The 132,481-nt window shown below is 53.8% G+C and overlaps 46 protein-coding genes across 46 annotated transcripts; 24 read left to right on the top strand and 22 right to left on the bottom strand.

The window, feature by feature from the left end:
• Positions 1-1,078: 1,078 nt before the first annotated feature.
• Positions 1,079-2,248, top strand: M409DRAFT_53972 (uncharacterized protein; the record flags this gene model as incomplete). Its single annotated transcript, XM_033812539.1, has 1 exon — positions 1,079-2,248. One exon carries the CDS (start codon positions 1,079-1,081, stop codon positions 2,246-2,248), a length of 1,170 nt encoding a protein of 389 aa, XP_033668256.1.
• A 1,425-nt stretch (positions 2,249-3,673) lies between these two features.
• On the top strand, positions 3,674-4,480 carry M409DRAFT_22177 (uncharacterized protein; the record flags this gene model as incomplete). Its single annotated transcript, XM_033806218.1, has 1 exon — positions 3,674-4,480. One exon carries the CDS (start codon positions 3,674-3,676, stop codon positions 4,478-4,480), a length of 807 nt encoding a protein of 268 aa, XP_033668255.1.
• Positions 4,481-5,088: 608 nt separating this feature from the next.
• Positions 5,089-7,388, top strand: M409DRAFT_53970 (uncharacterized protein; the record flags this gene model as incomplete). Its single annotated transcript, XM_033812538.1, has 3 exons — positions 5,089-5,651; positions 6,177-6,183; positions 6,330-7,388. 3 exons carry the CDS (start codon positions 5,089-5,091, stop codon positions 7,386-7,388), a joined length of 1,629 nt encoding a protein of 542 aa, XP_033668254.1.
• Positions 7,389-7,424: 36 nt separating this feature from the next.
• On the top strand, positions 7,425-7,958 carry M409DRAFT_22174 (uncharacterized protein; the record flags this gene model as incomplete). The annotated part of the gene is made up of 1 exon (XM_033806217.1): positions 7,425-7,958. The coding sequence occupies one exon, from the start codon at positions 7,425-7,427 to the stop codon at positions 7,956-7,958; it is 534 nt and encodes a 177-aa protein (XP_033668253.1).
• Positions 7,959-8,776: 818 nt separating this feature from the next.
• On the top strand, positions 8,777-9,958 carry M409DRAFT_53969 (uncharacterized protein; the record flags this gene model as incomplete). Its single annotated transcript, XM_033812537.1, has 2 exons — positions 8,777-8,882; positions 8,931-9,958. The coding sequence occupies 2 exons, from the start codon at positions 8,777-8,779 to the stop codon at positions 9,956-9,958; spliced, it is 1,134 nt and encodes a 377-aa protein (XP_033668252.1).
• Positions 9,959-10,613: 655 nt separating this feature from the next.
• Positions 10,614-11,390, top strand: M409DRAFT_53968 (uncharacterized protein; the record flags this gene model as incomplete). The annotated part of the gene is made up of 1 exon (XM_033812536.1): positions 10,614-11,390. One exon carries the CDS (start codon positions 10,614-10,616, stop codon positions 11,388-11,390), a length of 777 nt encoding a protein of 258 aa, XP_033668251.1.
• A 1,161-nt stretch (positions 11,391-12,551) lies between these two features.
• On the top strand, positions 12,552-13,571 carry M409DRAFT_53967 (uncharacterized protein; the record flags this gene model as incomplete). Its single annotated transcript, XM_033812535.1, has 1 exon — positions 12,552-13,571. The coding sequence occupies one exon, from the start codon at positions 12,552-12,554 to the stop codon at positions 13,569-13,571; it is 1,020 nt and encodes a 339-aa protein (XP_033668250.1).
• A 1,764-nt stretch (positions 13,572-15,335) lies between these two features.
• Positions 15,336-16,673, top strand: M409DRAFT_22170 (uncharacterized protein; the record flags this gene model as incomplete). The annotated part of the gene is made up of 3 exons (XM_033806216.1): positions 15,336-15,791; positions 15,843-15,977; positions 16,029-16,673. 3 exons carry the CDS (start codon positions 15,336-15,338, stop codon positions 16,671-16,673), a joined length of 1,236 nt encoding a protein of 411 aa, XP_033668249.1.
• A 1,090-nt stretch (positions 16,674-17,763) lies between these two features.
• M409DRAFT_22169 (uncharacterized protein) lies at positions 17,764-19,170 on the bottom strand (the record flags this gene model as incomplete). The annotated part of the gene is made up of 3 exons (XM_033806215.1): positions 17,764-18,379; positions 18,751-18,950; positions 19,003-19,170. 3 exons carry the CDS (start codon positions 19,168-19,170, stop codon positions 17,764-17,766), a joined length of 984 nt encoding a protein of 327 aa, XP_033668248.1.
• Positions 19,171-21,314: 2,144 nt separating this feature from the next.
• Positions 21,315-21,617, top strand: M409DRAFT_53964 (uncharacterized protein; the record flags this gene model as incomplete). Its single annotated transcript, XM_033812534.1, has 1 exon — positions 21,315-21,617. One exon carries the CDS (start codon positions 21,315-21,317, stop codon positions 21,615-21,617), a length of 303 nt encoding a protein of 100 aa, XP_033668247.1.
• Positions 21,618-27,808: 6,191 nt separating this feature from the next.
• Positions 27,809-30,373, top strand: M409DRAFT_53963 (uncharacterized protein; the record flags this gene model as incomplete). The annotated part of the gene is made up of 5 exons (XM_033812533.1): positions 27,809-27,814; positions 27,862-28,095; positions 28,141-28,332; positions 28,664-29,652; positions 30,010-30,373. The coding sequence occupies 5 exons, from the start codon at positions 27,809-27,811 to the stop codon at positions 30,371-30,373; spliced, it is 1,785 nt and encodes a 594-aa protein (XP_033668246.1).
• Positions 30,374-31,027: 654 nt separating this feature from the next.
• M409DRAFT_22166 (uncharacterized protein) lies at positions 31,028-31,678 on the bottom strand (the record flags this gene model as incomplete). Its single annotated transcript, XM_033806214.1, has 1 exon — positions 31,028-31,678. The coding sequence occupies one exon, from the start codon at positions 31,676-31,678 to the stop codon at positions 31,028-31,030; it is 651 nt and encodes a 216-aa protein (XP_033668245.1).
• A 532-nt stretch (positions 31,679-32,210) lies between these two features.
• On the bottom strand, positions 32,211-32,762 carry M409DRAFT_22165 (uncharacterized protein; the record flags this gene model as incomplete). The annotated part of the gene is made up of 1 exon (XM_033806213.1): positions 32,211-32,762. One exon carries the CDS (start codon positions 32,760-32,762, stop codon positions 32,211-32,213), a length of 552 nt encoding a protein of 183 aa, XP_033668244.1.
• A 1,005-nt stretch (positions 32,763-33,767) lies between these two features.
• On the bottom strand, positions 33,768-34,369 carry M409DRAFT_22164 (uncharacterized protein; the record flags this gene model as incomplete). Its single annotated transcript, XM_033806212.1, has 2 exons — positions 33,768-34,115; positions 34,184-34,369. 2 exons carry the CDS (start codon positions 34,367-34,369, stop codon positions 33,768-33,770), a joined length of 534 nt encoding a protein of 177 aa, XP_033668243.1.
• A 1,242-nt stretch (positions 34,370-35,611) lies between these two features.
• Positions 35,612-36,487, top strand: M409DRAFT_66010 (uncharacterized protein; the record flags this gene model as incomplete). The annotated part of the gene is made up of 1 exon (XM_033816753.1): positions 35,612-36,487. The coding sequence occupies one exon, from the start codon at positions 35,612-35,614 to the stop codon at positions 36,485-36,487; it is 876 nt and encodes a 291-aa protein (XP_033668242.1).
• A 424-nt stretch (positions 36,488-36,911) lies between these two features.
• On the bottom strand, positions 36,912-37,265 carry M409DRAFT_22162 (uncharacterized protein; the record flags this gene model as incomplete). The annotated part of the gene is made up of 1 exon (XM_033806211.1): positions 36,912-37,265. One exon carries the CDS (start codon positions 37,263-37,265, stop codon positions 36,912-36,914), a length of 354 nt encoding a protein of 117 aa, XP_033668241.1.
• A 2,073-nt stretch (positions 37,266-39,338) lies between these two features.
• On the top strand, positions 39,339-40,133 carry M409DRAFT_22161 (uncharacterized protein; the record flags this gene model as incomplete). Its single annotated transcript, XM_033806210.1, has 1 exon — positions 39,339-40,133. One exon carries the CDS (start codon positions 39,339-39,341, stop codon positions 40,131-40,133), a length of 795 nt encoding a protein of 264 aa, XP_033668240.1.
• A 2,473-nt stretch (positions 40,134-42,606) lies between these two features.
• Positions 42,607-43,512, top strand: M409DRAFT_53957 (uncharacterized protein; the record flags this gene model as incomplete). The annotated part of the gene is made up of 1 exon (XM_033812532.1): positions 42,607-43,512. One exon carries the CDS (start codon positions 42,607-42,609, stop codon positions 43,510-43,512), a length of 906 nt encoding a protein of 301 aa, XP_033668239.1.
• A 1,440-nt stretch (positions 43,513-44,952) lies between these two features.
• On the bottom strand, positions 44,953-45,890 carry M409DRAFT_53956 (uncharacterized protein; the record flags this gene model as incomplete). Its single annotated transcript, XM_033812531.1, has 2 exons — positions 44,953-45,725; positions 45,803-45,890. 2 exons carry the CDS (start codon positions 45,888-45,890, stop codon positions 44,953-44,955), a joined length of 861 nt encoding a protein of 286 aa, XP_033668238.1.
• Positions 45,891-46,140: 250 nt separating this feature from the next.
• On the top strand, positions 46,141-46,905 carry M409DRAFT_22158 (uncharacterized protein; the record flags this gene model as incomplete). The annotated part of the gene is made up of 2 exons (XM_033806209.1): positions 46,141-46,744; positions 46,796-46,905. The coding sequence occupies 2 exons, from the start codon at positions 46,141-46,143 to the stop codon at positions 46,903-46,905; spliced, it is 714 nt and encodes a 237-aa protein (XP_033668237.1).
• A 1,269-nt stretch (positions 46,906-48,174) lies between these two features.
• On the bottom strand, positions 48,175-49,146 carry M409DRAFT_22157 (uncharacterized protein; the record flags this gene model as incomplete). Its single annotated transcript, XM_033806208.1, has 1 exon — positions 48,175-49,146. One exon carries the CDS (start codon positions 49,144-49,146, stop codon positions 48,175-48,177), a length of 972 nt encoding a protein of 323 aa, XP_033668236.1.
• Positions 49,147-52,800: 3,654 nt separating this feature from the next.
• M409DRAFT_53952 (uncharacterized protein) lies at positions 52,801-54,573 on the bottom strand (the record flags this gene model as incomplete). The annotated part of the gene is made up of 2 exons (XM_033812530.1): positions 52,801-54,315; positions 54,373-54,573. 2 exons carry the CDS (start codon positions 54,571-54,573, stop codon positions 52,801-52,803), a joined length of 1,716 nt encoding a protein of 571 aa, XP_033668235.1.
• A 529-nt stretch (positions 54,574-55,102) lies between these two features.
• On the top strand, positions 55,103-55,429 carry M409DRAFT_53951 (uncharacterized protein; the record flags this gene model as incomplete). Its single annotated transcript, XM_033812529.1, has 1 exon — positions 55,103-55,429. The coding sequence occupies one exon, from the start codon at positions 55,103-55,105 to the stop codon at positions 55,427-55,429; it is 327 nt and encodes a 108-aa protein (XP_033668234.1).
• A 916-nt stretch (positions 55,430-56,345) lies between these two features.
• M409DRAFT_33832 (uncharacterized protein) lies at positions 56,346-57,912 on the bottom strand (the record flags this gene model as incomplete). The annotated part of the gene is made up of 4 exons (XM_033810307.1): positions 56,346-56,532; positions 56,589-56,671; positions 56,723-57,467; positions 57,518-57,912. Coding segments are annotated over 4 exons (1,410 nt in total), but the record flags the coding sequence as incomplete, so codon positions are not given.
• Positions 57,913-60,560: 2,648 nt separating this feature from the next.
• On the top strand, positions 60,561-63,237 carry M409DRAFT_22152 (uncharacterized protein; the record flags this gene model as incomplete). The annotated part of the gene is made up of 6 exons (XM_033806207.1): positions 60,561-60,638; positions 60,687-60,794; positions 61,034-61,275; positions 61,942-61,980; positions 62,040-62,733; positions 62,839-63,237. 6 exons carry the CDS (start codon positions 60,561-60,563, stop codon positions 63,235-63,237), a joined length of 1,560 nt encoding a protein of 519 aa, XP_033668232.1.
• Positions 63,238-63,482: 245 nt separating this feature from the next.
• M409DRAFT_22151 (uncharacterized protein) lies at positions 63,483-63,782 on the top strand (the record flags this gene model as incomplete). Its single annotated transcript, XM_033806206.1, has 1 exon — positions 63,483-63,782. One exon carries the CDS (start codon positions 63,483-63,485, stop codon positions 63,780-63,782), a length of 300 nt encoding a protein of 99 aa, XP_033668231.1.
• Positions 63,783-68,113: 4,331 nt separating this feature from the next.
• M409DRAFT_53948 (uncharacterized protein) lies at positions 68,114-69,083 on the top strand (the record flags this gene model as incomplete). Its single annotated transcript, XM_033812528.1, has 2 exons — positions 68,114-68,501; positions 68,626-69,083. The coding sequence occupies 2 exons, from the start codon at positions 68,114-68,116 to the stop codon at positions 69,081-69,083; spliced, it is 846 nt and encodes a 281-aa protein (XP_033668230.1).
• A 1,897-nt stretch (positions 69,084-70,980) lies between these two features.
• Positions 70,981-71,783, bottom strand: M409DRAFT_53947 (uncharacterized protein; the record flags this gene model as incomplete). Its single annotated transcript, XM_033812527.1, has 2 exons — positions 70,981-71,098; positions 71,302-71,783. 2 exons carry the CDS (start codon positions 71,781-71,783, stop codon positions 70,981-70,983), a joined length of 600 nt encoding a protein of 199 aa, XP_033668229.1.
• A 1,130-nt stretch (positions 71,784-72,913) lies between these two features.
• Positions 72,914-73,618, bottom strand: M409DRAFT_22149 (uncharacterized protein; the record flags this gene model as incomplete). Its single annotated transcript, XM_033806205.1, has 2 exons — positions 72,914-73,471; positions 73,523-73,618. 2 exons carry the CDS (start codon positions 73,616-73,618, stop codon positions 72,914-72,916), a joined length of 654 nt encoding a protein of 217 aa, XP_033668228.1.
• An 852-nt stretch (positions 73,619-74,470) lies between these two features.
• On the bottom strand, positions 74,471-75,118 carry M409DRAFT_22148 (uncharacterized protein; the record flags this gene model as incomplete). Its single annotated transcript, XM_033806204.1, has 1 exon — positions 74,471-75,118. The coding sequence occupies one exon, from the start codon at positions 75,116-75,118 to the stop codon at positions 74,471-74,473; it is 648 nt and encodes a 215-aa protein (XP_033668227.1).
• A 308-nt stretch (positions 75,119-75,426) lies between these two features.
• M409DRAFT_22147 (uncharacterized protein) lies at positions 75,427-76,809 on the top strand (the record flags this gene model as incomplete). Its single annotated transcript, XM_033806203.1, has 2 exons — positions 75,427-75,591; positions 75,637-76,809. The coding sequence occupies 2 exons, from the start codon at positions 75,427-75,429 to the stop codon at positions 76,807-76,809; spliced, it is 1,338 nt and encodes a 445-aa protein (XP_033668226.1).
• Positions 76,810-77,605: 796 nt separating this feature from the next.
• Positions 77,606-79,383, bottom strand: M409DRAFT_53943 (uncharacterized protein; the record flags this gene model as incomplete). Its single annotated transcript, XM_033812526.1, has 3 exons — positions 77,606-78,664; positions 78,823-79,161; positions 79,225-79,383. The coding sequence occupies 3 exons, from the start codon at positions 79,381-79,383 to the stop codon at positions 77,606-77,608; spliced, it is 1,557 nt and encodes a 518-aa protein (XP_033668225.1).
• A 479-nt stretch (positions 79,384-79,862) lies between these two features.
• M409DRAFT_53942 (uncharacterized protein) lies at positions 79,863-80,885 on the bottom strand (the record flags this gene model as incomplete). Its single annotated transcript, XM_033812525.1, has 2 exons — positions 79,863-80,346; positions 80,659-80,885. 2 exons carry the CDS (start codon positions 80,883-80,885, stop codon positions 79,863-79,865), a joined length of 711 nt encoding a protein of 236 aa, XP_033668224.1.
• Positions 80,886-81,280: 395 nt separating this feature from the next.
• Positions 81,281-83,330, bottom strand: M409DRAFT_53941 (uncharacterized protein; the record flags this gene model as incomplete). The annotated part of the gene is made up of 5 exons (XM_033812524.1): positions 81,281-81,313; positions 81,364-81,430; positions 81,524-82,393; positions 82,862-83,114; positions 83,147-83,330. 5 exons carry the CDS (start codon positions 83,328-83,330, stop codon positions 81,281-81,283), a joined length of 1,407 nt encoding a protein of 468 aa, XP_033668223.1.
• Positions 83,331-83,780: 450 nt separating this feature from the next.
• M409DRAFT_53940 (uncharacterized protein) lies at positions 83,781-85,894 on the bottom strand (the record flags this gene model as incomplete). Its single annotated transcript, XM_033812523.1, has 3 exons — positions 83,781-84,349; positions 84,556-84,816; positions 85,219-85,894. 3 exons carry the CDS (start codon positions 85,892-85,894, stop codon positions 83,781-83,783), a joined length of 1,506 nt encoding a protein of 501 aa, XP_033668222.1.
• A 1,209-nt stretch (positions 85,895-87,103) lies between these two features.
• Positions 87,104-94,312, bottom strand: M409DRAFT_22142 (uncharacterized protein; the record flags this gene model as incomplete). The annotated part of the gene is made up of 2 exons (XM_033806202.1): positions 87,104-87,382; positions 93,389-94,312. 2 exons carry the CDS (start codon positions 94,310-94,312, stop codon positions 87,104-87,106), a joined length of 1,203 nt encoding a protein of 400 aa, XP_033668221.1.
• Positions 94,313-96,469: 2,157 nt separating this feature from the next.
• Positions 96,470-98,571, bottom strand: M409DRAFT_53935 (uncharacterized protein; the record flags this gene model as incomplete). The annotated part of the gene is made up of 7 exons (XM_033812522.1): positions 96,470-96,727; positions 97,010-97,029; positions 97,238-97,312; positions 97,381-97,521; positions 97,791-97,830; positions 98,151-98,194; positions 98,352-98,571. The coding sequence occupies 7 exons, from the start codon at positions 98,569-98,571 to the stop codon at positions 96,470-96,472; spliced, it is 798 nt and encodes a 265-aa protein (XP_033668220.1).
• A 4,704-nt stretch (positions 98,572-103,275) lies between these two features.
• M409DRAFT_53934 (uncharacterized protein) lies at positions 103,276-104,229 on the bottom strand (the record flags this gene model as incomplete). Its single annotated transcript, XM_033812521.1, has 2 exons — positions 103,276-103,440; positions 103,558-104,229. The coding sequence occupies 2 exons, from the start codon at positions 104,227-104,229 to the stop codon at positions 103,276-103,278; spliced, it is 837 nt and encodes a 278-aa protein (XP_033668219.1).
• Positions 104,230-104,835: 606 nt separating this feature from the next.
• M409DRAFT_53933 (uncharacterized protein) lies at positions 104,836-107,366 on the bottom strand (the record flags this gene model as incomplete). Its single annotated transcript, XM_033812520.1, has 9 exons — positions 104,836-104,847; positions 105,172-105,303; positions 105,648-105,709; positions 105,807-105,822; positions 106,203-106,273; positions 106,610-106,690; positions 106,780-106,996; positions 107,029-107,045; positions 107,102-107,366. The coding sequence occupies 9 exons, from the start codon at positions 107,364-107,366 to the stop codon at positions 104,836-104,838; spliced, it is 873 nt and encodes a 290-aa protein (XP_033668218.1).
• Positions 107,367-112,556: 5,190 nt separating this feature from the next.
• Positions 112,557-113,176, bottom strand: M409DRAFT_53932 (uncharacterized protein; the record flags this gene model as incomplete). The annotated part of the gene is made up of 2 exons (XM_033812519.1): positions 112,557-113,092; positions 113,143-113,176. 2 exons carry the CDS (start codon positions 113,174-113,176, stop codon positions 112,557-112,559), a joined length of 570 nt encoding a protein of 189 aa, XP_033668217.1.
• Positions 113,177-113,411: 235 nt separating this feature from the next.
• On the top strand, positions 113,412-114,362 carry M409DRAFT_53931 (uncharacterized protein; the record flags this gene model as incomplete). The annotated part of the gene is made up of 3 exons (XM_033812518.1): positions 113,412-113,542; positions 113,604-113,743; positions 113,773-114,362. 3 exons carry the CDS (start codon positions 113,412-113,414, stop codon positions 114,360-114,362), a joined length of 861 nt encoding a protein of 286 aa, XP_033668216.1.
• Positions 114,363-116,531: 2,169 nt separating this feature from the next.
• M409DRAFT_53930 (uncharacterized protein) lies at positions 116,532-118,225 on the bottom strand (the record flags this gene model as incomplete). The annotated part of the gene is made up of 2 exons (XM_033812517.1): positions 116,532-117,344; positions 117,395-118,225. 2 exons carry the CDS (start codon positions 118,223-118,225, stop codon positions 116,532-116,534), a joined length of 1,644 nt encoding a protein of 547 aa, XP_033668215.1.
• A 1,657-nt stretch (positions 118,226-119,882) lies between these two features.
• On the top strand, positions 119,883-120,686 carry M409DRAFT_53929 (uncharacterized protein; the record flags this gene model as incomplete). Its single annotated transcript, XM_033812516.1, has 1 exon — positions 119,883-120,686. One exon carries the CDS (start codon positions 119,883-119,885, stop codon positions 120,684-120,686), a length of 804 nt encoding a protein of 267 aa, XP_033668214.1.
• Positions 120,687-122,900: 2,214 nt separating this feature from the next.
• M409DRAFT_53928 (uncharacterized protein) lies at positions 122,901-123,963 on the top strand (the record flags this gene model as incomplete). Its single annotated transcript, XM_033812515.1, has 3 exons — positions 122,901-123,381; positions 123,564-123,634; positions 123,688-123,963. The coding sequence occupies 3 exons, from the start codon at positions 122,901-122,903 to the stop codon at positions 123,961-123,963; spliced, it is 828 nt and encodes a 275-aa protein (XP_033668213.1).
• Positions 123,964-125,114: 1,151 nt separating this feature from the next.
• On the top strand, positions 125,115-126,322 carry M409DRAFT_53927 (uncharacterized protein; the record flags this gene model as incomplete). The annotated part of the gene is made up of 3 exons (XM_033812514.1): positions 125,115-125,295; positions 125,437-125,833; positions 125,974-126,322. The coding sequence occupies 3 exons, from the start codon at positions 125,115-125,117 to the stop codon at positions 126,320-126,322; spliced, it is 927 nt and encodes a 308-aa protein (XP_033668212.1).
• Positions 126,323-129,109: 2,787 nt separating this feature from the next.
• Positions 129,110-129,645, top strand: M409DRAFT_53926 (uncharacterized protein; the record flags this gene model as incomplete). Its single annotated transcript, XM_033812513.1, has 2 exons — positions 129,110-129,155; positions 129,278-129,645. 2 exons carry the CDS (start codon positions 129,110-129,112, stop codon positions 129,643-129,645), a joined length of 414 nt encoding a protein of 137 aa, XP_033668211.1.
• Between the last annotated feature and the right edge of the window lie 2,836 nt (positions 129,646-132,481).

Here is a 132,481-nt window from a genome sequence, read left to right as displayed (position 1 = left end):
TATCATTGGTGTATTTTGGAAGCTGCAAGCGACGGTGAAATGGGTATTTGATTTAAGTGAAATGAAGTGAAGCCAGGTGAAGTGAAGTCGCTAAACGATTTGTGCTCGTATCACGGGCCGACACGCTAAGCTTGTCTGAACTTCACGGGCCCGTCCTCCGTGGAAGGCTGATACGACATCCTCGACCAGACCCTCGCACGAGACTCGTGCCGGGGGGCGGCGGGGTGGCTCTATCTTTTCACCCGTCCTAATAGAGACGAGGTACCACAACTCTCCGACGAAGCATGGCGGCTCCCACGTCAACGAGCTTCAGCGATGCATACACCAAGCTCCAGAACAACAGCTCCACCATACGTCATATGAGGACTGCTCGCCAGCCTGGATCGAAAACCCACAAAAAAGCGTCCTCAGGTATCTGCATTGCAATTCCACATATTGCAAAACCAGTGGCACGGACCCGGAGAACAATGAACGGACTTTGGGGGCCGACAGAAGGGCGACCTGGATCGTCCAGATGAGTCTCAATTGAGAAGCCTGCGTCAAAGGGCATGCCGGAGTGTCCGTCGTGCGTATGCTGTGCGACGAATGACAGCCACCCAGCAAGCGCTATCTTGCAGCCACAAATCCTTCCGGAGCCGCGAGGCCACGAGGCAACCAGATCGGGCGCTCGAGACCACGGTGAACCCTACAGATTTCGGATCACGCCCGAAAACAAGCATGAACAGATTTTGAGCCTCATTTTCGACGTCGACATGGATCGTCCATCGATCGATTCAAACAGGGTCGGCGTGCCTGGACTTCGATCTATTTCATCTCTACAAAGGCTTTCTGGGCCTGGGCACCGCAAGCTTCCGAATTCGGCAATGCATGGTACAGCAGTACTACGCCTTCTGGCCCTGACTGGGCCACCTTGAAGCCTTTTTACGTGGTTCTCGCGAAGGAAAACCGGCAGGTTATATATCACAAAGTATATCATGCCTTGCCACTCGCATTCAACTCTTGCTCCCGAGCAGCAAGATCGTGGACGGCAACACTCTTTGGATTCTGACCAGCCGTTCAGCTTATAACTGGATAAGCCATGGATATCAACGAGATCACCGCGAGTCAAGGCACCAATGTAGGACAGCGCGACAGCACCGATTCGGAAGCGACAATTCAAGCGGACCACATCCCAGAGCCCACAGCATCATCAAGAAACTGTTCTCTTCAATCAATTGACCAGAAGTTGCAATTCCAACGATCAGTCATCGCCAGGACCGGACCACCCTTCTCCTGTCCGCTTTGCGCCCAGACATTCCAGTTGAAGAAGACTTTGATCCGACACGCCAAAGACTCCATCGCCAATCTGGAGGGATCACCTTTCGTCTGCAGCATTTTTGATTGCGGCTTGCGATTCAAACGCAAAGACATACTCTCGAGGCACATGAAATCTCAACATAGTGCAGGTCGTACACTGGTGCAGTGCCCCGTCTGCAGTCAGGAGGTTCGACCGAGATCTCTGAAAGGCCACCAAGCCACCCAAGCATGTGCTAACGCACGACCTTCGGCCGCGACGTCGTCTGATCAAGTGGTACCAACAGCGAGTCAATCGGACGACTCCAAGGAGGCATTCTACTCCTTGCATTCTTACCTCCACGACATTCTCGACTGTGTCCTACTCACCGCCTGGCTCTTTACCACAGTCAAACCATGGGGCCCCGGCGAGATGACCCCAGCTCTCTGGTTCGTTCAAGCACAGCCGCCGCGCTCGTACGAAGTGGAAAAGCTGAAATGCCTATTCTTGAAGACACTGAAGACAGCCGTTGAAGCCCCAGATATCTCTTGGAACGGCCACTTGCTGGACGCAATCGCTATTATCAAAGTAATCACAACGATGACTGAGGGATGGAAGTATTCGAACCCGCATTCGGATGCATACAAGAGACTGGCGGAGATTCAGATCAGACGATTGTCTCTGACAAAAGACGCATTCATCAACAGTCAACGGTCTCAAGCTTGGGACAGCGTACTCAATCAGACAGTACCCGAGAATGATCGACCGAAGTGTGTCAATATTGTCAAACTCATCCTAGGCGTCATGCGCAAGGCGACTTGGGATTCTGTGTCACGGTTGACGGAGGACTTCAGCAAGCCACTGGAGGATGCTGCCATCAAAGCACACACGAGATCGTTTACAACGATGGCGTTCTTTCAGGGTTATGGGAGCGACATCATTGAGATAGCCAACACTGCCGTTTCGATGCACTAGTAGGTGGAAGCCCGATCTCTGTGTTTTAGCAGGCCACGGTGTAGTAACGATGTTAGTTTACGGTGTAGTCGAAAGGCAATGTCACTTGCTACTCGAGATAAGAAGCGTGAGTTTTAGGTGGGGCCGGCAGTTTTATGTTATTATATTTTCATCGCCAGTGGTCACCAAACCAAATCACAAGTCGTTGTCTGACATGTGTCTCCGCTCTACTCTCTCAGATACTCTCTTCGCGAGATAAATGCCAGATTGCGCGGGCGCGAGCATACGTCTTGCCCCAACACCTGGCTGAAGAGGCCGTCCCAGGTACGCGGGCAACCTGCCCGATCGAGACCACCTGTCTGCAGAGCACATGCACATGCAATCCTTCCCGATGCAAGCCTCGGTATAAGCGAATCAACATCTCATCCTTAGCGCCTTTGGGACATTGAGTTCTGCACAACCGTTCTGGCTCATCCGCTTGCAGAAAGGCAACGAGGCAACGCTGCAAGGGCACCTACAGCATGTTGGGCTTCTTAATGGGTTAGCACTGAGGCGGCAAAGTAATTAATATGGATCAGAGCAGACAGGCCAAATGCTATTTTCAACTGAACGACAAATACTCCAGTCCGAGACTCTCTTATCTAGTAAAACTGGACTACCCACTAACTGCTTTGACTACGCCAGGATCACTATTTCAGGCGTTCCCTTGAGGTCAAGGGGCAGCTGTTGAGACCGTTTCAGTCGTTGGTATACCCGGAAATTAGACTGTGAAGGATTCAGATCATCTAAGAGGTTCTTACCTAAGCTATAAATACAACGGGTCGGACAGGAGCGTTGGATCGACCAATACCTAGGATGTATTCTAATCCGTGCACAGATCAGAACAGAATAGTCTATGTGGACTGATCCATGTTAATCACGGAGGTGGCACAGCATTGTGCGGTCGCTCACAGAGCCACATTGCGGCTTTTGGGTTCTGGATTGCTTCACACGCCTGGACGTCTGGAGCATGTCGTTTGTACATTGTGAAGTTCACCAGCAGGGCTCTTTTTCACAGTCACGCTCTCTTCTGACCTGTGTTCCCAACCGACGATGGGTCCTGGAGACTATACTGGCGGTGTTGGCCATTCTGGCGCTCAACAAGGCCCAGCAAGCTCTCGCCCAAGGCCCTCGCAACCCTTCCCAACCTCGACTCAGGCGGCAAAATGCTCGGCGCAGTCACAAGACCAAGTGGTTGCATTACTCCAGGCCAGGAGCATGCCCGAGCTCGAATGTCCCCTCTGCAGACAACATTTTCAACTAAGGAAAACCCTCCATCGCCATATCAACACGGCTATCGCACAGTTTCGGGGCAAGCTTTTCGGATGCTCTCAGTGTCAGGTACTATGCACACGAAAGGACATACTCGTACGTCATGTAGCTACCATGCATGATCTCACGAACAACATGGCAACATGCGACATATGTGGACAACAGGTGCGACACAGGTCCTTGAAGGGCCACCAAACAAGTCAGGCCTGCAAAGCAGCGGCAGAAAGACAATACTCCCCCGCTACCGAGAGTGTTGAGCAATGCCAGGTCCAGGTTGCTCATGCCGTCTTTGACGACTACGTTTCCATCTCGGCCAAGCTTCATGACATTCTGGACTGTGTACAACTGAGTGGATGGCTGTTTGCGACCATACAGCCGTGGGGTCGGGGACAGCAATCGGTGGACGAGTGGCTATTCCGCAGGCCTGCTGTCCAGAGTTATGACATTCGAAAGCTCAAGGATCTGGTCTTCCAAGCTTTGCGAAAAGCGGCCTCCTACCCATACTCAGGGTGGGACCAAAGTCTCTTCGACGCTATAATCGTACTGGCCATGAGCATAACATTTGTTGATGGGTGGATCCTGACAGCTGCTCATCAAGATGTCATTTTGCGGCTCGCCTGTGCTCACTTGTGCACAAGAGCCAGCACCAGGGAAGAGTGGATTGGTCGAACACCTTGTGATGCTTTCTCGCACGTCATCTTCAAGACTGTCAAGGAGAGCGAACGTTGGAAGTGCGAGCAGATCATGCACCAGGGAATTGTCATGCTGCGCTCTTCCACGTATGACTATCTGGCAAAATTGAGTAAAGACTTCAGTGAAACGCCCAGTCGAAGCGCCATTTACCATCATGCCAACACGTTAAGAGCTGAAGAATTTGCTGCTGATTACGGCTACCATGTGATCAGAATCAGCGAGATTGCTGGGTCAGTGGACGGAAGCTAATAGAGGAAATGGGGAAGAGTGTGGCTTTAACTCCACCAGTCCATGTCGCTATGGAAATGCTCAAAAAATTAGAACACATCTTCACAACATGCGCCGGTGTGCACATCGAATGGCGCGAATGTATTTCTTTGTCTGGACAATTCTCTTCGTCGGGCGAGTGTGAAAGGACCACTGCCAAGACGAGACATCACAATGGGATTGTAATAACGCCCACGACACGCACTGCTGACACCACTGCTGCTGGTTTAAGTTGTCGACACTGTGGCCCTTCTTTCTCGCCCCATTATCCCTTGCATCTCTACCTCCAGCTCTCGGGATAAACATCGCTCACCATAACATTTGACTACCCCCTGTAAACAAGCCCCACGACATCGCCAATATGGGCTTCTCCCACCGTCGATTCGCCGAGCTCTGCAACTCCCGACATCCATTCTTCAAACTGCCCATCGACATCCGCCAGACCATCTACAGCATGTCACAGATCGACATTCTCAAAGATGAAGTCTTCACCATAACATTTAGCACCGGCAAGTCCCTGTTCGAGGCCTTCAAGCGGCGGTCTCCCTACTTAATGTCGGCCTACTGACGTTCTGCACACGGCCCAGTCCATGCTCCTCGAGTTCGACATCGTGGTACCAACGTATCTTCATGAGCTTGCGTCTCAGCTGACATCGTGCGTCCAAGTCCGCCTCAAAGGTCAGCACTACGACTTTGACATCCACCTGAACAAGAACTGGGAGAACTACAACACCCACAAGCTTCTGGGCTTCCTCGGCTCTGTGCTTGACGAGCTCAATGACAAGATCCAGCATGCTCTTGGTGCCGGACAGGTGTTTGAGCGAGACGTCGCCGTCCACATCATCAGCCAGGGCAGATCAATCACCGTCAACCTCCAGTGTGTGCCAGTCCAGCTTCAGGCACAGATCAAGCCCGCGACTCAAAGGCGACTTCCAGCGATCAAGTTCGCGTCTTCGGAGTACGAGAACCAATACGACAGCGACTCGTCGGACGAGGAGATGCCACTTCTCGGAGAGTGCGAAACGAGCACTTCTTCAACCGGTGGCGCTGACCAAGTGGAAGGCTCCATGAAGCCGTGCAAGCGGTCCAAGTTGCGCAAAGCATTCCACAACATGAAGGAAGAGGTTCGCGATATGAGGAACGCACTGAAGGGGTACATCAGACTCGAGTAGGATTCCAAGGACGGAGGATTTTGGCGACCGAGAGAGGAATTAGTTGGCTTGCGGCGAGTGTTGATTTGGCTCTAAGATTGATATGGTATCTAGAGTGTAAGCATTTCTTTCAGACTCCACATATTGCAATCCCAATTTTCACTTCCCTGATCTCACGACATGCTTTCCAACTGTATGTTCTCCACCTAGCTGTAAGTCAATCACTTCCTCGCCGAAAATTTCTCGGCGACTTCCACTTACTAGGATCTCCCCTTTTGCGTGACGTCCCACTCGGCTGAGACTGAGGCATTTCGACCGCTGGAGTTCTGTGCGTACTTTTTGGAATCTTCAGCCTCTTTTAGGAGATGTGTGACAAAGCATGTGCATGTCTTGAAGGTCCTACTAGTTGCACTTATACAGGATTTCTTCCTAGGGCGCTAGTAGGCACATATCACCAGGAAAAACGCTTAGTTCTGATGTCTTCTTTCTATATTCCCTTAGTACTGTTCTATAACCTTACGTTGTAGGGAAGTCGTACGTTCTACGCCATCGCCTATATAGTCCATACCGCTCTTTCAAAAGACATCTAATGACGTATAGACTGCACTCATGCACATGTTCATCAACCCTACACACTTTTACCCGCGTCTGTCTCATGCGTGAAAACACACAAGATGCAGGCATGTGCAAAGAAGCAAGTGCAGCGCTGGGGTTTTGAAGGTCCGTACAGAGGTAGTCTATACCCAGATAGTACCACTTCGCTACACAATTGCCACGCCAACTCGACAAACCTTCCCCCACCGACAAACATCGGTTTCTCTTATTACACATCGCTGCAAAGGAGGCCGAAGCACTTGATACCTGCCGCTGCATTCCAATCGTCTCCATCTAAGAGCGTCAACATGCGACTGCTCGTGAAGCCTTTCGCCGTGGAGCGACTTTCTTCTATCCCCGATAACCCACAAGATGTCTTGGCCGAGGGTAGATGGCGGCGTATCTGCAGCAGACCTCTTGCTAACTGTGAGAAAGGCGACTCCCCGGCCGGGCAGATCGAGACCGCTGCCGCAGCCATCGAACCCAACGCCGCAACCCCTTCACCATCCTCTTCGAGTCTTGCGGCGTCATCACTCTTGCCATCGTCCACATCTGCGATTCTCGCCTCCACGACGCCGAACCCACCGACCGCATTGCCCCTATCCACGATACGCTTCTCTTCAACTGCACCGTCGGAACTGATGACGATGTCTTCTCCCACACCGACAGCAACATCTTCGACTATTGCGTCCTCATCAACCTCTTCAACTGCTTCCACCACCACATTCTCCTCGCCTCTGTCCTCCCTTTCAAGTATCTCTGTCGCTTTTGGAGAGCTATGCGACATGGTTGACCGCCTCCACCGTCTTGCTGAGACGGAGCACCAACTCAAACTCGCTCGAATTGAGAAGCTTCATCAACGAGTACTGAATATTCCGGAGCTCTGTGCATCGATCCTTGAGTGCCACGACGATGAGTACGATCTGCACGATACAGTGCAGGCCGCCGGTCCATTCCTGGCGACGGTGAAGGGCTCGTCAACCCTTGGCAAGATGTTGGGCTTTGAGTGCAAAGATGTAGCCAACTACCCAGGCCTAGGCATCATGTTCTGGGACACAATGAATTGTGGCCACATCCGCAACTACCACTGCGACTGCTCATACCTTGCATCAGTGGACTTCATCGACCGAAACAACGCTTACTGAGTTCCGCCGATGGTTTTGAACATGACCGGCCAGAAGATGCCGTTTGAGGTTCGCTTTTTCGACGCGAAAGACCTGCTCGAGGGCCTGCACTCTCGCGGCGTGTTCCTGGACATGCGTCTTGCTTCCAGACCCAGCCAGGTCAAGATTGTCATCGAGAACTCTGGGCACCCGAACGGACTGCATGATTGGCAGGCGCCTCCCTGCGCTCTGCAGTGGACCACTGCCGAGATCGTCATCGACAACAAGAACCTTCGCATGTATTCCATCTACCGCATCGCCATTGCCCTGTACAAATGCGCGAGCTTCATAGATGAGAAGATGCAGAAAGGAGAAGCTTCCGACTGGGACGAGGAGACGGGCACGGTTTCCGATCCGAGTTGGGGGGCTTTCTTCAAAAAATCGGATTTGAAGGCAGTGGTGTCGGACGCGCCAAAGTACTACTGGTTCTCGTCGAGAGAGGAACTGCGTCCGTTGTGGCATGGAGCGTCGTACGCCCAGGCTTGTGACTTTTTTGCCCTCCGCAACGGCAACAGGCAACTGCCGACCCCTTCGCTAGTGCCGGACGAGTAGCACCACCCGCACGTCACTGAGCTACACGATGAGAGGTCTACCACCTACAAGATCTGGAGATGTGTCACGGGTGTTCTGGAGCAAGACCCATGGCGCTTAATTCAGCGATGACAGGGCATAGACCTGGGATACTGTCAAGCCACTGTTGGTCGTCGTTGGTTGATGTCGCGGGAGGTAGGGTTGAGGGCCTGTCATCAAGGGAAGTCTTTTGCATGCGTCATTCTAAGATCCAGATATCAGTCATTCGAAGCGAGGAGGACCATGGTACTGGAAGGTATACTTCACAGCTTCGGAGCGAATTCTAGCGACTGAACATCAGCACGTAGAAGAATCGAACATGGCGCCTGCGTCTCGACTCCTTGATAGCTCTCTACACTTCCTCCGTGCTACAGCACTCTCTGTATGATACTTGTACTTCCTGTTCAAGATAGGAAGCTGCCAATGTTGGCAGCGTGCCGTAAAATAGGTCTGCGTCGACGGCCTGATTGTAGCCACATGACCAATGTTCACGCTCCTGTTATCACCGAGTCGATCGCTTTTCTGCATCTGTTAGTAGGTCTTTCGGTATGCCGCTATACGTTTACCACATGTGAAAAGACATACAATACAAAGGATGTTACTTCCGTGCCAAGACGCACGTGCAGCTGTTGGCTCGTGCGAGCCCGTGCACAAATTCCGCAGCTTGGCAGCTAAAACACCACTCGGCTTCCGCTACGCTGCAACTACACACACGCATCGAATTTCGTCGCCCACCACTCTTCGATATTCGTCTTCAGCACTCGATACTCGCCTCTCATCGTCCTCACACCAACTCCACGATGTCCGACCAACAACAGCATCTCGAAGGCATCCCACCGACGCTGCCATCCGCCGACGAGCTGAGTGTCGTCTCTCGTGACGGTCCACCGACTGTTCCGGCTAATTGTAAGTCTTAGCCTATTGATATCAGAATCCTAGCTAATGATACGACAGGCAAAGTCCTCGCAGACGAGATTACTTCCACGCCCGCTACCACCAACGACACCGTTCCCGCCAACGAAGACGCTGAAGTCACAACCATCTCCTCGACTTTCCAAGATCTCGGCGCCATGGCTTTGAACCTCCTCGGATACGCCGAACCACGTGCTATTCGTGACCAAGTCCTCCAGACACCCGAGCTGTGTGCTGCCGTGCTCGACCACCTCTGGGACTACGACCTCTGCAATGCCGCAGTGGCTGGCGGTCCCTTCCTTGACACCATTCGTGCCTTCCCACATCTTCGCAAGGAGATGCTCCTCGACTACGACCCCGACGTCTCCCTGATCTCAAGCACACACTTCACCTTCAACCCCTTCTTCTTTTGGCACAGTGTCTTCTGCGGACACAAGCGTCGCAGTGGATGTGGCTGCGACATGTGGGAGTCAATGCCTAGGTTCGCAGATGACAAAGGCGGAGAGCCACTTCCCAAGATGGAGATCGACCTCACCCACCACACAGCTACCGAAGGCGCCGAACCGATTGAGCTTCGCTTCCTGGAGGCCGAGTCGCTGACCACCACGCTCAACTCTGGCAGTCTGCTTCTCGCCATGCGCCTGGGATCTCCGGCTAAGCACGTCAAGATCGTGATCCAGAACCCCGAGACCATGACCTGGGTCAAGGAGTGGCAAGCTCCCCCCTCTCCAATCGAGTGGCACATGGCAGAGATCACCATCGACATCACAAATTTGCGCATGTACTCCCTCATCCGCATTGCGAAGAACCTCCTCGAATGTGCCAACACCATCGACGCCAAGACATTCACAGGCGAAGCCACGATCATCGACGAAGAGACCGGCACCGTGGAAGATGCTGGCTGGAAGACGTTCTTCAATGCATCGCATCTGAAGGCTGTGGTTGGTGACGACGGGCCAAAGTATTGCTGGTTCTGGAAGGGCGACGCTGCTGATCGTTGGGTGGGGGCGACGTACGCTGAAGCTCGGGAGTTCATGGCGAGTACGTTCCCTGCGATCATCATGCCCTAGGCGGAGCTTATCATCTTGCCGGATGCGACGGATGTGACCTGGTACAAGACACGAGCTGCGAGAGCTTCGTCGGCTCCAGGCTCTTCTGCAGCATTGAGGCCATCGAGGATACACACCGGAAAAAGAGATTGCGAATAGCGTGGAGACGAAGGTTAAATGCAGGAGTATTGCCATATTAGCAGCCAGTCTTTTACTGTCTCATCAATCCAGCAAAGTAGTCTATAGGAGCGAAAAAGGAGTTTCCTTTCATACTCAATTCAACCCCCACTACTCGAGGCACGATATTCATCGGCGTGTAGTAGAGTGGCCTCTATATCGCTGATTGAGAATTGCGATCACGGCTTCGTTAACGTAACTCGTGAAAAGTGAAGTCGACTTAAGCTTTCACGCGGACCACGGCCTGATCCAGGGTTTGACTTTCACTTTAAAATCTAGTCTTACGGCTCTGAATTTCGCTGACACGTACCCATCTTTGGGTCGCCCATTCAATACATCGGCGACGCAAATCAAAAGAACTCCATCGACTATGGCCGGTTAGAAAAGAGTGGGCCATGCTGCCTGTACTTAAGTTACGAAGAGAAGGAACTCGTCTGCTTGCACTCTTCCCAAAATACTGACCTCTGCACAAGATCACCACTATATCGAATAATGCAGGATGACCGCGCCTAGCAGATACCCGGCCCAAACCGACACTGGTGTGCACAGATATAATCGCCGTAAGGCCAGTCCGCCGAAGCGCAAACCCAAGCCGTGGTCCTCACTTTCCAGGCCAGCGAAGAAGAGAACGCACCATCCTGGCCGAACATCCTTCGCGTCCACCGTTATCAGGTCGCTCAGGAACCCGAGACCTTTGAGGCGCACCGTGCCTGTGGACACCAGACGCGGGAAACCATTGGAAATGCGTAAAGTCGTGCGGAGAGATTCCTTCGTTATGGTTTCTCGCCCTACTGAGGACTTGCGTGGTTCGAAACGACGAGGAGCTGATAGACGGCTCGCAAGTTCTCGTAACCGTACGAGAAAACGAGGAACGCAGGCCATGGCTGATGGCGTTGTCAAGACTCTGGCTTCGAATCCAGCGGACAAGGCGACGCATCGAAATGCCTGTGCGAGAACACTCGGACTTCCGGAGCTGTGCCTCATGATCATGGAATACCTAGGCGATCGGTATCTTCGCAACTGCATTGTCGCAGGTGGACCCTTCGAAGCGACTGTCAGAGGCTCGTCGAGCTTAAGTAGGGGGTTCTGCCTGAACCATGACGCGGCGGGGAACGGCTTCCAGCACAATCCATTCCTATTCCGTGAACACATACTATGCAATCACACATGGATTCGTGGTGCCTGCGTCTGCGATCCACTCGGATTCGAATCTGTGGAGTGGAGTTGGGCTGGTGTCGGCACCGTTCCAACGATGGAAATTCGCTACGCAGCCTAGGATCCCTTGATCGAGCTTCAAATCAATTGCTATGATGAGATTGTCAAGGCCCTAAAGACTGATGCTATTGAACTTCACATGTTACTCGGCTCCCAACCTAAGGACATCAGGTTGACGATCTTGAACAAAGCGAATCCGCTGGAATGGCTACAGCATAGGCCTCCGACTGCAGCTCTAAGGGCGTTTGTTTGGGTCAAGGCGCAAGTGATCATCAGGAGTTGTAAACTGGGAGACATCTTCAGGATTGCAAAGAGACTCCATGAGTGCGCTGACTTTACCACCCGACGCTTCACCCGCCGTCGAATTGCCAAGTTCAACTACAAGATATTAGGCTGCGAGCCCACACCGTGGCACGACGAGCTTGGTGTCGAAAGTGATCGACACTGGAGACTTCTCTTCTCGCAGGAGAGCCTGGGACGCATGATATCGAGATCGAAGAAAGTATCTCAACACATCAACTCCGATATTTATGCTTTTCAGGAACGAGCGAGGAGGACGTAGACTGGAAGAGTAGACCGCCGTGGGTATTGAAACGACTCTGGACGCGGTGGATGCGAGAGCGTTCGGGAGAGGTTGATTGACCAGGAGCAAGCAGTTCGCTCTGCGAGTACAAGTTTGGCAGAGGGATCGCTGGAGTGGTGGCCTCGGTTGCTGGGGGGTAGCTGACGTTTTCCCGTCGGAATGTTCTCCCTCACCACACGAGAACGTGAAAGTGACAGCTCGAATCAGACAACACAAGAAAGTTGTTGATCAGTCCGTAACTTCCGTTGTATCACTGTGTGCAATTCGAGTAAATAGAGGAGAGGGCAGGGCAGATACCGTGGAAGTATACCCCTGACGGTATGGAGATTTGAATGTTGCAAGCGATACTTCTACAAGTCTTTCAAGTACAGCGCCCGAGTAGCTGATCCATTCACTAGTAGTCCTCTGGCCCTCATTTGCTCTAAAAAGATCCAAGGGCATTAGCAGAGATTCGCCTGTTTAACCCGTGTTAAAAACTGCTCTACCCCGGTGGCTAAGCTTGCACATTGTGATAAGTCATCGGCATATGACTTTCTTCGACACATTGAGCTTAAAAAGTGCATCCCTGCCTCTGACACTACCGCCCCTCAACATACTATCACTTTCTCGCGAACAAGCACTCCATTACTCGACGGCGCGATGGTTTTGAGAAGTGTGCTTCCAGTTGATGAGGACTCGACGAGCGACAACTCTCCGTTCCGGCCCTCGACATTCGCCCCTTCGACTCCCGCGCCCATCCCGTTGCCAACGACCTCGAACAGCAACCCCACTGCAATTCGCTCATCCAGCGGTATGAGATCATCAAGCCTCGACGACATGGGTTTCGACCCTGCATCCACAGAGACTACCACTCGACCTCGTTCGCTCTCCTCGCCAACTCCGAAGCTCGACGCTCAGCGCCCGCCTTCGTCTTCTGCCACCATCTCCTTGAAGCCACCTATTCACGGCTTCGACAATTGGTGCGGCCCATGTCACGTCAATAGCAAGGTCAAGCAAGAGAAAGAGTGGATGCCGGCCCAGGCACCGGAGATCGAGAAGGACTATACCCACACCATGGCCCCCAAAGAACAAGAGACGCCCTTCCAAGGCCTCATCCGCAGCTCTGGTCGCCGTAAGCGCACTCTGTCCTCGCCTCTTTCTGGTCAATTCGCTCAACGCGATGATGAGAAGAAGTCTGCATTCTCCGAAGCCGGTACGTGGAAAGCTCTGAGGGCTTTCCGCCAGGAATCTCGCAACTATCTCCATACTACCGAGGTCGACCGTGCTCCTCGCTACGGCAGGGACACGCCTGTCACGATACGATCCCATGAGATGAGGCATGACAAGCTGTCGAAGATCCAGGAGCGGGAAGCAGATGTGGCACTGCGAGAAGCAAAGGTGCCGGAGCGGGAGAGGATCATGTCAGCACGGGAGAGCAAGGCATTTCACCTCGAGATTGTGCGCAACCACATCCAGCCGCAAGCTAAATTCAATACCAAGTTCGACATGGCCAGAACGTGGGAGCAGGAGTCTGATGCGGTGTGGAGGGAGTGCATGGAGGTAATCCGCTCGGGTCGGCGAGATGTCAACAAGCAGGAGAGGGCACAGGAGGAGAAAGAGAAAAACACGGAGGATGAAAAGAGCGAGGGCTACGAGATGGTAGACAAGGCTGACGCCTAGCAGGAAGAGAATGGTGGGCAGCTCCTCTCCTTGAGCTATGACATGGGCCTGTACCTCGCGAGAGTTAGGGCAGGCATTTGTCAGAAGACTACCTGAGGCCAGCGTCAAATCGAAAGGGGCTAGAACACGAGACTGTCGATGTTGTCCATCATAGGAAGGCACAGGAAACTCACACAGTAAAGCGAGACATGGTACAGGTAGCTTTAGCTGCGTACATCAGGGACGAGAAAACAGAGATGCATAGATGGACAGAGTACTCTCATACCTTGCCTTCGAAATACCTATGGATGATTCAATACTTATAAGACAGATCTCGCTCTCACGTCTCATGGATTGACTGGTGCTGGCGGCGAGGACTGTCCAAACCGGCCAATGGCTACGTTAACGAGATCTTGGCTCATCGATCGTGAGCAACGGTCAGACCTAACTGCCTTGACCCCTTACCCTGTTGATGAACACAGGACCGCACCTTCACACTCCCGTCTGTCAAGACATCATGCAAACCATAGTCGAGGCATGCACGACTATATCGAAGATGGCAAAAGAGAAACCGATTCATTGATCCTGAAGAAACAAATTAAGATCTTAATATCAGAAACTCGAGGTAGAGCAGTACATATGGGCTTGGATGCTTCGCGCCAGCTGATCTCGACGAAGGAATATCGACCTTCGGTGGACACAGACGAAGTGAATCCTCGTCTTTTCTCGTTGATCCTTTGACAGATTCATGCTATAGGATCCATTATCCCTCTGGCTCCACCTTCAATCTCTGGTATGAAGACGATCCATCGGACAGCAGCTCGACCCAATCCCTTCCTCCACAAAGTCTCCATCAAGCACGTAGAAATCTGGATTTCGAAAGAGTGCCTGCATCAGCAAAGCCCTTCGTGGTCACTTGAAGGACTAAGACTACGCCACCGAGATTGATCGAAAGCCTAAAGCCGCATCGAACCATGAACACTCGTCCAAGGGCGTATCGATTGAGCTACGTACGTGCAGGCGAATCAGACTCAGCGGGAGGAATCAGACCAGGTATTCAAGCAAGCTGCGGACGTACTTTGGGTCTGTCTGCCGAAGAGAGAGAAAGAGAATGAATTGGCTTTGATTGCTTTGCAAGGCGACCAGGTTTATGCGCTCATCACCGAGCTCCCATCGAAGCTACTCAGCCAAGTTTAACCTCTCAGCATGCTTCCTCCTGTGCAGGGTGCAGCAATCGCTCTTTGCAAGTCCGTGATATCGCCGGAGTCAACTGAGTCCTGCAGCACGATGTCTCTTCAAAGCAACTATGGATGAAGGAGCAGTTGTTTCAAGCGTGTAAGACAGCATCGGTGTTTGCGCTCGCCTGCCCGCCTGCTATAGATCAATGTATACGAAACGAATACCGAGAGGCACAAGGTAGTCTCCTACTTGCAAAATTTGTTCCCAATAATCATGTATATCCTGGTCAGAATATGCAGTATAAAGTCCAGAGCGGTGAAGTCTGCGAACATTCACTTGCGAGTTTAAGGTTTCGGGAGTAGCCGAAAGTTAGTTTCCGCTGTTGCTCTGCGCGACCCTTAACTCCCGCTGCCGACACTTTTCTTGATCACCTCGTCGCAAGCGTCCAAACTCGATCATACACTCGAACGGTCTTTGCACACGAGAAAATACCGCTGCATCCCTCGGTTTCTTCAACATCCAACACGACGCGACTTCATTCGCTTGAACTAGTACTCGTTCCACCGCCCTCCACAATTTCGAACACCTTCCACATCAAAGATCACTATGGCATCCACTCAAACGCCGAAGCGCCGAGTCCACCTCTGGAACACCCTCGAGCGCCACATGGTCTTTATAGAACTCACAGAGTATGAGCAGACGAGCGCAGAGTGCGCTCGCTTGTTCAACTACCACTTTGCCGCCAACTTCGCTGTCCCACCAGATGCAGAGCGCATTCGCGACGAATACGCCACGCGAAATGGAGGAGGCCGGTCCAAGATGTGGGAGCGGGAAATTGAGAGGACCACATACACTGCGCAGCAAGGGGCGGAACGTGCGCAGGCGCGACAAATGATACAAGTCGCGGCGCAGGCATTGGGTATCACACTCAATCCGCGCGCAGGTACTGCCTCTGCTGGTGCTGGCGCTGAGTCTCGTGCTGCCCAAACGCACGCCAACGCCAACCCAACCAACGCCGCCGATGACGATAGCGACGACTCCAGCATCCTCTCCTCACCTCCTGTAAGTTCTCATTCTGTCCCCGCTACACGCAATCATACTGACAAGTCCGAGGCCTCGCCACTGGCACCGCTCTCTCCAACTGTGCAGGGATCGTCAGGCGCTGCCGACACGACTGCCAGCCCAAGCGGATCAAAGCAGAAGCGAGACGAGGATTCCGACGACTCAAGCGTCCTGTCCTCTCCGCCAGTAAGTGACCATACTTTCTCCGCTGTATACACTCATACTGACATACCAAAGGCATCACCAATCGCAGGGCCCCTTCCAGCTTCGCAGGTATCCTCAGGTGCCGCCAGCAACTCTGCTGGCCCAAGTTCGTCCAAGCGAAAGCGCGAAGATGAAGAAGAGAGTGAAGCAGTCAAGGAGGGCCAGACCGAGCCTTCCGACTCAGACGCGGACGAGGAGGAACCCGAGCACGCACAGGTCCCCACGAGTCCCTCTGGGCATGTCCAAGTTCCTCCACCACCAAGTACCACTCCGGCGCAGGAAGGCCCCAAGAAGAACAAGACATCCTCGACGAACGGACGCCCAGCAAAGAAGAGACGGGCCACGCGGCAGACGACTCGCGAAGACGACGAGGCCCGCAACGCCCGGCCAGGATTTCCTGAGAAGTACTTGTTCATGGCCCGCCACCAATTCGAGCCGAACTCTCGCCTTCTGGCTCTCTTGGACAAGAAGTGGGAGCAGGAGCAGTCTGCGCAGGCACAGCAAGCGTCTGCCAAGGAGGCAGAGCAAGCGCCTGCTGAAGTACAGCAACCACCTGTGCAGCCAGACGCTCAGGTGGCTGCTATTCTTCGCCAAGCTGCTGCCCAAGCTGCCCGAATCGCCAAAGCTCGAGCGTTTGGTGATCAGATCCTGGCTCGCACGGTGGTTCCGAGTGAGTGAGTTCAGGTGCTTCCTCTTGCTGCGTCTGGTCCAGTCGTTGTCATGGAGGACGAAGCTCGGATTGGGGCTGTCTCAATAGTATTTTGCGAAAGTTAAGGCATCAATGGGTTCGAAGATTTTGGGAAGCTCAGAGGAGCGAAACGGGCATGAGCTTTCGGGACCGGAAAAGGTGGGAGGTTGTGCTGCATCCAGTCACGAAGAGCATGCTTTACGAATGGTTGTTGGACAGCAACGAGAAACGCAGCTAGTTGTATCAATGCTGAAATCAACAAATGGAGCCATCCCCACAAACTGTGCAAAGTGCGTTCTTCTTGATCATGGTGGTTTCATGTGTTTCAGGCGAGGTAGGCACATTCCGTAGATCAGATCTTGGCCTTCTGCGATCGACATGCTCGTAGTCATCTTAGAAAATACCGAGGCTCGCAAGCATGCCTCGCGCCACGGAACACCGTCTGCTTCATGGTCCAAGTCTCTTAACATCATTTCCTCTCTCCATGCTTCTCAGTGCTTTTTGAGACACTCCCGCCTTCATAGCGTGGAAGTAGAAGTCGTTGCCACTCCAGGTCTTTTCACGACTTGCTCGAAAGCCTGGACGCCCTGTGTCTTTCGGTTGAAGTCTTCGAGGTCGAATCAATCTTCCCTCAATCCGCAAGTCCTCGTAACTAGGAAGTCCAATGTGCTCGACAATGCACAAGGAGAGGCGAGACGTGAACATGTCTAGCTGAGAATTACTGCTTGCGGCAATTCGAGACAAAGGGAGATGAGATGGATGGAGATTCTATACATGAACAAAGGACGTCGTGATCAAACTGATTGCGAGAGCGACAGGTGAAAAGCACGGGCGTGCTCCGTGAGGTCACCGTTGTTGAAAGGAGATCTTGCTTTGTATTGATGTAGCAAAGTCGAGCATCACGACTAGCTGACGAGCTACGCAGGAAGACCTGCGCTGAGCCGACATCTTCTTTTCTCCTCCTGCAGGCCACCACCCCCTTCGACCTAATGCGTATTCTCATTCTCATCATGCTCGAATATATACCATACCCTTCCTGACTCCTACTGGTTAGCGAAACCTTGTATGCCGAGACTTTCTTCAGGCAGGTGCTGATGGACCTTGGCCGGAGAGAAGCTCAGCAGCTCGCTCATCGCTGATCCGACAGACATCACAGTGGAAAGGGTCGCACAGCCCTGCCCGACGATAGCCAGCACACCCATCTCCCTCCTCGGTTCCGTTCTGTGAGTCGTCGAACGCGATCTCCGAGATCCAAGTCTGCAACTCTGACGCAATCGTTGGCTTCGGAGGGATTGGCGAAAAGGTGTACCTCTCGCCTTGGTTCGGCTCTGCATCTCGATCGCAGTCACGCCAGACATGCACGAAGGGAAGACCGCCCAGTGGAGAATCTCCCGGGATCATGAGGTCGGCGTTCTCAGCGCGGGCTGCCAAGGCCTTGGCGTTGTGCTCGCTCACGCTGGCATCGCGGTGGTAGTTCTGGCGCAACAGGCACACCGACTTCGTGCAAATCATCACGTCCAAGGTCTTGTTGCCTTCGACGACACGCTTTACGTGGCCGCCATACTTGTAGAGCCTGCTTTCCCTGGGAATGAAGCGGCTTACGTTCCGTTGCGTGTAGGTGGGTGGGAAGACCGCCAGGTCCACGAGGCAGGTGTGGACCATCTGAAGGGTTGGCGAGGTCTCTGCTGGGGTCGTGCTAGCTGTGGGATTGGTGACGACAGGGTCAGGAGGCGCATTTGACTTTTTTGGGAAGCGAGAAGGGTGAGTCGGGTGATCTGCATCCGGACCGGCCCTAACAGTGGCGCGCTTTGTAGGAGATGATTTCTTCTGTGGTCGGCTGCTGGTGGTTCGAGAAGGTCCAGCCACTTCCCGTCTTCCGCGTTGTTTTGGGTGGCTTGTCGATGGTATGGGATTCGGGTGAGAAGAGGTTGCCACAGGAGAGAATGGTGGTTTGCTGTTGGTAGCTGGGGCGCGGCAGCCGCAGCGGGCCTCTTTGGCGCAGTTTGGGATGATCCGCTCGTGCTGGAATTCCGCTTCTTGCCTCTTGGACGGCCAGTCTCGACGTACACCACAGCAGGAGCGTTGAGGGTAATTGGCGCGTCGACTTCATCGGTGAAGAAGTTATTGGTGCCGCTTTGAGCGGCGGCGGCGACGATGCGCTGGAGCATCTGGTCTCGCTCAGCTTGTTGCTGACCAGTTCGAAGTGTAGGAGGGATGCAGATGCGATCCCAGTCCTTGCTCTTCGCTGGGTTCCATCGCCAGCGGTGCTGTGATATGTTAGTGCTACTGCAATGTGGACGACGAGTTGCTAGAGCTTACTTCTTCGTACAGGCGTTGAGCGGTGTACGGGCTGCGATCGGCGTCCTCCCAGCGCTGACCGAAGATGCGACCAAAAAGAGTGTGGTTGTCGGCTTTTGTGTTCTCGAATTCGGTGTGGAGGATGTCGAGGCAGAGGCGCTCATCGAGCATCCAGCGATGACCAGACATGTCGGCACTGGTAATGACAACTCTCATGTATAGGTGTGGTATCAAGTGTATTGCAGGCGTGATGCGTGCAAGGCGTGCGCGTGCGACGGTCTTTTGAGGTTGCGACAAGTTTGCTCGGGTGTTTTGTGGTCGGTTGGTGGAAGACTCTGGAGCGGGTTTCCAAAGCCAAGATTTGGGCGGCTGCGGGAAGCCGGACCCACTGTGAAGTGAATGTTGAAGCTGTTCCAGATCTTCACCAATCTGTAACCAGTTCCAACAAGATCATGAAGTAGCATAATTAGGTACTTGGGCTGATTGCTACTAGAGCGACAGCTTACCTTTTACCATTGCCCTCGCAGCTTGGTGGAGAGGACGCAGAGCGCCGTTCAGGGTCGATGGTTGCCCGCGGGCGTTGCCCCTGGGCACCAATCCTCTAGTGGAAGATGCAGTTCGTGGCACTGATTTCCTGTCCTCCAGGTAGCTGTTTGCCCTGCTGTATCGGTGGCTTGATAATCCCGTCATAATCTCACGTCGAGTTGGACTGGTAGTCAGAGAGCACTGAGGGATCTAGATGCATGGCACAATTTCCCACGTCTGGAGGGCTGCTCTTGTATTTTCTTGGTCGCCCTTCTCATCCAAGGCGCATCCCTTCATCGTGTTCCAGTCTCAGAACCGCACCCTTCTCCGCGTTCTTGTTGATTAAGTCGGTGCAAAACGCGGTGGCGCTAGGAGGTCTCTTGTTGCCGAACGTTCAGACAACTGCAAAACTCCAGGTACTGCTTCCACAAATACATTGCGGTGCCAATGTCCCGCGAACTGGGTGTCGAAGCGAACAGCTTGAACGCCCAGTTATCTCTGAGCTGCTGCTCGATCCAATGCCGCCCTCCGTCTCGCCCTTATCTCGTGCTCTATCTCTCGCTGTGATACCTTTGCCCTTTTGTTGTATAAGGAAGCTCGAACAGTGTACGTGCTGCGGTGGCTGGTATGTAATTCACTGGAACTGGAGTCCATTTCGTGTTTGCGCTGAGGCGGCGAAGACGCTTTGCGGGCGAGGCACGAGAGCACCGCTCTGATGACGGCCTTTTTATGCAGACGTTTATTTCGATTCATGTGAAGCGGCTCGCTCTTTGATTGAGGTGGTATGTCTTTTTCTGTTGCTGTCATCCATCACGAAGTTTTCTTCTCGTGGCGGCTTCTCGGACACCAGCAGGCCGTCTCCTCGTCCTTGGTCTTTCGCTTGGTCTGGCTCCTCGTCGACTCCGCGTCGTCGCTATCTTTTCCGTGTTCGATGCAATCTTTTGACGCGTCTTGAGCCCGTCTCAGTAAGGTGCGCGAGTGTCTTGTTGTAGGGTTGCCGCGACCGCCAATGCCAAGCGCGAAAACGTTCGCGCTGCCAGGGCGGGGATGGAGCTAGGCGTGACAATATTTGAGAGGCCAAAAAGATATCAATTCCATGATCGATCGTGTGTTTCAGCTAATCGATTGATATTCTGCTTCGTATGTGTATATATCGAAGCAAACTGAAAACGCAATTTGCTGAATCGATCCAATTGATTCCACATCCCTCGCGCTAGATGGCGCATATCAAAGTCATCAAGCACGATTCGAACTCACGCCCTCAGCACACGCCGAAGTCGACCAAAAACATCACCTGCGGAGAAAAAAGCAACAAGAAAAAGGTGCCTCCGTGCCAGGGAGGTCTTCCGTCCAGTGCCTCCGTGCCAGGGAGGGCTTCCGTGCTATATGCCATTGCCGAAGACGAATATCACGTTTACACAACATACCTGAGCCTCTAGTGAGGTAAAGTGCGGTAACCGCTGCGCCATCTCACCCAAAGGTGGGGCTTGTTCTGAATTATTGAGGGGGAAGCGTTCAGAGGGGTTATATTAGTAAAATTGCTGCGCTTGATGGCGACGTCATAGGCTTGCGCGCGAGGAGGTCAGCGTTGCGAATCTGTGTGGGAGGGAGCGTGGAGGAGCAGGAGGGTTTTAGGTATGATCCATCGTGCGTTTCTGGCTCTATCCTAAAGGTACCTGGCGCTATGGTTTGTTGCCACACCGTTCAGGCGTAGTCTATCCGCTCATCTTCATCTCATGCTCATCCAGACACCCGTTTCGAGGGTTTGAAGAGAGGGAGAGAAGCCAAGAGTCTGGCATTGGCACGCAATGCACAACATCAGCACGCGAAGAGCAGCCCGCTTACTGAAAGCGTCCTCGACAACAAATACCGCGAACAGGCTCTCCCAGACTACTACAGCGTTATTGGCACAAACAGAGGACGCGACCGGCAGATCAAGCACTGCCGGACCAGCAGCCTCAACGAATCGTTCAGCAGTGCTCACACGCACAAAATCCAAAGCTCACGGAGTAGACGTCTATCTCTCCAAAGAGTCAGTCCATCTACATCAACTTGAAGACCTTGCAAATGCTTTTGCTATCATTTCAATGTTGAACATTCAGCCAGGATGACGACCCAGTGGCAGACGGCATGGCGATTGCTCGACGCCCGTCAAGCATTCAACCGGAAGTAGGGTTTGCTGCTTTCGGCAGCATATCATAGCTCGTCGCGTATCTCAGAAGTAGCTTTCGACCGAGAAGTTCCCATCCTCGGCCATACCGGCTCTCTTGCCTCTCCTTACCATAACACACTCCTTGCATGACGATCATCTTCCCCCTTGCCCGAAACATGGTCCTGAAGACGTTCTACAGTATTTGTTGGCTGCCGAGAGACAGCTTGCTGGGGCGATGGAAGGTCATATCGGGCCTCAGCCAACCCTTTGACATCTGTCGCTGTGGTGTTCCTCGGTATGCTGACGGCCTGGGACTGGTCCTGATTCCAATTTCCAAAGTTGTGAACCTTGACCTGACGTAATCCCTGTATCGTCTGCGCGGAGCCTCGATGTGTGCTCCCACTTCACTTCTCGCCGCCGCCGCCGTCGCCTTCGTCCTCAAATCCTCTCCAGATTATCCTCCGTCTCTTCTGCAAATCCTCTTCCCTCTTGACGTGGACCTGAGTGGCAATTGCTTGTGATTGAGTTGGCAAAGGCGAATCGGGTGACGTCTTGGGGAAAGAAAAGAGCCGGGTGCTTTGTTTTCGGGGGGGTCCGCCAGGGTCCAAGGCTTTGAAAGACCAGTGGATCTTGGCCATTATGGTAGGTGCCTTGGCGACCTTGAGAAACGGGCAATAGAACTCTATCAGGGAGTAATCCGCATCCGCTAAGCCGAGTGGCAGTCGAGCTTCGCCCCTTCCATGGCCGACATTCCAAAGATGAAGCTGTGCACGCCGCGCCGTCGAGAACGAAGTCCCTGGTAACGAATACCATTTCGCCGATGAGTAGATGAAGCTAACAACGATCCGCCGACAGGTAATGCAGCAGAGCGCGGCGCCTATCTCTTGAAGCCACTTCAGCACGAGTCGCTCGCGTTCTTTGAGTTGGACCTGCTCGGCCTATGATACGGCAGAAGCCACAGGAGCTGGGTGGCCGCATCTGCCTGCTGTCAACCTCAGAGTCACCAAGTCGTGTGGGACGTCGATAGATGACGCTGTGTGGACGGAAGCGCTTGAGTAGTCCTGCGAGAAGGTGGAGTCGAACGTGTTCGAGATTCTGTTTGTTCCAGAGGCCAGCGACAGCTGGCTCCGTGGCCGAAAATGCTCCTGAGACCCGGCATCTTCCTATACTTCAGTTCTTGGTCCTGGCGCTACAGCAACGACTGATCTTCAGGCTGCCTTGAGGGCTTGTTATGTGGCAGCTACATAGCCCAAAGAAAGAAACCCTTTCATGCCAGCGAACTGCAGACCCAGGATGAACTTGTCGCCGCCGGCGTAAATCTCGCCGTCCGCTCGTTGCGAGGCAGGTACCAGGGAGCTACTTTGTCCTTGACCTCCGTGCTCGGCCACTTGATGGTGCCAGGCCTGCTTGGAAGTGTGCGTGGGCGAGCTGTAGGACATGTTGCTTGCTGTCGTTGATGGGCGTGTCTAGGTTTGGGGCGATGCGGTAGAGGAGTTGTGTTCGGTAGGTGCATGCCGTCCGCATTGTTCTTCACGTTTCTTGAATCCCCATTCGTCTCCGCCTGTTGGTCTCTCCTGATCGCTTCCCGAGTCTCTGCTCCTTCTCGTGCGCTTCACGCAGACGTTATTGGATGTGCCTGTGAATGTGCGAAAGCGCAATCAGGTCGAGTGCTCGTATTACCTGTGGGCAAGGAGCGTCCTTCCTTCCATGCCTACCTCATCGTACTGGCATGCGCTGGTATTGTCTCCTATCTTCGCCTCTTCACGGCTCTGCCCCGTGCCGTGAGTCGTACTCGGACAGGTGATGGCAGGTGCTCGTTGAAGCTGGAAGGGAAGGTGCTGCATCGAGGGAGGGATCGTAGGAACGACGGCTTGGCGAAAACTGGGTCTCCACATACGTGAACGGATGTTAGAGATGCATCCACAGCCAACAGGGTGATGGTCGTGCTGTTTGGGCTGTCCTAGTGAGATGAACGCGAGCGATGAGACGTGATGGAGTCTGGTAAAAAGCGTGATCCCAACGCCGGTGCCCGCCGTCCTTTCCCAGCCGTTGTATGCATCTCTTGCTGGCTACCTCGCCGATCATCTGCAGTGCCGGTTAGTGAGATGTCGAACTTGGCGGATGCTTGCCGCGTCTCTCGCGCTTTTCAAGAGATGCTGTTAGCTGCCTATATGATTTTATCAGCTGAGTTTGATCATAGTCGAGCAGAAGCAAGATCTGGAGCAGTTGCGCGTCTCACCGTGAGCGACAAGTCATGCCCTTACCATCCTGCTCGTGCCAAGCATGCTGTTGCGCAACTGTCGGGCATGAGCACCCGACCTTCTTGTTTCGTGGGAACGCATCCGGGGGAGTCCTCGAGGCTTGGGGAGTAGGTAGGATGCTGATGCTGGACCGGATGGCCCTCGAGCTCCCGGCGTCGTTGCTGCAGACTGCGGCTCTGCCACCTGGCCGATTGGTATGTTCGGCGCAGGGATGGAGCATCTTCCTGGAGCATGGGGTGTCATCGCCAGAGATGAGAGTGGTGCTGACCGGCGAAGGTCACAGAAATCAGCAGTATAGCACAGGCACCACGCGTCATCTCCTCCTCTTATCTTCCAAGCTGCCTTCCGGGTGGCTTTCCAGTCTTCGTGTGACGGTTATGAGCAGCTCGCCTCCCGCGCTGCTGTCGATGGGAAAGGTGATGCCATCACACCTGGCCTGACTTGGATCGTGTGCACCGGCCTGCCGTCCGTCAGACACAGCCTCATCGTAATCATCGTCCACCTCTTTCTCCTTCAACCTCCTGAAGACGCTCGAATGGCACCATCAGTCTTGAGAAGGCCGTCGCGACTAGGCGCATAGACAGGTGGCTGCCGCGTTTGGGTTGAGGGTGAAAGCGATTGGAAGAGTGGTCGGAATGTCGTTGGGGGTGGAGGTTGAGGAGATCGTGACTATCCTCTGAGGAGTGCTGTGCTGAAGTCGTTTCCGTGGATATGGCCTATCTCGCGGTCAGCAAATGATCTCGAAGGTGAGGAGGAATACTCCCAGTTCAAGGAGGATGTGGTCTGTCTGTCGCCGGCCTGGGAAGATGGAACGTACAGGTCTCCGCCGTCGGCCATCTTTGCCTCGTGTGCGAAGGACATTGGATAGTAGCAAATACCTCAACTCTCACACCGTGTGCGCGTCTCGGCAGTACGCAAAGTGACGAATACGGACGTAGAACAGGACGTGCTAATGGAGGCTCGTCTACGGGCGCAATCTGAAGCCGCCGCTCACCATCGCCATCAGCTTCATCAAGACTGAAGACACGCGTCACGACGATGAGAGCGAGGGTGAGGTGAGAGACACTGACGATGACGGTGAAGACGACGATGAAGATGAAGATGAACACAACACCATTGATTGAACTATCTACTGACCTGTCTTGGCTTCACCTTCAACGAAGGCTACTGACACCACACACCACGCGAAGGTGCAGGCCGAAGTGTGGCAGTCAGTAAACACCACAAGAAACTTACCATACTGAGTGAGACGAATAGTGTCGAGGCCAGTCAAGTACACACTCAGTTGCGGATTGTGAGCGTCGTCAGAACACCGCCGGCGGTCCAGATGGCCAGGGCGCGTGCCAATTCACGCCCTGCCAATATGCCAATGTGCCATTGTGCCAATGCCCTGCCAGTGCCGAAGCCAATTAGCGGAGAGGGGAGAGGAGAGAGTACGTACCGTGGTGCCCCTGGGGGGCAGAGCCCAATCCAAGGGGCGGAAGCGATTGCACCGTGCAGTCTGGAGAGAAAAGAAGCAGGTTGAGAAGGGGATTTGGAAAATACTTATAGACAGAATTCGTCCGTGCGCACGCTAGCGTGGATGCCTGAGGCTTGCAGGGAGACGGCGACGGCGAAGGGAAGTTCCGTCAGGGTCTAGGGAGTGCCGCGGACCGTGACGTTGGCGCGGTGGGTTCGGGAGATGCGCAGGAGGTTCTCGGGGCGATGACGAATCGGGGAAGGACGGGATACTTCGTGCGATATCTCAGGGGGAGATAGAATATCAGTCACGATTAACATGCAATGCTGGGCATCTTGTATCATGGTGTTGGTCTTGACATGACGCTCAACTCAAGGAGCAGATGATGTCCCGACTGAAGGACAAAGTGATATACTAACTCAAGGGATAAGTGATCTGCCAACTAAAGGGGAATGTGATGTGCTAAGTGAAGGAGAAGGTGATGCTCGGAGTACAGGAGAAGCTGATGTCGGGAGTAAAGGAGAATATGATGTCCTGACTGAAGGGATAAGTTATGTCGTAACTGAAGGACAAGTGATCTCCGGACTCAAGGAGAAGACGATGTCCCGACTGAAGGGATAAGTTATGTCCTAACTGAAGGACAAATGATGTCCCACGTGATGGAAAAGTGAGGACCTACGTGATGGATAAGGTAACGTACTACTAAAGGGGCACTTAATGTGCGGACTGAACGGAGAAGTAATGTGCCCACTGAAGGGAAAAGTAATACCTAACGGAGAGATAAGTAATGTTCCACGTAAAGGAAAGACAATATACTAACTGAGGGGATGAGTGATGTACCGACTGAGGGACAGGTAATGAGCCGCCTGGAGGACAAATGATGGTCGGAGTGAAGGAGAAGATAATCCGCTAACTCAAGGGTTATGTGATGAAGTCTCCATCGACGCCGGGTGCTCGATACGCGGAGTCTGATGCTTGCACCTACATCGCGCAGACATAAGAAGAGATACACATCCAGAATACAGCAGAACTTCTCTCCAAGAATCGATTGTGTCCGTCAGGTCTGCAAGTCTCGGGCGTTCTACCATGCGCAAATTCTACGCGACCCGTCGTTTGCTCGCGCGCAAGTGAATCATCCCACCTCTGCGCGCCGACTTCAGGAGATGCATTGAGTCTCCACGACCAACCTGCTCTTCCCGCTAAGTTACCGACGAGTGCTGTTCATCCGCCGAGAGTACGCCAAAACTCCGGCAACACACAAGAGAGGCCGAAGGAGAGAAGGAGGCAGGCAAGAGCAGAGACATATCCGACTTCAAGATTCCAACCCCCCATCGAACTGGCGCCGTACTGGCAGGACTGCCGCGGAAGACGCATGGTATCTCCCAACACTACCGATACGCAATCCAGTACTCGATCCACAACACCAGCTCTGAAAGTCAGCTCGTGACCCAACTGTTTATGGCAACCAACGACCGTTGTGCCGGCAACGCATTTCTCCACATGATGTCCCCTTCCAACGTCGGGGAAGTTGGCACGATCAGCGCCCCATCTATGCGCCAGGAATTGAAGCCACCATCGAAAAGCAGCTTTCCAGAAGCTGCAGCCGCTGAAATCCCCGAAAACATCTGGTTTCCGAGTCCTGCCCATCCAGATCTTCAGACAGCCGTGTGACGTCAGCTAGCAAGTCCTAGTAGCCACAGCTGCCCTCTTGTCGTGGCAGAGAGAGATATTTCGACGCAAGGACGTCCAGCACCAAGGGCACACAAAAACAATCCATTGGTAGCACGAGGCTACATCTCTTTGGCACGTCCACCTCCCATCCAAAATGCAAGATCGAAGCGAACCTCCAAACCGAGATCGTACTCGCGTATGGTACACGCCGCACGTATACGCCGCACGTTCTCCTCAATGCCAAATGCGACTTAATCTCCCTCCTGGATGATGACTACTTCCTGGAATTACTTCCGGATCTCCTCACAGCCTTTCATGCCGGTCCTCCGTTCGAGACTGCCTATATCTCTACGCACTGATCTGAAACGGTATAAGTCTCTTCATTGTTCTCTGCATTGGCTTCAACAGCACTCTGCTCCGCTCTATTCCATTCAGACGCTTTGCTTGTGCTTCTAAAAGCCGCCTGCAGCAAGTGATTGAACACACCCATTCACCAAGCAGCTGATACTATTGTCGCAAACAATCAGCAAACAGCCTATTCAGCTGCTCATAAGAGCGCCATTTCGACAGCTGACTTCGTATTGTGGGTTAATACTGGATCTGAAGATCAAACCGTTTCTCCTTATATACTCCTCGACTCGACGTATACTCACACACACTCTCTCTATACACAACCTCGCTCCTAAGCCTTTTCGCACCTTCGCCTGCACCATACACTTCTCCGCGTGCAAGCTCCACTACTTGGCCCTGCTTCGCAAGATGGCCGTAAGTGCAGTCTCCCACTATCTCCAACGCGTAGCTAACTCTCTCAGACTCACACCCAAGCCTGGAGCATCTGGGCCCTCGGCCACAACGGCATCAACGGCTGGACACGAATCGCCAGCACAGCCAACAACGCCACAAGATTCCACCTCATCTTCACTGGGGATGTCGCCGCCGACGAAGAAAACCTCGGAATTGACTTCGCGCGCATCAACGGCTCGACCGCACTTAACATAAACTCCCTAGCACAAGAGTTCCACAACGCGACTGCGCTTCGCATTCAAGTGGACTTCTAGCCTGGCAAAACGACTGCAATCGATGCTGTGAAGTTGGGCAATGTCCTGACCAGGATCAAAGAAGACGTGGTTGGGTTGGATTGGCAGAGCGATGTCACGATGGAGATGTGTTTCACGGACCATGAGCACAAGCAAGCGCTCGGTTTGGCTGGCAATGATGGCGTTACAATTGGAACAGTGCCAAGATTGATCGAGCAGAAGGGGCGATGGGTTCGTGTGGTCCAGGTATGAACCTGGCGTATTCTCTGACATCTCGCCATGTACTTCGGGCTTGCTCGGCTGCTGGAATGCACGCATAAGTCGCAAGAGATGGGAAAGCTACAAGCTGATTGGCCCATGGTAAAAGGGACAGCATCGGGCGTGAAGGAGGGGGAAGTTACGAATGACCGGCTGTGGGAGAGGCCACATGAAGATGTCCAATATACCCCCGAGATACAGTATTGAGCTGGAATAACTGGTTGTCGTCTCCGTGCGAAGGCTAGATACTGGAGGCCCATCTTCAACTGCATCCAATTGTTGAAAAAGCGTTTTAGATCGGCAAGCACATTCCGTCCAGAACGCGTGGACCGGCCGTGGGTGGCCAACATCTACAACGCCGCGAACACGTGGCTACGAGACACGTAGACCAGCCTTCTCCAATTATCAACAACCCCAGAGTACCGCGCGTTCAGCTGCTGCGCCGCCTCCACGGGCGTCATCGAGAGCTTCCATTGCCGGATCCATCTCAAGACCCACCTACCGCTGGAGAAGGCTTTCGAGTTCGATGCAAGCGTTGATTCAGTCACCGCGATATACAACAACCGCCATGAATCCGGGATGCAGTCCATCACGAACAACGAGCGGCTGCAGCGTTTGTTCGATGACTTGCCTGACGACCTCGTCGACGAGATCAACATCATGGTCGATCACTTCCATGCTCCAAACGCTCACGATGACAACGGAGCGGCGCCGACCTGGTACCCGCCTACCGCCTACCGCCTATCAATCCGGCAAGTACTCTGTAAACGCACAGCTCGTGCATCGCGATACTGAGGAGGTTACACGTCTCGTCGACTCTATTCGTGAGAGTGGATGCAACGATATCAACCCAGATGACGATGATTCCTTGCTACCGGCTGCTGGCAATGACAAGATGTGGGACGGGGTCGTCGCTGTCAACGAGGCAGAACAAGATCAGTTCGACGATGTCGACCAAAACACTGTCGAGAACTTATCACCAATACGGAGAGAGAAGCCAACGACGTATGGACGCCTTTGGAAAAAGAGAATCCACAGGAGACATGCTGCGGACGCATCTTCAAACTGCAAACAGATTGCCGGTCGACGAGGAGGCTGTTATCACCTCATCGCGAAGCACGCATTCGCAACAGGAGGGTCACTATTCCTAAATCAAACCGACGGACTGCAGACTATGCTCACCGTCGCTGCGAAGGGGATCACCAACTTCCATCGCGCAAACAACACATTGAGAGGTTGCACCCCTGGCTTGATAGATCTAACACTTCCTCCCACAACTGCAGGGGTGCGGGAGCGTTCTGCTTCTGGGTACATTCGCTTTGGCTTATATTGATTCTCTAAGGGTTTACTGCTGTCCTTCCGTTTCTCTTTCCCCGAAGCTAAGTGATCGACATTGTGCACGGGCAATGACCGGAATGGATTTCTACCTGCCGTGGTTGGACGCCAGCCAATGTCCACGGCTGGGTGCGTTCGTCTTCTTCTCAACCTGGGTCGACTTTCTCGAACGTCCATCTCCCGTATCCTTTGTACAGCTTCTCATCCTTCTACATTCTCCTGCTTACATTAATCGTCCACTCTGCAGAAGTCTCACGACCACGAAAATCCCAATCCTCCTCGCCTTCCTTGCCCTCTCGCCTTCCTCGGCCTCTGACCCCTACCCTCCAGTCACCGCCCCAACAAGAACGACTTCATCTCCCAAACCGACCTTCGGTCCTTCACCAATTCATACTTCAACCTGCGCCGCCAAATTTCTCCAACAGGGAAGGTAACCCTCACCGCCTACGATCTCTTCACCCCAGACCTAATAGCCGACTCGGACTTCGCCCTCACGAATTCTGACACTTCCGTCCCAGGAAACGTACATCCTCCACCATTTGCCAGACTTCCGGCAAAACTTCCTGCCACATTCCCTTGTTTGGCTGCGGATGTCACAAAGACGAGAAGTCTCCTCTCTTTGGAAGCGAAAGATTATCGGAGCCGGGGTGGTGTTACATCAGCGGTGGACGGAGTTTGGAGACGGAGAAAATGATGTGCTTGGGTTTGCAAGTTTTGCTTGTAGGTGAGAAGGGGGAGGTCCAGGGTGAGCGAGGGTGAGCGAGAAGTTGGTGGTTCCGGGTGGGTGGGAATTTTGAAAGGGAAGAGGTGGACCTGGATGAGAGTGACTGGGGTGAGGTAGAAGTTGGGGAAAGGAAAGAATTTTGAAGATGCCGCGATGAAGATCTTGATTGTCGTTGCTGTAGCATTATCAGGCTGGTTGCTTGCCGTTTTGGGAGTCTGACTTGAATCTCAGACCATGACCTTCTTGCCTCTTCATATGGTCCATTGAAACAAGAAAACGCCACATTTCCATGCAATGTCATAACCCAGTCGCTTTTTCCCGCTCTTTCGCAATGCATAGAAAGTAAACCCAAGAAGCCAACCCCAAAACTCAGTACCATGCATGAATGCCCAGTCGGAGAGTAGTGATCGTTGATGTGCGCTGGTGGTGAGGTCGTGAAGTCCTTCATTGTGATGAAGTGGTCGGCGGGGTGTTGCGGTCGGTGTGTTCTTGGAGTGGGCGACGTTCTCGCATTGAACAGTGAATACCGTCGACGCTGAGCTGGAGATGGCGAGGTATGATGGTGGCCTGTACGGCGAGTCAGCTACGAATACCAATGGACGTGGATGTCTACCCGTACGTTGTTCAGATTCCCTCCATACCCTTCGCTACCTCCCTCTCCCGCCTCTCTTGACGCTTGGCGACAATATGGGCCTTAACGTCCGCCATCTTCCCATGGATTTTAGCCCACCGGCAATACTGCATGATCTGCCCCATGTCTGGCGGCTTGTTTCGACCCATGTTGAAGTTGATGAGGCAGTTCATGGCCGAGGAGAGGATGTACTGGTCGAAGGCGGCACACTCGTGGATCATGATGAACTCGTTGAGCGTGAGAGGCGACATGCGGATGTAGTGCAGGATATCATCGCGGATCGCATTCCCACGGATGCCAGCAGCGATACCCATCTCACGAGCAGCGGCGTAGACCCGAATCACGGCAGGGAACTCCTCAGACCCGACGTGAGCCTGGGTGATCTCCTGGCCCTCTGGCTTAGCGTACGTGTTGTAGCCATCCATCCAGCGCATGACCGCACGCATCGAGGTGGCGTCGACGTACGGGGAGTGAAAGACGACGCCGACGGGATCGCTCATCTCCTTGCAGCCGCCGTTGGTGATCTGGTCACGCACGACGGGCGACATGCGCATGGCCGTACGGTACTTCATGCGGCCGAGGTTGTGGGTCACGCTGCCCGACTTGAGGTAGACCGTGATGGTGCGGTCATCGTAGGAAGACATCTTGATCTCGGAGATGTCGAGGGGGAGAGGAGGTCGAGGAGGGTTGTTGGTGGCGAGGTCGGTAGTTGTTTGATGGGGATGGGAGCGGGATTGGTCGAAGGTGAGTGTGAAGTTGGTCTTGTAATCGAGGCCGGAGTGGTGGTGTGGTGTTAGGTTGCAAGAGGAAGAGCAGCGGTGGCTTTCAAGAGGTCGGAGGCGAATCTTCACTAGCGCGACGCACGGGCGCAGAACACGTTACTTCGGGCGCTAAGGATCATTCACTCACGGGAGAATCAGCTGGGAAAGAAAAGTATCATGCCGAATGTGAAACTGCTTCGCCGATTTGGGAGGATCATCAGTCCCCTCGGTAGCTATAGTACAACAGTGCTAGAAGTTGAAGTGCCCCTGACTCTCCGCAAATCCATATCCTGATCCTATCCCAAAAACCCAAAAGTCCAAATGCCTTGCTGTGCAGCAACATAAAAGCCGTAGTAGTTTAGTCTGCTGATGAGAAATCAACACCGACCAGTCACCAAGTCCACCGCCTTGCCACCTAGACAACAGCCATCTTCGAGCCAGATCCCTTCTTCTCAGTCTGAGCACGAACAAAGTACTCAATTCCCTCCAACTTGTTGCCGAAGCCGATGCGGTGGATGAAGGCCTCAACTTCTGCCTCGTCCTTTGCGCCGTTGCTGCTCAGCTTCGCCTCGACGAATGCATGGAGAGCAGAAGACATGAGTCCGTAGTCGAATGAGCCGAACTTATGCACCTGCTGGAGCTGCTGGAGCGTGGCCGGCTCGCTGCCGAGCTTCTTGACGATGGCCTCACGAAGGCCGTCACCACGCGTAGTCATAGCAAGCTTGAAGTGATGAGCCGTAGCGTAGGCACGAAGCATGCTCTCCAGGTTGTCGGACCCAACGTGAGCTGGCGACAGCACTTGAGCAGAGCGATCTTCCATGCTGGTGTCGTAGGAGTTGATGTACTCGATGAGGACACCAATGGACTTGCGATCGACATCGTGCTGAGGGAAGAAAACACCCTCGCGGTCAGTGATTTCGACACAGCCTCCGGCATCGAGCTGCTCGCGAATGGCGCGAGACAGCATGACGCCCTTGCGGCGATCGATGCGAGCAACGAAAGTAACCGTCTAGCCCTCCTTGATGTAGACGTTGATCTTAGCGTTCTTGTTGAAGGATGGCATGTTGGCTGGTGTGGAGGTTGTTGTAGGTTGTGCTGAGGAGGTTGGATCTGCTGGAGGTGCTGTTTCGAAGACCCCTGTTGGATGCGCTTGGGCGAATGGACACGTTGACGGCTGTGTTGAACTGGAGTTGTTTTCGTGGAGGTGGGTTCAATGATTTTGCTTTTGGCGAGGACGTCCTGCGTCGCTTTCGGGTGATCACGAAGCGACGCATATAGAGTAGGTACAATAAGTTAACGATAGAGCACAAGTAAAGTGTATAACAGGGAAGTCACAGCAATATAGCTCAATTGATTATGGAAACAAGCATGGTATCGAACGCAGCACCAGGTTTATGTACCCTTCCGCCTCTTCGACTTACGATTCTGAATCAGGGTCTCGCAACGAGACAACGGATTTTCTGTTCTGCGATGCATGTTTCGGGCATGAGTAACAGAGTAAGACTCAATGAGATACTCTAGGCGGGACATGTAGTCTCTTATGAGATCTGCCCTGCGTTCCAAGCATCTGGTCTACCTGCAGTTTCAAATGTTGTTGCTGTTCGAACGAATATAATCAAGAGATATAAGAAAAGGTGGAACTTTGTCAGGGTTTTTTTGGTGTTTCGGCTACTGAGCATCAACAGGCTCATCCGTAGCGCTTTAATGTACATAGTTCTCTTGTCCTCCATGTCCCCTATCCCAAAACCTATGTGATAGTCAGTCTAAGTGTTCCCATGTCCCAAAATCAGTCCCAAACGCCATCCCAAAACCAAAGTACTCAAAGAAAATGTGGGTCGAAGGTGCTGGGGTCAAAGGTGCCGGGGGTCAAAGGTGTTCGTGGGTGAAGCAGTTAATGTCGGAGGGGGTAGAAGGTGCAGGGGTGTTGCGAGTTGAAGGTCGCAGCAAGTGTAGTGTGGGCAGCAACGACATCCTAGTTGCCCTTTAGGATGTGTCGCTCGATACCGTTCAGGCGACGGCGAAGGCCAGCCTCATCGCAGTACTGCTCGATCTGTTCGTGCTGCGGGAATGGGGTGCCGCTAATCTTCGTCGCAACGTAGTGGTGAAGCAACTTCGTGAAGACGCTCGGAGAGAACCCAGTCAGCTGGTGCACGAGCTTGAACTCGTTAGCACTCAGCTGTGCCGAGGAAACGTGGTTGGTGATGATGTTGTAGAGAACATCACCGCGAATGGAGCGAGCGATGCCGAGATGGTACCCAGCAAGGTAGACGTGAAGAAGTTGGCTGAAGTTGTCAGAGCCAACGTGCTCGAGAGTGAGTTGCTGAGTCTCATATTCGCCGTGGGTATCGTATCCATTCATCCAGTCGGCGATGGTCCGCGCAGACTCACGATTGACGAAGGGAGCCTCGAAGACCACTCCATCCTTGTCACAGGTCCTCCGCCAGCCTTGAGTTGCTCTCGAATGGCTGGCGAGAGGTAGTTTGCGATGCGGCGGTTGACGTTCGTGATGAAGTGGAGGTCCTTGCCATCCTTGACGTAAAGGCGGACTGGGGTCTGCTTGTGGTTCGAAGGCATGTTGAACGGTTTGGTGAGGTAGGTGTTGTTGTTTGGTTGCGGAGAGGAGTGGAGGTGTGTAGGCCGGACTTCTGGATCTGAGGAACTTCTGTGGAGGCTGAAGTGTGGCAGAAGTTGCTGTGTATTGAGACGTTCGGGTTCCATTTTGGGAGTGTCGGAGCGGTGGTGGTGTGTGGTGAGGAATTGGAGGAAGACGTTGCAGCGAAAAGGGCAGTCGATTTATAGTTCAGCGTTGAGCCATCGACCGTCCAAACTGCGCCGCTCAACACATAACACAACACTCCTAGTGCAAGGTCCATTGCCATTCCATTCGTTGATCCTGACATGCACAACAATGCTTTGTTCGATACTCATTGTCCGTCCTCGCTCACACCATGTCATGCTCGGGGCTTTGAGGTGATAAGACGACAGATAGCATTGGAGCGAGCCCCATAGCAAAGTCATGCCAATGGTGGTGTAACTGCAGGCGCAGAAACACATTGGGTGTCGTCGGTATGAGCTGGACAAAAGAGTCTGCCGTGCCTGCCTTTGTGCGTCTGGGCGAAAGCATTGTCTGTCTTTGGGGGGTTCGAAGTCCAGAAAGTGCGTGGTCGTCCCTGGCGTGGGGAGAGCGGTGAAGTCCATCGTGCTGTCGCTCGCCGCGTAGAGCTGCATCAAATATAGAGGTAGCTACTGCGAGTTTCGAGACAAGTCGGGATGTAGCTTTTTGTTGAGGCTGCCGCCGTCTATATATGTTTGTCGGGGAATAGTATAAGTGGGTTGAAAGTGCAGGCCGTGATGACGAAAGTAGATAGTGAGGAGTACGAAAAGTAGGCACGCCAACGAGGGTATAGTAGGGCTGTCTCACCCCTCCGAAGTATGGTCTTGCTCGTATGCTGTGATGTCTTGCCGTTCTCGACTTCAGGACAAAGCAGCTGGTCTCGGCGACTTTTTTCGTTCTTGGCGTTTGACCTGTCGCCTATTCTGGGAATTGATCGTCACGAGGCGAAGGTCTGGAATCATAGACATACCTTCAGCGGGATGCGTTACTCTTCGGATAGTCTACTTTCTGAGCCGTCTCGATCGAGTGCGTCACATCGACGCCCTACCGAATCTCGTCTCAACCGTCGCCGCGCTGTCATCCGCTGCCCTCCGGCTGAGATGCTATAAGAGCGAGACAAAAACCTACATTCTCCGAGGCAGGAAGGGCCACCCATATACAGATTCAGCCATTGCTTAGCACAGGTTTAAGAATACTGCAACATGTACGCCATCATAGGAGCAGCCGGAAAGGTCGGATACGCAACAGCCCAAGTGCTGCGGCAAGCCAACGTACCAGTTCGAGCGATTCTGCGAGATGCAGCAAAGGCAACACCACTCCGAGAGATTGGCTGCGAGATCGCTGTCGCAGACGTGCACAACACATCTGAGCTGGCAAGCGCAATCCGCAACGCAGAAGCTGTGCATGTCATCATCCCGCCGTCGCCACAACACAAGGACGGAGCTCAAGACATGCGAGACATCATCACCAGTATCATCGCCGCTCTTGAACAGGAGAAACCAAACAGGATCCTGGCCATCTCCGACTACGGCTCACACGTCGCCCGCGACATTGGCATGCCGACGGTTTTTCGTGGACTTGAGGAGCGGCTTCGCAATCTGCCGGGGAACAAGATCATTCTCCGAACGGCAGAGCATATGCAGAACTGGGCGAGGGCGATTCCGGCAGCGATGGAATCTGGAACATTTGTCAGCCTTCATGATCCGCTTGATACACCATTCCCTACGATCTCGGCGCCAGACCTTGGCAAAATAGCGGCGGAGGTCTTGCTGCGAGATGCTGCGGGCGAGAAATATGATATCGTCCACGCCGAAGGACCTCGCCGATACAGCGCCAACGACGTGGCAGCTGCACTCAGCGACCTTTCTGGGCGACCCATCAAGGCTGTTGCTCTTCCTCGCTCGGAGTGGCAGACGGCGATAGAGCGAGGTGCGAGTCCGAGTTTGGCCACGCTTTTAGTCAAAGCCAATTACGCTCAGAACGAGGCCGGTGTTGTGGATGTTGAGCAGGGCGCGGGCGAGGTCAGGTATGGGAAGACGGAGCTGATCGATGCACTGCGTCCGTTCGTGTCTCCGTAGTGGCGGTACTATGGGCTGGATCTACGCTTTGTGAAGATGAGAAAGTGCGCAATATGATAGTGGCACCGGCACTTGTAGCTTGAAGGTGACCCTGTGTTTGGAGGATCACCCCAATCAAGCAGGTTTCCACGCAACAGCGTAGATGGCTTCTCGGCATACGAACTCAATTTCGACAATGTAACATCTTCGTCGTCTCGCTAACAGTGGGACACACAAGATCGTCATCTCTTCGAGCTCACGCACAAAGCGAAGGTGCTGATCGTAAGTAAAGATGTCTAGACGACCTACATGTATAGAAGGCTACAGCTCTAGCCCTAGAAGAATCAAGGGAGGAAGAAAATGATACAATACTCACTCGGCACTGCGTATGCTATCTACGCCCACCTCCTTCCCACCCTCGTCTTCATCATTTTCACAACTTCATCTACGAACCCCCATTCAACTCCCGATCGATCGCCTCATCGACTTCATCGCCCTCCATCGTCACAGCGTAAAGGGGCATCTTCTCCATGTCGATTTTGTACTGCAGCTCAACGTAAGCTCGACGAGCATTGTCCGAAGACTGTTGGAGTTCGGCGATCGTAACGTCCTGCTCGGCCTTCTTGTGGTTGGCCGCGTACAGTTCCATGGAGGCTTCGTTGGAGCGTTGGATGGCGGTTTCGGTCTGCTTTCGGGTTAGCTCGAGATGATGCTTCAGCTGCATGTTGTGGAATTTCAGCTCGTGTATCTCCGTCATCGCCTCCTCCAGTGTGGTTGGGTTGGTGGTTGATTGAGACATGCTGTTGCGTTTGATTCGGGCTTTTGACTAATACGTTAAAGTTTTGTGTGTTGATCAATTGCTCTCTAGCCGTAGCTCTTGGCTGCGAAGGCTTCATGTCGGGAGTAGCACTATAATAGCGGATCCCAAAGACTCGTATAACGCACGACACTTACCCTCGTTGGTTGACGTAACTGTTCACGGGCCATAAGGCAGACCACACGAGAACCGAACAAACTGGTACAATGCCTTCGAGTTATTGCTCGTCTCGCGAAAGGATCTTCATCACAACACACGCTCGCTAGTGCTGGCAATGATATTGAGCGCCTTCACGGGGTCTGTGAAGATATAGAATTGTTGATTTCGCCATGAACGAGGAATTGTTTGATGTCAAAGCCGAACCCCGTAGACAATGAAGCTCATAGCGATAGCGAGGCGTTCATAAGCTAACAATGCCATAGTACCCTCCAGCAACGAGCCTTCAATGCATGAATGGGCATGCGATGCTATAAATGTTGCTGATCTAGGGCAGAAATGTCATACCAGACACCCAACCCTTGCTCGCTTCCCTAGAAGTACGACCCAGCACCCTCCACGTTCAAACACTTGGTCAGTACAATCAACCCACCGACCTCCCCATCAGTAACAATCATGCCCAGCTCCAATCGCCGCTGCGTGGTTAAGGCAGCTTCCCATGCCCATCCGCTCCGCTGGTCGGCCCACCGCCCCCAATCAACCCTCATCCCCCAGACCACCACAGTAAGCTCGAGGCCGAGAACAAGAGACTCAAGCGAAAGGTAAAAGCTCTCCAGGAACAGCTAACCCTCAAGACCGGCGAGGCCTCTGTGCATGCCAACTATCTCCAGCAAGCCTTCCAGTCCCTTGCAGTGAAAGATCGACACATCAACCAGCTCCGGGAAAAGGTAGAGTTGGCTACAACAGCTTTCGCCATTCTGCGAGAGAAGACTGATTTGGAGAGGATGCCATTGTACGCAGAGTACTTGGAGGGAGAATCGCTTTGGGAGGCAATCATGGCTGAGGTCACCACGGATCGTAGTATGTGGATATTGGAGCACCAGGCCCCGATCTAACAGTCCCCTTGAGAATGTCATAGTCGTATCGGGGATGCAGAATTTGTTAGTAGAGGAGGAGAGGGCCTGAATGGGGGCCGTGCAATATGCGCTCGTATGTAGACCACATCCCAGAAACCATCGGCAAGCACATCTTAAGTACCTCTTTTCGTACCGTCCAATCACGAACATAGTGTAAAACCTAATGAGTAGCATCATATAGCGTCTGATCTGGCTTGATGCCTGTGGTGTGTCCTTGTGCTTCCCTTCGGCTGGCGACGGCATCCATGCGCGTCTTCTAAATATCAAACTTTGTAGCGTATTGCTCCTGGCTCGTGATGTTTCTTGTCTCGTATGATTGGCGCCCAAATCTCGTAGCCTTACGCCGAGTCCTGTGATAGGGATAAAGCTCCTTTGGAGTTTGTTGTTGGCAAGAGCTCCCAGCAATAAGCCTTTTCGAGCGTAGTGACAGCGAACTGTCTCTTGTAGCAGAGCGAATGTCCCATGGAAAAACACTGTCACTAGCCTTTGGAGCCAGCTACCTAGCATGGTCGGCGAGTCTGCCGAGGAGAGACGCGGATATACTCGTATATAGGAAACGAGAAGCCCCAAGGAGAAGCCTGCTGGGAATTCTAACGTGGAGTGCGGTGGAAACAAGCTTCTTAACCCTTGCTGCGCTAGCGGAATCGGGCATCCTAGCGGCAGGCTGCAGGTGTCCGTCGTTTGAGAGCAATCAGAGCTCACATGTATATATCTCCGTGGATCCCTAGGGTACCATGCTTCCTGTTCGATGTTCGATCCCGTGTCTGCTCGCTTAGTGTCGGGGTGGCCCGCCATTTGCAGGTGAATTCACCCCTTTTCACGTGCAGCAAACGCCACCGGCTTGCCGCGTCGAAAGCTATCTTAAGCCAACATTGCGCCGAGATCTTGCTTCTGTCTCCCCGCCTTCTCCATTGCAACCATCCCAACCACCCCAACGACACCATCGCCGCCCCCGTTCTCGCCCGCTTGTTCTCGGAGAAAGATGGTCAATCCGAAGCGCACCGTGCGGGTGTACCTCCAGCGCCCCGGCCTCGACGCTGAAAAGCGTCTCATCAGCAGCCTCCCCCGCGACAAGCTCCTGGAGCATAGCGCCGAGTTCGCGGCCTTCCTCGAGTCCTGGCCGGTCGACGACGAGTCCCAGCGCGAGATCGTCCTCCCAGAAGGCTCCCCCTCCGCCCTCCAGCATGTATTCGGCATAATCAAGGCCCACAGGGGCCGCCAAGGGCTATACATCAACCTCAAGGATCTCACGATCCCGCAGAAGCTTGCCGTCTGGAACGCCTGCCAACTCCTGGACATTCGGCCTAAGGATGCTCTGAAGGCCGTCGGCAACAACCTCGCATGGGTCATCTCCCACGCCAAGACAACACCTGAAATCATGCGCGCGACATATGACTGCACCATAATGTTCAAAGACAGCAAAGACAAGGACCAATCGAAGCTTTGGCACAGCATGATCCACCAATACGTCTGGGATCTCATCCACGGCAAATTCGAGGAGCAAGAAGAAGAAGCATTGATCGATACCTACTCGCCATATTCGGAGCTCGCCGCCGCCATTGATGCAAAATACGATGAACTCAAAGCCAAGTACAAGGTCTTTCATGCGAACCGCGAAGAGAACCATCGTCGTCGTGCCAATCGTCGGATCCGCCGGACCTATGAGCGTCGTGATGCCGCCAGAGAGCGAGTCATCGAAGAGGTCGCAGCTGGAGTTCGACCAATGAGTGAGAGATTGAGGGAGGCAGTTCTGGCCCGGGAGCGAGTGCCATCATGAGCGAAGGCGGACAGACATGGAATGAAGTGGCGACAGCATTGAATGGATGAGAGGTAGAGGACGGACAGGATACTCCAGAGACTGGAAAGCAACGCAGCCATGGGCTGCGGACAGAGATGAATTGTGTGCAAAAGGACACACACATGGATAGAAGGAGACACGAAGACACCATACAACAGCGATGGGATTGATCAGATGGCTGGTTTTCGGCGAGGAAGACTTGGCTACAGCGTGCTACAAGCAATCGTATGAAACGGTTGGTCGTGAATGGGCCAACCAATGGGTCAAACCTCTACAACACTGTCTTTGATACGAGTGTGTGCCGACCCTCGTTGGGTTTCCCAAATGCTTTCAACTGCTCTTGTCTCTCCGGTATGACTCCTTCTGCGACTGCCCATTCCTGTCATCTCCGACTTCCATGATCCTCGTACCTTTCCCCAGGAAATCCAAGCAACGCTTTGATACTATAATCACCCGTCGGCTCCAGTTCTTCAATAATGAGGCGTCCTGTACGACACCTGTATATATCCCAGGCAAGTCTACCACTAACATCTTACCACCAACACCCATAACAGCATTCACATTCGCACTCGATTCCAGCTTGGCCCAGGAGACTTGGAGAGCTAGACAGGAGGCATGGTCGGAGCACACCTCTGGGCCTATCAGCTGGGCGACACTATCGTGCTCGGTAGCAGAGCACGAGTAGGACGTGCAATTCTGGGAATGATAGTCAGCTTTGTGCTTGGATCTGGACGAGACGATAGTTGACGTGGTCTCATCTGTTCTCAAGTCCTGGTCACTCCCTTCCTTCTGGCCCACGCAGAATACAGCATGCTGATCCACAGCCACTCAAGCATACTCCAGGAACAATTGAGTATAAAGATCTCTGGCTTGATCCCTCGTTCTACTTTCCGTACACATCTCCATTCGTTTGACCAAATACTCCCAAGGGATCAACCTACAAACAACACAGCATTGTCTGTTGGCGGCACGGAAGCCTGTTGAAACCACCGGTGCAATCTACTCATCTCAAAGTTCTGAAGAAATTCCTGGAAAGAACAAGGCGAGTACAGGAGAAGCTAGCTTTGATGCCTGGTTCCGCCATGGAATTTGCACGTGTCCAAACAGAACAGTCCTTCTCGAATGCATCATCCACTCGTGGGAAGGGCATCGTCCCTTCGTCTCTATCCTCGCCGCAATACGCCTTCGCCACGATACATCGGAGTGGAGTACCAGCGAGCGTGGGGACTCGAGGAAGATCTGGAAATGGCGAACAGTGCATGACTAGAGCCCGCAGGCGTGTGTGGCAAGTCAAAGGTATGAACTGTGTCATCAAGTGCTGGTTTCGGCCCTCCATTATTCCTGCGCCTTTTTCTCCGTCCCTGATACGATACACCATAGGGGAATACTAGTCATCTGCAGAAATCTTACGAAGACGTGGGTGAAGTGGAACCTGCTATGAGGTCTTGTGAAGTCGTAAATGTATTATTTCCGAGCCGACGTGCAGTCTCCCTCTCCGCGATGCCCTCGTATCTGTTACTGGGTCGAAGACTGGCCACATAGCGTCTATCCGCTGGACTGTGGTTGTAACTGTTGCAGCTGGAATTCCCTTACCAAGGCTTGACCTCCACCTGGACAAGAGGAACGAACCAGTTTCAGACGGAAGTGCTTACACAATCCATCTAATGTCCCTGCGTCTTCTCGTCCGTGGCTGGTCCTGTCTGTGGTATGTATAGAATTGTCGCCTTGGTACGCGATAAGAATCGCTATCGGGAGAGAATTTGGGCATCGAAATTACAATGCGAACCTCAGAGACATGTCTGGCGGGGTTACTGTAGGAGTTGACACGGAAGTATGACGATCCTTCCCCGAAGATCTTTGTTCGTCGCAGGAAGAATGTACGTTGTTGACATACTGGTAATCAGAGAGTACTCTGGGAGAGTTGTTCCATGCCTAGGCCATCCTCGAAGGAGAAGCAGAGGCTTCGAGCGGACCTCTGTCCCAGCAGATGTGCGATGTTGTAACGGAAATCCAGGTCTATTCTTCGTAGAATCCACGCATGTTTGTGTAGGACTTGGGCAAGGTGGATTGCACTAATGGTTCAGTGACTCAGAGAAGCGAGGAGAGATATCTAGGCATGTGACGACCCAACTGAGGCTAGAAGGCGGCCACAATGAGGTTCTAACTGAGGGTTGGAGCATTCACATGTTACGAGAGGAAGGCAAAAACGGAACAAAAGCTTACCAGAACTTTCTCTGGAACCTTAAGTCTGTCCAAGGGGCGATGTATAGTACTTATATACTTGTGAGGGGAAGGGGATCGGGGATATCATGTACATGTTAAGTCGAATTTCAGCCCCTGACGCCCCTGAAAGTTTCGGCCTCAGGCAGCAACAGCTGCAAACGCAACGCGCCAAGCATATTCGCTCAAATCCCGCTCCCATCCCTCCTGCAACAACACCATCCACACCACCATGGCTCTCGCTCGGCTCTTGGCTACCACTGAGGCGGTGGAGATGATCTTGGAGAACTTGGATCCCCAGAGCCTGGTCGCCGCCCGTCGCGCGCACTACCGCTTCCGCAATGCCGCTCTCGGCGCGCCCGCCTTGAGGCACAAACTCCTCCTCTCCGCCCACAATTCTCCATCGTTCGTCTGGCGGTACTTTCACCGCGGCCATCATGGCACCCACAGGAGATGGACTGTGCAGAAGCCCCCAACTCGCTGGTATAATTCGCCGTGGGACTCATACTTCACCATCAAGACGCCGAACCCAACGGTATTGAGGCGGACACACGAGCCAGAGTACTACAGTGAGCTCGGGAGGTGGAATAATATCAACCAGCCAGAGTGGCAAACACTCCTCATCGCCCTCGACGCCGCCCACGATCGAGCCCGGAGCCACACGCCCTGGCAAGAGCGCGAATGCTGGCAAGATCCTGAATTCAGAATGATATGCTTGCCTGGAATCGACCGGGTTGACATCCGTACGAGATTCTTCCCCGCCGAGCTGGACAAGGACTCGATCTACCGCGACATGTTCCTGTTCTACGAGTACACACCAAGCGTCAAGGTCCACTACCAGCTGAACAACAAGCGTGCGGGAGGAGAAGAATTGTGGGGCGTGCAGCAAGTCATGAACCCCGAAGGAGTACGAACGAGAGATGTTGTCAACATGCTGCGTTGGGAGAGTCAGGGAATGGACACCAGTGGAGAGTGGGCGGTCCAGATTTCGGTGGATGGCGCGATATTCCCCTCAGAGATGGAGATGGCTATGGTTGATGATGGAGATGAGCATGAAGAGTGGACGGCACGTCGGAACCCAGCAAGATTCGAAACTACAATGTCAAGGATAAGGAGAAGACGGAACAGGAGTCGATGATGGAGAGCTGTTCGGGATGGCACAGATGAGCACGCGAGAGTAAGCGGACACGAATGGATCGAGCATGAGAGGAGGCCAATCTGCCTGTGATGGAAAGAGGGAAGATAGCCTTTGATGGATAAGCACGAGAATGAAATGGAATAAGCTGCTCGTGACAGCACAGAGGATCTGAAGCGCATCAATGGTCAAAATTGCAATCCAGTCTCTATATTCATTCGTCTCTTCTGCCCTAGGGCCACTGTTTGCAAGAACACGTCGCGCACATCATCACGAGAGCCATCGTATAGCGTCAGAGATACAGCACTGGTCAATCACCTTGCCTGCTCTCTCGCCGTCTCCAGACCCAGACTCAAGGCGTCAGCTGACGAGCGATCTGCCCGTCGCCACACCATTTCCCTGCTTAACCAGGGGAAGCAGCGCCCCGGGATGTCCTGCATGGATTCACTCCTTGATACCCTCCAAGTCCCGTCCTCTCAATCTACGCCGGGAAGTCTTGGCCGGGGAACCGGGCCGTAGGCAAAGATACGTCTGACTGCCGAGATCTGATCCTTTCCTAAGATTCTGTCCTTCACATCCATCTTTGTGGCAAATGACGGCAATTCGATTCAGCATTCGATCAGTACGCTAGTCTCCGACGTTCCCGTTCCTTCGCATGGACGTTCCATGGGTGCCACAACCACCCACAGAAATGGACCGAACGCTGTCGTTTTCTACGCGAGGAGCACGGCGAGATTGGCTGGTGGTATTGGCCAGGTCGCAAGCAGCTTTGTTGAGTCTATCAGGCTGTGGAATGAGCCTCGGAGAGCGTCGTGCAACAGTGGGTCGCTATACTCGACAAGGCTCTTTGATCTACTGCAACGTGCACCGTGAATGCACAATTAGCTGGATAGCTACGTCTTGGTTCAGGCCGGGGTTTGGATATCGAGCTGTCAAGACTGGGGACATCTACTCATCGTCTCGGTCTGGTCATAATGATCTGAAGGCGAGGCATGACGGATGAAAGTACAGCAAGTTCCATACAATTCATTCTTGCAGCGGACGACCTTGCATGCATGACGCTGGGAACAGGGGAGCATGGCAATGAATGAAGATGTTGCGAGGGATGAAGCAAGAAAGGGCAAGGTATGGACTGAATACCAGCATTTATGATTGAACAACGAAACTAAAGTGCGAGCCATTGAAGCCAAGTCTGAAGACTCCTGTTCTTCTGCTATTCGCACTTTCTCTCGTTTGTGCAAAAGAACTTGCCATCGTCATCTCAATCTCTCCTGACAATCGTACCGTGCAAGCCCGCCAGACAGAGGCGTCTTGGCCTGGACTGGCCTTTTGCATCAACTGTACAGAGTGCCTTCTAGCATCCACTTTCAATCACTTCGAGTCTGCAATTGTCAGTGCCGGTCCCACGTAAGTCGCAAAAAAGTGTTTCACTCACAAGCCAAGTCAAGAGTTGACGATCTTCGAGTAGCCGATTGGGTGATCGAAACGACTCAACTCCTCGTACTGCGCCTTGGAGACCACCGTCTTCTGCGCAGAGTTCTGCGGCTGACTGAAGTCGACACTGGCGAATGATCCCCACGGACCGCTGCGGCGCTCGGCCCAATCCTTTGGATGGGACTTCTTCAGCTCCTTGGCGACGTCGAGGAGCTCTTGGACAGTCGCGGCTTGGGTTTCAGCCACGGCGAGCATCGGAACGAGGATAACGCTCTTGCCTTCCTCGAAGATAGGGTCTTGGGACTTCTCGCGGTAGTACTCCGAGACTCCCACCTCAGCCGCGTATCGGACGTGAAGCTCGACCGTCTGGGGCGGATCGAGAATACGCATCTCGCCGCAGGAGGGCGGAACTGCTTTCTTGTCGTCATTATGGAGCTGGATCTCCACCCAGGGGCCAGTGCGGAACCAGTACGAGAAAGCCAAGACGTTGCCGTTGAGGTTGAATGTTTTGCTTGGGTAATCTTCTCCCATAGTAGGGCAGTCGCGCATCACAAGTCCGACGTCGAATCTCTTCAGCAATGGGTTTGGGGTACCGATGACCACATCCTCGGTGGGCGTGGCACGCGTGAGGGTGCTGTCGATGTGCTCTTGAATGATGGTCTTGATGATCTTGGAGGAGTTGACGATATCGTGGAAGTCGCGGTCCACGCGGGCGGCGCTCGAGAGGAGAAACAGCGGGCGGGCGTGTGCGAGTTCGATCAGGATGATCTCCACCAGTTCGGCTGGGAGGCCGACGCGTGGAGGGCGATACAGGATGAGCGCATTGTCACGGCGCGGCTGAAGGTGTGTGGCGGCGTACACGAAGCGGGCGTCGGCGCGGGACTCATCCAGTGGCTGGCCTTAATGAGGCAGCCTCTAAGTATCTCGATAACGACGAGGCCGTCCATGGTGTTGATACGACTATGGACAAGTTGGTGGTGGATGGTGTTGTTGGAGATGGGATGGGATTTTGGATGACAGTGTGGAAAGTAACTTGCGTCAGGACGCCAAGATTCATGCGCTGGCGGCGGCATCGGCGCGGAAAAAGTCAAAATCCGCTCGGACCCTTTTTCACCCCTACACGCCCCACGACACCATAGCATCGACAAACGCCGTATTTTCAGAAGAATACTTGCGAAAACCTCACACAAAGGCACCATGAACGACGAAGAGCGGCGCGCAGACGCCTTCATCACACGTCCCCGTGTATATGGCGTCCGCGGACTCCCGGCCTCCCTCAACAGCGCTACACCAGACAACCGCGCCAACCTCGCCCGAATCGTCCACCGCCTCGCCGACTTCCTCCAAGCCTTCATCACCTACCGCCTGCACCCCGCACGTATTCCCATCACCCAGGATTACCACGCGACTGTAGACGCGTTCGACGCCATCGAGACCGCGATTGAGCTGGTCAGAGGGCTGCGACTCTTCGCGTTGGTCGCGCTTCATGAGAGATGGGGCGGCGCTGGTGCGAGAATGATATTGCCAATGTTCGGGGTGAAGAGGAGCTTGTTGGGCGGGAATGTCAAGAATTACCAGGTCATGATGAACAGATTGCTCCTGGATTTGGCATCTGCAGGAGACAGAGAGGACTGTGTGGTCCATGAGGTGTGGTTCGAGATGAATGTGATGGGCAGCTTGGGCTTGACGCGGGTGTACCGGCGGAGGAGAGTGGTCGAGGACCCGGAAGCAATGAGGATCGCGGCTGAGGGAATGGGAGGTCAACAGCTGTACATTCGGGACCCTAAGATGGACTCGGCGGGTACGTTTGATCTGGTAGAGCTTCATGTTGCATCCTACTGACGGCTTTCAGGAACCTTGACGAGCGACGGCAGAGACGACCAAGCCACCTTCATCCTGCTTGCGGTATTGATGACCATAGCTTCCTTGCTATCTCTGGTTGTGGCAGGTGTTTTCCTCTGAGCAGCGATCGAGAAGCCGACGAGCATCAAGCAGGAAACCACACACGAAGAGAAGGATGAGTAACGGCAACAATAGAGTCTTTCGAAGGTCGCAGATCACGGACAGAACGTGGCACAAAGCCCTCCACAACACAGCATTTATTTGACGCCTTGCAATCCCACAATGACTCTTTGTGCCGAGTTCGATGATCCCCGGGCTGCAATCCTCGCAACAAAGAAGTCATGGCCAGAAGCTCCTCCACTATCGCCATCCTGAGCATGCTGTTGAAATGCTCGCATCAACTTACACCGGGCGATTCACAGTATGCAGGTTCAAGCAGAGCGTTAGGTCTTCAATGCCAACAGCAGCTCCCAAAGTCCTCTGAAGGCCAATGACGACCATGGAACCAACTATCGTGGAGGACAAGCTATGCCAGACCGACAGCACACATCTAAGCACCCTGGCGTTCTCCGTCGAAAGAGAGGATGGAGGTTCATGGCAGCCGACTGCCGTGTGCTTCGGACTCAGGGCTCTCTGTCAGCTACACTTTACAACATGGGCTCGCACGTTTGAAGCCACCAGCAGGAAGGAAGAAGACGGCAGAGGGACTGGGCGAAGCTTGACATGAGTAAAATATGCGTTGGAGGAGCTGAGTAGGCTGGCGAAATGGTGCGAATCATCAAAGGCTCCGATTCTTTCAAACACATCTACTGTGTGCATCAGAAATACATCGTATGATAATTCTACATCCATCGTCTCGATCTTGCCGTAGTCCCTGATTCCTGCTTCCTACCGTCCCTACTCACGGTCGAGTCCTCTCAATCATCAGTCGCACTTCGACTTGATGCTCTCGCTGCAGCGTAAATGGGCTTACCGAAGCTGTGAGCGGGCAGAAAGAAGATGCGAGATTGCCAATACGATTCAAGCTGGGAGCCTGACTTGCTGGAGACATCACAAAAACTTCGAGTATGGAGCTGTGCTGTCAGGGAGGGTTAGTTTTGAGGGGCGAGGGAAGCAGAATGATCGTCGATATTCTGTCAAGTGAAAAAGAAGATATGAAAGTGTCAAACTCGATATTGAAAGCAGACGCGCGTGATTTCCTGATGCTACTGTTACAATGCTCCGTTTCCCGTGATGAAGTCCATCATGGATGATGTCCATGTATCCCCAGACTCTTCTGTACATGGGCGCCCTCCCGACTCATTCGCATAACACATTTTGGTTCTCTTCCCCCCATTGCAGTCTTGTTCATGTTTTCATCCCACAATTTAGCATTCAATCTTGTCCAGTCTACCATCCGTCATCCATCACAGTGTTCCCATCCTTGCGACTATCCGCGAGAGTAGCCCAACGACTGCCCAAGACCAAGCCACGGATGGCCTCGAATCCCTCGAAGTCCGTCTCACAGTTGTCGAGCTGCTGGTTGAGGTCCAACTCAGCCTTCGCGTGCTTGTCGTAGCCCCCAAGCTCCTTCCGCGCTCTCTGCTCCTTCAACTCCTTCTCGTACTGCTCGACCTCATCGCGCATGGCCTCGATCTCAAACCACTTGCGCGTCTTGGCGTAGTTGTGGAGCTGCTTCGTGACCTTGTTGTAGAGCTTCCTGTCTGCCTTGTTGAAGACGGCGTGGCGAGATGTCAAGAAGTCGTAAGCTGAGAGCACCCACTCCATGACGAAGTAGTCGTACGACTTCTCGAACGCCGTGATGGGAAAGCGGTCTCGCTTGATGTCGACGAGGACCTGCTGGCGGATGAGAAAGTTGCACTGGATGTGCAGAACTTGTTGGCGACGGCCGAGGTGAGTGTAGTGCTTGTCGTAGTCTGGCAGGTGCTGGATCGCGTCTGTGTCTCCGATGCCGCCGAATCGAGTCATCTGCTCAACCTTGACGTGCGGCGCATGGTCGGGACCATATTGAATGGCGATCTCGGTCTCACGAGCCGCGTGAATCTCCTGAGGAAGCATGATGGAAATGGCGGCGTCCTCGCCGCCGTCAGACACGTGCAGCTCATTCTTGAGGTGGGCCTCGATGTGGAAGTGCTTGCTCAGGTTCTGGAGCGCCTTCAACACAGCCGTGGGAGCCTTGGCGAGCAGCAACATGAGGTCGATAGCAAGCACTGGGGTAGCTGAGGCCGCCATGCAGAGCTTCGTGAACTCTTGGAAGCGGTTCGCGGCCTCGGGGTGAGTGACTTGCCAGTCCGCTGTCGCAGCGTGGTATTTCGCCGTCAAGGCGTTGGCATACTCGCGGTGCCGCGCAAGGTGATCCATGTTTTGCTGCTCGTGCGAAGTCTACAGAGCGTGCAATCGACGGCGATGACGGGCCTCGAAGTCGTCGATGTTGGTGGGAGGTGGAGGGCGTGGAGGAAAGGTGGAGTTGCCAATGTCGTCGCGACCCTGACCGAGCTCTGGAGGAGCAAAAGTCGTGTCGGACTCGTCGAGAGAGGTGTTGGCAAAGTAATCGACGAAAGAGTTGGCGCGTCGGGGACGGGTGTGTATGTGGTCGCGGTGGTTGTTCGCCATGGTGTTGGAGCTGTCGGGTGGCGGGTGAAGTTGAGTGTGGTTGGTCCGTGCGTGCTTTGGCGAAGATTCGGGATGGGCAGGCGACTGGGTATGGTAGGTGTTCGCGGTTGAAGAGTTTTTGCAGTTGAGAAGCGAATAAGAGTCGACGAGGTATAAATACTCAGCAGATTGGGTAGTGGTATGTGTCGTCCTCAAACAAGGCCTTGTGACTGGACAAAGCCAACCATCTAGTCGCCAGTGAATGAGAATCGCCATTTATTTTTCTGTACAATGGCATTGTTCGACTTCGCCGACTGCGATGGTTGTGAGGCTCGTCGTAAGGCATTGGTCGACGAAACAGCCTCGCTCAATGCTTGTCATTGCCAAGTACTCTCAAAGCCTCAGCGTATCCAGGGTCCTGTCAGCTCTCAAGGCAGGTATGGTCCAGTCCAGGTAATAATGATTTGCAGCAGCAGCAGCAGCAACAGCAACAGCAACGTCGTAAGCAGTGGAGTGGATTTCATGTCTGATGGTATGTCTTCCACATCAAGTTCCAAATCTAGTCCAGATGGTGGTGGAAATCTCATCGTCAAGATGTTGACGTGAAGATGAAGCGTGTATATGTAGTCTTCATGAGTTCCGATATATTGCAGATGATGAAGCAGTGTCTTGCGCCGTTGTTGGGAGGTCGGCGAGATGAGTTGTGGTGTTCCGAGATTTCAAACAGTAGATGAAGTTTGAAATATCGCTGAAATCTTTTGTTGTGCTTGATGGAGCTTTGTTGATCGTTCCCAATGGAGATGGATGGAATCAAGCTTTGCCTTTCAGGATCCAGTGTGTTGGAAGACCATTGAGAAAGGCGCTTGTGTGTGTTTGCTGATCGATGTATCCCATACGTCGAAAGCGTTGTTGTTTGCAAGACGCTTCAAAGCATTTCGACTGACTGCAGCGCTGGCGACCACCTTGAGGACTGATCGATATGTTGCTCTCGTGCGATGTTGACAGCTCGAAGATTGACCTTCTTGTCCTCGTTGTTCTCCGGAGAAAGAGTGTTGACGTTGATGTCGATATCGATGTGGATGGTAGGGATGCTGATGATGTTCTTGGGATCCTCTTGACATGGCCTGTGGTGACCATGACCTCTTCACTTAGCTACCTGCTGCGCGCCGGCAGCAGGCATTGCCCGGAGACGACCGTGGGGAGGTATGAAGTAGGCTTTCGCCTCCGCCCGAAGGCACTCATAAATGAGATTTTGTGAAGGTGTGGACTGGGTGGCCCGTTCTCAGAGTGTGGTACCGGGTTCATGGCCAGCAACCATAGACGGAAGCTGGTGTCACCTTTCCCCAAACACCCGGAAGCAGTGGTGTGGTCACAGGGGATCGGACCCTGGTATTCCGTCCACCCCATCAATCGCGACTGGCGGCCTTGTTGAAAGATTCGTCCGCGAAGACTCCTCTCTCTGTTCGTATGCCCGACCCAACCTGTCTCATGCCCAGTCTCGCCGCCCGATAGGCCTTGCAATCCGCGACCCGGTTGCCATCTGACGTGTCACGCTTTTGCCATCGAGTCAGGACGAGCAAGTTCAGCCAACGCCCTTCGTTGATGAGCCTTTCGATCTCCGACACGAGACCCACGTTGATGACCTGAGTCACCCGCTTTGAACTCATCGCTGGGTTTGCTGGGGACCGAAAGAGCGCCATCTCGCACAGGGCATCCATGCAGTCCGTCACGATGGTTACTGTCCTCGTCTCTGGTAGACCCAGAAAGTCGCCAGTCTTTGCCTGCGTCGCACGGACAGAGTCAACCAGGAAGCGAACAGCTTCTCGGATGGCGATGAGTTCGAGTGGTTGCGCGTCTTCACCTGCGCCGCGAATGACGTCCCACTGGCCCACCCAAAGACCAGGAGACTGCTCGAACGTGAAGGCCGCGCCTCCTTGTCCGCTTTCGAGAAGCGAGCCATCCGTCCACACCTCCAAAACACCAGAACTCTCCATGCTGCTGCTGCTGTTGTTGTTGTTGCTATTGATGTTGCTGCTGCTGTTGTTGGGATTGTTATTGTGAAAGTGAGAAGAGCGTTGCAAACGCCCTAGACGTGCTCGCTGCAGCGCGCGCTAGTGAAAGTCTAATTCGCTGCGTCAAGGGCTATCGAAACCTCACATTTACATTTCATTCACTCAGATATCTCTCCGGCTCCTATTGCATCAATTGTCCCCGTCATTCAATCAGTCTCGTGGATAGGTGCACTACCACGGGGATATCTGAACGTTTCAGGGGTGTGCGTGATCCCACCTGTAGCTCTGGTTCCTGCCTATTCGGGCGTGAAAGCCGTCTCCAGGGGTAACGTGTAATATCACTTCTACCAGAACCACAATCATCTCCACCAGATACACACGGTTCAAACACCACTATAGCCTTTCCAGCGTCATGGTATCTGCAATCTGCACGGAGATGAATAACAGTTGAAGCCCACCTCACTCTACTCAGCCTCTTGACATCCCAATCCCGTCGCCGACCAGAGCGCCCCTTGATAACTTATATCTCTTCGCATAACCGCAACCGCTCTTGACTACTTCTATACATACCAAAACCCCGCGATCTCTCCGTTGGCATGATCTCATTCAATGAAACGGAGAAAACCAATGGAATATCATGCACATCCATCCACCAACAACAGAGCACATGTTTACGACCACACGACGGTGGGCGAGACTCCTCCGTTGTTGAATTCCGTATCGTTAGTCTGGATGACCCAGCACTCCTTTGGCTTGTTCATTCTCCGTATAACCGGGTCCTCGATGTGTTTTTGCGTCCATATGACGCTGCAAAGCATCCCTTGCATCGCGTTCGGGTCCGTTTTCGATATAGCACATATCTCATCACGCATGCTCTTGCGGGTGGCCTCAGCATGCATCGCGTTTGAGTCTATGCAGACGACAACAAGTTGACACGAACACGAGTGGCTGGCGTCTGTGGTTGGCGTATCCATACTTGTGGAAAGTCTGTGGGCACATCAGTATCAAGACGCTTCTCGCTTCATGTGGCATCGTGAGAGGGTGGAGTCGTAGAGCGCACACTTCGTGACTGGCGCTGAAGCGTATGATGGACTTAGTGCACACCAAGGTGAGCACTGACCGGGAGTACGCGGCAGGCTCATGAAGCTCAGGTATTATTAAAGATTGATGGTCATATATTGAAAGAAATAGCCATGTCTGGAGAGCGTAGGATTTTATAGTGTAAGGCAGCAATGCGAGAAGGTAGAAGGAGCACAGTCCTGTTATATCTCGCCTTTCGGTTCCTGAGATACCACAGGGGTGGCAAAACAATCTAAAAGAAGTAGCGCGTTGCGTGGTAACCAAGACGGGAAATGAAAACAAAAGGCAACTGAGAAGTATTCCGGTGGGGAGACGAACCGACGATCCAAGCCTAAGCAGCCCCTGACGCATCTTCCATAACCTCGTCTTCGTCTTCCTGGTCGGGCATAGCTTCAGCTGTGGCTTTCTCCGCCGCCTCGTCCTTCGCCTTCTCCAACCGGTCAAGGTACGACTTCATTGTCTCCTTGCCATCCTCATCCCCCTCAACCTCGTCAATCCCATCCTCCATCTCATCTCGAGAGCGCTTCCTGGGCTTAGCCTTCTTACCATACGGTACGGTCGAGAAGCATGGCTTTGAGGTCACAGCCATCTTTCTCTTCTTGATGCTGTCCACCTCCTCATCAGACAGATCGCGCACCTTCAGAACATCGATGATCTCCCGCACGCTTCCAGGCATGCGCCAATGCCAGGGATCGTGTACGTGAGCGATGTGATCAACGAACCCCTTCAGCCCGTCCTTTTGAAACTGGCCCTTTGACGGGTTGAAGTTGCCTCCGCAAACCACGCAGGCGATCTCGACCCAGTTGCCGTCGGGATGGCGCCGAACGCAGGAGCATCTGGCGAGGAAGTTACCGGTCTTTTTGCAGAGCGACCAGTCAGGGAATTGCTGCTCTTGGTCCTTTTCGACCTTTTCCTCTGCGCTCGTCTCATTCTCCAGCACCACCATCTGCACGTATGGCATGCCTTTGTCGCCGCCGTTGAGGATCTTCTTGACCTCGTCCATCGGAACCTCGCGATGAGTGCAGAAGCCGGCCGCTTCGTCCAGTGTCGACTTGCCTGAGTAGCCGTGGTACTTCTTGATGTGCGTCAAGAAGCCCTTGATGCCCTTCAAGAGTTTGCCGTGGTCGTGAGATACGTTGCCTCCGCACTCTGGGCAACGCAGCTCGACCCAGGTGCCATTGGCGTTCTTCACGATCGTAGAACTCGACGGCAAGTAGTCCCATGCCTCTGCCTGAGCCAAGAACTCGTCAGCGGTGAGCTTCGTGGCTCGCTGCTGGAACTTGCGAGCGGCCTTCTTCTTCTTCTTTCGGGGAGGCATGTTGTCAACTTCAGAGTCTGCAGCATCAAGCATTGCTCCAGGAGAAGGCTGGGGCGGGGTGGAACCGCTTCCAGCTGCAGTTGGTGGTGCAACGAACTGCGGGAGATCTGCAGGAGAATTCGAGGCCCGTTCTTCCTTGACGAGTGTTTGCTGATTGCGGATGATCGGCTGTCTGGGTGGCGGAGGCGTGCTGCTGGGCTGCTTCTTGACAACGGGTTGTTCAGTCTTGACAACAGGCTCCTCTTTCATGAATGGCAAGGTTTCCTCGTCGTCCTGGTCGTCGTCTTCTTGGAGATACTCTGCACAAGTGTTCCCCTTCCTCCGAGAGCCGATGGCCGAAGACTTGCGCCGACTCGGGGCTGGAGATGCGTAGTCCTCGTCAGAATCCTGCTCCTCGGACTCGTCATCCTCATCGTTGCTCCCGTCGTCGCCGTATCCCGACTCGGACTTTTCGAGACCAAGCAGCTCTTCCAGTTCAGGGCTACCCTCATCGAGCTTGAGCGTTCCCGAGATGTACGCGTAAAGCTTCTGCAGGACTGATTAGCAAGGGCATGATCAAAACAGAGAATGAAAGGGGTGATGTACTTCTCTGCGCAATTGGATCTGCTCCTTGCCCTGTGCGTTCTGCTTCTCGACCTCGCGATGCCTCTCAAATGCGACGCGATATTCCTTCAGCTTCTCTTCGCGGGTCTTTGCCGCCTCCTCCAGCGCTGCATCCATCTCGTTTGCTTCTGTCTCCATCTCCTCGTAGGCCGACTGAATGCGGTCCATGGTGTTTGGTGCCATGGCAGGATCTGTGACGGTGGAGATAGACGAGTGGTTGGTATGTGAGAGGTTGGCACGATGTTGCAGAGATGCGGCGTGTCGAGCGGTGGTATTGTGCAGAAGAATTGGAAGTGTGGCGGGCTTCGCTGCACTGAGACCCAGCGTGCCAAGGCCTTGACGTCACGGCCTGCATTTGGCAAGTGAATGTTCGATGCGCCATCCGCCTCGCCGCTCCCATCGAAACTGCGTATATACAAAAGAATTATAACGCGAAGAAGATGTTATACCTGAACGGAGAGATTCACCATGTTGATACAGGCCCACACTCTGAGGGCGCGGCCTTGGTCTATATACCTCTGAGAACAAAGAACAGACATCTACAGATTGCTCGCCATCTGCCCGACTCGATCAGAAGAATCTAGTGCTATCCACTCACACATGCACAAACAGAAACATACTCAAATTCCCATCCGTTCCAAACAGATCGATCCCAACCGAAAACGCCCGCCCAGGAACTCGAACACACCCATCCATCCCTGGCCTCGTGACGATGCCTCCTGCACGTAAGACGAACAGCTCGGCTGGGTACAGCAATGAGGAGGATGCTGAGCCTAGCACGCCTCTGTTTGCTGCCATGCCTGACCAGATCGCGAACAACTGCTTCGGTCTTTTAAGCACGAACAACACGGCGAGTGACAACAAGCCACAACCTTCGCCCGGTGTCCCAGCAGCTCGTCTCTTCGGTATACCAACTACTCAACCCCTAGGCCAGTCCGTCGGTGGTGTCAGCGCAAGCCGCCAAGGTGGACTCTTTCCCTCCAGCGCACCATCGCAAAGAGTTGACCCCGCCGAGGCCCTGGCAAAGCTCAACAGGTAGGCTTAGTGGCGATGGGCACGAATGAGGAGTGAGACCTCAGCACTGCAGGCGTTGGCATCTTTTGTTGGACGGCGTGTGGCTTGGGGTGGTTAAGACGATGATATCGTCGTCACAAGGCCATGTGCTGCTTCGATTCGAGCCGCGAGGCTGCGGTCGGTAGTTTTTAGTTCGCTGCAGGCGATCGCCATGCAGAATTGCTGGCTTGGGCGGTTCGGCGGAGGGGATGTTGAGGCTGCAGGTCGAGAAGGTCAGGCGTGATCATTCGCGTTTGGGAGCGGACTTGTTGAACTAAAGCATCAAGCAGTTGTCATTCGATGAGGATCCTGGATATGAAATCGAACCAAAGTCCCGTCACAAGCGTACGGACGCCGACGCTATCGTCGCCATTGCCAGGGCCTCCACTTTAATGGCGATAAAGTACAGGCGATCCGGCATCGGCACTGCACAGCGAGCAAGACTATTCAGGACTATCACGTAGAGTCATCTGCCTAGAGATCACCGTGGAAGCTCCTCGTTGTCACAAAGATCGTAATAATAGCTGCATAGCGGACAAGAATCCGCGCAAGACTTGTGATTGGGCAGCGATATCAACGACCATTCGCTTTGCGTCTGCCCTCCGCGTATAGCAGCTCAAACAGACCTCCCATGCTCCACAGTCTCAAAGCCAACGCGGCTCATCACTCCCCGGCCGACAACTCCCATACTCAAACTCAAACCTAACACTCTCCACGCCACCCTCCCCCTCAACCCTCAAAATCCTCCTCCAATCCAAATAAACCGCCTCCTCGCCCTCCACACCCCACCGCATCACCCCCTTCGTAAACCGCCTCTTATCCCACAACTCCCCGTCCCCAGCGCCATTCGACTTCCTCGTCGCAGCCATGACCATGGGTGCCATTTCGAAGATGCCCGTGTCGTGGCGGAGTTTGAAGTCGGGGTGGAGGGCGTGGAGGGAGGCTTGCACGGAGGGGGTGTGTAGGCCGACGTTGCGCAGGAACCAGTTGTTGAATTGGTTGAGGGAGATGTCGATGTTGTAGGAGCCGCCGGTTGAGGAGCGGAGGAGGAGGGCGTGCATGATGGAGATGGCGCCTGTTAAGCCGGTTCTAGAAAACGCTGTGTCAGATCATAGGTCATAGGCTGCAATGTCTCGAACGCCTACTGTGAGTCTGAGTTGGGGAGAAGTGGCATGACTGGCTCGTCGAGGCCTAAGAACTTGCCCTGCTCCCACGATGCCCCTGTGACCTAAACTTCTGTCAGTCTCGACCTTCTGCACAAGGTATGTTTGCAACTCACGCAATCACTGATCTGCTGATACCCAGCCCGATGACTCCACTCCCCATTCCAGCCATAGCAGTTCTCCCTGCAATACACAAGCCCCTTGCCACGCCTTCTAGCAACCTCATGAGCCCAGTTCCTTCCCAGCCCAAACTTCTCAAACGTCCCAGGTCTGTAGCTGCACACCACAACATCGGCTTCTTCGAGCAGCTTGTTGAGCTGAGACCTTCCTTCGGCGGTCTTGATGTTGATGTCGGTGTCGCGCTTGCCGATCTGGCCGTCTGAGATGAAGATCAATGCTTCTGGTTGAGCTTCTGCGGATACACGCAGGACTTCCGCACCCATGAGCGCGAGGACTCGGGTGATCGTCGGACCGGCGATGACTTTCGTCAGGTCGAGGACTTTGATGCCTGCCAACGGACGATCGGTCGTCTTGACCTTGGGCCATGCAACTGGCGGAAGGTGTTCGTTGGCGGTTGAGATCTTGTAAAGAGGGTCTTGTATATTTACTTTCCCATGGGGTGTTTCGGCGAACTCATCGGCGGTGAGACATGTCACGCCTGGTTGGCGCCATCGGTCATTCGCTTCAATCTCGAGCGACAGACTGTCCCTTGCGGCTACGGCAGCTCTGTAAACGTCTTTAGTGCCCTCGATGTTGCCCTGAAGATCAGGACGATGGAGTGGCAGGCCGAGCATGGTCAGCGTTGGGTCGGCGTTGAGGCTTCCGTGCAAGTGGTAGAACTTCCCGTCCGCGGCCTTGTAGCTATGAGGTGTTAGCAGTATATCGTTCAATGTCTCTATCGGTGAGCATACATGTTCGACAGGTGTGTTCTGTATGTCTCCCGCATGCTGCCCTTGTCGAGATGTATGGCTCTTGGGACGACTTTGCTCTCGATAAAGTGTTTCCCATCAACCTCGAATAGGAAGACCGAAGCCAGCATCAGAGTGGCGGAGTATGCGTCAACGACAATTTTCTTCGGCGTCGCAGTGTTGTACCGCTCCTCGCACATGGCGTTCGCAAACAGGCCGATGGTCGCCCACAAAGCGGATGCGGATTCAGACATTTTCAATGAAGTCGGCAAGAAGGGCTCAACTTCCGGCGTGAAGGAGACAGATGAGGCGAGCTTTTTCACCGCCCTGGGTATTTTCAAGGCCTCATTCTCGATCAAAGATTTCATCAGGATCTCCCTCGCCTGTGATGCAATTGAAGTTGGCGAGCTTCTCGAAGACTCCTTGGTCTGGATAGCGTGGCCATTGAGGTTGGAATGGGTTTCGACTTGAGCAGACGCCATGATGAGAAGTGACAAAAGTGTGCTTGCGGTTGTTGCCACTTTGAGTCGTGAGGCGGAAGCTGAGCTCGTCTTTTACCTTCACTGTGGATGAATGCTGCCGCCGATCTCAGAGCTATGCTCAGGTACCTTTTGAGATTATTCATCGGACTAAGCTCAGAATAATCGGTACCCGCCAGCCCTAGAACTGATCCGAGGTGAGGGGAGCTTGCTAGGGCAGTACCCGGCCGCTGTTTATTGCCGCCTAAGGTCGCTCCAACGGATGTGGATAGGGCTGGACGTTCTGCAGTAGTTGATCCGCATGTGACGATTCTTTCCACACCCTGATCCTAGATGCATTATTGATGTCTTGGTGGATGTGTCGCTGCAAAGTCTACGGCAATGAGTGATTCTTTGCCCTAGCACTTCCACTGCTCGCCGAGGTGCTGCAACTCCATCTCGCATTCTGCTCAGTCGAGGAAATCCCGAGCTCCTCAGCAGATCGACGAGTTGCTCATTCAAGCCACATTGGCGAGGCGACGAGCATGAGTCCCTGTCCGACGGTACTCAGCTCCGGCTGGCAGACGACGCGAGCCTCGATCCCGCTGATTTGGGTTGCTTTCCATCATTTTGCTGAAGTGCAGCGAATGCACGCTGGCTGGCAAATCTTGGCAATTCCAGCGAATCTCATCGCCAACTTCGTCTAGATAGTGCTCGCGCTGGACGTTCGTGTAGGCGATGTCTTTTGTAGTGTTGAGCTGGCTTCTGCTTGGGATGGATAGTAGATACTGAGTGCCAACAGGCAAGCTTTCGTCCACGGTCGAACGAAAAGCCATGAGACTTGGGACATTCGGCATGACGCTCATGGTGTGTTGACTGGCAGCGGTCCTCGTTTCAGGCGGACGGTTGCTGAGAAAGAATAGCGTCGCCAGCAAAGTAGAAGCAGCGAGATGTGGCTGCTGGATTTGCTGCTGTCTGCCGGGTCAAGGAGTTCGCAGGTGTTGATCTTACTGCATAGGAACAAGTACAGGGCAACAGTCCACTGCAAAAAAGTTTGAAGCTCCGCGATGCAAATTGGGGTTTCAGAAGACCCAACACAGCACAGAGTAAAGCGACCAGCGAAGGTGCTCAAGTGGACGTTCTGCGGGGGGAGTTTCTCTGTGCTATGTTGGGTCTTCTGAAGGTAGGCTTGAAGCACTTCTCTCCCACAAGGTGGCCGCCAGACATTCAACATCAACCCAGGGCATACAGGTCTCCACAGTTGAGGCTGTCTTTCAAGAGGGGTTTGAAGGTCTGACGATAAGCGGTGGAGGGATGGCTCTGTTCGCCACGCTTGCCTTTACCCTTGACCTCGAATCGCTCACATACGGCACTTCTGGTTGCTTCTGCTAGTTTCGGCAAGCGCGGTTGGAGGCCGATCTCACGGCAGCGGTTGGATTGATGTCGGTCTGCTGTGAGTCAGGGGAACAGCCTTGAACCAGGACCGCGACGATCGCATTTCTGAGGCACACCAACCTGATTCCCTTTCGCTACGGCATTCGTCTTACGGGTGTGACGAGGCTCTCGGGTCTTCCATACACAAATCTGGACGACAAGCATGTTTGTTTCGCTGAAGTTCGTGGCCGCATGCGCGACGAGCAAAGAAGCGTGGCTATGCCTGAGCGGCGTGGGCTGTATAAACCGACTTGTCGCTGGTCTCCTGGTAGACGTTCGTTCTGTCAATCCTGCAGGTGGGAGCTTGGAGCCAAGTAGCCGTGTCAATACAGCATGCCCAGGCAGTACGACACCAGACTTGTGCGAAGGTTCGCCGAGGGAAAGCACTTGATCGAGCCCGCCAGTCCGCTTCTTCTTCTCGCCAGGAGGTAGCCGCTATGGATAGATGACTCTGGTCTACAGCAGAGCATTTGCTGAACATGGCGCCAAGCGTCGGCGAAGTTGCATCGAATGACGCCGCTGCAGGAGGGGGCTTGCAGGGTCAGAATGGTCTGGCCAAGTGTTCGCCTTGGATGCAGCCATGCCGTTGGAGTCGGAGGCTGCCCAGCCGAGTAGGCCAATGATCCCAAGTATTATACAGTTCTGCACTGGTCTTTGTGTTCCAGACTCTTTCACGCAGATGCGCCGAGCGGGCGTCGCTTGGCAATACCGCGCCATGGGTAGTGATTATACTGGTGTTTTGAACAGCCATCGTCCGATGTGGATCTGAGGGCACCTCGAATCACCGTGGTTGATCTGACATGCTCTCTTTCTCCTTCTCCTTCTTCTCCTGGCCTCCCTACAGACTTGTCGAGTAGCGTGTCGAGCGCACCTGTCGAGTCCCACTGATCCGGTTCCTTCCCGTGGACCTCCTGCCCACGTCCGTGGCTCCACGACGCAAACGTGCCTGCTCATGTGCCGTTTTCGAGTTGTATTGTTTTCCACATATTCACGCACTCAATGCCTGTGAACCCGGCACCGATGGCTATCCTCGTCAGGCCCATGGTACCTCTGCATGTCTGTGGTCTCCAGCCTCTTTCTCCGATGCCCCCTTCGCCTGGCTCTCCTCAACGGCGTCGCCCTCCTCTTTCACATTGGCCACAGCCTCCTCGAAGATGATAGAAGAGACTCATGACTTTGGCTTGCCGCTCCAAGTGTTTCGCGCTGCGTCGGGGGCCTCTGTCTTCCACGGTGTACGTTCTGGGGAGTTAGCTCTTGCCCACTCTTGCTGAAAAGTCTAGGACTGCGCCACTGGCGCGGGATCCAGTTTGTGGTCAGGGAAGGGCCTGCATCCATTGACCGTCAGCTTGCCGTCGGTGAGGGTGAAGGCGAAGATGTGGGAGATGAAGGTTCGTTCGTCCACGCTGGCCTTCCGAGCTGTTGTTTGTTGCCCATTCCACCCCGACGTAGGTGTTAGACAAGGTGGTGCGTGATTGAAGTCTTCTCATGGTAGCGTGGTTGTGCTGCTTTTTGGTCTCAAGGTCGTGCGAGGACGACGTCTGTCCCTCCCACGGCCACGAAGCAACGAAACGCGTGATGGACACCGCTGTAGATGCTGACGAGTGGCCTTCTCTCCATCATGAGGTAGATGAAATCGAATAATGATGGCGATCATTTCGAGGACTTGGTGGATGAAAAATTCTGCGAACGCGCACCTACACGGTCGCAATCTGACGCCCACATCAAGCTTGAGATACAAGCACCACGCGAGACCCTTACAGAGAACGACGACGAGGAGATGCACACAAGGAACTTCGATAAGATGGAGATGAATACAAGCAGCTATCTACGATACACAACGACGACGAATGCCAATGATGATGAAGATGAGTGGCCTCCAGCCCGCCGTCAACGACAGTCAAACTGATGGCCTGCGGAGGATGTTAGCCAGCTGGGCCTTTGGGGACGGCCCAGTCACCCCATCAATACAAACCCGCCGCGCCGGGCGTAGTATAGAGCCAAGGTCGGTTGACCTGTCAGGTCGGATGACCTCTTGAGTGTATATGCCAAAATGCCGTATGCCAATTGTCGATGCCAATGTCGAAGCCAGATTGTCGAAGCCAATGCCAGCGCCAATGCCGGAGCCAGGGGAGGAGGAGTCACGATGCACGAGGGGAAGGGGATGATACATACCTGGTCGCCAAAACGGCGACCGCACGTGGTGGCGGGTCGGGGGGGCCAAAAGGCACCACCCCTTGGAAATGAAAACGGACTGTGTTGTGTGGAGAAGAAGAGTTGGAGGTTGGACGAGAATCGGCGGACTTTTATGTTGTCCATAACACGCTAGTGGAAGATGCCGCCGGTCTGGAAGATTCGCAGTGGAGAATGAAGTCTGCAGCCGGGATAGGAAGGTGCGGGTGAGGGAGACTTTGACGTTCGGACGGCCGAGTTGAACTTCGCGCACCCATAACACCCACACCACACAGCGCAGTAAGAGACCCTCCCGCCTCCCTTCGAAGTATCAAGGCATTGAAAGTATACTAATTCTCAAGCCAGCATCCCCAAGACAAAGACGATGGCAATGTTGCGAGAGCGGTAAACAATGGCCTGGATGGTAAGAACTCTGTGGAGATACGGTACTGATATGAGCGTAGGATGCGCATGTGGATGACGGAGAAGAAGGCGGGACGGGACACAGGGCCTGGTGAAGCGATAGCCCTCACGCCACTGCAGGCCGACCCGATAGCAAGACTCCACGGCGAGCTGCGCGACCTCATCTACGAGTACCTGACGACTGGGATGCACGTCCGAAATCCCCCATACGTATTCAATCGACAAGGTCGTCTTCATCTCCAGAGCGGCTCAGCCCTGACACGTTTTGGGGGAGATGCAGCGGGATTTCTCGAGACAAACAGCCAGTACCGCCGAGAGTTCAAGGGCATCCTCTCCGCAACCACCCTCACCCACCATCATGTCGAAATCGTCGTGGAAATGGGCAAAAGCCTGTCCACGCCTGCGTTCACCCGGGTTCAAGACACTTCTGGCCTGGTAGCTCGTGGCGCGTCCACCCTCACGATGTGGGTCACCCTCCGGAGCGGTGACAATCCGTCGTTCATCAAACAGCTCCTCAAGCCCACAGTCGTGCTCGAGGCGATCCTTGGGCAGCTTGTCAACGCCTACGAGAGTCAAAGTCCAACCTCCCCCTCAACTGAGCAGGTCGCCGTGTTCCTGCAGTTCGACGACGTACGCTTCAGCAATTGGGCCTCAACGAATGCCATCCTCTCGAAAGCGTACTGGAAGATCCTGACCTGGCGAGCCGTGCCATGGCTTCGTCGCCGCGCAGAAAATGTGCAAATATGAGACGTGGCCGGCGACAGGACAGCCGTGATGAGGAAGCTCGCAGTAAGCTCTCTACATTACGAACCTCTGCAACACCTGCTAACAGCTACACAGATCGCTCCCGATACAGGCAACACATCCTACCTGCCCGACGGCTCCACCATGCTCTCCTCGACTCCCGACCGCATCTCCGTCCTCATCCAAGATCCGACGTCCAGCAAGAGGTTGATACACGCCCAGTTCCGCCCGAATCAACTGGGAATCGCGGTGCTGTCCATGCTCTATGCTGTCATCAACCGTGATAACTGGAGGAGGATCCGGGCGCATCAGATGGAGATCGCTTGGAGCCGTCTCCTGATAGCTCGGAATCAAGTGCAGCAGGCAGTGCTGCACATCGTGGTGACGGTTCTCCAGGCAGTAGTGTTTGTCTCGAAATTGGCAACAAAGTGGAAAGCTTGGGCTCTGCAGCGAGCAGAAGGTCAGACTTCAGGGCCGGAAGAGATGGAGGCGTGATCGAAAGGACATCATCGTGGGAACAGGCCGAGGAGTCTTTGTGCAGGGCACACCACCTCGGCACCTCGCACCCGTCAAAGATACCTCGACCTCTACAACGACTTTCTTTGTTGACATCACCCCTGGGACTGGACATACCTCCGCACCTTCGCCACAACACCACCAATCCGAACATACACGACACCACAGCACATACAACACAGAACGACACCCACCGCAACACACGCAACTCAGCACAATCCAAAATGATGCTCACCTCCGACCCTGTCTTCGCCAAAGACGACATCGCCCGCGAAGTCCTACACAGCAAGAACAACACCACCTACGAAACCAAGAACAACGGCAAGATGTTCGTCGCCAACAATCACCAACAGAATCAAGAGCAGGGAAATGGAAAAATGGAGACAACAGACATGAGAGAGTCCAACAACGAGAACCATCAGCCAGAAGCTGAGAGAAGTGTGAATGAGAATAAGGAGGCGAGGGGGAGAAACGAGCGTTTGGGCGGTGGGATGCGGATGGGGAGGAGGGAGATGGTTGATTAGACACTCGAACGCGCGGATGGACTGTGAGGGCAGCACGCTCGCTTTTGACGTGGATAGATGCTAAATGTTTATGCTGCGAATGGTACAATTGAGGTCTTTTGTTCATGGGTGCATCGTGCCTTTTCTGCTTCTGATCTTCATGTCAAAGAAAGTTGCCAATCACAACTGGTTTCACGATTGTAGATGTGCCGCTGGATATGTCTTTGCTTTCGGCGTGATTCAGTCGTGGTGGTAGTTTAACAGATGCCGCGTGTGACGAGAACTTAGCTTCAAAAACTGCCAGTTGTGAATATGGCCAGCAGCAGCCACCATGTCAAGCATGCACTTTTTCACCCGAACCTGTATCGAACCTACAAGGTCGAGAGGCAAGAAGCGGCCTACCCATGGCTGTTAGGGTGCAAGAAGTGCAACCATTGCGACACCGTTAACATGCTCAAGCCCTCCTACCTCCTCTGGCTACGTCCTTTCGCGGGATGAACCGGTATGGCCCCGGGTACTCTCTCTGTTCCCTGCACGCATACGCCCAACCCGTCCAGACCACATGCCTGCTTCATCGTCGCTCCTACGGTTGCCCTTCAAACTGGATGCTACGGCCGTGGAGTCCGCAATTCGACACTTGACGCAAAACCTTCAAAAGTTTGATTCAATCCACCGGCAAACGCCTGGTTGCACACGTCGCTCGACTGCATCTTTGGTGGTCTTGAGACGGTCAAGTGGTACTGGAGCCCGAGGTCTTAAAGACGACAGTCGTTTTGCAATCGTCAAAGTCAGATGTTTGTGGAAGCCGAAAAGCGGTACCTCTGGAATCGACTGAGAATGAAAATCAGCATTGGGATGACTATCGGGAAGGTCAAGGCGTTTCGGGTGCTCTTGGTCTCTGCCAAAAGTAATTCCAGGACAGCATGCCGCGTGGTGCTCGGCACGAACTGGTGCTGTGCCAGAGACGCCTGCGTAGTGGGTGCATTGATCTTGCAGTGGAGCAGGCTCTCGCGTGGCTTACGCTCGATGGATCGTGGCTGATTTGGCAAGGATACCTCGATAGCAGTGTCCGGGGAGTTGGTGATGGACCTGCCGTGGATGTGGAAAGCGGTCAGTATCCTCACCGCCTGCGGAATAGAGCTTTTGCTGTGAGCTTGTCGATGATGTGGAGACGGTCGATTGCTGGGCTGGAGTGGGGATCCAATGTTCCGAGCTGATTCAATGGCGTGTGACCGCAATCTTCTGGGCGGTGGCTTCTTGTGCCCGTAGTTTTGGTATGCTGGCGACTCAGGTCTTCGTCTCGAAAGGTTGATCACGAGTGCTTTAAGATCAAGAGATGAACGTAGCCACGCGTGAAACGACAGGTGGTCACGCGGAGTTGACGCTTCACTCTTGCTTCTCCCCTTGCTTTTAACCTCTCCTGTGTGCCATCTACATGTGAGCGCTGCGGATCGATGCGAGTCTCATTCTCGCTTGATCGGCGGCAAAGCTGAAAGTTGAAGGTGGTGGATGTTGACCAACTAGGAGTGGTCGCGCTGGCTGAAGCATGCAGGAAGTCGAGACTATTGTTGAGCGGCCGTACAAGGCAGACATGGCTTTTTCTCACGCTCCATTCGGTGCCAAATGAGTCGTTGAGCTTTCTGCCTTTCGAGCGCAGGATGATATGTGTCCGTCGCCGTCTCGCTTTGAGCAAGGTCCTTCCAGACTTCAAAGAGCATGCCATCCTCGGAGTAATGGGCAGCTTTCAGGCATACATCTACATCTTCGCAGAGCAAGCGCGAGCCAGACTCAGCTTCAATAGCCTAGATTACTCGAGTAGTACCGCGCGAAGTCCAATAGGTACTTTCGGTGCAGGAGTGGTCCATGAGGAGGGATAGGAACTGTCGCTGCTCAAACAGTGGACCAGTGATCGCCATTGGGGCGACATGGTGTGCGATCTCCTGGGTACTACACGTCTTCAATGATCAAACTCAAGAGCGTGGCGTTCTTCCTGGTGCTGTGTCGCTTATTGAGTATTCTCTTTCCTTCATGCGCGCACCTAGAATGGACTTCAGAACAACGTCGATCATCTGCGTGTACGTTTGTTCCCAGCACTCTGGCATTCGCCTCTCTGTGACGCACGCCTTTGGGCTTCCGGCGGTCCGCTCTCGACAGTGCTGTACTTCGATCTTTGCTGTGACTTGATATTGCGCGTGTTGTTGCTCGATCAGAGTGTCCCGCAACCCGAGTCTTCGCGAAGGGATTAAAGGTGTTGGAAAATCACGATGATGGAAGAGCGGTCTCTCCTGTGTCTGGTGTACGTTTTGGATTTCCTCAAGTCTTTGTGTATTGTTCACTGCGCGGTACATCACCTCCGCAGTCCAATCGGCTCACTCTCCTTCTCAGAGGCACATCATTCTGAGTGTGGGCGGGTCCGCCAAAGCGACGAGTGGCGAGACAGACAGCTTTCGCGCGGACGGGTGTGACCCGCGCGAGCCATTGAGTATTCTCCTTTTCTTCGCACTGTAGTGTACGCGTCTGAGTGATGCAAGGCCACGCAACGCGTTTGAACCGAACTCAATCTCGTCCATTCGTATCAAGTTGTGGTATAAATCCAGCATTGTCAAACCTGTAAGCTCGCAACAGAGAGAGCAGGCCGCTGCCATTCGCCAACACGGCGCCGAACCACAGTCCGTGCTGCCTCCAAGTGTTGTAGGTCCAGGATACCGGGAAGACAGCCTCTTCGGCGAGATGATCAGCAGGCCTGCCAATTCCAGATCTTAGAGTTGGCGGCGAGTAGAGGATGTTTCGCATGTCTCGATTGAATCCACCTAGCCTCGCCATGCTCGGGTAGGAGAAGGATGGACGCCTGTAGCCGGGGAAGGTGCTGCTCAAGCGCCGATGTTGCTGAGCGCGGGCGGAGGAGAGTCGGTGGTGTGGGTGACACAGTGGTAGGGATGAGAGGCTGCCGCTCGCAAACGAATGCTGCGGCAGGCATTGAAATTGGTGTTGCAGTAACGACGCGCCGCAGTCATTCTCTGTCTAGACGGGAATGATGCCTGGCGGTGGTGGTGGTGGTAGTGGTATCTTTAGACCTCAGGACGGCGGAGGGTCCTTCAGGTGGAGTGCTGCGGCATTGTGAGCTGGTGGTAGTTGCCAGAGGTGCGTGATGGATAGGCAGTTGATGATTGGGATAGGAATCAGGTCCTCACTGTGGCCGTAAAAAATTTTTGGCGGGCTGTATAAAGATGGCGTGAAGGTGGCGACGACGAGGTCGAATGCGCAAGAGAGAGCGCATGCACGGCGACGATATGTGACGAATGGACATAGACGTATTACTCTTCTCACACGCTGGCGAGGGTGAAGTCACCGCGGGCCTATGCGAGGAGGAGACGCGTTTAAGTGTTATACGTCCGCCGAATCTATGCCCCTTGTCTCTTCTGAGTCGAGCTCAGTTGAGGCGCGGTGGCACGAGGGTTAGCGCACAAAGCGCGGTAAAGGTACGTCCAAATCGTGAAAGTGACATGTTCGAACGGCGGCGGCGGCGGCGGCAACGACAATGGCATTACGGCGGCATTTGGGCGACACAAAAACTTGATCTCTTAAGCACTACGGGCTGGCTACCCTGAATTAGTGTGAGATCCAAAGTTAATCTTGGGACTGTTCCATACAGTCCTTCAAGTTTTGTCTTCTTGGTGGAGGTTTTTTTTGGTGGGGGTGGGAGGCCATTCGGGTGGCCTTTTGCCTTGATCGATCCTGTCCACCAACCACCGCGTATTTTTACGAGCAAAATCGATTGTGCTGTTAGAGTACGTCTATCGCAACAACATCATCAAGTTTCTGTGGCTTCAAAATGTCATGTTGTGATGTTGTTGATTTTTGTGCTTGAAGGCACTTTATTCATTGGGAACGAGGGCGGCCAAGTTGGGCTTGGCGACGGCGCTTGGTCAGGGTCGAGTCCAAGAAGCCGCATTGAATGGCGCATCATCAAGGAGGTCTGGCTTATAGAACACCATCACCGAGGAGGACTCAACTAACAGCGCCTCAGGGTCGGCAATACCAAGATCATGAAGGATGAGAAGCGCAGGCATTCGCTGCTGGAAGACATCCTCGAAGTCGCCTTTCCACCGACATGAGGACCAACAACAGGCGGGCTAACATATCCTCGTTACATGCCAGAATCACGTCCATAGCTGAGCGGTCGCGCCGTCGCCATTCTCGTCAAGCGGCAGCACACACGCGATATCAACCTCATCCTCAGACTCCGGGCGTACGAATGCGCCACTGATGAAAGCGAGACTTCTGCTGTCGAATGCCATCCGTCCACGTCGTCACATCCATGGACAGCTTGGATCACCAGCAAGAAACGAAACATGGATATCGTGACGGCGGACGTGGCTTCCGACGCGAAACAAGGGCGACATGCGTCCGGCAGCAGCGAAAACTCCTACCCAGAGACTCCATGCGTCGTGGAACCCGTCGCCTCTGTCCCCGTTTGTCTCGAATCGAATGGATCTCATCAAGACGACATGAGTGGCACCCGAAGGATCTCTAATCCCACGGTGATTCCCTCGACTTCATCTTCATCCGCCCACGACCTTGGACATTGCACGACCTTGGACATTGCACGACCGTTTGGCTGGGCGGTTTCATACACTGGGAAGGGTACAAGCACGCAGACTTCAGGACGTACCAGAAAGAGATTACCAGGGATCATGGCGGTAGTTGGACGCGCTTCCGCGAGTAGGGACAACCTGGGCGGTAAACAGCAAGGACGAAGGCAGGCACGATGGCGCGGTATCCCGAGACATCGTCATCCTCATCTGGTCACGCCCAGTTTGACGCTCCGCACGCGTGAAAAGCAGAGAGAAAGCAAATATACCAGAATGCCCACCAGGAGTGTCGAAGGAGTGCGAGTTCACTTCGTGCAGTTACTCAAACGAGTATGGAGCCACTCAGCAGCGGTATGTGACCAGCCAGTGGATGTTGCTGCTTGTGTCGCGCCACTTCGTGACATGTGGCGGCGGCTATGATCAAAAGTTCTTGGGCAAGGCTGGACAATTGCAGGCATACGGTACGGAACATGACCAGACGATGCCGAACCCAGTTCTTCCTTCGCACCTCAAGGGCGCAGTATGCCGCCAACCTTTTCATCTAGGGCAAGGTATGCCGACACCCGACCGTCTCGGTCTCCAAGTCAGACGGCTACGGCACTGTCTTCGGCATCAGCTCCTCACACAACTTACGCAAGACCAGAAACAGGCAATTGGTCAACCCGATGAAACGGATAGCTTGCGAGCAGCACGGCATGACGCCCAAGCCCAGCTACGTTTGATACTCTGAGTGCTTCATCATCCGCATCGATGACACAATCAACCCCTTCAAGGGATGCGGTGGCTCACCATGTCGACTGCGCTTGGAGGCTATCCTGAAGATGCAGTTGAAGCCGGACTTCAGTCAAAAACAGCAACTCCTTCGAGATATGGAAACTCAACCACCACCACCAGTTCCAGATATGGACTCCATCAAACGCGAGTCTTTACTGACAGATCTGCATGCAAGACGTCGCGCTCTTGACGAGCCGTCAACGCAGGAATCGCTAATCCAACTCTGGGTCAGCGCCGCAGCTTCCGTGCAGCCATGAGTGGGGGCACGAGTATCGAGCAGATGAACCTCTCGTTCAGCGAAATGAAGCGATGCCAGATCACTACTCGCAACGTTCGTGCCTACCTCGAACCATCCCGTAGTCAGGCGTCAGGGGCTAGGCAACGAACAGGCCGGAGAAGACGAAGCTTCGAAGTAGAGGTGTCCATGGCGCTTTGCCCTCGAAATACGAACAGACGAGATGAACAGACCAACTCCGCCACAACGTAATCACGGCACTCTCTGCTTCGCCACCATGGACTCACAGACGCAGCGAGAAGGCGGAGAAGAAGGCGGAAGATAGGGACATGCTATGGCGAATCCTATCTGCATGTCGTGCCCTCAATATGAAGTGCTGCAGTCTACTTTCTCGACATGGGCAAAAGCTTCACCAACAGCAGGATATACATGATTGGTGCTTGAGGGGCTTTATATTGCGGCCTTCGGCAGGTGGACGAAAGGACACTATCCACGCAGCAGAGCAGCACCAATCATTTCATGGATCCGGTCACGCTTCGCGATGGAAGTGACGATGACAATGGTTGATCTGGCTGCGAACGCCGTGCGGGATGTTCGAGCATTTCAGAGTACGGCACGAACAGCCACGCGGTACGACTCAAAAAGCACCCAATCCAATCCTCGCTGGAGACCAGGCCACGTACGGTGGCCGCCAGATCAGCATCGTGGACTCGTCAGGCACTTTCGATGAGTACACACTGCGATCAATCTCGTCAGACGCTTCATGGGGCTGGCAAGAATCGCTAGCACACCACGCACTCGCAATGGCCGTTTGAGAAGCTACCAGCACGAAAATCAGAACCATCAGCTTGACCAAGCGCTCGATGCTTCCACCGCTTCGGGTAACATATTGATTGAACTCCCAGCCAACGTGGACAGAAGGCCGGGCCTGGAGGCTACGAACTGATGATTGCCAGCTCGAATTTCATAACATGGAGCAAGATCGGGGTTTCAGCGCAGGCGCGGACGGCACACCACGCTTGCTGGTCTACGAGGACAGCAACACGACACAAATAGCATCACTCGACCGCTTACAGGCTCAAGTATAGTCGTGGTAGGTTGCGAATCGCCTGAAGGCGCAACTCCTTCTGCGCGCGCATTTAGCTCTTTGAGGCCGGCCTCATACGGCATCTGGATTCCCACCGGTATGCATTGGGCTTTACCCTGAAGCCGTAGTGCGACCATGCCCGTCACATCCCTGGCTCGTGTCAGCTCTTAGGCACCGTGCACAGATATGGAAATTCAGTCGTACATGGTTCGGCCTGACACGGTGCCACCTTCCATCCTGCGCTTCGTTGCGGTTTGTTGTTTGCCTGTGGTGGTGTTGTCGTCGGTTTGGGGTTGGAAGTTCGAAGTCGTGCCCAGCGGCAAGGGGGGTTGCCTGAGGCAACATCAGGGCTATAGGTTCGTGCCCGTCACGGGTGTGGACACTGTCCTGGAGCATATCAAGGAGGGGCACACGGAGGAGAACAAAGGCTGCGGCCATGTTCAAGTTCCTGCCTAAGACAAACAAGCTGTATTTTGAGAAGCTGCACTGAGAGATGGATTTTCGACGAGGTGTCGAAGTCTTTGCTGGAAACTACATCTCGACCTGGCCTTTCCTCCGCTTGACACCTTCCCTATCGACTACGTCAATCACCTCCTCCGGGTTCTGTTGCCACGTCTCGTTGTCCATAATCGTATCGCCACTTTCTCCTCTACACGGATTTCGCTTGTGTCTGGCTGTGACTGTCCACTTTCGTCAGCAAGCTTCCTCAGGCCTGCAATTGTCAAGTGCATGTCACCTGCTGTCACCGCCATGCATCCGTCAGCGCGCTCACAGCGCCGTCAATCCATAATCCACACAGGATCGAGAAGCACCAGCATGAGCCGCAACGCGGTCATGGTCTACTACACCTACCTCCATAGCAGGTAGCCCATCGTATGAACCTGCGTCCGGAAGAGGGTGGCGACGGCAGCGAGTTCCTTGGTAGCATCGTTCAAGTCCCAATCGAACAGTGGACTCCAGATCTCGCGCGCGTGAGCGGCCTCGAACCAGCGCAACAGGTTTTGCCAGTTGGGCCCGCCGCTGAATACCATCTCGATGTTGGAGGCGAGAGTGTCGGACGAATCGTACAGCTGGATGGTCTTGTAGAAGCCTACGTATGCCGCGCCGTTGTAGTCCTGGATTGCGAGGTTGAACTTGTTGTTGGCGTAGTACAGCTTGGTCGCCTCGCTGCGGATGCTGCGACACGCGCGTAGAACGCCTGGTTGCGCCATGCCGGTGGGAGGGACGTTGATGTTGTTGTGCTCAATCAGCGCGTACTCGTAAATGCGATTACGGATCTCAGCGGGGAAGCCGAGGAGGTGCGCTCGAGCATTCGCGTGGACGATGGTGTTCATTGCCGACTAAGAGGATGTCAGCTGTACAGTCGAGGGCGCGGCATCTTACAGACTTACATTGACAGCGCACTACTGAAGCGCAAGGGGAAGGGCGGCATTGGCGCATGCTGCCCACTCGATCTTCTCTCGTTGCGAAGTCATGTTGTCGGTGCTGCAACTTTCTCAGGTTTAATATGGGGGAGTGCGACGTCGAATCCGAACATGGTGTGCGGGTGTCTTGTCGGAATTCGGAGTTGCAGAGCTGAAAAGTCTGCTGAATCTTGGCAAGCGGCGCGACGCCCACGTGAATTGGCCTTTCACGGCAGACTCCACATACGTTTGCAGTTCACGGTTCTCTTGATTTACTATGCAGGTCGAACGCCGGGCAGCCGTGAGCGTCCAGATCAACTGTAGCGACCAAGATGAAATACAGAGACGCCAAACGGCAAGGGCGGTGACGGTTGAATCACCGCTGCTCTTCTAGACGAGCATGATGAGCACGATGAGGCACGCCGCTCGCGACAACTCACTGTTGTGTGCGGGACTTTGCAATGCGCCGTGTTGCTTGTGGGCAGACCTCGCCAATACTCGTACCTGATGGTACTTTCGACAACTTCTCCAATAGATCCTGCCGTTCCCTACGACTTTTTCGAGCCAAATCCCCTCGATGACGCGGCAGGCCGATTGTACTGATGTTACAAGAAGCATGTCTATTCTCAGCACTGCGATCCAATTCCTGAGTCAGATAACTCATTTCACTGCAGACGTTCGCAGGCTTGGGGGTTGAGAGTAAGCGATTGCAATGTGCTCAACGATACGTTATCCAGAACAAAGAAACCAGCGGACGGGTTGGTAGCCGATCAAAGAACCCTCGCATTGAGCAACAAAGCGACCCAATTTCTTCCCCGGCTCCTTCGCACCATGCGCATATGGCGCCCTCCTTCCTCGAGCCTTGCAACGTCGATGCTTCAATGCTCACGATATGGACCGGGACTGTAAACGGGAATAGCAAGAGGATCTGAAAGACATTTGGGCAGCTTGAGGTGGTTAGCGAGGTTCCAATTGCTGAGTCTTCTCGATCATGGTATGCGGACATACCTTGCCAGCTTCCTTTGATACACTGCCACTGACTCCAAGACTTCCACCCTAGCCTAGTCGTCCAGCTCCCAACGCCAGTCCAGAAGGATCAGCACAGGACGCATTGCCTGGATGATGGTCTCCACTTGTGCCCATGGGAGATGCATCATGACCCGAAACTGAGCGGTGAAGATGGCGGCGGCAGCAAGGTAGTCTCTGGGCATCGTGGGATACGCACAACCCCCAGCGACATTTTGCTCAACACCCCACGCCCTGTCGTGGTACGCAGCGCTCATCCAGGCGACAAGATTCTTCCAGTCTGGACGATGGCTGGAGACAGCCTGCGTAACTTTATATTCGCGGCGCTTGATGATGCTGTAGAACGGCGCGAAGGCGGCGCCGTTGTAGTCCATAACCACGAGTTCGAACTCATTGTCCTGGTAGTAGATGCTGCTGGCTTCATCGCGCATCTGACGGGAGACTTGAAGCAGCGCCGGCTGCTGGGTGGTGCGGGCATACACCTTGACCGGTTCTTGCTTGACGAGCGCATACCCGTAGATGGCGTTCCGAAGCTCAGCTGGTAAGCCCAGCAAGTGATTCTTCTTCTTGGCATGGACTCCGTTGATGAGGGACTCGAGATCAATCAGCAATGAGGTCCAAATAGCGCCCCCAGACAGACGTACATTTGCGACGCACTCCTGCACCTCGAGAGAAAAGTCGCTCATCAAGGCAGCGAGCGTAACAGCGGCCGAGTCCACCTCCTGTCGCTGTGAAGACATCCTGTCGACGTCTCGGAATCGCTTGCACTTGTACGCGGCAATGCAATAAAGTGCGAATAGTTGGCTTATGTTCGTGTTGTCGAGAAGCTGCTTGCATTTCTGGGTTGAAAAGCTGAAAAGGTCGGCTCCTGAAGCTTGGCAGGGCGACCCGAACGTCACGTCATCCCACACGGCTTGCTCACGCGGTATATACTGCTGTTGGTTGTTCTCATTAGGTTCTATACTACGGTGGGCATTCTCGCGGAAACATTCAACGAGAGATACTAAATACCTAATGTGGCCCGTTTGCTACAGTCTGACTTCCAGTGCAGTGGACAAATGATGGTGTCTCGAATGATGTGTTGAGTCAGGTTACATGAACAATCTGACGCTTATAGAGGCGAATCAAAGGTTTCTCACGGACAAGTCGAAGGTGGTGCAAGGTCCAGAGGAGAAGGAGCAGTGACCATTTCCCTGATCAGGTACGGCGGCGGGCGGAAAGGTCTAGCCATGACCGCCGCTCGAAAACCCTTAAGAGACGCGATACTGGAGATGATATCTTACTTACGCAGACAAAGCACTAAGGTCAGAAGCCCAGCCACAACAAACGTGCCAAACCCCTCTATAGACGTAAGACTGGAAATGATACCCCGTTCGGCTCTTGACTCCCGACAACTTCTATTGTGGATGACAAGGTCAGTCAATTATGACAAGCATCTTAGGGTGCCAAACCGTTTGGTTTCCCTCGTGATCATGAATAGACCAAGCGTGTCAAAGGGACTTGACGCCTTGGTGGCCGACATCGGGACGGAGAGGGAATAGCCAAATGGGTCGTCTGAAATGTGCACTTGCACCATTGTTGCGGCATGACCTCTAGTCTTCGAGAGGGTCACCATGCCAGTCCACATCATGCTCCCCCAACAGCACCCGAAACCGCTCCAAAACCTTCCTCGTAATCTCCCAATCCACACCCTTCATCTCCTCCACAACCCCAAACATCTGCGCGATGACAAGAAGCTCTCCTGACCGCTGCTCCGCCCCCTCCACGAAATTGGGCATCTCGCCAGCGTGCACCAGGCGCATCCACTCCAGCAAGTTCACCCACCACTTCTCCACTCTTAAAAACTCGATTATCTCCAAATCCATCGGACTCTCAACATGCTTGACGAACGCCTTGACGGCAGGGACGGTCGCGGCGCCGTTGTAGGCTTCGAGAGAAAGGACCAAGCTGTTGATGGTGTAATAAACCCGCGTGTACTGCGCGCGAAGCTGGCTGCAAGTCCTCAAGATGGGAGGTTGCTGGGGGCTGGTGGCGCTGAGCGCGATGTCGTCGGGAGAGGAGAGGGCCATCTCCATGATGCGGTTGCGCAGTTCTGGGATGAGGCCGAGGATGTGGAGCCGATTGGCGCTGTGGATGTGCGCGTTGATGAGGGCGCCTGGTAGGGCCGCTGGGAAGAGGAGAGGGAGGACTTCGGCCTCAGAGGCGAGACGGGCGCGCTTTGCTGGGGGAGGGGAGCTCATCTTGATCGTTTTGTTGATGCATCTCCGATGGGTTTGAGTATAGAAAGGGCTTGATACAGAGATGGACGTCTTGATTGCTGTATGTGCGCTGGGGATGGAGGCGCTGTTGACTAAATTCGACATATTCACCTCGCCCGGTGAAAGGGCGCTAGTGACTAAGCCCGCCTTCACTCGCGCTTCCCAAAGGGGCAACAGCCAACCAAACTTCTCACCTTGTCCTGCTTTCTCCATCACCTTCCATCCCAACAAAACATCTCGCATCCTGCATCAGTACCACAATCCATACCAACACTCCCGGGATACAGAACATGATGTTCTTCAACCTCGCCGGAACCAAGCGCAAGGTCGAGGCGGACACTGCCAGCGCTCAGCAGCAGAAGCGCCAGCGCCTCCAAACCGAGGAGATGACCCGTCGCACATACTTGCAGCAGAATGACCACCTCAACTCCAGCCTCCAAAGCCCCCTGCTATCAGTAAGTGCCTTAATCCCACAAACAACCAAGACTAACAACTCCCAGCACCTCCATAACCAGCGGATGCAGTCCGTTCATCAGCTGCAATCCCTCCCCGACTCCATCTTCGCCCGCATCTTCATTTTCACCGACCTAATCCAAGACGAGCCGATCGACCTACCCATGTCCCGCGCCTTCATTCGCAAGAACAACATCGCCCTTCTCTCCGTCAACCATCGCCTGCACAAGCTGGCTCTTGGCATGTTCTGGTCGGTCAACTCCTTCGTCATTCGCATCGAGAAGTTCAATGCGGCTGCAATCCTGCCATGGTGGACGCACGTCAGCGCCGTGCGCAAGGAAGTCGAGGAGAACTCGATCGTGATGGCGGACCACAAGACAAACAACTTCCTCGATGCGGACTTCTACCCATTGGAAGACGTCCTCTACGAGCAAGACCTCGAGCGTCAGGAGGTTGAGAAGAAGAGCATGTTGATGGCGGACCCGAGGATGAAGGACCTCGACGACACTCGCTTCAGCTCCATGAAGGATGAGCTCAGCTACGAAGCTCTGGCCTTCTATCACTTCCACCTCCGCCGTACCAAGCCTTGGTCGACCACCGTTCTGCCCCTCGGCGCCATCACCCTCGATGTCCCCTACGACCCCCATTGGTCTAACCTCAACACCTGGCTGCGCCTCTTCCACGAGGGCAAAGTCCCAGCTCTCACCAGCAGCGACATCGGACACGGGGCGAGCGAGTGGAAGAACCTGCATCAGATTGTCGGCCTCTTCTTGAGCGTGCAGCGCGATAAAGGGGGCAAGTGGGAAGATGTGGAGAAGAGCTTGGAGGGTTGGCAGTACACGCTGAAGTTTGCGGATTCTCGGTGGCAGTTTGAGAATGGGCCGGCACAAGAGGTACTTGTGCTTCAAGACGATGATGACGAGGAGCAGCTTGAGAAGGAGAAGAACCCCCAAGAGATGGGAGGTGACGAGGAGGAGGAGCGCGACTTGCTTGATCAGCTGTCGAAGGACGTTGAGATGGCGATAGCTCCTGCTGACACACCTGGCTGCAAGTCGACTCAGTCTTTTGGGTCTTCGCCTCCGCCATCCAGCCGGCCCTATCACACGCCAGGACCTCAGAGTCACAAGAGAGTGGTGTACCTGCCAGATTCTGACGATGAGGAGGAGGACCTGGCAGACGGCGAGAAGGGAGACGATCGCATGTCAAGCCCAGAGTTGTGAGCAAGAATCGAAATCATGTGAAGGCAGCAAGGCACGGTTTCAAAGGGACGGAGCTGCGAAGAAACTCTGGTATCATAGCAGTGCTATGCTTAGGCGGAAGGATGTTTGCTTGGTTTTTCATGTTTGTCAGGGGTAGTTTCATTGCATGCGAGCCTCAGAGCATCAGGAGAGGCGAATAGCGGGCAAGTGCCATCAAGACCTGGTGTGAGCACAAATGTTACTAAGGGGCTTGCTAATTCCAAAGTCCTCGACCATATGAATCAAACACTGACCTCTTGCTTCAATGTCTGTTCAGCTCCATCGAATATTACACGCTGGCCTTGAACTCAGTATGCCAAGGCCAGATCATTGGGTGAGTATTTCGCCGATCCAAACTCGACCTAGTATGGACAGACTAGGTACAGCTTCAGAGCAGGAATGACACCGTCGTCTTATCCGGCAGGGAGTAATACACAAGACTACATGAATTCAACGCAGCGAGACGTCTCGTGCTCTCAGCCACGATGCTCGACCCTGAACGGTGGCTGATCATGGTGACAAAGCACAAAGCCAGAAGCATTCAACGTGTATATAGCGAGCAACTACGTATTTAAAACCCAACGCCAAAGCACAAAGTCTCAGCTCGGAAGAATAAAGATCAAGAAAGAAGACTATCAGCAAACTCCGAAGACGCAACAACTAGCAACACAACCCAAACGCTAGCACCGCGAAGTAGGAAGTCCTAAACACGAAGACCAGTGGACGATGTCCGCTGAGAAGATTCCCACGGCAGAATCTCCACCGTCAACAACCCATATCAACGACGCAGCTGCTGGTAATCCCAGCTATCATCGCCATAGAAACCAGGGTCAGGATCATAATCCTCCGGCTCCCCCACATCGACCCGTGTCTGTGGGACTCCACGTCGGACTCCAAAGCTTGACTCCCCTTGTTCTTCATCTGTGTCCTTCGGCACTGGCTGACCCTGCCAATACGGGGTCTGCTTTCTAGTACCTTCCTTCAGATTGTCCTCAATCACTCGCTTAGGATTACGACGTGGTCGAGGGATAGGCCTTCCTGTCACATCGACAGGCTCCAACTTCTGCCTTGGGCGGCCCTTCGGGTAGTAATGCTCTTCTTGGACAGCATCGTCCTCCGTGGTCACCGTGACCGTGAGCGAAGGGTCGTTTCCCTGGGAAGTCGGTTCGAACTTCTGCGTCTGAATGCTTTCTTTGCGTTTCGAGTAGTCGTATGTTGTTACCTTCGTCACAGCGTCGTCTTCTCCTTCGCATTCGTACACTTTGATCGCTTTTTGAGGGCGTATTTTTAGACGTGGCAGAGGAGGCTGTGCTGGATTGCCACTGACGCCGCCAGGAGGGATATTCTGGTTCGACGGGGCGGGCTGCTGGCTCGAGCTCTGGCCTGTGAAGGAGGAGCCCGGTTGTGTTTTTGGGTACCCTGATTGGCCTTGGCCAGAGCTTTTCTTCTTCTTCTGCTGGATAGGAGGCATGGTCGACCTGAAGAGACCTTGCAGATGTTGAGTGCAACGGGTTCGTGGGGTGAGGTGTGTCGTGGAATACTCGTTGAGCTTAAGGGACTTGACGCGGTTGGAGGATGATGTTCGAAGAAGGAGGCTAGAGTCCAAGAAAGGCTGCCTATACACTCGCATGTCCTGAGGGCAAAGCGTGCAAATACCGCAGTGAGATTGGGCAGATTGCAAAATTGAAGTCACACTGGAGATACACGAGCTGCTCTGAGCAAACTGATGTTTCATTCGTACCAATTCCCAAGACCGCAACACGAGGCATGCAAGCAAGCAAACTACTGAGCGAACGCCAGAAACGGGAATCACCCTACTGAAACCCTCATCTCCAAGCTGGCAAATACAGAAGTCATGCAAAGCTGAAACGCCACCAAGATCCAGTTTCACCAACAAGCTCCATTCACATCCACGAGCCATCGAGTCACAGCACACCCTCAACGCCTCCTCCGCCGCCGTTCGGCATCGCTCGAGTGTCCTTCATCATCACTGACATGGTATAGGTTCTCATCCTGAGCCTGGTACGCCCTAGGATCGGCAGTCGCGTACATGCCTCGCTCAGCCTCGCCGCGACCTGTTTGGGGGAGAATACGACCGTACGTTTGCGGAGGAAGAGACTGTTGTTGAGCCAGGAGATCAGCATTAGCTCTTGCTTGTGCTTCGGCGAGGGCCTCGCTTCCCCGACGATAGACCTCAAGCCCACTGCGGCTTTGCCCCGGTTGGACCGGCCTCGGTGCCAGTGCTGGCGGATCTTTACGGGACTGGCTAGTCTTTTTCAGCGGAGCCATTTTACGGGGAGGTGGATAAGGCGGCGCAGATGGGTCGATCCATGGCTGTGGTAGAGTGCCAAATTAATCACGCTGAAGGCTTATGACTTGCCCGAACTCATCTCGTACGGGGGATTTGCCTCGCAAGGCCTCACGTATTGGTCGGCCGGGGTCATTGGAAGAGTAATCTGGAGCCGGCACATTTGGCTGGGGTGCAGGGCCTGGTTGAATGTATGGTGGTTGTTGCTGAGGTCGTGGGCCGCGAGAAGGGGTATTAGGATATGCCATGCTGCCGGCTTGAGATGATGTAGGGCTGCTTGGGGTTGGCTGAGTAGGCGAGCGTACCGGTGGACGTGAAGGGGAGCCAGGCTGCTGGCTGTTGTCGTTGGCCTGTGAAGACGCGGACCCTCGCTTGGAGCCCTTTTTCTTGTCTTTACTGAAGATACCCAAGGTTATGCAACAGGTTTTTTAAGGCTTTGTGAAGTTATGAAGTGGCTCTGAGGGGGGGTTCACTGATGTGCAGGGTTTTGTGCGGCTTGGGTTGGGAGATTGAATATTGTTGAGGAAGGTGGATGATGTTGTGAAGTTCGAGTCCTGGTATGAGCTGTATATATACCCATCAGAGTCATTAGCGAAAGCTGCATGTGCAGCAGTGAAGACTGCAGTTTGCCAACTGTTTGCCTGTAGTCACTATCCCAGGACACACCGTGTCTCCAGCAAACCTCCCAAGCTCGCATGGGCAATTGCCCCGTCTTCTCCCGCATCGTTCAATGCTTCTCCTCCGCCTTCTGCAGTGAGATATCCTCCGCCGTCTTTCCCGTAGCTACCGCCTGCCTCTGCGCAAGACCAGAGTACCCTCCCTCAAGATCGATCCTCCCAAATCCCATGGCAGCGACGGTGGACGCGGGGGTAGCACTGGCGTTCGCTGCCCTGGCCTGGAAGATATGCACGGGGATAGTCGCGGGTTTTGCTCTTGGTCGGACTTGGGTGGGTTTGCCATCTTGGGCAGACGGGAGAGGGTATTCACCCGGAACTTGCAGTGCTGCTTGTTGTTGGGGCAGGCGGATGGGAGGGAGCCAGTCGTCTGGGAGGCGCTCGTACTGAGGGTACCGCTGCCGTGGGTGAAGAAGCTGGCAGGCTTCAGACGTTAAGAGTTCTCTCGCTCCTGGTGGTTGCGGCGCTGGTGTGGGAGGTTCGAGCGCGGGAATGAAGCCCTTGGGTGCTAAGACTGGGAGTATACGTCGTCGGCCGCTTGAACGCGGAGGTACGTTCGCTTGGGAAGCCATGGATGGCTATGTGGGGAACGTGTGAATGTGTAGCCAATATGAAAGTCAGCTTCGAGTGTATACGCGAGTCTGTATGCTGGCCACAGTGCCAATAAGAATCGCAAACGCTGCAAATGGCAGATAGTCACCGCCCGAAGCTCGACCCCTGAACGCATTGCGAAGTACAGAACATTCTATCAAACGACCTCCAAAAGTCTGCACCACAAACCTCAATTGACACTCATATCGGCGAGAGACCCAGCAGGCAGTTGTTGACCTTCCCAGCAAACATGCCTACTTCTGCAGCTTCGGATCACACTTTTCAAGAACACCAGCAACGAAGCCTCCCTTCCATTGCGGTTCTACACCATTGGCGCCGCCACTGTTGTTTTGCGCTGGCCCAGCAGTAGCGGTGAGTGAAGGCACAACTGCAGAAACGTGTTGGATGTCGTTGGAATTTGTGAATTGTGGTGTTGAAGGTGGCGGACTTGAAATGCCATTTTGATCCTTGCTCTGGGCGGGCATGATTGACGCTCACGACTTGCGTTATGTGAGGGGCACTGGAAGGTAGGCGTTGAGGCTGCTACGTCAGACTGTGGTAGTAAAAGAGCCTTAGCAGCAACGTTGATGGGCGGAGTTCAGGATGGTGGTTTGACTTTGTGAAGTTGTGGCAGCGAGGCTGATCCCGTGGGGTATGAGGCGTTGATGCCTTCGTCGACTTATATATAGCCTTGGGGACGACCGTTAATAAAGTGTTTGTATTGCGGCGATCGTGAAGAGAGAGTTCATGTACGTCAACAGTGAACGACAGATCCTCAGCCTCGCGCTGATCAGTCAGCGTGCTACAGCTTCATACGTCGGGACAAGGGGTTTCGTAAACCAATCTCCTGTCACCTTAGCCTCATTTGAGACACATGACACTAGTCTGGAGCGTCGACTTCAGTGAACGAGACCTATGGTGACAGGAATCAATTTAGGATCTAAAATGAGGTAGACTACTCACAACTCGCTTTGGCTCAATGCCCAATGGGAGCAAATGCGCAATATACAGCACGACCCTAGGGAGAAAACTAAAGACAGTACACGTATAAACTGGCACCCGGCGCCGAACTGCTTCGACCGTTCCACAACCATCTCCGTACTGCAACAGATGCGATACTCACTTTCCCCTACCCTTCCCCTTCCCCTTACCCTCCTTGCCCTTGCCCTCCTTCCCCTTTTCTTCGTTCTCGTCAGTCGCCTTCTCCATTTCAAGCTCACTATAGAGACCCGTTGCATCGATTGTCCCATACTCGCCTCTAGTGACCGGCACCGCGTTGCTGTTGTCTTCATGCAACTTCGTGTGATCAACAGATCGAGCTGGGAAGTTGGCGAGACCTGTGGAGTCTCTTGCATCTGGCACAAGGATGGTCTCTCCCTCCATGCCGGCAGCTCTTCTCACTCCTTTTCTGAAATGGTATTCGGGCGGCAGGCTGGAGCCCGGGCCCTGGCCTGGAATACGGTTTATCACTTCGATGGGAGCTGTTTGCCGGCGTGGCGGAGGTGGTGGATACTGCCTCGGATTTGGATGGTACTGTCGGGGGCTTGGCTGATAATGTGGTTGCATTTGCTGATACTGTTGGGGGTTGAGCTGACGCTGCTGTTGCATTTGCTGATGCGGCTGCGGGTTCGATCCGTACGGTTGTGGGTTTGGTTGGTACTGTCGGGGATCTGGGGGTCTCTGAAGATAACCTGATTGATATGGGGGTGGGGGACGGTTTTGCTCCCAAGTCGAAGCTCTCATGGGTGGTTGTATTGGGCCCGGATTCATGCTGGGCTCGATAGCGGGAGGTCGCTGGCCCTGGGCCCAGTAAGGCTGGATTGGTTCTCCGGGAAGACCAATGGGTGGCCTTCTTGCGTTGCCATCTTGGGAAGCCGAGGAGGATTGACCCTGATTTGGGTAGTTGCTGCGTTGGTCGGACATGGGCGTTTTGGCGTTGAGGGAGGCGGTGAAGGTGATGTGGTGAAGAACAAGGCTGTGTTGGCCGACCAGGCTGTATTTAAATACTCTGCAAATACAACCGTGAACGATGTGTTTGTACAGAACTGGCACTCGGACACGGTGTGGAAGTCTGCCTCCAAAACAGCTTGTAGGGGTTCTGATCGCGGCTTGCCAGTGGGCGGCTGCCGGGTGACGAACTTGACGAGTCTTGCCACGGACTCCTGTGACTTTCCAAGTTTATCAGTCGGATGCTGAAGATGACACATGCACGTAGCAATAAGAGCGTGGCATCACCGCAAGATGCCAGAGCAATCACAGGGTCGCGGAAGAAAGCAAGCGAGCAGTCTCCTAACTTGACGACTGCTGGTATATCGATCTCGGCTTGAAAAACAAGAAGAGGAGAGTGAAGGAGACCACACCAGGCCAAGGAAGTTACATACGATCTGATCGAAGAATCGACGTGAAACTAACGCAAATGCCGAAGTAACAGAAGCGCACGAGCCTCCTCGCCCAAACCTACGATCGCTGCGAACGGGGGGGGGATCGGTTTGGCCGTGGACTGGTTGGAAGTCCTTGACTCGTGTTCGGGTTGTTGAGGCTGTGTTGCACGCTAGGAGGAGAGCAAATTGGAGTTGGAGGTATTTCGTTGATAACAGGTGTCGTTACGTGTGGTTGAGCCACAGGAAGGCCTCGTCGAAAGAAATCGTCCCCTGGAGAAGGGTCGTCTGAGAATCCCCTATCCCACAACGCTGCGAGTGGAGCTTGCTTTGGTTCTGCTGGACGTTTGAATCGAGAGGATGTTTACTTGGGCCAATGCGCGGATCAGGCTCAAGTGTTCTAGATGGGTTTGACCCTTGTGTAATCTGGGAACTCCCACTAGCGGCTCTGGGTTGTTCGGCGGATCGAGACGGCTGGGTTGAACTGCCAGCCTGGGAAGATGAGTCTGCCCGAACTTGCTGTTGCTGATCATCGCGGACGGCGTCGCACATGTCTGTGGTCCAACGCTTGGGGGGAACGTAGAAGCTGCGATGTGTGGCCGATACGACAGTGAAGAATGTCTGCTGCTGCGGACTGCCTATATATAAAGCGTCTTTCGAAACAGCAGTAAACAAGGTGTTTGGATGTCACTTGATATAAGCGTGCAGTGTCGAGGAAGGTCCTTTGTCAAGCTTAGTTGATTAGTGGAGGTTTCCACTCCCTTTGATTGCTTCCATCATGTGCAATCTAAGTCACATGCTCGATCCGCGCACACATGTTTGACTCATGATGTGGTAGTCTGGTTCAAGGCTTGTGATATGTATCGATGTTACGCTATCAGTAGGCAATGGCGATTTCAAGGCAGAACTTTAGCATCACGAAAGAAACAGTGAATCGAAATCAAGAACGCCGTGAGCATGTACTGTGCGAACATAGCTTCCGGCTAAGACAGGACTCGCGATCTACTCATCATCATCATCGTCATCGTGGGAGTCTCTTCGCCTCCGCATGTATCCACTTGTGTGACTTGGTGGAGTGTCTCCGGGGTATGTTCCTCCATCCGCATCTCGAACGATTCCAGTGTTCACGTATTGGCCATCAAAGCTCGATAGCACGCCGAAAGGACTTGAGAGAGGTGGATGAGGTCGAGGAGGCGGTCCACGCTGCCGCGGCGATAATGTTCCTATAACTCTAGTACGTTGATCGGGTGGTGGAGGAACGAAAGGCGTCGCATCGAATGTAGGTACACCTCCTGGGACTCGGTATGATTCCGCTACTTCGATCCTGTTTCCAGCCCCTGAGCCGAGTGCGGGACTGTGGACCGGCATAGGATTATTGATACCAGCATTTGACGCATTTGTGTTAGGCGGAGGAGCCTGTTGATATCCTGAAGGTTGAGCGCTTGGGGCCGCCTGCATGGGGTAGTAGTTTTCAGACCGTCTTCGGCTTGGGCGTGCTGCGCTGTTAGCCTGCCCTGAGGGTACTGAAGCAATCCGGTCGAAATTTCCTGCTGGGGGTGGCTGCTGGCCAGCTGTTGATCCTTACAGCGGGTCTGTCTGGTTTGGACGCAGATACGGTGGTCGTTGTTCTGGGCGGGGCTGGTACTGCTGGAAAGGCGGATTCTGAGTGAGTGAGGGGTACTGAAATGGACTTGGGTCGGGGTAGTTCGGCTGCCTAGTAGGTGCCGAGCCGGGTAAATTCTGTGGGCCTCCTGTCCACCTAGGTTGCATCATGTACGGTGCGGTATTGGGTGGGGAATCTTCGTCCTGGTCAGGATTCCGTGAGCTCGAGCCCCGGCCTGAGCCTTGAGGTCAGTTTCCTCGGCGAGACATAGCAGCGACGAGGTCTTGTCTGATACGCGGGTTTCGCTGTAGTTGGAGCAGTTGGCAATCAATGCCGATGAGTCGTATGGTGGCTCGGATTCCCTAAATTTGCAGTCTTTCGAGGCTCTTAAATACCCTTCACTTGGGGTAATGACTAGAGTCATTACTCGCTTGCCTGCGATAGTGAGCAAGAGTACGTGATAGGGGCAAGCATCCAGCCTCCCGTGAGCGGCGAGTAAAGCGTGCTCTGATCTGTTTGTTTCAATCCACGAGCTACCACTGGGAATGACACCCCAAGCCCGGTGAACGCCCACTCAGCGAAGTAGCAGATGTGGATGGTGGCAATAAGTCATGGTGAAAGTTGGTCGATCCTTAATCAAATAGCTCATTGAAAAAGATATCCAGCTTTGATAGCTTAGATGCGGTAGCAGAACGAAAGGCCGAAAGCAAGAACCCTCCCAAAAGACAAGGACACAAAGCAGTCGCCGCTTGACGGAGACGTGTCTACCAGACCATTTTGGTTCCTCAAATGAATGACCCTGAGCTTCAGCTGCCACTCATTTCGGTCTCCGCTAACTGTAGCTGTCCTCCGCGTGAGAACTGGCATCTGTGCCCCGCTGCTCATCCAGCCCGGTATACTCCCCATCGGTAGTCATTCGCCCAAATGTAGCCTGACTCCTGGGAGCACGAGGATTGCGGGTGCTTGGAGCCGCAGCCGGTGCAGGTGATGGTGGCATAGACGCTGCGTCCTGCCGCATCGCTCGGGAAGGCTGAGCTCTCTCCTGAGGCTCAGGTATGACACGATGACTGACGAGCTCTCTCCTCGCCGCTCGAACAGCAGCTAGGGCAGCGATCTCTTCTTGGTTTGAGGCGATTGGGTTTTGATAAACTGCAGCTGCTTTGGATACTGCGTCAAGGCCAGCAGTATCGTCCCGAGGAGCTGCTACTGCCGTGAGCGCATCAAGGCTGGCAGGGTTTGTCTGAGCGACTTCTACTACTGCGGTGAGGGCTTCAAGGCCGATTGTTGAGTTTCTTCCGCGGTTCGGGCTCGGAGGGACTATAGGCTGGTGGCGAAGGCTTGGGACGTACGGTTCTGCAGGATAACTTCGATCTTCTGGTGGGAAGGGCTGGGCAGGTTGGAGCGAAACACTGCGTGCTTGAATTTGGTCTCGAGGAGCACTTCCAGAAGTTCCACCCTGCCGTAACGAGGAGGCCTCGCCCAACCCATGGTCTCTGCTGCCTTGACTGGGCATATTTGAGGTTTTGAACGAGTCGAAGAGTGGAGAAAACCGCTGGAATGGGGTTTGGAGCAGTTGTGGGATGACACTTCTTCGGCGGTGGCTTCGGCGTGTGTCGTTGGGAACGGCTTGAATGTGGATAGAGATGTCTCTGAGCTTCTCAGAGAAGTAGAGGAAGTGAAGGACGAGATTTTTCCCTGTAGAGGCTGTATAAATAGCTTAAAGAGGCAGCAGTGAAGGCCGCATCCATTCTATGACCTGTGACTATGGGCATGGCTGTACATGATTTGAAACATTGAGCAAGGTTTGCGTCGAGAAGGAGAATTGTTTGTGCGGTCCTGGCGACCACCCTTCTGGTGCCTGCTTGAGGCGTCACGTTGCGGTTCAGAGCCTCGCAAAGCGGTAGTGGCGGCGAGCTACGCAACTATATGCTTGCTCAAATTGAGAATGATGGCAGTCCGTGATGTTAGCAAACCCATTCACAGGTGGCGTTCCCAAAGAGGTCGTTTGCTTGTGCGTCGTGATTCATGCCGCCAGTGCTTTCTTTCATCGCGAGACTGCCACAATCGCCTCTCTTCCCGGTGACCAATGGCAAGCCTGTAGTGGGAGAATATGGCCTCAAATTCCGCTTGGGATCGATGCTTAGCGTCAGCCGTACAGATGTGCCGTCAGCCAGTAACGGATGGTCTATCCTCGGACGTCCGAGTCACTTGACAAGCGCTCGCGTTCGTGAAGCCTTCCAAGAGTGAAGCCAGCAAGAAGAAGGTCGATGATTGGGAGGGCGCAAATGATCCCGAAGACGCTCAAAAGTGCTCCATGTCACTCTCGCCATTTCGCCAAGCTCGTGCATTGGTGGGGTTTTCATTGCATGAGATGAAGTCGTTTTCTCAGCTTCAGATGGAGTGAATGCAGATCAAGCTCGGCAAGGAGAAGATACGCCCAAATGCTGCTCACTCAAACGTCTGTCGAAGAGACAAAGTCATGCCAGGCAAGACGCTCCATACGAGTCTGACATGGGGTAAAGCAAAACGCTGCGGGCAATTGCACCCATCCGAAGCGCACCAGCAGAGCCGCCCAAGCGACAGCAGTCAGAAAGAAAGCAGGAACGCAGCAACGACCGCGAGAAGAATCTGCTCGCCCAAATCGCACCCGCCACCAGCAATGAAAGCCCAAGACCGTCGTAACACCCGCATCAGCATGCTTGAAGCTGCACACGCATGGATTCTATGGCTTCGCATTCCCATCGTCGCCATCATCTTTGTCCTTGGGCTGCCGGTTCAGATAACCCGGATAGTCCTTCGCTGCAGTCGCCTCCTTGCTCACGCCAAGACCTCTCATCGCGCCCGTGGCAAAGATGAGATCACCATACGGTGCCTCCTCATTCTGTTGCTCTGCATTCGAAGTCGCTTTGGGTTGCGTATTCCGGCGTGGAACACCCAGTTTGCCCGGCTCCGAAGAGATGGAATCGTCGGTGGCTTGTCTGAGAGGTGCGCTGGGACTGAACTGGGCATTCTGAGAGGTGCTACCTTGCTGGTGTGCTGGTGTGGTCTCACGGCTTAGCTTTGGTAGTTCGAGGGTTGGTTAACGCTGCAGTGGTGCTGGGTTATTGGGATTGCTGCCCTGGGAAGAGGACCCGGCCTCGCCTGAGCCCTTGTTCTCGTTCTTCTTGCCAAACATGACTGCGTCGAGGAGAAAGCTTTGTCGGAAGTGTGGTGTGCGAAGAGTGCGGTGGCTGTGCTTTCGAGCTTGTGGAGGATGACTGTGGTGTCGAGGCTGACGATGTGGTTGCAGTGTGTTCGGGTATGTGGATGAAGAGAGCACAGATATGGCGCTGGACGGGCTCATATATACCCTTCTGGCGGCGCAGGGGCGAGTATGCTTTGCCCAATTGCCTTCTTGCTGTATGTTGCTCGAGGCCTATGAGCCTCTCTTATGGTCCTGGCAAACTGCCCAACGTACGCTCTTTCCACAAACAGCACGCGGTATCTCACATCGCCGCTGACCAGTCCAGCCACATGTTGGGAGCTCTTTTCCTCCTCATCCTCCTCGGCGATGTCTTCACCTCCCTCCCACACGGACACCTTCTCTTCCCCATGGGTATCCCCTTCCCCAAACATATCTTATGCCCAGCCATCGGCTCATCTGCGCCGGTTGTGGAGGATATGCGCCAGGTGCGAGGCGCTGGAGGAGGAGAGCCTCGTCGGCGCGAGGAAAATGCAGCTAGAGCGCCGAGCGCAGCGGTGAAGAGGAGGAAGAGGATGTCGCAGATGAGGACGGTGGTGGAGCTCATTGCGGTCATTTTCGCGGGTTCTTCTCCGTGGGTTCGTTGGGGGCTATGGTGCTGGACGATGATGTGGTACGAGGGTATCGGTGAGAGAGATGGGAATAGTTTGGGGATGCACCAAAGGGAGGTGGATTCCGCTTGGGATTTTGGGCGCCAACGCCGCGGTATCTGCCCCGTTGAGCTGCGCTGCCCCTGAGACAAGTTGATATACCTTTTAAAACTCTTGATGAGGCTTCATATACCCATAGCAGCGATTGCCAGGCCTTATACAGCCCCCCATAGTGATATCGCCGTCGGTATGGGCGGCGGAGGGAAATCGACCTGGGCTTGGCATTGTCTTGGCGTAGCTGCTTGCGCTGGCTGGCTTTGCCCTCACCCCTTCTCACAACCACCATATCATCTCCCCGGCATCGAGACCACAAAAATCATGTTCAGATTGCCAATGCCACGGTCAGCGAACGGTTTTTGGAGAGTGCGGGTGGTGTTTGCTAGTCTGGCAAAGCCACTTTCGCAGAAGAATCCGGCAGCTTCTGAGCTTCCAGCAGCAACAAACATCCAGCAGTCGGTCCGATCTTCATCCCAGACGACCACATGGCACCATTTAGGACTTGGAGAGGAGAGCGGCGCAGCGGCGTGGGCTAGAAGAGCTTTTCGAGGACGCATTGAAGGGGCATGCCGGGCATCAGGCAGGGTCTGGGGGTGGAGGGCAGTCGTACTTTCGAGGCAGGAGCAAGAGAAGGATTTAATACACTGCTTCGGAGCAGAAACTGCGTACAAGGAGCAGACTGCGATACTTGGGGCCATCAGAGATGATGGCTCGCAGCAACGATGGCGTCTTGCTCGCACACGAAGACCGCTCTGGTGGAGATCTGCGAGAGGCCTTTGCTGGCTTTAGGCGGCTCGTATACAACGCCGCAGAGTCATCAGATCTCGCAACAACCAGGTTTCTGAATTACAGGCATCTGCGGCATCACGAAATGTGTTTCTACGCTCGCTCAGGGCCGACTCCTTTGGCAGTGCACATACAAGTCTTTTGGAAGAGAGACATACCCGACCAGCATTGGGCCAGGAAGGGAACGATCTCACTATCGAGGAGTAGTTGAGCAGAGAGCGACACGGCCTCTTTGGGAAGATAGCCCTCGCACTTTAATCGTAGCTGTAGCAATGCCGTTCTCAACGTGCGTAAGAGTTGCTCGTTCTTCATGGAGGATTGATCCATATGGTACCCTCGAAGAAGCAGACGCTGAGTTCAGCTGTTGGCTTGCAATCTTCGTGGTACTGGGCAGCATTGAGATCTCACGGCACGTAACGGTACAGATCACACTTTCGTCGAGCGACTTCAGAGCTCTCGCGAAGGTCGCGCGTCCATGTCAATGTCTTTGTCATTGCGGCAAACACATCACGATTTATGATGTGGAGGACTCTGGCAGTGCCGTTTCTCTCTACCAGTCTGGCTGCAGAAGGTTACTGGCCGCCCTGAGAAACTCGTTGTGGCTGAATGTACTTATTAAGAGGATGTGCAGTGCATTGCGAACATTCGCAAAGCTCTTCTGCGATATGGCAGGCCTTGTAGCAGCGTCTGCAGCTCATGACGAAGAAGAACATCCACGGGTCTTATCTGGTGCCGGTTTTGTCCCTGCCTCGGCCACGGCTAACGTTTAAGGCTAATGATCACTTCGTTGTCCGTATGATATTGAGACCCAACGTGCTGCAGAGCTTCGTATTCCTCTCCGACTCGTGGCTGCCTCCTCCTTGGCCCTGAGGCTCTGGAGATAGGCGGAGCAATGGCCGCTTTGACCGTTCTCTCTGTGTATCTGCCTCTTCATTCCCTCCATGAGCTCCACTGGATGCGCAGTGCCTTTTCTCGTCCTCTGCTGCGTATTGCGAGTATCTAAGCGGCTATGCGAGTCGTCGCGGAGGCTTCTTGCCCCGGCACTGCCAGCAGTAAAGGTGTTGTTGTTGACGAAGTAGTCGCTGCTTCGAGCCGTTCTGTCCATGCTTCTGCCCCTTTCTTGCCTCTTTGGCCTGCAGCACAGTAGTAGCGCCCCATATCACCTTCTGCTTCTTGTCCTGAGCATCTCGACCGACCTGAGTGACTCGTCAAAGACCTCTTGCCTCGTGATTGCCGTCTTTGACGCAGCAAACGGCCGGAGAAGCGAGTGCGGAGGCCAAAGCTTTGTGGCAGCTTTGAGCGACTTCTTTCTTTGCTCCGCCATCTCCCACACCACGACCACACACGCATACCATCTCGCGAAACGTTGGCGGAGGCTCATAACACCATCCTCGACGTCCGCAGAGCTATTCCGAGGCCTCGCTGACCCCATACCGCCGTCATGAGACCACCGAGGCAGCTGTGACTCCGCCGAGCGGCAGCGGCGTTTTGAGCTGGCCAGCGACTTCCAGCCTCCACCACTCACAACACCACCACCACACCTTCATATTGCTTCGCAATACATTGGCGGAGCTTCTTCACATGGCTGAGAAGGTCCGCGAAGGTAAGTTGACCCCGAATTGATGATATAGGCGCTGGTGAGGCCTCCGAGGCGAACGGCGCAGTCAGCCAGCCGCGGCGGCTTTGCGGCGGCTTCCACCCTCCACCACCTACAACACCACCACAACACCTCAAATCATCAGCAAATCATCTCGAGGGGCTTCTCAACCATCTTCAGAAGCTCCGTGAGGTTATCTTGATGCTCTGCTGATGATATCGCGACGTGCAGGCGGCTCAGAGGCAACAGCGGCACTTGAAAGCCCACTCATCGAAATCGGCTTCTCAGCTCCTTCCAACCTCCGACGGCGACAACAACACCACAGAGCCTCGATATCACATTCTGACATGCTCGAGGAGCCTCTTCATCTTCGTCAGAAGCTCCACCAAGGTAATATTGATGCCCAACTCATGATATCGGCCTCATTGACGCCGCTGACGCAAAGGAGGCTTCGGTCGCGATATCGCTGACTTGAGCTTCAGACACCAAGACCACGCCAACAACACCTCATTTGGCATCAAAAGGATCTCGACGAGGTTCGTCAGCATCTTCAGAAACCCCGCTACCACTTTCTGGCATATCACCGCCGCCATGAGGTACACAACCGCCGGGGAGACCAGTGATATCGTCCACTGCCGAGCTTCGCCGCAGAAACCACCCCCATACCTCATCACACCGCACTGGCGACAGCGACGACGAGCATATCACTCCAAAGAGCTTGGTAAGTCCCTTCTGATATTGATCACACGCCTCTCAGTCCATATCACACCTCACCGCCGCGGCGAAGATTGCTGACATCGATATCCAGGCCGGCTGACCGCAACGCCGCTCAAGAGATGTCGATCCAAGCCAGGGATATCACAGATACTGACCATCTCTCCGGCTTATTCTCTCATTACGCGACTATGCATCTCACTGCCGGCATGGTAATGCATCGACGGCGAGAGATAGCCGCCGCTTTCAGGTACGACATCTCCATGCGAGAACTCATCTCAAAAGCATCGCTGACAGATATCTCACCGCAGGCTCATCGAGACAATAGCTGACGTCGAGTTTGGCTTTCTGGATCGGCAAAATCTTCGGTCGCCAAGCTTCCCCTCTCCACATCAACGCCGCCCATCTCCGCCGGTACCGATCAACCTTCGCTCGAAGAAGAAAGCAAAAGGAGGATATGGCAGTCATCAGACCTCAGCAGGAGGATAAGAGGAGGAGCAGAGTGTGCTTGCAATCCAGACATATCGTTGTCGCCGCTCGCATGGCCGAGACTTGTTGCCGACAGAATCCAACGAACACAACGTCGTTTCTTCGCCACAACATCTCAAGAACCACTCTTCAAGTCCAGGGCAAGAAGATATCGTCTCAGATCGTACAAAACACCTCCAAGGTTGGACACATACCACATCCTCGCCAGGGCGATGGCGTCTGCAGAAGCCGCGGACCTTCTGCTGACAGGCAGCCATCGCCAGCTCTCCAATACCATAGGTCGGTCCAGGCTTCCTCCATACCATGGCAAGCATCGGGCTGACTTGTTGACACATAGTCAAAGAATGAACATTGTCACCCACAGCTCATCGCCACCCCTCCTCATCATCATGGGCATTCGGCCTTGTGTCGATGTAAGTCCCGCCACCGAACTTTCCGCCTACTCCTGGTAGACGACTGCAGAGGTGTTTCTTTCCCCTTCCTCCTCCCCACGGGCATTCGGCCTTGCGTCGATGTAAGTCCCGCCACCGAACTTGCCGACTACTCCTGGTAGACGCATGCTGAGGTGTTGGCACTTGTCTCCCCCTGCGCACGGTGAGCGACCAGCCCGGTAAGGCGCAGCTCCGAACTTGCCGACTACCCTGGTAGACGCATGCTGAGGTGACCCTTCTCGTATTTCCTTTCTCCGTGCGCACGGTGAGCGACCAGCCCGGCTAAGTCGCACATTTCCTTTCTTCACCGTGGGGACTCTGGGGGCTCTGAATCGATCTGTCGTCCGAGGACTTTGAACCGTTGAGGTTCTGCCGACGACGACAGATCCATTCGCACATCTTGTTTGGTCTTCGAGTCGATCTGGACGCCCGAGGATCTTGAACCGATGAGGTTCTGCCGACGGCGGCGAGTCGACTCTCAACTCTTGTTCGGACTTGGTCGGGACAGCGTTGGCGTCTGGCGTGCCGTGGCATCCTTTCGCTTCAACAGCTTCATGGGGCACTTCATGCTTTGCGGCATCTCTCGAAGGCGAGCCTTGCAGTATAGCTCTCGGCTATCTCTTGAAGGTGGTGACGCATTGCATTCATGCTTTCCGCATCTCGAAAAGCGATATCTTGACAGTACAGCTCGCGGCTGTCTCTTGATCACTCGCCGGACGAGGTCAGATCGCATTCAGAAAGCAGCGCTTGACGACTACTCGTGGTAGACGCATGATGCCATGCTGGATGGTGGGGATTTCTGGGGGCTTTTTCAAACTGCAAGACGGCCTCTGCGTGCATGCCGGGTGGTGGCGGGACAATATCTTGCGTATTGTGTGGGGATCCTTGGGGGCTTTTTTCGTACTTTGAGTTGCTGTTTTCTTTTCCTTCATGCCGGTGAGCGACCAGCCCGGTTTTATTTTGTCCTTGCGTTCCCTTCACGCCGGTGAGCGACCAGCCCGGTTTTCGTACCGTCGTCTTCTTTGCGTTGCTTTTCTTGCGCACGGTGAGCGACCAGCCCGATTAAGTCGCAAACTTCTCGTTGGCAGACTTCACTTCTCACGATTCTTGCAGACTGCTCGTGGTAGACTCTTGATCGTGGGTGATTGGGGTTCTGTCTTTCTTTTCTGTTGTCGATGCGTTTGGTGGGAGGGATGTTCGGCAGCGCACCTTTTGGTCCCATCACTCTCCGTGAGGAGGGTGGTTCAGGCGATATGCCTCGCTGGCGTTGAAACTGGTGCTGAGAGATCTGGGTCGTTGTTGTTTTGGACTTTCTTGCTTCTGGGTTGGTGGTGTTGGCGCGAGGGGGAGTTGGAGCTGGATGAGGCTGATGGGATGCAGGATGGCCGAGTGGTTGAGATGGGTGTTGGTTGATTTGGATCTGGTCGATGGTGGTCGAGTTGGCAGTCGTGGTATCGCAATGGAAGTCCTTGGTCGAAATCTCATCCAGCGGAAGCACCATCATCGTCTCGACTCCAGCCTGCCGGCTGACTTGCACGAACTGGCTGCAGTCCAAGTCCTTGCTCTCTCCCAAAGAAGGCGCCGTCTCGCCGCCCAGAGGAACATCGACCTCCAACGAGAAACGTCCTGCTGCCGAACTACCCTCGACGATCTCCAAGTCTGACTCCAGATTCTCGGTGTCAAACCCGATGCTGTTGTAATGCGGCTTGGACTCGCTCCCGTTTCGACTCCCTGCCCCGGTCCTCCTTGCAATGGCAGATCTTCGTCGCACGGTGTCACAATCGTTGTCTGGTTTTCTTCGGGCTCCGCTGGGCTCCAGAATGCCGGTGGAGAGGGATCGCGCTGCTCTCGTCCTCGCGAAGCAAACCCTCGCCGCCCAGATCAGCGTCACCGCCAACGGAGCCACCTCGAGATTGACGACTGCTTCCATCCACGAAGCCCAAAGAACCTCGCCGCTAAGAGCCCCTTGACGACTTTGGAGCCTGCCAGCATGCAGGCAGAGCCAGAAACGATCATCGTTCTCCATCCTTCGTACTCTGCGACACTTCGCCAATCACATCCTCGACATCCTCGACACTTGATGAGTATACGATCTGCCTTGGTCGCCTTTCGAAAGCATCTTCCTCGCGAAAGTCACCATCGACTTCGCCGAACCTTCTTTATCATCTTTCGAGACTCGCCCGCAATGAGCTTGAGGATACACGTTCGAGAGGATCTGAATGCTACGCGTGAGCTGCTGGTGCTTCAACGTTGTTGGAGTTGTGATGCTAGATGACAGTGGCGGTGTGACTGGACATGGGAATGTCGCAATGGCTCCTGGTCAAGATCTGCCTGTCATTTGCTGGCATGCTGAAGGATCTTGGATGGCTGGGGAGGATGTTGGCCTCGGATGGTCGGAGAGGATGGCGGAGATCGTTGAGCATGCGGCCATCTTGTCGTGTGAAGATCTCAATACTCATCGCCGCCGGATTCGAGTGTTTTGGTGTTGGAGCTGCTTTGGCCTTGGAGATATGCCACAGAAAGACTGGATGGTTGGACTTCAGCAAGATAGGCGGAGCATGCTCTGTTTCTGGGAAGTTGTCGGGGTTGGAAGCTTGCTGTTGATGGTGCAGATCGGCTGAACGAACAAGATTCCAAAAATGTGCTTCTCCCTGCCCATTGTTGATCGAGTCTGGCGTCATGTTCCTTCGGTTCAGTGTCCTGAATGCTCCTGTGGGTGTTTGAGTGAATGCACTGGAGATTCAGGATCGTTGCTGCCTTCTTCTCAAGAACGCTCTAGTTTCTCTCCAGCTGGACATCGTCTCACGATAAAGTCGTCTGCTCTTGGAGAGAGATTGACAGGACTTGAGCTGCATGATGCTACTTCGACACGAAGACAGAGATCAGCTGGTCGTTTGACCAAAGTATTGCATGGCGAGCTCGATGATCGCAGTAAAGGTCGATGAGATCGTGTTGAGCGCCAGATACCCATATCCTGATCTTGGTACACAAAGATCTGCCTTGTCGGTATTGGTGAGCGTGCACTGCTCGTCCAGCGAGCGGCCTCTCAACCTTCAGGGGTCCATGTTGCCAGTAATTGACCATGCCCATGGCTCGAGAGTATGATGCGAGGATTGCTGGCTGATGGATGTCATGATTCTTTCCCTGCTACCGAGAGTTTGATGGAGACGCCGCCTTGGATGGACGGGCTGATTGACGTTCCTGGCAGATAAGGCTCTGCGTTGCCTGGAGTTCATCATTCGTTGGTCATTTAATGTCCTTCCGTATCCTAGAAGACGGTGAGAATCCTCCACTGCCCCTGTTGCGACGCCTTGTAACCGCATGTACCTTCACGCTTCTCCTCGAGGCATCTTCCAGCGGACGGATCTTGTGTCTAGGAAGTTGGCAGCGGAGGGAGACTTCAAATCTTCCACGGAGATGAATTCGTCTTCCCGGTAGATAGGCTTGGCGTCGTTGGTAGAAATGGATAGGTCGAGATTGTCTACGAGCTTCACTCTGGAGTCCTTGAAGAAGCGGTCCATGTCTGTGTTGACTCTCAGCTCGAAGATGTCTCCTCCGGGAAGCCGAAGGCTGAGGCCTGATATGCAGCTCTTCGGCAGCAGGAACTTGGCAGGGCACAGGACATGTCTTTGAACGATCGTTCCTTCGTCTTGATTGGGGTGGCAGATAGGCTCTGGGTACGGTGGCTGATGTTGCTGCTTCATGAGAATGTTGCTGTTCTTCCAGGAGTATATCTATGCTGCTTCAGGGGTGGTCGGCACCATGCTGGAACCGCCTGGTGCTCTCGAAAGATTGGTGTTGGTACGTCGTCGTTGACATCTTGCCTTGGCCTAGAGAACGTGGGGGAGAGTATATGGCTGGGGCTGGATGTATACGACGTGAAGAGAAATGGGGACTGGTGTGCGAGTATGTGGCAGAGTATATAGTTTGATATATATATCGTACATGGTATATGGGAATGTCCAAGACTCATGAGAAGGAGCCTTGGGCCCGTTAAGGATGAGAAAGTTGAAGAATCGACGTACCTGATGGTTGGGCAAGGCCGTTATCAACGGCGGCTTTGATAGAACCCGCAGGACTGCCGTTCATCAATAGTAGACCAGACCTGCTAAGAATCAAGTCAGCATCCATCCCCGAACATTGCTTCCACATCTCGCCACGCGAATCTCAACCTCCTCAGATCTCAATCGACCCCATGCTTTCTCGCTGCAAGTGGGTCATCATCGTCAAAAAAGTAGGCCCAGCAAGCATCCAAAGCATGCCCTTGCAACGCGTGCTCGGTCAAGGGCACACACAGTTTCTGTGCACTGTCTCTGTCCGGGTTCGGGCTTGCCCTGAACAGTGCGGGTGAGATCATCATTGGGGCAGATGGAGAAATGAAGGTCGAGGACTTACCCTGGCAGATGATGTATGATGTACCGTTCGCTGTCGGTCTTGCGTTCTGGGAGTGTATTAGCCATGGCTTCTCGGAGTCTTTGTCAAATCTCAGTGCGAGTCAAATAGTCCTCAGATTTCACCCGGCCCCATGCTTTAACGCTGCAAGCTGGCCGTTGTCGTCACGAAGGTGCAGCCCTGACAAGCAAGATACTACACTTTTTACCCAGGTTCGCGTGCTCGGTGAAGGGCATGCACACTCTCCGGGCACTGCTTGGGTTGGGCTGGCCCGGTAGCAGTGCGGTGGAAATCATCATTGGAAGTTGGGAGGGAGACGAGGGAGACTTACGCTGGGGATCGTGCAGGAGTCTTTTGGGGAGTTGTCGTTGGTGTCGGTGTTGAGAGTGAAGGATCTGTACCAGAGACGTCAGCATCCGCAATAATCGCCAATCTCAAGTGCTGAAGAAAGTGGAACTCCCAAGGTTCAGATGATATTTCAGGTCGTCAAGCTGGAAGCGGGAGGCTTTCAACAAAGTGGCAGGCCCTACGATCCGCGGCCTCAAAGGACCGCACTTACCCCATGACGGTGGTCCGTGACGGGCATTGCACACTTGTTCTAAGCTCGGCAGCGAACAGACGGCTTCGAGGCCGCCTTGATGATTGCCGTGCAAGTAGATCATCATTGGGATTGGGGAGGAGGGGAAGGCTGGTGGAACTTACCTGAGGCTTTCAAGGGGTACTTGGGTGGAAGCTTGAGGATTTGTCGACCGTATTGCAACGCACAGATCATCGACGGGTTGGCGTGGCTGAGAAAGGTCGGCGTAGAGGATGGCTCCACCGGGTAGTTTGCACCAAGAATACCTGCACGAAGATTGTCAGCACCTGTTCGAAACAAAGATCCACACTGCAAAGAACATAAGGCATTTCCTGCTTCAGCAAAAGCTCTTTCATCAAAAGTCGCAGCCCTGCGAGGACGAGAGCCGAGCAAATCGCCAAAATCTCGACGTAATGTCCTCGGTCACGGGCGATACGACTTGTTCTTGTGTCGTGGCGGGCGTCGCGCATACGCTCATTGCCAAGGGGTGGTCATCATAGCGAAGATGGAAGAGAGAGAAATGGTGCAAACTTACTGGAGAGGTTGTCAGGTGTCGCTGTGGTTGACGTAGGTACCTGCAATCGAGTTAGCATCAATTCCCAGACGTTGGTGTAATACGAAGGGAGCGATGGTCGAAAAGATCAGATGCAATGCCTCTTGCTCCAGCAAAAGGCCTTCGTCAAAAGCCGCAGCCCTGCGAGGACGCTGCGGGGACGAAGCCCCGTGTGTGAGAGCGTCGAGTACGTCCGTCCGAGCCAACCCAAAAAACTCGATATCGCATCTTCGGTGACGGGCGATACGGCTTGGTTTTGAGTGATTCCCCCTGTGCCCGTTCCATGCCCTCGTGGTGATCATCATAACATATTGTGATGGGAGAAGTGTTGAAGGGACTTACCATGGAAGTTCTTTGAGGTTGACGTCGCTGATACTGGCTGGAACCTGTGATTGTATCAGCATCTGGTCAAACCTGGAAACTCAAGATGAAGAGATAGATGGTGACGGTAGTTCAGATTGAAGTCCTCTTTGGAAGCGAGAATTTGTCATCAAAAGACGCAGCCCTGCGAAGACTTGGACCCCAGTCAGATAAAAGGCCGACCACGATGTAGTCCACCCCCAAAAATGGCATCGTAGCCTCCTCGGTCACGGGCGATGCGACTTGTTCTTGAAGATGATGTTGTTTTCGGCGCCCATGATGGCCTTCCCCAGCTAATGGTGATCATCATGAAGTATTTGAAAGAGAGGAAAGGGAAGTTTACTTGCCGTGTAACATGTTCGCAGCGATCTCCAGTGCGGTCTTCGAGGTCGTTTTCTGCCATGTTGTCAGCTGCTGCTCCACAGGTAGTCGTGCGGTGAGAGTCGTAGGATTTCGAAACATCAGATCGAAGTCCTCCACCGAAGCAGAGGGTTCTCATCAAAAGACGCAGACCTGCGAGGGGCCTGGAGAACTTGCAACGTATCCTCCAGGGTCAACTGTTCGTGCCCGTTCGAACCAGCCATCCTCAGGCGGACCCTCGGTGATGGGCGATACGTTCTTGTTGCGATGATGTTGTCCCCAGAGTCCCTTCAAGCCCACAGAATTGACGATCATCATATGTGGTGAAGAGAAGAGAAGAACAGGCAGGAAGTACTCACCGGGCTGTTACTCGGTAGCGGGTGTGGTGTCGTAGACTAGATCCCTGAGATGTAGTCAGCATCGACTCTCAAAGCCAAAGTCGTAGCATGAAGTGCGTGGATATGGATAAGATCAGATCTGTCGCCCAGCCGAAGCAGAAGGCGTGTCGTCAGGGGCGCAGCCCTCCGTGAGGATGGACAAGGGGAGAGAAAACAAGAACACTCCCGCGTTTGCCGCAGCCCCACGGTCACGGGCGATGCGCCTTGTTACGAAGATAATTACGTCTTCAAGGGACCCCAAGATGGTCATCATGAAATGTGGCGGAGAAAGAAGACGTGGGGAGAACTTGCCTTATGGTGGGTGTTGCTCGGAATGCTGTCGTCGAGAGTGGTGATACCTGTCGTTTGGTTAGCTGCAGTTTTGATCTCCGAGCTGAGTAGTCAAAGTGGAGGAAGAGGTCTTGTTCAGATTGTTGACCCTGCTTACGCAAGGTGTTTCTCGTCAAGAGGCACAGCCCTGCGAGGAAAGACAAGGAGGGTAGAGACCATGAGACCCCTCCAAGCCGACCACTTTCGAGTACAGTGGGACTGTCTCTAGTCGTAGCCCCTCGGTGACGGGCAATGCGCCTTGTCCATGATGCTTCGTCCGCGCCCCACAAAGGGATCATCATCGAGTGTATGGGAGGGAATGTAGGCGGGCAGAACTTACCGCTGCTTTACTGTCCATGGGGCTGATGCAATTGTTGTAGATACTTATCCCTGCAACGTGGTCAGCGCAAGGTTCGAAAGCCAGCGTAGACAGAATGAATTTCAGCAATCGAACGTCATCAGAATGTCTGTCTTGCCGGCGGAGTCAACTTCTCATCGAAAGGAAGCAGCCCTGCGAGGCGGGGACCTGAGAAAAGGGGGAAAGGGAGGGAAGGTTCAAAGATTTGGCTTTCAGGCCGAGCACGTTGTTAACCCCAGCGTGAGTGGCGTTATAACTGTAGCCCCTCGGTGACAGGCGATGCACCTTGCTCGCTGTCATTTTGCTCGCGCAACCCGCCGGAGGATTATCATGGAAGAAAGGAAGGGAAGTGATCGCAAAGGCAACTTACCGCAGTGGTGGTCTGGCTGTGCTTGACGCCGATGATGGACATGATATCTGCGATTTTGTCAACATCTGTCCTGAACTGAAGTCCGCATAGCAAAGTCGAGGAAGCAAAAGTAATCAGATCTTCCGCCTTGCCAAAGTAGAGGGCCTTTCATCAATAGTCGTAGCCCTGCGCGGCGAGGACCTGGAGACCGAGCACTTAAAATCTTCCAGGCCGACCGCATTCGAGCAAACTGAACCGGACCAAATCGAAGCGGACCCTCGGTGACGGGCGATACGACTTTTTAGACATAATGTTATGACCCCCCAGATCCACACGTATTGATCATCATTTTGGTGTTGGGGTATAATGGACGAAGGAAGACTTGGATGGACTTACCGCAGATCGTGCAGTTCTTGTCGTTGACCGTGGACATGGTACCTGTCAAGTCGTCAGCATCTGCTCTGAACTTTGACTTGCAAACATCGAGGAGATGGAGGGGAGTATCGATCAGATGTACAGATGTACAGCTCCACTGCGTGTGTTGACAGCTCTCATCAAAAGTGGGCAGCCCTGCGAGTTCAGACCCAGACTGCGATTTTCTCCTAGGGACGATGGCTGCTCGAGCGGCCTCTCGGTGACGGGCAATACGCACTTGGCCGTTCTGAAGACCGCAGTTCTCAAAAGGTGCGCAACATTCCATTCCAATCCGATTGGAGTCGATGAATCATCATTTGGGGGTGTGGGTGAGAGACGGGGGTCCAACGTACCTTTGTGAAAAGGCTGGCTGCATGTTCGGCGAAGGTGGGTTGAGATCTGCATGCTACCGCGTCAGCAGTAATTTCTCCACGCTTGATGGGCAATGTTTCATCGTGAAGGGAGAAAAGACGTCAGATCTGGTGCCTTTCGAGGCTTGTCGCCAAAGATGCAGCCCTCCGAGGCCGCTGCCAACGTGTTCTCGGTGACGGGCTTGCACGCTGTTTGGCATTCTGGGCCGCCAAGCCCATAGGGTTGGATCATCATAAGAGGGGGAGGGGAAGAAGAAGTGAGAATATAATATGCGTACCTTTGCTCTCCAGGGAGACGCTCAAAAAGCAGTCGGCGTTGATTCGAGATTCCAAAATATCCCTGTGCGTCTGTCAGCAACTGTCCCAACCCGCAAGTTCTCGTCGCGATGGCAGAGTGTTTTGAGTTCTCAGATCTGTTGCCTTAGAAGGCTTCTCGCCAAAGATGCAGCCCTGCGAGTCCTCCAACACCGCCAATGCCATTTTGTTCTGGGGACGCTCGGTGACGGGCATACACGCATATCGACTTTTGGGCTGCCAAACCCAGTTGTTCGTGGTATCATCATGGAAGGAGGTGCTTCAAAGAGAAGTGATAGTACGTACCTGGGTGATATTCGAGTGGTCTTGTTGTGCCTTTTGCTTGGTGAGGTATGGCTGCGTCGCACGCTGGGCGAATGGTCGATTGATCTGTTCACGGCTATGTCAACTTGAAGCTCGTTGAGGATTCCGGTGAAGGTGAAGTGTTGATTTCAAGATGATCAGATTGCGCACGGGGTTCATGCCCAGTGTGGTCTTCGTCAGGAGTGGCAGCCCTGCAGGACAACTGACAAAACTCTACCTGGTGACGAGCATACCACTATTCTCCAGCCGCCACGAAACAAAGTCGTGGTCTTTGATCTCATCTGGGATCTTGGGTATCATCATTCCGGTGGGATGAGAAGGGAGAAAGAAGAGAGACTTGCCTTGGATGGTTTGGGGTGCCTGAGTGCGCAACCAACCACTGGAGGATTTTGCCCGGAGAACGATGTCTTCACTCATTTTGGTGGTTTCTGCGACTTGTGATCAGCTTTGCGTTTTCGGGGTGATAGCGCGGCTTCTGATGAAGTTGGAAGAATCAGACACAAGGCCAACCTAGAACGGTATGGCTCTCCTTTTCACCACCAGCAGCCGCCCTCGCAGCTAACGATCGAATGTACAGCTGGTCACGAGCAAACCACTCTTCGTGAAGCACCGTGGCAGAAAGTCACGATGGATCGTCATCATGTGTTGTGGGTGCAGGAAGTGCTGGGGAGGAGGTACTTGCCTTGGGTAGGTTGCCTGCTGTAGTCCAGCTTGCTGATGGTAGTACATGACCCGCCAGGCAATGTCGATGGGCGGGAGTCGTATGTCGAATCTAAAGGGTTGAGGCGTTAGCGTCTATTCTCAAAGTACAGTCCGTCGATGTGAAGGTGCAGTCGAGATATCAGGCACTTTGGCCGGGCCAAAAAGGCGCAGCTCTCTTGTTCCTCTCCAGCGGCAGCCCTGGGAGGACCACTTACAAAATGTCGGTGACAGGCACGCCGCTGACTTCAGAGATATCCCCATTCCGCTGCCAGCCATTTATGTGCCAATCTGTTCTGTATGTGTGCTTTGTGGGGGTGTATCATCATGTGAAGGGCGAAGGAAACGGGGTGAGAGGCTTACCGTAGGGGATCGTGAGGTCAAAGAGTCGAGCTCGTTCTGTGTTTTGCGTTTGGATATGTCAGCCAGATGTCCTGCAAAGATGCGTAGGAGTGAAGACGGTTGGTCGTGATCCTGATCAGTGATTCGTCGTGAGTAAAGCTGCCCATGTTCTCGTCAAGCAGTAGCAGCCCTGCGAGGAGGAGTAGTTGCACGCCTCTCGGTGACGAGCATGCCACTGGACTACGTCGACCAGTCTGCGTTCTTCGCGGGCATCTTTCATCATTCGGAGGGATCTGGGGACCGTTGAAGAAGACTTGCCTTGTGCGATAGGTTGGTCGTAAGAGCCCGATGGTGTTCTCTCGACTCCTAAAAGTCGATCTGTCAGCATCCTCCTCCCAATCGAATGCGGTGACGATGAAGGTGTTTGTCTTGATCAGACTCAAGGCCGTGCTAAAATGCAGGACTCTCGCTTTCGACAAGAACTGCAGCCCTGCGGATCTTTGGCTCCCTAATTGTGTCGGTGACGGGCATGCAAGTGCATTTAACGTGACCCACGATACAAGGCACGAAGCCTGTCGGGCGGTCTGGACCGTTGTCCCCAACGTTCGTGGGTGTGTATCATCATGTGAAGGGGGGAAGGGTGTAGATTGGGGCGACTTGCCTGAAGGTTGTGGGAACTTCGAGGATCGCAAGGATCGCAATGGTGGTTGGAAGTTCTGAAAGTGCAGCTGTCAGCGACCAAACTTGATAAGTTGGGGGTGATGAAGATGGCCATCGTCGTAATCAGACTCAAGGCCGTGCCAAAACGCGCGGCGCTCTTTTTCCACAAAAGCGGCAGCCCTGCGGAGCATGTTTTCTTGGACTTTCTCCGGTGAAAGGCGGATATCGCTTATTCACGAAGCTCCATCTCTGTTTCTTTCTGTGCACCCGGGTTCGACGAACTCGAGCATACACTCGGCAGAGCATTTGTCATCATGCTGGGAGTGGGGTTGGAGAGGAAGAGGTAGACTTGCCTTGAGTTTTTGGTCGTGATGAGCTCTGCGGTCGTTGGAACCTGAGAGTGTATATGTCAGCGAAAGTCCTTGATGGATCAAGAAGTACTGCGAGGGAGAATGTCGTTCTGGATAAGACACAAGGCCGTGCTGCAGTGCACAGCTCGCAGTTTCCTCACAAGCGGCAGCCCTGCGAAGCCAACGTACGTATAAGTTCTTCGGTGACGAGCATGTCGCCAACTCTGAGCGTTCCACCCTTGGCCCTTTCTGTTGCTCGGCGCTGGCACACTCGAGCGGGTGTTGGGTGGAGCAGTTGTCGTCATGAAAGGAAGGGGGAGAGGAAAGGAGAGACCTGCCTTCAGGGTCGTGGTGGATAATGGTCGATCAGTCCTGTACCGAAAGCTGTCAGCAGGAGATCGTTGAAAGCTGGCGGTCGAGCAGGGAGGAGGAATTGTGAGTTTCAGACACAAGGCTTTGCTAAAACGCGCAGCTCTCGTCTTCATCAACGGTGGCAGCCCTGCGAGTCCATGAAGGGCTCGTTGACGGGCGATACCTCCTCGCGACGATGGCCTCAACGATCGCTCAGACCTTATACCATACCCGAGCCACAGAAAGCTTCTCGAGCGGACGATCGATGAAGCAGGTTTCATCATTTGAGAGTAGGTGCTGGGAGAGAGGGGGATGACTTGCCTTGTGGTGCTGCTGGTCCAAGCCGTTGCTGACTTGGGGTTTGAAGTGGTCGGATGGGGAGTACTGGCAACAAAACAATCGTCAGCAGGTATCAAACCATTGTTTTGGGGATTACGGTGGGAATGATTGGATCTCTCAGTAGAAGCAATCACTATCCACATAGTGGATCATGCAACGTTTCTCGTCTGACGGTGGCGGCCCTGCGAGCTGCATGTGTACTCCAGTTTGTTGCCCGGTGACGGGCTAAAACACCACCTCTTTTACGGCATTTGCTCTTGATCGTCACGATTCATCATTGGATGTCGGGGAGGTAAGGAGCGCTGTGTACTCACAAGTCCCTGGCGGTAGCTTTGGGAAGGCGGTGCAGCATTACTGCAAGACGCAGGTCGACCCGGCGGAAGATCCTGCGGGCAAATATCGAGTCAGCTTCTTTCCACGCCACGAAGTATCAGAGGATCTCGATGACAATGTCCAAAAGCTCAGACATGTGTTGAACGTGCTGTCGACAATAGCAGCAGCCCTGTGGAGCCTCCTTTAGGAGCTGCCGCGCTTCCAGTGACGGGCAATACTGCTTTTATTTCGCATGTACCCCTTGTTACCGCAGTCCTCAGACTACGGTTGGCGGAGTACGGGTGCATGAATCATCATTGTATAGGGGAGATGGAGGGGAAGGGGGATGAAGCAACGTACCTTTGGCCTCTTCCTTGATTGACGGCAATGCCGGGTTTGAGGGGTGTGCAGGCGCGGAGATCCATCCTTGCGTTCCGTCATGAGACTTGCTGTGGGAGTGTCAGCCAAATTCCATGCTGTAACATCAAGAGCAGAAGAAGCAGTCTTGTCGTCTCAGAAATTGACCGGAGCCGCGAGACCGTGCAGCCCCACAGCATGCTCGCAGCAGCAGCCCTTCGAGCCCTTCATACTTCTTCACAGGGGGCAAACCCCGAGCAGACGCCGGTATCTGATTTCTTCTGGAATGTTACACACTCCTGAACCCCACTTGGTGTCTCCATCTCTTGAAGGGTCGCGCCGGGCAATGCCGCTGCTCAGGGGTGGTGGTCGATATCATCATTGTGAAGGAGTTGGGATGAGAGTCTTGTACTTACCGCCATTGCGTCGGACGCCGAGGACGCGAGGACGCAAGATGTTGAAGGGGTCGCAGTGCGGATGGATCGCGATTTGGGTGGACGGTGATGCCCGAGAATGGCGATTCCGGTGGATCTTGATGCCCGAGAGTGCTACGCCACATATCAGCGAAATGTCTTGCTCAAAGTATGGTAGTCGAGGAAGTGGCCATTGTGGAAATCAGAAAAAGAAGGCGTCGGATCTTCAAGAACGCCGGGACATCCTCATGTTGAGCAGCAGCCCTTCGAGCACCCGCTCCACAGGCCGCAGCCTTCTATTAGTGTGATTTGCACGCTCGTTATCGCGTCTGCGTCTCCTTTTCACGCCGCGGGCAGTGCCAGCGGGTCGTGACCAATCGACAGATCCTGAGAGTGCTCGCCCCGGGCAATGCTGCTGCTCGGACGTGTTTTGAATGCTCATCATCGGTAGATAAAAAGAAAACACTGCGAAGACTTACCATGAGCAGGACGTAGAGCCGGCCATTGAAGCTTCGTTTGAGATGGCGACATGTCAAGTACCCTGTTCACCATGTCAGCGACTGTTTGCATGCGTTCAGGACGACATGCCTCCTGGTAGTCTCTTGGACGGTGTTTGAATTTGTGGGATGTCGTCTTACCTTTGAGATGTTGGAGCTGAAGCAGCGGAGTGTCGGGGCGTGTTCACGGATCTATTCGCTCAGTGTCAGCAAGATCCTAATCTCAGGGTTTCCTCGGTTCGATTGGCAAGATGGGGTGGTTTCAGAAGGAAGTATCTTGGCGAGGTCCAAGACACTCATCCGCAGCAGCAGCCCTTCGGATACGGCTCCTCTTGATCCCTTTCATACATATAGTACTTCGGACACCCTTGCAATGCTTTGTTCGTCGTGGACTCGTCGTACTTCGCGGCCCTCGATCGCAGTCCTCTCCTCCTGCTGTATCCGCAACGGGCAATGCTGCTTTTGTCGTGGCAGGCTTCTCTCATCATGTTGCTGGGTGGTGGTGGGTCATGGATGGGGAAGGAAGCATTTGCTTACCTTACGGTTCTTGATGTCTCCATTCATCTCGATGGGTACGGAGCCGTTTGGGGAGCGCCGGATATGGTAGCCTGTAAGATGTCAGTTCTTCATGATCAGGACAAGAAACTTGCGAGGATGAGCAGCTTTGTAGCTCGTCAGAGTCACTTGTGCAAACTTTCTCTCACGGAGTGCCGCTCTTCACTGCATTTTATATGACCTCGCGGTCATACTGATTGTGATACTACAACAAAATAGACAGTCAGATTCCCCAGACTGGTGCCAAAGGAGACGCCCCGCTGGTCCGCCTTGTGAGTAGGAAATGCAGAGCGCCGAGCAGGCTGGTTCGTCGGATTGAGCTTCGGGCACGGCGAAGATCAAGGGGACTTCATCATTGAAGAAGGAGAGAGAAAGAGAGATGAACTTACAGTTCGGCCTGCCGGGCGCATTTGCACCTGGTCCAGCTTGCGTTCGCGAGGTGGCTGTAGCATCGATGGCGCTGGTACAACCTGTTGTGGGTCTCGAGTGATCTCTTTGGCAAGTTAGCGGGTGGCCGAGTAGTTTGGTGTTGGTGGGTCTTGATGTTGGTGGGTCCTACGATGTTGTTCTTGGGGCGCATCCGTCGGGAAGCGCGACCGACTGGTGCGAGCCTCGAGGTGGGTGAATGTTGTCGAGCAAGACAAGCTGTTGACGTCCACCAGTAGGCTGCCCATAGCTAGATGACGGGCCGGTCGTGGAAGATCAATGCCTTCTTGAAGATGCTGGTGGTGTTGCTGGTCGGGTCCTTCAGGCGCGCGAGTGATGAAGACACGGCGCTAGCCTGGAGTACAGCATAGCAGATACTGACCTGTCGTTGCCTCAAGACTGTAGCTATGGTCAGCTCTATTCAGGTGCATTGGATGATATCTTGATACTCTCACCTTGGTCTGGCGGTCGGACGAGACGGACGCGTTTGCTGCAGAACAGTCTCAGGGGGCGTGGCGGCTCACCCGGAATGTCAGCGGCGTGTTGCAGGTGCTTCAGCAGGATGGTGAGAAGATGCAAAAATGATGTACGAGGGGGACTGAACGATGAGGTGTTGGTGCGGGTGATGAGTGGGCGGGCATGTTGTTGTGGACGGCAAGCCGGAGGCAAAAACAAGCCCAAGTGGCCGGGCTTGGCATTTGGTTGCGGCGACGACGACATCTTCCGAACTTCACGCCAATCTTCTCGCTATATGGGCTTTACGCTCGGCAACTGCGTGGAGTTATTTCTTCATGACTGTGAGTACGGTCTTGACGAACGAGCCCCATTCTCACAAATGTCGCACAGTCTTTAGTCTATCATAGAGTCTTCGCCAGTGCCAGCGTGCATCTCAAACAGGCCGCAATTCTGCCAGTACACTCTGTGTATGTTCAATTCGAGGTACGCGTACTTTGGCATCATGTCCCTCCATAACCAGGTCAGCAGCCTCGCATGTAACCGAGCACTTTTGGCAGCATAGCCTCCTGCGCGACGCTGCACCAGGCGAGAGTCTGCTGTACACAGTTCGCAAGCAAGAACAATATCGACAACGCCCTCGGGGTTCAAAGACTAAAAGCCGGACGTGAGAACAAAGGCTGAGTCGAACATCGAACAAAGGGACTTGGACGAACTCGTCAGGACCTTCGCTTCTCGTGAACAAAGAAAACGTCCCGACGAACCTACCGAGAGACGCAAGATCCAAGTCCGGTACATTAGTGCGCCCTACTCTGCTCACACCAAACGCCGTCCGACGTCCAGACCAGGCGCTATCATGCCCGAGAGCCTGGAGGACCGAAGCGGCCGATCAGCTACATTAACAGGAGGATTACGACCATGCAACCAGGCAGGCGTTGAGAGAGAGCGGTCTCGAGGAGACGGGAGACTGTGAGACCACGGATATACGCCCTGTAAGAAGGCAAGAGTCGGAGAACTATCGAGCAGACTGGCAAGGCGGCGACGTGCAGCAGAAGAGGCAGTCGAAGGTAGCATACGTGAGAAGGGCATATCAGACATGACCGGAGCGACCAGATTAAAGAACAGCGGCCACTGGGAGCCTTCGAGGGACTGCGGACTTGCGAAGCTGGGCAAATGTACTTGGAACAGTCTCTAGGACAAGGCGGAAAAGCATTGTGAGTCGCGAAGGGCAGAAGCACACGGAGATCAAGACTCGGGAAGCAGCTGGCAGTGAGACGTACAGCAGGTCTTGAGCAGCTGGACAGTGGAACGATGGATTTGGACATGGAGGAGGATCAATGAAGCGTACGCGGGTAGAGCGCCCGGAAGCGGCAGTAAGAAGGATGGCAAGGATAGCAAGAGCAACAAGGAGTTCGTGACATGGATTTAGGCGGCTGTGAATCAACACCAGCAAGCAGACTTCGCTGTACAACAACCAAAGGGAATCTCAACGTGGTCTCGAAATGGCCCGAGCCGTTGATGTGACGGTACAATCGAGAAGTTTGGCCATTTCTCGGCTGGGGAAGACAGTAAAACGAGGGGCAGGCAAGGAAACGCTCCTATGTTGCCAACCACGGGAGAACGACCAATCAAGGAGATAGAGAAGAAGGTAGAGAAAAAGGACCAGGGCAATGAGGTGCAGGAGACTCCAAGGAGAGATCTACGCAGAAACGAGAGCGCTGGCTCACTCACTGGATGCCGACTGCAGCTGAGTCAAAGCCTCAGCCAAAACACCCATGTGCTCGACCTGCTGAACCCGCTGAGACTGTCATGAGGCTCGAGCACGATTCGTGAACAACGTTCTGCCTACCTGAATGTCCCAATCTCTCCAAGCCCCAATCTTCAGCGCCAAAACGTACAGGGCTGGGCCGCTGCAATTAGACATCCCAGTGAGCGGGGCGTTCGCCTATGTTTTCAGGAGCTGCTCGCACGCTCCAGTAAGTCGTGCACGAAGGCCTGCGTGCAGACTTGCGAGTGGGAACAGCTCAGAGGTCATGCAGTATGCCGATGGGCGTGATGATCGAAACGTTGCGCAGAGTCAATGATATTGGACGCTTCGGTTGCAGAACTGGGTGCGTACTGAAGATGGGAAGTGTGAACTGAAATACAGAGCCCCGAGCGTTGGGCGGTGAGACGTCGTGCAGAGTGCCTGGGCAGCGAGGGGGAAGACAAGTGCAGCATCAGACTCGATTCGGTGGGTCACGAGGGCGACGTTGATGTTGGGATCTTCATGAGGTGAGAAGGCGTGAGTAAATGAAAAAGAATCAATACAACCTGTACTTGTGCTTGCATTCAAGCGCAAAGGCGACAAAGCATGTAAGCAGTCGAGTAGCCAAGCCTCCTCCTTTCCGCCCAAGGCGGTAACGACCACCATCCCCATCACCACCACCCGACCCGACAAAATAAAATTTCTGGCGCGACGGCTGGGGTGGGAAGCGGAAGGTTCCCCAACCGCCGCGCCACCTCTGGTGTTGTCGAGGAGGTAGAAGACGTCCACGCGAGAGCACTTGAAGCTCGCTCTCGCAACGGAATTGCGCGTTTGGGTTGAATCCGCCATCATTGTTACGAGAGTACATCATCAGCCACTTGTATTGCTCCTCCGAATACTTCTTCTTGAGGAGACGCGCGGCGTCCGGCGTCACCTTGGCCTGTTGCACGGTGCTCAGGTCCTGGCCGCGGTCGGCTTCGACGATGGCCATATCGCGCTCGCGAATGTGCAGGCCAGCGTTGTCCAGGAGATAGAAGAGATCCACGCGACAGTATTTGAAGCTCACGACGTAGAGTTGCTTGCGAGGGCGGCCGGTGCCACGCCCTCGCTGAACGTTGGCGAGCGCAGCCTGGGGGCCACCGCGACGAGCATCGATCTCACTCTGCTCGTTGTCGGTGTATCGAACAAATTGCAGCCAACCACCCTCTACCCCCTCCTGCAATCGCAGGGGAGGACGCCCGGTTATCAGGTAAATCCAGGCGCGGTGGTTGGCGAGATGCCGACGTCCAGCGAGTGCTGACACCAACAATGACCAGCTTGCTCTCAAAATGCCTCTGCATGTCGGTCGCTGTCGATCCTGGCTGAGAAGAGCCGGTTGAGTCCCCGGAATTGTCTTTTCTTCCTCCTCCCAGCCACGGCACGGCGAGCGATGATCGACAGCAGCGGGCAGTTTAAGGTCCTACCCAGGACCGTAGCGATGGCAAGAGGTTGGATGAGGTGCTGTTGTGAATGATGCTGCGCTGTGCTGGCGAGTCGATGATGGAGAAAACAAGTGATCGTGTGGAAGATGGGAATGGGCGGAAACGCTTGGGTGCAGTGCTGAAGGCTTTGTTGCGCCATTGAGAGTGCAAAGGTGCCGTTCGAGCTCGAGGCATCTGTGAAATGCTCTGACTGGAACGTTGAGCTGAGCATCGCCTGTGGGTGAGGTCAATGCCGAGGATGATGCTTGTGGTGAGATGGCTGTCGTGGTGAGAGGGCGGTTGTGTTGTCATTGCTTTAGTTCAGGCCATGCTCAGTGGCATTCGTGTGCGGGCAACTGAAGGTGTTCTGTCCGCGGCCGACTGCTTTTGTCTCGAATCATCGCACTGGACGGCTGCTTTCCGGCTGGAAAAGCTGGTGTCCTTCTCATGTGATGCCGCCAAAGATGTCTCATCTTCACGATGTTGCGGTCTTGGTTTCGTATTCGTTGTCGAGAAGCTCGATAAGATCCTGTCGCCAGCGATGCCGCGCTGAGCTGCGACGCTGTCGATGGACAATGGTTTTGGAGCTGGCGAACACGGAAGTGTTTGAGAAAGTCCCATGACTCGCAGTATGCTTTGCGAGACGTCGAGATCACAGTGGTGCCTGGCGAGCTCATCAAAGCTGTGAAATAGCTGAACAGGAAACTGAGCGAAGGATCCTTTGCGTGTGACCTCAATGCCGATGGTGGTGCTTGCGAGATGAAGTCGACTTGACGGTACTTGGGTACGGGTCGTCCTCTGTGGCATCTACTTGTTGACTGTGGAATGGCTTCTTCTCCATGACAGATTGTCTTTGCGTGAGCATGATCTCCTGGCTTCACGAGTCGCCCTGCCGTTCGCTTGATGTGGTTGATGTCCTCAATCCATCTCTTTTATCCAGCCATGAGTATCGACTGTTCTTCATGGTGACATCCTCCCTTGCAAGGCAGGCGATGCAGGGTGCTGTTCGTATGGGTGTTGGGTTCGTACGCTCGTTGGGCTTGTGTGCGTCAATCTCGATGCAAAGTACTTCGCGAAGATTCGATGACGACTGCTGAGGTTCTGCCAAGGTAGGCGGCGACGCGCCAGGAGGATAAGAGTGGGCGGTAGTGGGGAGGGAATGTCTGCTGCCGTCGAAGTAGACGACCGTGAGGCATCATGGAAGGCGACTGGTGCTTAGAAGGGCAGGCTCGTACTTCTGCTCCCGAAGATGAAGTCAGCGCTGAGTCTGGGAGATGATGAGGCATGTGACCTTGTACCTTTGGATAGTCGCTCTTGCGTGCTGGCACGTGACTTCTGCTCCATGGTATGCGTGGTGAAGTGGAAACCAGGGATCTGTTTTGCACTGCTCTTGGGCTTTCTCGTCGCAAGCATCTGCGACGTAGACGTCACGCTGCCGTCGTTGCGGACTATCGCCGAAGTCGACGCCTGTTGGTGGACTGCTCAGCCTGAGGAGGAAGAAGAGCGCCGATGCAGTCGATATGCTGACCTCAACACGCGCGGTCGGCGTTCATGGATGTCCTGCTGGGGAAAGGTTGATCAAGGCTCCAAGCTGCTTGAGCTGTGATGCTGACGGCGTCCATCGCTTGACGTTTGCGATTGCAGTGTTCGTGGAGGGTGGAGAAGAGCCGGAAAGATGTAGATGTCGTGGGCTTCGTGGCGCGGTTTTTTTCGCTGCTCTGCACGAAGTGCATTGTGGGTGCCCGGATCTTGGATTATCTGGCATGCAGAAGACGTTGCTGTGCCGTCAGCAGTTCTTGATGTGGTCGATACCGATACCTGTTTGTGAACTGGTCAGCATCTTGCCTGTAGAGAGTCGCTGTACAGAGTCACTGTGCTCACCCAGGGGTGCCGCCAAATGCGTGGAAAGACGCTACTCGACGTGTGTATGGCTCCTTCGACGACTTGAACTGTCCACGCCGCGATGATGACGGGTTGGAGTGTTGCACGGTCGTGGTTGTGTTGTTGGTAGAGAGAGGAAGAAGCGAAGCCGGAGAAGAAGCCAGGGAACGTCCCAGCACGCCGACTTCCTCACTTTACCAGGCAGTAGCGAGGACCACAAGCAGGTGCAGATGGAGTGAGAGCAGTACGAATTCGATATCGACTTGGAAGAATAACACCCCTGGACTGCATCTCGCAAGAACAATAGCTCTAGGAGGAAGTCTAGGTGGTACAAAACGTATCCCTCCATCGAGGCCAGCACCGTCAATGTTATTCAAGCGTATCCCCGCCCCCTCCAAGCCCGTCGTCGATGCGTATGACGCGAGAACGAGCGCGATCACCTGACTCTGCGACGTGGCCCAAGCTTCTGCCTCCACCAAATTCCTTCCTCCGCTTCAACTTCATCCACACCACAACCTCCACCACCACCAACAACACCGCCCAATCTCCGCGGCAGTCTTTTCGCGACCGGCGGTGACCTCTTTCTTGCTGCGTAAATACCTCCTTATCCTCCAGCCGACATTTCGTCACTTGCAGCTTCACCGTTCTCCCACTCTTCAACCTCAACTGACACGTCTCGCAGTAAATCCACCCCACCGCCGGCCCGTCACATTCCAGCCCAGGTGGCCCTCTGTGTGCCTGGCTGGTCCATGGCGTGGGCTCTGGTTCAGCGGCGAGGAATGTCACCAAGGTGGAAGCGTGCAACGACGCGACGTGTCCCTCGCCTGTGTAAGTGCCTCCTCCAACATCCACGGGCGCCTCGACGCGCGCCGTCTGGCCTTTCATCGACTTCACCTGACCATTGGCTAATTTTCATCTCAGTGAGTGAGCTTCGGCAGCCGGCAACCTCTCTCACCGTGGTGGCCCTTTGTGTGCCACGGTCGAGCCATGGCGTCGTTGCGAGCTCGGCGGCAGGGTGCGTCGCCGAAGACAGTGCTTGGATCGGCACCGCAAGCAAGAACAGCGGCGGCATGTCCATGTGTGAGTACATCATCATTCCTCGACTGACACCCCCGTCATGGCTCTCCATGCGGACCATGCACGTCGCCATTCATCTGTAGTTACATCCGTTGACATTTCACAAAGCGACCCGGCTCTCACTGCCGACCGGCCTGCCGTCCGACCATGGTGGCCCTCTGTGTGCCATGGTCGGTCCATGGCGTGATTGCTGGCTCGACCGCTGGAGATGCCGTCGACGACAGCGCCTGGACCGATACTGCCAACTCCAAGAGTTGGTCTCAATCAAAATCATCTCGGTGAGCTTCACCACACCACTCGCAGATCTGACGACCATTGACTGACGGCTCGTGACGGCAGGCGGTCAAGTGAGGAGAGAAGGTTGGGGGCTGGCCATGACGCTGGGTGCCGGCCCTCAGGCACGTTTGCACGCACTTTACACCATCCACGACGTCCTCTCCGGCCTTTGCACGAAGGCGATGATCGTATCTCGACCGATCGTCCGGGGAGAGCTGGCCATTTCCCTCAGTGCCAGTCCTCCTCGTCTTCCAAGCAACAACACAGTCAACTGGATGCATCGCCCGCTGCTTCGTTGGGCTGGCCGTGACCCTGAGCGCCAGTCCTTCGGGGCAGCTGGGAGATTACAGAAGACTACCAGCGAGAGAAGGACAACGAGATGGTCCGCTACATGGAAGGCCGGGGAGCAGCAGCAAATGGAAGCTCCTCGGCCGGTCTCCATCGAAGAAGAGCATCTTCTCACGCCGCCCATTCGGCATCACCGAGGCGAAGAGCTCGACCAAGAAGGGCAAGAAGAAGGGTGATGATTCAAACGAGCCGCCACCACGATGGAACACGTCGATGGGTTTTCGCGGTGACGCTGGGTCAGAGAGCACCCGCAGCCGGACGACGACCACTCCCAGCACCATGCAGGGTGGCTCGGAGTCTGGCAGCGCGACTCAGCGTCAAAAAGTCCCAAAGCCAGCTATGGGGCTCACCAGACACACAAGCCTGAAGTATAACGACGGCCGACTGCCACCGACTCCAACTGCCACCGACTCCAACTGCCACCGACTCCAACTGCTACCCACTCCACCGACCATCGAAGGACAAGCCACCTGATGAGAAGATCAGCCGCCACATCAACAAGCAAAAGTCAGTGTTTCAAGACTTGCCGCTGCCCACCATTACGCCAGCATCCTTGCCGACGATTCTTTTGGACATGCACAAGCAGATATCACCAACCACTTCCTTCACACAAACGAGCCGACGTATCCTGCCAGCTTCGTCAGCTCATCCTCACGCGTGAGCCTAACTCGTGACGGAAGACATGAAAAGTTCGATTCTCTCCCCTCTTGACGAGGTTGATGGGGTATTTGTTGATGGAGGAAAGGGTTGGGTTGGACTTGTGCAAGTTGCCATGGCGGTCTGACTTCAGGTGATGTGGAATGGTGTGGTCGTCGAAGATACGTTTTTATAAACACAGTTCGGTTTCATGTGACTTCAACTCCCCGCTCACAACCTCGTCGTCGCCCTTGACGCAACCCACCCCACCGAGGTTTCGTCACGCCTTCACCTCCTCCGCTGCCGCTGCTCACCTGTCGCAATCTGAGCCTCGACTCTGACGTCCGCCCATCTCTTCCGACGAGCCATTCGCAACGCCGCCCGCAGGATCACCGCAAGGAGCACATCAGCGGCACGGTCAATCTCGCCACGGTAATCCCATCGAAGACCATCGTCCCCTCATCGAAGATGATCCTCCTGCTGCGTCAATCCTTCCTTGGCCGCGTCAAGTTCCTGCTGCCCTTCTTATGAACGACGCCGCACAAGATACTTCAGAGGCGATGATCTCATGAGCATAGGCAAGGTGAGGAAGATGATGGTGTACTGCACGGCCGTCAGGGAGAGTTGAAGCTGCCGCTTGAGGATGTCAGTGTAATCGGCGATGGACTTCGCTGACGGCTGGACGTCGTTGGCTGATGGCGGCTTCCCCACATGCCTCCGCATGGGGAATGGCCTCGTCTTCGACGATCACCGCCCGGGACATACCTACTTCGCAGCTTTCGATACAGGCCAACACTTCCGCGCAACTGCAACAAGATCCTCTTCAGAGCAAGTTCTTCGACTATCTCGCCACTAAACGCACGAAGTCAAAGGACCCATGAGCAGGGAGGGTGTCATCGATGTCTTGGCTATGGGCGAGAAGTCAGCTGAAGACCATACACTTTTCGGATATACCACAGCACCAGCTTATCAGCATAGCGCCCAGTCTTCCTCGATCATTGATGAGGTTTCCGTTCGAGGTCTCCCAGAAACGTCGACACACCTGCGTGCGACTGCAACAAACCACAATCTCTGCAAGGGAAGCTCTTCGACTTTGTCGCCGCTGGACACATCAAGTCGAGCAAGCCATGGACAGCGCGCGGGTGATCGATGTCCTGGCTGTGGTTGGGAGGTGAGATGAAGGTTACGACTCGGGATATTGGGAGTTGGTGCTCAGGGGGTTGGCGGATGGTGGTTCTGAAGATGTTGAGACGGTATTGGAGTAGGATATCTTCATTCTGTTCACGGATTGGTTCTTTGCTGCCTCAAAGCATGCCGCTGCTGTGACAAGTCCTTGAGAGGTTCGCGGCGAGGGTCAAAGATCTTCCACCATCCTGGAGATTCTCAGGGATGTCTTCTTAGCGAACAGCAATGAGGTTGCTGGTAGGTAGTGAGATTTTGAAATTGGTACATTGCAGCAGAATGAGAGCATGTATCAACAGCAGACAACGTAAGGCGCCCATGTTTCACGCCGAAGTGACGATTTCGCCGGTCTCTTGGCTTTCCGCCTTATTTCGATCAGGCTTGAAGTTATAGCAAGAGAACGGTCTTGCTTTATGTCGACAAAAAGAGTTGAACTTTCTATTTGATAGATCATAACCGATATTCTGAAATCTTCGTCAGCTCTGGCGCCGTGGTTTGGAAGAGAAGTGAGATCTTCTCAGGGCGTCTGGCCTTCCGCGAGTGCTGGCACGACGCACGGCATCGTATAGGTCAAGGGTTTGATAGGAGAGGTTCGGGTGAGAAGGTGAGATAGCAACATCGGTAAGCATTTCGCCGAGAGACGGTTTTAATGCTGATGTTCGCGGAGGGCTGCAGTAGTATGTTCATGTATCATTAGTTTATCGTCTATGCATCTCAACCCATCTCTAAACTCTTATACCTGAACCCAGCGCAGGTGAAGCCAGGCTTCCATACCACACTGCACTATTCCCTTCAGACCCCACGACATTTCCTCATATTCCCTCATCAAAGCCGATACCTAAAATGATGATTCTCCCCATCCGTCAAATCATCAAACCCCTCCAAACCCTCCTGCACAAGATCCGCCCTCTCACCCCTCCGATCTCTCGTCTTATTGCTCGCCGCACAAATCGCCCAATACGCCGCCGTGAACACGATCATAGCCGCGTAAGCGCCCAGTAGACCTTTGATGGCGGTAGGATACCGCGGTACTTCGGAGTCGAGGAAGAGGTGAGGGCCGGCGATGTTGCCGGCACAGTACATTGCGAAGAAGATCCCTAATACGGCGGCGCGTTTCGTGTGGCCGGCTGTGTGTACGCCAGGGAGGGTCCAGCAGAGGATGATCGGTGCGCCTAGGACGTTTTGGAGCCAGGCCATGGCGGTCAGAGCGAGGCGATGTTCGATGGGGATGGTAAGGATGCCGATCAAGCCGGCCATGCCAGGAAGGCAGGAGAGGAGGATAGCAGGACACAGCCAGCCGTTGGACTTGGAGAGGTATCCGAACATGATGCAGCCCACTATCTCGAAAGCTCCTCCTGGGGTTTGCATTAAGCTCGTGAGCAGGGCGTCGTAGCCGAAGCCTTTGATCAAGGCAGAGGCGAAGTTCGCGACGCCGCCGTTGAGAATGCCGACGGCTGCGGCCATGAGCCAGAGGAGCCAGGATTTGGGGTCGAGGAGGGCTTCGCGGATCTGAGTGGGTTTGAATCCGTTGGATTTCAGGCCGATGCGGTTGCGCGAGACTCGCCAGACGCAGACGACTTTCTCGTAGTGGGTGAGCATCTTGGCGTTGTGTGGGCCGTCGGGGAGGTAGACGACGATCTGTCATCTAGAGTGAGTATTAACCTCGACAATGAAGTAGTTTGGCTTACCACGATACCCCAAAGAAATGACATGCAGCCAACAATGAGGTAGATCAGCTTCCAATTCGGAATGATCAAGCCCTCCGCATGTCCCGACCCATACGCCAGCAAAGCCCCAATGATCGAAGAGAAACCGTTGCATGCCAGCCAGAAGCTCGATCGCAGACTCTGTTCTTCTTTCTCCCAGAACATGGACGTGAGCAGAATGAACGCCGGGCTGACGACTGCCTCCAATGCACCCATGAAGAAGCGCACAGTGAAAAAGCCGCCAAAGTCGAAGACTGCTGCTTGCAGCATGCACACACTGCCCCAGACGAAGAGCATTACTCCAATCAGCCGACCTATTGGGAATCTTTGCAGGGCCAAATTCCAAGGATACGCAGCCAACAGCCAGCCAAAGTTCAACGCCGACGCCACCCAGGCGTAGTCATTGCCTGTCATGTTGGCATCCGCTTGTAAACCATAGCTGTTGCTGTAATTCAAGGTCTGTTTTTCTAAGAAGGAAATGCAATATGTGCCACACATCTGCGTGTAGGGCGTCAATAGGCGTCGATGGAAGTAGGGTTGGGGTTGGGGTTGGTGATATGGTACCATCGGGAGCAGTAAGAAGTCTAACTTTCTTCTTACTTTGACCGCATCTCGTTCCAGTTGAGCCTCATCGTACTGCTGAGACTCTTCGAAAAGCTGTCGACCAAGCTCATCTGGATCGATCTTCGGTCCTTTGAGACGCTGGATCATGCCCTTGACCTTGCTCTGCTCTTCGACTTGTCCGACGGCGATATCGCTGGCAGGAGAGGATGGGTCGACGTTCGTCCAGGGGCCCTTCTCCGTTTCTTGCATGTTGACTGATGTTGTGAAGAAGGAGGTGGCAGAAGAGATGCAGTCCCTCGTATCTGCGAGATATTTTGTGCGTTGCTCGAGCCCCGCATGAGGTTGAGATAGAGTGATAGGCCAGAGACGTCGTTAGCCGGATCATGCACGATGTCGATCTCCGACCCACTCAAGGTTGCGCCAAGTGATAACAGCTCCAATAGCGTTCTGCGGTCAGTCTTGTTGGGTTGAACGGTATGCCATCTGCCGTATGTGTATCCGTGACAGCGCACAAGGTCCAAAGGCTGCGCTTGGCTGGTCTTTGAAGGCAAAGAAGAGGTCGATGATGATGTGGCCGCGGCCATATCGAAGAATCTCGTAACTAAGGGTAGACAAATGCATTATTCGGTGGAGATGAGGCACAACCTTGTTGGTCTTTAGGTTCTTGCCCAAGTCGACAGGCTTCCGAAGAACAGAGCCAGTACGAATTTGATTGCCCAGATGTATCGACCGAGAGTGTTCAGGGAAGCCTTGCCAGTGTGTTTGCCAAAATTATACATGTGACTCGAGGCCCTCTTGGACCGTGTGCGGACTTGCTGCCTTGGAGATCTCCAATCTCCGTCATCTTGTGCCACAAGCCAGTTCAGGACGCCTGTGCCGTGGGCTCCCTTTGGTACTGTTCGCCAGTAAGCATCTGCAGGTGCCAGCAAGAGTAAGGCTCAGCAGGTTGAATCGCCCAAAGTCAACGGCCTGCATGCTTCTGCTTCTGCTCACCGATCCTGGTCGTTCAAATCCCCAGATCTTGTGATCATGTCCAATGCTCTTCTCGCTCTTGGACTGCTCATCGATCGACGAGGTTGAAGACCAGGGAGACTTCCGCTAGCAGGAAAACTGTCCTACGACTTGCGCTGGGCTCGAGGAGGTGACGACGTTCTGGGCAGGGAACGATGGTTTGTACTGTCTCCGCTCATGCTTTCGCCTGTACTCGGGGAATTTGGTGAGGCGCCAGGTATGATGTGCGTGTGTTCGATGGATGTCGCCGACACGGGGGTTCTGCAATGCAGATGACCCGATTTTCTTCTGATATGGAGTGGGCGCAGAAGGCTGCTCGCAGGGTACTGTAGACTCGTATCGCTGCGGTCGTCTGTCGACGCGGAAGGAATGTGTAACATTGTGTGCATTCTGTTCATGAAGGGGTCGATGCGGGACTAGTATGAATGTAGGACGAGGAGAGCATGTGGAATGCGAACTGGCGTGCTGGTGATGCTAGTACAGAGCAATGCCGGCAGGGCAGTCCCGTTCACAAACTCCGAGCGTCGGCGGTAGATCGGCGGTCCAGTCTAAGTAATATAGGTTATTTGGAGATAGGTCCTTCACCCTTCGGGGTAAACAGGTGAGTCAAAATTTCCTTTATTCTGGCGGTGCGGCGGCGGTGGTGGGGCAGGCGGCAGTAGATAGAAAGTAAATCTTCGGGTTTCTTTGTACCCTTCGGGGGATTTTCTTTTGTCTGGTCGAGGGTTCGATTCCTGGCGGTGGAGGGCGGGTGGGGGATTTCTTTTTGATGGCTGGAGGGATGTTTGGCGGGTGCTATGGCTACATATCGATTTTTTGAATGGTTTGATCGATTGAGGGTTAGATCATACATCTATCAGACTGTCTGTAGGTCTTTTACATCTACATCATCGTTATGAAGAGTGTGGTTGATGGTTTTACCTTTTTGGACGTTGGTCATATCCTTCGAAAGTCCGCTTCCACCAGCATCTCGCACCAGCATCCACCACAGTCGTGCCAACTCCACCACGATGCAACACCACCTCCATCAATGCTATGGCCCGCCTGTGCCTCCTCAATATCACGTGTTCAGCGCCAAGCCAAATCTACAGCAACCTCTTATACGAACGACCTCTCAACCTCTCATATTCGCGGGCCTCGATCCAGCCAAGTCGCCCGCGCGACCACACGCCACCAACATCACGCCGCGATATCTACTCCTCACCTTGACTGCAAACGAAAACAACCGTATGATGCTGGCACCCCTTCGATTCTCGAGGCGCGACGCGACAACCGGCAGATCGAGTGGAGACAGCGAACGCGAATACAAAGAGCCGCGAACACCAGCTTCGCACAGCTGCATCCAGGGTGGACAAAGAGCCACGACGATGGGCCTCACTCCGGTAAGCTGGTCAAGGCGGCTCGCGAACAAGACCTGCAGCAGGTTGGTATTAGCATCGCGCGCAATACTCCTCTCCGTCGTGCCTACCCCCACGACGACACGAACCACGACCCATCAAGACAGTTCGATGCCTCCCAATTTGCGCAAGTCCAGCTATACTGGATCCTAGACGCAACTTACACGGCCTCCATCGCTCTCAGTCTCGGCGCATACGCCCTTCATCACGATCGCACGAGCGCGAGACCGTTGCGCGCCTCTTCCCCATCCGTCTATATTGACAAGCGCCAATCGAACCCATCTCGAGGACACAAGGAGTAAGACGTGGCAGTCAGCAAGTGTCGTTTGAGGGAGTACAGAAAGACTTTGGTACCTGCAAACCTACCAAGAAAGCTTGAGTAGACCTCACAGGTCGATGCTGCGCGGAAACAGGAAAGAACGGCATGACAATGGAAAGGTCACAAAGAGCTAAGAGACTACGGCGAGTTAGATGGTACAATGAAAACTGCCATATGGCTGCACCACAGCCTTTTGCATGTGCACGTGCACGCACAGGAGCTGAAGCAAGCACCGGCCGTGCTGAGGAGACTAAACAGCCCATAAGCCTTGGACATAAACAGCCGCGCGCACGTCGCGTCAGTGATTGGAAGCATGTGCGAAAGCCGTTCCTCAGGCTGTGTACAGAGAAGACATGGTGGGCAGACACTCTCAACAACGGCGCTGTTGCGCTTGGGCCAGACCACACGACTGCCAGTACATGGAACTGTGCAATCCAGCCAGAAGAACGGGGGCCCTGATCTCTGGTAACGAAGGCCTCCATTTATCGTTTCCAGCCCATCATTGTCGAAGAAGAGCTGGTGCAGAAACTGTTGCGAGTCGGCGCAAAATGGATGCAGCAAGTTCAGGGATACCCATTCATCGACATTCATACTGTATACACTATACAGCCTCGACGAGCGCAATTCGAGGAACCAACACAGATTAGGCGATCGATTCGAGACTGTGACTTGCTTGCAGCATGTCCGCGCGTTTTGGCAGCTTCAAACGCCCACGAGTGTGGATGCCAAGTGCACTTCGGGAGAGGGCGTGCAGATACTCGGGCGACATCTCCCAGTGAGTCTCTGCCATGTCTTTCCAGCTTCAACCAGCTTGATGATCAACTCGTGGGCAGCCAGCTTCTTCCTTCAATCTCCTCCATGTTCAGCAAGTTTGATGATAACGTCTGTTGCCCTCTTCCGACCAGGGCCAGGACGATGAACAACACTGTTCTTCGGGATTCAACAGCTATAATCTTACTCAAATCCATTCGAGGACATCAGGATCGGTCGATGGTGCGCCGAAGCTCCCGAATTGCCAGCTCCTAGCGAGGAGGAAAAGAAGCGCATCGAGGAGGAGGAGAAGAAGCGCATCGAGGAAGAGGAGGAGAACAAGCGCATTGAGCAGAAGGGGGAGGAAAGGAAGCGCATTGAGGACTCCTCTGACCAGATCGACGGCAAGGTAGTGCGGCTTGGTTGCGATTTTGATTCGAAAGTCAGGCACGGCATGAGCTTCGAGTTCAGGACGTAGGATCAAAGGGCTGGTGAGAGCCAGACGAGGAGGAGAAGAAGCGCAGCGACGGGTGCTTCGTCCCAGCCTCAGGCAAACATAAGCCTGAATTCCGGAGCTCGGGTAGCCCTGTGCTGCCAATGGACTACGACGACTTCGTACGAGGAACCACAGCGGCTTGATGCGCGAGGGGCTCCATGGCCGGGCCAGTACCAGCGCTCGTTCACTCAGCGTCCGTACAGTGTCAGCTCGTGCTTGATTCGATGCATGAGTTCTGCTGTAGTCTGAATATCACCAGAAGTACCTTCTTCCAGCATGCACACCATGCCGTGTTCCCTCACGACTGACTGCAATTGAGGTAGGCGAGGAGACCTGCACTGAGCACACCGAATCAATGGATTCGATCGCGGCTGCTGCATGCGCTGCCAGAATAAGTTTTCATGCATCGGAGAGTATTCCATCCATCTGCCTCTGCGCAGCCAGGCCGCAGTGCGTCTCCAGCATGGCCCATGATCGCAGTTCATGAGGGTGGCCGGTGGGCGGGTGGCTCAAACGTCTCGAATCCTGCTGTGTTGGTATCTGAACGCGTAGACCAGACTATCCTGAACCGTACAGTGCGCTGAACGTTTGGTTTGCGCAAAGAAGCATAGCCATGCATATTGCACCTTCTGTTTGTGCTGAGAACAACGCCGGCTGGCTGCAAGAGTGTCGCCGCTCTTCAACGCCATCACCCTTCCCTCCCGAAACGTTGGGGTTGACACCCCCGCGTTGGATCTTATGTAGTATAGTATGACAGTCTCCTTGTCGTTGAACTGAACATGGAACAAGCCACACTGCTGCTCTTCCTGTAGCATCGAGATCTCGAACTCTCAGTTGATGTGGCTTGTTGTGCATCATGAGATGTCAGCATCCATTCTCGAGCACACGTTTAAGGTCAATCGTGCGAAAAGATATCGGCACGAGACAAGGTGATGGCGAGGGTACGAGGAAATGGCAGTCATGCGGACTTCGTTGCGAGAGCCAGCTCGTGCGAGGTTGGAACGTAAAACAGGGTTTTCTCATACGTTGCCTTCACGCTGGACGGAGAAACGAAGACATGACAAAGGCTCGTTTCGAGCAGATACCGTACCTTGGACGATTGGAATCGACTTCGTCGCCATACAAATGCAGACGTCATACAAGCTCATATCGACCGCCTGGCCCGAGATATTAGGCCGGCACGAAAAGACTCCCTCCTCGTACCCTCCACCTTCACCCACCGTCCAATCGACACCTCAGGCTCGCCATTACTGCCGCCTGGGCAAGCTTGCGCGTTGGTCCGTGCCACGCTTCCCCAGCACAAAATCTGCTTTCGCCAGCCCGCTTCCTCCTCTTCTTCTTCCACCAACAACAGCGACAGCAACAACAACAGGCCTTCGCGTTTCTGTCGGGGCGTTGTCCCCAACAGACTCCTTACCAGTCGGCGGTGGCGGTGAGTATTCCATCCCTTGACATGCACCACGTCGACGGCGACGCGTTCCTGACTCCATCATCGCCTCCACCTCGTCCTCTCGCACCCCATTCCACACTCGATCAACGCGTACACCTCAGATCCCCTCCACCGCCATATTCATCACCACTTCATGCCGACGACAACGCTGACATCGAACGCAGGCTATGGCGGTCGCATGCTGCTGCCGTCGGCTGGGTTGAGCCTACGGCGTGCTGCCCGCTGCCGTCGCCAGGTACGCTACACCATTCACCCTCGCCTTCCTTCATGAACTGACACCACTCTCAGGGCTGGTCCGCTCCTGACCCATACAATGGGGCCAGCCAACGGCGGCGGCGGGTACAGGAGGAGGCTAGCGGGTTGGCGATGGCCTGCCCCGCCGGCGTGCCCATCGCCGGTGCCGTTGCAGTGGCACGAAGATGCCATCGCCCTACCCGGCGCGGCTCTGCCGTTGCTCAAGAAGAAGCCCTCCGAATCGAATACCACCAAGCCGATTCAGCCATCAGTATCGGCTGCAGCAGCGCCAGCTTTCATCGTCCCGCCTTCCAGCCAACTCCGCCATGACCTGAGCAACAGCAGCGCCAGCTTTCACCGCGCTGCCTCCCCGCCGATCCAGCCATGCCATCAACAGCAGCAGCACCAGCTCTCACCGTCCTGCCTCCACGATCGCCGGAGAAGAAAAAGACCCCATTCCTCCTCGCCAGCAAGTCCGACAAGCCGAAGCAAGAGTGTTGATGGCGGGTGGGCCTGGTACGGAGAGATGATTGATGAATGAGATACTGGGGTGGGTGGGAGGTGTTGGATACCGACGAAGATGGATACGAGTGGTTTGATGTCAGAGCAAGTGGTTTGATGCTGGCGCTTGATGGTGCTGCACATGACCAGAGGAGACCTGGTGGCTGGTTGCGGTTCTTGATTGCGTTGAGGAATCATATGTACTGTCGTCTTGAGAAGTATTGTGCATGCCCGTCTTCATCTCATCGTCTCTCTCATTTGTCAGTCGCTCTCTGCTGTCTATCGTTCGTGTGAAGGCAGCCTTCCAACATCGCTGCTCCCCTGTCGCCCTTCTCCGCTCGCTGGCTTGCTCAATTTATTGATATGCTCTCCGTCGTTGGATCATGCACCATCATACCAGTACTGTCTTCGGCAATGTAGTCGCAATAGCGCCATGCGGGAGACCGCGCGGTTTTTGATGGATTAATCAATTCTCAACTAAAGATTCACGCGGCACGCGCCCTGCTTCACGCGCCCCCTGAAACGCGCTAACGTTAGCGCAAAACAACAGCTATTTCTTTTCGTGCTTCTCCTCTCAACTCTCACTCCTTTCCTCCTCGCGTCAACAACATGGGCAATGAGAACTCGGCCCCCGAGCCCCTCAGCGGGCTCGACACGCGGTAAGTACTCCCCACCCCCCTTCTCCGTCTAACCGGCAGCATCATCGACATTGGCATTGGCAATGCGCTCCAGAGGTCATCCGACCTGATAGGTCAACTGACCTTGGACTCTTCATCTACTCTTCATCTTGGATCTTTGGTCTGTCACCCTCTCGGTGACTGGTTTGTATTGATGGGGTGACCGGGTCGTCCACAAAGACCCGGCGGCTAATTTTTGTTGTGCAGGCCATCGGTTCTGTTGCTGGTTGCGGCGGCGGGCTGGAGGCTTGTCGTGATTGTTAGGTGCTTGCAGGTAGGTACGGGTAGCAAATACAACTCTCAATGACTGCTTTTCATCTATCGTTCACGTCTTCATCCTCATCACTCGCCATCTGGCCAAGACGCCTTCAAGACCTCTTGTCGTCCCTCGCCGGTACTGCCCTCATACCAGCAGATTGCGACCGCTTCACGTCACAGTCCACGCGACAAACGCGCAACCCGCATCGTCGCACGCAAAGGAGCAGTCAGTCGTCGCGCGTTTGGTCGCGCTTCTCTAAGAACTCGAAGGAAGGGAACAAATAAGTCCTCGCACAGCATCATCAGGCAGTACTGCCTTCAGGGACAGTCTGGATCTTCACACGAGCGCATTGCTGACGAGCTCCAGCTCCTGCGAAATATAGGCTTCGCTCTCCCAACCTCATTCCTGAGGAGATAAGCAACGTCATCTACACGAGCTCAGATTCGCTCCATCCCACGATCAATACCGGCTTTATGCCGTCCATTCGAGTACAAGACAAGACTCTTCCCAGCGCCTTCGAAGAGGACGAGTCGTCATCTGGGCGCCGGCTCCTCCGAAAACGCATCCCCAGGACCGGCAGAACTTGTCGATCTCCACCACTTGATGCCACCCACGGAAGGTGGCAGGCGCCTCTCCGCGGAACTGCGAGCCGCGATGAGAAGAAGGTCCTGGAAGTGGTGAAAGATCTCTCCCAACGGAAGCGCGAGACATCACGCCTCAACAGCCTGGCTGACGTTGTGCCATACATCAAGAGCTCGTACCAGTGCGCTTACGCTGAGGCACGCACCAGCGCCTGTGACTAGACGGCGCATAAGATTGGCTACCGGTCCTGAAACAGTTGCTTTGATGCTCAGCGTGCCTGTCTGAATTGCACGGGAAAAGGACAAGACTGACCCGACGCAGTGCTGGAGGAGTTCTAGCCCACGCCGTCGGCAGAGGATCCAACAGTCGATACGACGTAGTACTACGTCGACAGGAAGAAGCGCGCATCGATCAAGTACAAGTGCACATGGAAGAGGACGCTTTGCAGCACAAGATGCCTGACAGGCAGCGGGGAGGAATCGGGACATTGCTGCGATCTCAACGACCTCCAGTGCCGCGTTTTCACATATCAGGAGTTCGGGGACCTGTTGGGTTTGGTAGTGCGGATGACGTCTTGGGGCGAGGGCCTTTCTCCACCGAAGAGCAGGGAGAACCGGAGGCGTCAATATTTGGCCGGTTGCCAGCAACCCATCGGCGTGTTCGAACTTGACGTCGAATGCCCTACGCCTGAATGGCTATACGCGGGACTGTTCTCCCACCGCTGGAGACATCTGAAGTGGGGACACGGGATTCGCAGAGATCTGCAGCAGCAACGAAGTCCACTGAGATTGATGTGGACTGCTTCAGGTGACCTGAGATCTGCACCGACTGTGAACTTGGGCACGGCGCCGCAACACGACTTAAAAAAGTCGAGCATGAGAAGAGTACCTGCTCTCGTCATCGTGGCTGGCTACACTCGTTCCGCTGAAGGTGATGCTGCGGCGACTGAGAACGGAGTGCTGGCTTCACCAAACTTTACAATGCTGTGAGAAGACTGAACGTCCAGACCTCCATACCAAAAGCACTTCCACCTGTATCTTGAGGCGATGCAGCTATCGAGCACCAGAACGAGAAATTTGGGAAGTTGGGACGACAGTGCCAACGCCACTGGAGGCAAGCCACCCTGAAAGAGAAGATCGCACGGGAAGACGAATCTAAAGGTTGTGGCAGGCGAGAGTAGCACATGCAGGACAACAATGGATGGGTCTGAGTCTGGGCGTTGTGCTAGAGCACGCCCTGGTGGTTCTAAAACACAAGCAAGATGGGCGAGAAGCCGAGTCGGACATCGAAGAAGACATCGAAGAAGACTACGGCCGCCATGGGGTTACTTTGGAAACAGCTGTGAAGGCAAGCAAAGACTGAGCAGTCCTCTACCTGGTAGGGTCCCTCCAATTATCTTCTCAACAGCGAACGGTTCTGAGAAGCCTCTCTTCAACTGCACGCTAACCGGATGTAGGCTCGATTCCGGGCTCGCCGAACGTGCTCAACATGTACTGCTCCCATGTCCTCTTCAGACTGCACAAGAAGCATGAATATCAAGCCGCCTGGCCATCTGGAACACCACCAAGACATCTGAAGCCGCCCTATGAAGATGTAATGCTCGTAAAAAGGTACAAGTAAATCGGCCCAAGCTGTGCCATCACGAATTTAGGACAAACCATCCTGCGTTCCGACGTCGTCCAGAGATACGAAAGCGAAAACGGCGCCAATCAAGACCTTGATATTTGCAAAGTCCTCCACTGAGACTGAGCAAGAAGACCATGGCTCTGACAGTCCTTCGGGTTTACTACCCTCCTCGAATCCTCAGGGGCTCCGTCGCACAAAGTGTAAAGCACGGCCTCATCTGTTTCCTACCGGACATGCAGAACTCATTCGTGAGACTGTCGTGAAGCAAGGACTTGCAAGGAAGCATAGCATGAGGGACCTCTCGCCTATGTTCCAAGCGCTCTGCTCAAGCAGACTACGGCCATAACAATACATCCCCTGGCTGAGGTTCTGCTGAAGCTGAGCCCGTTTTGCCACACAAACTATCCAGTACTGCCAAATGGAAGGATTGTGAACCCATTACCCAGACCAGCGTCGACACAGATCCAACACGCTTGTGCGACACGAGGAAGGTTTTCCCCGTGGTAGACTACCCACTCGAGGTCAAGCTTGCACTGACGGTGGTCTGCAAGGGACTCGACGACCAAGCTGGCTACAATGAAGCCCGGGCTAGGCAAAGAACACAAATCCGCGACTGAGTAACGTCGGCAACATGAAACGACATAGGAGGTTGAGGCGTCATTGGAGGTCATTCATTTTAGCGCAGACGCTGTTCTCTTTCTCTACGGAGGGGAAGATGGGACGACAAGGTCTCTACGCCCTTGGCTCGGCAAGTACTATGTTATCGAGCTCCGCAGACGCACACGCTGACACGCAGACCACAGGTATAATTCTTCCCAGATGGCTGCACGCAACATCTTGCAGCTGAGCTACTTCTCCGCGACTGACACAGGAGGCCGAATCGATCGCCATACTTTCGTGGCGACAGTCTGCACGAAAGCCTTCGGAACTCTACACCAAATGCAACGAGCACGCCCAGGCACCCTGCACCCTTGAATTGAATGCTCATTGCGACGACTGCCTCGCAGCAGAGCCCTGCGCCGAAGTCTACGCCAACCTTCAACATCGTTGTTAGTAATGTATCAAGTAGAGCAGGCCGACGGCAATGCTTCAGCGAAGATGGTCTCCGCCTTTGCTATGCAGATTGCGTAGAGCACGATGCCGAGCATCCCCATCATCTACGAAGCAATACCTGAGGCTTACTCCGCTCAGGGGTTGGCTTCTGGGAGCGAAGCGCTAGGAGAGACTGTGTCTAGGAAGAGGCAGGCGAGGCTTACTTGAGTAAAGTTGGTTCACTTAGCCGCTTATCTGTGGTCGCTTCGTGGTACGCTTGAGCACCAGAATCGAACTCACATCACACTCACCTTGATTTCCGTTCACTCTAAAGCGCTATGACACAAAAGAAAACTATCTTTACATTCACCTCCCTCCCATGTCCTATCGCTCGCGCAAAGCGCCCCCAAAGCGCCAACCTCCCCCCAAACCTCACCTCCCCTATTCCACAAAAACTCCCCACCGACCGTAACGGACGCCACCCGCCCCCATGTTAGCAAGGGCGGTGGTGTTGGCGCCACCAATGTCGTGTTAGCAGGGACGGTCAAACGCTGAGGTTGCGAGCGCCCGCCATCCTGCTGTGGTTGAACAGAAACTGGACTGGAGGGGAGGAAGCTGGAGGGGAGGAAGAGGCTGAGATATAGGGAGATATGTGCGGGCCGCGCCGGACGGGATGGGCGGTGAAGGGGGGTGTTTGCTACGGGTTTTCTGCTGAATGGGGGGGGGGGGGGGGGGGCGGATTGAGGCGGATTAGGGCGGATAGAGGTGGGTTTAGGGAGGAAAGGGGGCAGATGATTACATGTGCGCTTCAGATGCAGGCTTGTGCGTGCATGTGCTCTTTGGATGTACGTATAGGATCGGCTACTACAGGACTGGATTCACATGCTTTAGGAATGTTCACCATACTAACAGCTGAATACCGCATTCTCCAGGCAGCAACAAAGAACAAGCAGCTGAACATGTACAGCCTCGCCTCCGCAAACATCTCCAAACCATCTGAAAGCATATGCATTTCAGCAGCAAGCAAACCCTCCACTAAGCCGAGTCCAAGAAGCCCAGCAGCCACATAAAAAGTTTTCAATCCTTCCTCCTCCTTTCAATCTCCAGCATCGTGGAAAAGGAGGGAGTCGACGGTGGCACCGACGAGCTTCAAGAGGGAGAGTCGGCCGCCGGCACATATCAACGTCAAGAACCGCGGCTGGCGTGGAACGAGCAGTCGGCGAGGCGGAGCTGGCGCGCAAGTTCATGGACGACGTTGTGTGCGTGCGGTCGTTTGATGGAGGAGGCGGCGTGTTCTGGAAATGCGGATGGGGTTTCTGCGTGCCAGGGTCATGACAGCGAGCAATGCTCATACCTGATAGCGCTTGGACTTCTCCTAGGCGTTCGCTCACGTTGAAGGTCTTCTCCCCAACGCCGCTCGCTATGTAGTCGAGCCAGATGAGTGTAAGTCCGCGCCTAGTCTCGAGGAGTCGAGATATGGATACAGTGAGCTTGTCTTGCACGGTTGTGCTGGACGTCCGTCCGTCCAAAGCTTGTTTTACGGAGTTGTGGACTGAGCACGGTGGACCGAGCATGGCGACCAGTATGTCGAAGGAGGCTTCACTCTGTATGAGACGAAAGTATTAGAGAGCGACCATATGTCAATGTCAGCCTGTCAACGCATCATGTAAAGCTGGACTTCTCATAGGCGTTCGCTTATGTTGAAGGTCTTCTCCACGACTCCGCTCGGAACGTAGTAGAGCTCGATCAGTGCACGGCGGTGCTTTGTGACGAGTGGTCGAGAACTGGTACCACGAGTGTGTCTTGTGTTATCGTAGTTGAGATCTGCAGATATTACCGCAGCAAATAAAGCATGCCAACCCCGCGGCAGGAGCCGCAAGGCGCGTTCCCAGCTTCACACGCGTTTTTATATAGAATATCGGGATTGAATGTATTATATCCTACTTATATTCTTCGTCTTAACTTATAGTATTATTTATAGTTAGTAGCGACTTAATAGTAGGCTAGCTTTAACCTACGCCTATATCTAGGCCTTCTAGGAGTCGTCGTACCGTACGAGAGTCTTCGAAGGTTAGAGATAATAGGGCTACTACCGCCGCCACCGCTGCTACTACCCCTACCGCCGCTAAACGTAAAACTACTATAAAGTAGAAGAAGCCTATAAAGAAGTCGAAAACTACTAAAAGTAGGGAGAAAGCGAAAGCGCGGCCGTAAGAGTAAAAGTAAGAGTAGTCGGACGATTCGAGAGATATAGATATTAAGTTATTAGATTAATTAATAGGTAGCCGTCCGGCTATAGACGACGAGTAATAGGTAGATTAAGAGAATAATAATAAGAACGACGAGTAGTAGTAAGAGCGGCCGGACTATTACTACTACTTATAATCGGGAATCGTCTATAATAAGAGAGATCTTAGCTATAATACCTATCTACGCTTTTAACGTAGTCTCGAGAGCTAGCCGTAGAACGAGTTCGTTATCTAGATATAGGGTTAGAAGGACGACATTAGTAAAGATATATATAGAGTCGTTAGTATCGAGTATATTATCTCCTTCGATAGCTAGCCGTAGAGGAATAACTTTAAGCTATTTATTAACGAAGGTAACGAGATCGAGTCGTTTAAAATAGCGTTAGAGTATCTTAACGACTACTACGACCGTAGTAAGCGTAGCCTAGTAATAGAGTTAATATATAAGGTGTAGGATATTCGCCTACCGCTAACTATACCTACTAACCTACCTACTAGTCGATAAGGTAGCTTATAAGGCTTATAGCCGCGTAATACTACTACTTTATAATAACTCGAAGAGCTTCGCCGCCGGCGGCGTAAGCGCTAATAATACAAGTCGAATAACGGTACCGGCGGCGGCTTATCTCTAATTAACGAAGACGACGATTAACGCCTACTTAATAAAGCCGAAGGCGGTAACCTTTGTAAAGCTATAAAGAAGAGGTAGCCTTATAAGAATCTAAGATACCGGTAGTATTAGTAATACTACTTCTTTAAAGGGGCGGACATCCCTAAGAATTACGTTCTAATCTTTAAAAAGGTAGCTATAGAGTAGATAAAGGTAATATTATTAAATCTAAGGGTAGTAGAGAATCCTAGTACTACCTTAGTTAGTCGAATATAGAAGTATAAAGTTAAGACTAGCGGTAATTACTTTTATAACCCCTTTAGTCGAGCTAAAGGCGGTGCCGCCGCTAGCTAATAGGTACCTATTATATAGAACTTCTATAATAACGGTAGTAGCTATATTAGTACTAATAACGGCTTAGGCTCTATAAGCTACGAATCGCCGCCTAATATAATATTAAGTTTACTATATTAACCGCTAGGCTCTTTATAACTAGACTATATCGACTTATAGAGAGTAATAAGGAGTCTCTTCGTCTAGATATCGCTAAAGGACTATTAGTAACTTCGTATCTACGATATTAAAGCTATTAAAGAGAAGTTTCTTACCTTAGACTATCCGTTAAAGACGGTATTAGATATATCCTTTTAGAAGTAGAAGGAATATAGCTTCCGAGAGGGTTAATAGGAGCGGTTTAGACGTTATTATAAGCGATATATAAAGGAAGGGAGGGCGCTATAAAGCTCGACTTTGCGTAATTTTTATTCTATATATAACTATCGTATAATAATTCTAGGAGTTATAGGAGTCTCTACTATATCTATACTATTAACCTATAATTTACTAGAATTTAATAACGGTAATATAGTATTATAGAAGGGGGGTATTAGTAGGAGGTTATACTACTAACCTAAAATTTAATACTAAGATACGGCTCCGAAGTATACTAAAGCCTACCGAGCCTAACCCGAGCGCTAAGCTATATAAGCTAGGTATTAAAAGGCGAATATAGCTACGAATCTTAAGTACGATATATAATAATACCTACTCGCTCGTTCGAACCGCTTTTTTTTTCCTTTAAAAGCGACTACTATAACGCAAAATATAATATAATTTTCTCGAAAAAGTAGTGTATTTTAATTACGTAGTCGTTAGTGTAGCCGCGACGGCGATATTCTAATACTAAGTCTTAGTAAAACTTTACTAGTAGTAGGCTCGACTTTATCTTATTAAATCTCTATTAACTACCGCTATATAGGTATAAGTAGGCCTATAATTACTCTTAGCGTTACTAATATACCCGTTTATAGTA

Source organism: Zasmidium cellare (genome assembly GCF_010093935.1).
Source record: "Zasmidium cellare ATCC 36951 unplaced genomic scaffold M409scaffold_15, whole genome shotgun sequence".
Classification (NCBI taxonomy): domain Eukaryota; kingdom Fungi; phylum Ascomycota; class Dothideomycetes; order Mycosphaerellales; family Mycosphaerellaceae; genus Zasmidium; species Zasmidium cellare.
The sequence above is the reverse complement of the archived record's forward strand: the minus strand, read 5'-3'. Positions and strand labels throughout refer to the sequence as shown.